At 40.9% G+C, this 104,967-nt stretch overlaps 3 protein-coding genes across 6 annotated transcripts; all 3 read left to right on the top strand.

The window, feature by feature from the left end:
- The first annotated feature begins 18,835 nt into the window (after positions 1 to 18,835).
- LOC121636468 (nuclear factor 7, brain-like) lies at positions 18,836 to 54,949 on the top strand. Its single transcript, XM_041979998.1, has 3 exons — positions 18,836 to 18,967; positions 19,070 to 20,442; positions 54,646 to 54,949. Exons 2-3 carry the CDS (start codon positions 19,087 to 19,089, stop codon positions 54,670 to 54,672), a joined length of 1,383 nt encoding a protein of 460 aa, XP_041835932.1. The 5' UTR covers positions 18,836 to 18,967; positions 19,070 to 19,086; the 3' UTR covers positions 54,673 to 54,949.
- Positions 52,251 to 64,765, top strand: LOC121636458 (nuclear factor 7, brain-like). Of its 4 annotated transcripts, none has more exons than XM_041979982.1 (6): positions 52,251 to 52,423; positions 52,526 to 53,680; positions 57,078 to 57,354; positions 58,594 to 58,796; positions 62,835 to 62,920; positions 63,082 to 64,765. In XM_041979982.1, exons 2-4 carry the CDS (start codon positions 52,543 to 52,545, stop codon positions 58,712 to 58,714), a joined length of 1,536 nt encoding a protein of 511 aa, XP_041835916.1. In that variant the 5' UTR covers positions 52,251 to 52,423; positions 52,526 to 52,542; the 3' UTR covers positions 58,715 to 58,796; positions 62,835 to 62,920; positions 63,082 to 64,765. The 4 variants fall into 4 exon arrangements, with proteins under 4 accessions (XP_041835916.1, XP_041835915.1, XP_041835918.1 ...); XM_041979981.1 differs by having other exon boundaries at positions 63,073 to 64,764; XM_041979984.1 differs by lacking the exon at positions 57,078 to 57,354 and having other exon boundaries at positions 63,073 to 64,763.
- A 19,267-nt stretch (positions 64,766 to 84,032) lies between these two features.
- LOC121636473 (nuclear factor 7, ovary-like) lies at positions 84,033 to 85,946 on the top strand. Its single transcript, XM_041980002.1, has 2 exons — positions 84,033 to 84,170; positions 84,273 to 85,946. The coding sequence occupies exon 2, from the start codon at positions 84,290 to 84,292 to the stop codon at positions 85,667 to 85,669; it is 1,380 nt and encodes a 459-aa protein (XP_041835936.1). The 5' UTR covers positions 84,033 to 84,170; positions 84,273 to 84,289; the 3' UTR covers positions 85,670 to 85,946.
- Positions 85,947 to 104,967: the final 19,021 nt, after the last annotated feature.

Genomic DNA, 104,967 nt, shown 5'->3' with positions numbered 1-104,967 from the left:
TATCAAGCAAAGTCCACTGTTTCACTGGAGGATTCCCTGTCCCTTCCGCCTGGCCCCGCAACCAGCATCTTACTTTGATTCCATAATGTTTTCTGGTAAATGTACTCATGCTCATCCCGGGCCGACACGGAGTTCCTGTGGCCCTGGTTTGAGGAGCTGAATCCACAGATCCCGGATCGGATGATTGGCTTCGGATTTGTGATTCACCCTCCACTCTCCTAATTTTCTAAATCTTGTCAGAAAAGCTCACACCTGTCTCTAATTGGGCTGATTTACTAAAGGTTTGTTTAAGATCTAATAAAACCACTACATAGCACTCATTAAACCCAATGTTTAAAAGATAACATTGTGTGGATACATGCAGTTCAAATCCTTCCATGTGCACGGAGGAAATCAAAATGAATTCACTGAGGTGTTTAGGCAATTCAGTTTGGATGCCTCCTGGTTCCCTCTCTTGGGAGGTTTTTTTCAGTAGAGGGAGATCTGGGAATGGGACGGGACATGCTGATGGGCTTAAACAGACGTGGACAAAATTGTTGGTACCCTTCGGTTAATGAAAGAAAAACTCACAATGGTCACAGAAATAACTTGAATCTGACAAAAGTAACAATAAATAAAAATTCTATGAAATTTAACCAGTAAAAGTCAGACATTGCTTTTCAACCATGCTTCAACAGAATTATTTAAAAAGATAAACTCATGAAACAGACCTGGACAAAAATGATGGTATCCCTAGAAAAGAAAAATAATGTGACCAAAGGGACGTGTTAACCCAAGGTCTGTCCACTAATTAGCACCACAGGTGTCTACAATGTTGTAATCAGTCAGTGGGTCTATGTTTAGGGCTACAGGTAGTCACTGTTTTGTTTTTCTTCCATTAACCGAAGGATACCAACAATTTTGTCCACGTCTGTATATCACTTCTGGTCTGGGAATCACTCAGGATCCTTCAGGGGGAGCTAGAGAGTGTCCCTGGGGAGAGCAATGTCTGGCATTCCCTCCCTCTGATCTTGAAAAAAGGAAAAATATGGACGGAATCATTGTTTATCTAAATTGGCACAAACATTATTCTATAGGAGTCTAGAATCACTTTCTGTAAGTCTTGTTCCTTTCCATGGAAAAACCTAGAAACTGCAGCTGACGCCAGGAAAATATAATGACAACAAAACAACCACCAAGCTTTTCACAGCAGGGACACAAAACATCCTGAAACTTCCAGCAAAATAACTCCAACAAATAGATAACCCCAAAAATACAAAGACATGCAGAATTAATTTAGTTTAGTTTAGTTTAGTTTAGTTTAGTTTAGTTTAATTTAGTTTAGTTTAGTTATTCATAATTCATTAAAACAGATAAAAGATAATTAAAAACCAAGAATAAAAAGGAGCAGAAAGAAGAAAAATCTACATGAACATTTATTCTAAATATATAAAAACACACACATAGACACAACAATCAGAAACACAATGAGCATAAATAATAATGAAACAGACAGAACATCGACGAGTCTGAGCCTCAGACTTCTGCTGAGTTGACCTTAAACTGAATGACTTTTCTAATCAAATCTGTCTGGACGGATACGAGCAGAAGAAGAAAATCTGCTTCATGATCGGCCATCTTGAGCACAACCCCCATCCTCCCCTCCACCTCCCCCTATCACTTCCTGAATATCGATCACACAGGACAGAGACGTGGCCCATCTCTGAGCTACTGATAAGGGTTTGAGGAGGGAAGGCAGCTCTGCAGGGATCCAAACTTCAGCGTCCAATCAGATTAGATGCTGCCAATTAGCGTTCCCAGGAGGATGGATGAGATTCCAGCAGTCATCTTAGGACGGAAACAGGCTGACGGAGCGTCTCAGCATTGGAACGTTCATCTGCTCCTTCAAGTACAGAAAAAGTTTGTCTTGGAACTAAATCTATTGGTAGAGCTGCAGATTTCCTCAGGAGTTAGTCTGATAATGACTCCAGATGTTTCCTACCTGCAGTTTTTCATTTTCTCTCCACACTGGAGGTTTATGTTCCTTCGTTTTCAGCTCAGGACTGTTTCTCATCTAAATCTTATTCTAAACAGAGTCACCATCAAAGTTTTTTGTTTTTTTTTTAACTTCACCTGCCATCGTCTGAGGATCTGCTGCTATGAACAGACAATAATCCTGTGACCTTCAAACATCGCTAACAGGACCACCAAATGTTTACATCACAGGTGTCAAACTTATTTTAGTTTAGGGGCCAAATTCAGCCTAAGCTCAAGTGAGCCGGGTCAGTAAAATAATAACATAACTTATAAAATTGTTAAGAAATATATATACATGCCAAGATGTTTAATTAGCTGTTCTTTAAGAAAACATACTATTTAGAAAGTTAATGCAATTTCAACAATATTTTGCCTGATTTTATCATTTAATTCATCATTTTATGTTCATTACAAAAAAGATCACAAAACAAAACATTTAATAACGGCTATCAGGAATGGGAAAAATTTGATATTAGGATGAGCGTAATCATTTTAAATGTCTCATGTCATCATACAAACTTAAATGAGATCTAGGAAAGATATCAGGTTTAACAAGTCATCCCCCTGCCTTGTGATGTTTTGAATAATAACAGAAGAGAATGCAACCTCTAGTGGAAAAAAATGTAATTGCAGTTATTTTAATCAAAATAATTTGCAGGTCTTTTATCTGATTTTCATGTTTGTTAAATTCATCCAGACTGGAATCTCTAGCGGGACGGTTTTGGCCCCTGGGCCGCGCGTTTGATACTCCTGGATCACAGGTTTTATTTGAAGCATTTAATTTTTAGTTTTATTAAGTCAAACTAAGAGAAATTAATTTTTTTCACTATCTAGAACATAAATCTATCATTTTGTTCAAACCAACTTTAAAGCTGTCAATTACATTAAAATTTCTCTCTGAGATTAATATTTTTTTCACTTCATTTCTCTAGAAAAAAAAGTTATTATTTATTGGAAGAAATTTAGATGTGATTTATGAGCAAAGTTTTCAGTTAAAGATTTTTAGATTAATAAAAGAGTAGTTTGTAGTGATGACTTTTACACTTCAACATCTGGATCAGCAATTGAAAAAATAAGATGTAATTTTAAAAAAAAAAAAATATATATATATATAATTCTTTTTCTTCTTCTTCTTCTTTTTGTATTTACATGTGTTTTATTATTCGGAAATAGACACAGCTTCACTAATCAATAATTAGCATGTGGGATTACTTTGGGCTTGTATTGAAATAGAAAATGTCAAACACTTACTAGCTTGCAACATTCTTCAGCTAACTTATAACAACATTAAATAACATTTTTATGTGTTTATAGTTTTTTATCAATTATTTGAAGGGGAACACTTAGAAAACACATCATACAATACTAAAGTAAGGAAAGATTTATTGAATCGCACATCGACAGCTCAATGATGAACGCATGCCAGGTCATTCTGTCATCGATGCAGCTTCAGCAGAGGACCCTGCATTCAGTGCAACCACGTTCAAAACGTTATAAAGCACCACAACAGGCCATCTTCTAGTTACAGCTCGAGATGAAAACCACCTCGGCATCTTGTCAAGCATGTCTGCTGCTAACTTGGTCCTACTGTAAGAGGAGCTGATCATTCCTCCTTCATCTGAATCTCCTCGTTCATTGTTGGAGCAAAGCCAAAGATCATCCTGCATTCATTCTTCTGCTTCTGTTAATTTTTTTATTATGTTTTGTCTGCCTGTTAGCAACATAGCACAAATCATTGTGGACATATTCTAAACAAATTGGCAGGAAATGTGAGAAATGAATTAAAGGAACAAGTGATGAGAATTTTGGGGGTGACCCGGATCACCATCTGGATCCAGGAATTTGTTTTAACGACTCTACTATTGGAATATAGGGAGGATTTTGCCATTATAGTTAACTCATCAGATAATGGCCAGAATCACTGGCCAAAGGGAAAAAAAGAGAAAACCTTACAGGATGATGTTGATATTCTGGAGCTGGTGATCTAGAAGGTTGAAAATAGGGGGTCCTCTGCTGTTGGGCCTTTTGGGGTTTTTCTCAGGTGGGGTTTTCCTATAGCTTGGAAGAGGTCTGTGTTCATACACGTGCTTCTAGTTGTTGTTGTTTTCTAGCTTTTGTATCTCACACTCCTTTTCTGTTCACTCAGTCTTTTATGTGTTCCTGCTGTCAGGCCCAGTATTAATATGTAATCAATCAATAAACAAATAAAAATAAAGAAAGATATATATGTATAATGAGAAGCCTGATATCCACAAAGCCTCACTTCCTTTATATCCATAAGGTTAATTTGCTCGAGACAACATGGCAACAGACCACCATTCTGCTGTCATGATGCAGGACAGAACAAGCTTCAAAATTAAAGGAAAAACAAGCCTGGGTTTCATTTTTCCTTTATTTTTTGCTCTTTCTTTCTTAGCAGCCTCTTCACTGATTATCTTCATTTTCTGACAGGAAAAACCTCTGAATGAAGACAAATATTTCAGTATTTGAGAATCTAACCTGAGATAAGCTCAACCTCGTGGTGAGTCAATTAAAAAGCATGAATGGGGCCGAGTGATTTATCGTTGCAGCATCAGCTGCAGTGGAGAAGTGACAGCCTGAAAGGCGACATCATCAGCAGCGGAGGAACAAAACGCTCCACAACATCGGGGTCTTCACGCATGATGAGGTCCTCGCTGCTATCTGCACAGACAGCAGGTGTCAATGGAAACCAATTTAAGGAAAGAAAGTTATTAACCCCCCTGACAAAAGACTGCGTGCACCCCTCCTGCGTTTTATTTTCGAGGAGAAAGAAAACGAGTGAGAAAGAGAAATTTGTCTTTCACCTTTTAAATGAAAGAAGAGGATGGAGAAGCTCAGTCGTCCTTCATAAAGCATCAGAACATCCTCTGATTGACTTAAAGGAGCCCTGACTCCGCTAAACTCACACGTCCAACTTCCTGTTTACATCCACTGATACAAAAAGAAGATGAATGAAGGCGGCGAATCTTATTTTATTGTTTTATAATAAAGAAATCAGATCCAGATTAAAAAACTGTTTTACATTGAATAAAATGCTGTAATTTCTATTTCATAATAAAGGACAGTGGGAAAAATTTTAAACTGTCCACACATATAAAACTGAGTTTAACTGTTGCAGCTCAGATTCAGGAGGAACGACATGGTTTTTATCCCGGATGCAGAACAGTGGACCAGATCTTTACCTTTATAGAGGTACTGAAGGAGTTTCCAGTCTACATGTGTTCAGTGGATCTGGAGAAAGTTTATGACCTTTAAGTTTATGAGGGAGTGCTGTAAGAGTACGCAGCAATAAAGCTCCTGTTGAGGGGTAGTGTGTTTCTGTATGACCAAAGTTTTAGATGTCTGCATCCTTGGTTAAACTTCAGGCAGACCTTGGTTGGAACCAGTGGTTATTGGACTTCCTGTTGACTTTCTATCATCTCCAACCAGTCTACCCATTTTCCTCCGACCTCTGACATCAACAAGAGAACTGCTGCTCACTGGATATTTTCTCTTCTTCAGACCATTCTCTGTAAACCCTAGAGATGGTTGTGTGTGAAAATCCCAGTAAATACTCAGACCAACAGCCATGCCACGTTCAAAGTCACATCCCTGAAATCCCATTCTTCCTTATTCTGATGCTCAGTTTGAACTTCAGCAAGTCGTCTTAACCCATAAGAACCTGAGGTGACATATTTCTCATATACAGTTTCTGAGACATTTTGTTTCAATTTATGGTATAAACTTTGCTCAAAATTCTGTTGAACACAATCTGATACTTGTCTTCTGTCCCCTAATAGATACCCAGAAGCAGAAAACCATATTATAATATTTTTAATATATCACATGGTAAAATATGGTAGATACACCCTCCCCCATACCATTTTTTAATGGGTCGGGCCTTAACGGGTCAATCATGTCTACATGACTAAATGCACTGAATTGCTTTCATGTGATTGGCTGATTGGATAGTTGTCTTGACAATTGTAAACAATCGTTGAACAGGTGGAGCTGATAAAGTGGACTGTGGGTGAATAAAGTATAAATATTCAAATTTGCAGCTTTACAGTAAAGTACAATCTAAGTAAGTCTGTTTCTAAATAAATTTTTAAAACATTTTTTTCTATATTGGAATGTTCTTTGTTCTTTTAGCCTTCTCTATATAATATCATGAATGCCAAGTAAAATTTCACATTACAGGTTTTTCTCTGGCCAAGTCAAATCACCAAATTCCCACCGAGGTTCCCACTGACGGGTTCGAGGCGGGTCAGGATGCATGTTTTTGCATTTCCACATGCGACAACTGGGAAGGGTACCCTAATATCTGACTTTTGAGCCCTTCCATTGGGGTACCAATCTAACCGATCCGACACAAAAGGGTGGAGTTTAACACTGCAATCCTTTGATTGGCTGAAAAAATGTCACTTCCCGTGAGACCTGCTCCGTTTTTAGAGCAACATATTTTCTTTTTGTCGATTAAATCCCTGTTTAAATGGCGTCATGCTATTATGTAGCTGAGGCCTCTATAGGTATCCAGATGATACTCCGCCTCTAAGGTTTCGGTTGGGTGTTGGGACGCAGCGAGATTACAGTTTATAAACCATTTCCACACCGTAACCGTCCTGTCCCAACCCGCACCCGTTGGTGGAAACGAGGCTTTATTTCCTTACATCAGTCTGAACAGCTCCAGTAGCAGTCCGTTTCCTCACACTTAATTTCTCCAGGTAAAAAAAAAAAACACCTTCAAGACAGAAAACAGGATCTGCATCACATTAAAGCTCCTGATGACCGAATTTCATTCTCCACGCTGCCCTCTGTTAGCAGTATTAATGTCGGCACATTCTCACACTGTGCAAAATCAACCGCTCCTGTTCCCTGAAAACCTTTAAATCTTCCAACAAAACCACAGCATCAGCCAACCCTTCCTCAGCACCAACACTCCATTTTTTTCTTGTTATTAACATGAATATCGACGGATTCTCCCAGTGAGGTGCATCCAGCTCGCAGCCGGCCCCGAACTCCTCATCCATTCTGCTATCCTCCTGCTGCACACATCATCTGTTCCGAGCTCCTGGGCGATACATCAATGTGGCGGGGCAGAGAAAAGCTCTTTAAGTTGCATAAACACAATGTCGCCCGGGCACCCACTGGCTGCCGTTGATGGATGGGGGCCGCACACAGAACAGAGAATGGGATTCTTCCAGGAGCTGGTGACTGAGCAGCATCGACCCACCGTCATCATTTCTAACCAGAGAGGCAGCTTTGGTCATCACAGCACGATGCTGCCATGAGGAGCTCAGAGATGGACCCGATGAGGCCTGGATCCAACACTTAGTCCAGGCCTAAACTTCTGATCCTGGTTGAGGCTTGGAGGACAGATTCCTCCAGACCTGCAGTGATTCCACTTTTCTTTTTAGCAAAATAAACTCACAAACAAGTAAACATAAAATGTTTGTTTTTTTTTACTTATTGTTTACAGTAAGAAAAAGTAAATCTTAGTTTTTGTCCAAAAAGAAAATTTGAAAAAAAAGAATTTAATTTTTAAGTAAACTCACTGAACAGTCTTTAATCAGTTAAAACAGACAGATCATGTTTCTTCTTATGGACTTTACTGCTGTTCATTCACACAACAAATAAATGGACCATGAAAACAAACCAAATGCACAAATATACAAACAAACAAACAAATCCCATATACCAAACAAATCAAACAAGACAACAAAAAACAACCAAACCAAAGAAATGAACAAGTAACAAACACACATGACAAACAGACATGGCACGCAAATCCAACAATCAAAACATATAAATAAACAAGCTCAACCCACAAACAAACAAAACAAACAAATAAACAAATGCGACCCACATACAAAAATAACAATAAACAAACCAAACACAACAACCAACCAAAAACAGACAAGCAAACACAACAAAAAGGAAATCGAAACAAGCCCCCTAATCTGTTTTCCAGCCATGGAGAAAACATCACCAGCTGCTGGTATTAGAGGATGAGAATATTTGTTGTTTTTTTTCTGGTATAAACACAAATAAATGGTTATTAAGAGTTTAAATCATCCACCACATTTCCTTTTGTTTTTTTCGAGATGTGTCTGCAAACACATTCTAAGTTTCCTGAGCCTGGAATCTTTTTAATGAAATGATTTAAACTGCATTGTGATTTTATGTTTAACAAATAAAGTTTAATAGAATTGAAGCTGTTCAACACAAAGATCATGTCTGAGCTGTTTCCACTGAGGCGAAGGACTTCAGATTACAGTGAAAAATGAGCCTACAGTCAGTGATAATAAGAAAGGAGGAAAAAACCTGATTGGGGTTCAGACGACAAACCTGCAAGTTTTTCACTTTGTACTTATTTCTTCTCTAAACCTGCTCCTGCTTTACTTTGAGGCTGCAGAAAAAACTTTACCACTTCAAAAACATCAAACTTCTTCACTCCATTTTCTGCCGACCTCAGCTCTGATATTTACAGCTGATAGGAGAAAATGGTGGAAACCTGGACGTTATTTCAAAGGAAAAGTTTAAGGAAAGGTGTTTCAGTGATTCTGAACATTTTTACTCTGACTTGAAAAGGGCAGTTTCTGCTTTCCCAGCAAGTCACTGCAGAGTGAGTCACAGACAGATTTCCATACATCAGAGAGAAAAACCACAGGTTTTCATCCAGGACCAAGTCACAGAGAGGCCACATTAACACCAACACAAGTCAGTGCTCAGTCCTGAAAAACAACAAGTAATAATAAATACATATTCACCCACACAAAGGATTTAATTTAAATGTTTCTTCAGCAGAATGCTGAGGGTTGTTGTCCTGCTGGAAGTTAGACCTCCTTCCCAGTCTCAAATCTCTGGAAGACTCTTACAGGTTTTTCTGTAAGCTCCATTCATCATTCCCTCTGCTCTGATCAGTTTTCCCAGTTCCACGCATGATACTGCCGCTACCATGCTTCACTGTAGAGATACTGTAGGGTTTGTTCCAGACATGGAGTTTTCTGGATGATGTTATCAGTCTCCCTCATGGCTGTAGAGGATTTTTAGTCCACTCTTCCTTCCAATGTTGCTTCATTTCAGTTTGATTTACAGCATTTGTTTCTGCACAGCTCTCTGAAGGTTCATCCAGCCATCTCTCCATCCATCATTAATCCTTCCTTCCATCCATCTATCCATCTATCCATCTGCTGTCTTCATCTGCAGTTGATTATTTTCTGGAAAAGTGTTTTGTGGATTCAGCAGTGACAGAACGGTCTCAGAATAACTGAATTCAGATTTCCCTCCTTCCTCTAACAGAAGAGCAGAGCTGGAGAGATGATTGAGATTGTTCTGTGCAGCAGGAAAGTTTGATGATAACACGTATTTCCAGCTTTGTAGTTGTCAGGATTTTATTCTGCTGCTTTAAAAGGAGAATTTACAGAAGAGGAAGATCGCAAAGCTGAATCTGCTTTTAAGTGTCAACTTCTTCAAATAGAATAAAAAAAAACAGCTAAATGTTTATAGGAGCTTCGTTGTTCTAATGAACCCTGGAAGATCTCAATTGACTGAGTAAACATTCAGCTTAATTCAGCTTTATCCATCCATCCATCCATCCATCCATCCATCCATCCATCCATCCATCCATCTATCCATCTATCCATCCATCCATCCATCCATCTATCCATCTATCCATTTTCTTCTGCCTATTCGGGGTCGGGTTGTGGGGGCAGCTGCCTAGGCAGGGAAGCCCAGACTTCCGTCTACCTGGCCACATTCACCAGCTCGTCTGGGCGAATCTAGAGGCGTTTCCAGGCCAGTCAAGAGATGTAGTCTCTCCAGCGTGTCCTGGGTCTTCCCCGCAGTATTGCTGGTGGGACATGTCTGGAACACCTCATCAAGCAGGTGTCCAGGAGGCATCCCATGCCTAAGCCATGCCAACTGGCTCCCCTTGATGAAGAGGAGCAGCGACTCTACTCTGAGCCCCTCCCGGATCACGAGGTTCTTACCCTATCTCTAAGGGAGAGAGAAAAACCCATTTCGGTCACTACCCACCGGTCATGACCATAGGTGAGGGTAGGAATGCCGCTCAACCAGTAAATTGAGTGCTTTGCATTTTGGCTCAGCTCCTTCTTTGCCATGTCAGACCGATGCAGAGTCCTCATCTCTACAGACACCACACCGATCCACCTGTCGTCTCCCTCTCCATCCTTGAACTCATCCACTTGGGGCAGGACCTCATTCCCAGCCCGGAGAAAACACCCTGATTTGATTGAAGCAATGCAGACTTAGCTCTGGCACCGGTTATACAGGGACTGCACAGGTCGTACAAGGGGGTTCGGTATTCCATGATCTCAGAGCACCCCCACTGGAGTCTACAGCCTCTCCTGCAGGTGATGAGCCCAGAAGGGGGGGCCCATGCCACCTGTTCGAGTAGAGCCCGACAGGGATCCATGGGCAAAAGCCTGGCCACCCAGCCCGGCTCCAGAGGGGGCCCTGGTGACCCACATACGGGCAAGGGAAACCTGGGTCCATTGTTTCTATTTATCATGGGGTCTGTTGAGCCATGCTTTGTCTGGTCCCTCTCTTAGAGACCTGTTTGCCATGGGTGATCCTACCAGGGGCATAAAGCCCACGACAACAAGCTCCTAGGATCTTCAGGACATGCAAACTCCTCCACCGCGGTAAGGTGGCGGCTCAGGGAGGAAAGCTTTATCTATACAGCACCAATCCACAACAGACCTCAAAACCTCAGCATCACAGCGCACAGTGTAAGCACCAGGACAGAGAAACAGGTCAGGCAAGTGATCACTGTGGACGGGTCCATTTATCAAGTGAACTTTGAATTTATAAGAGGACAAATTCCAGTTTAATAATTCAATATCTAAAGTATTTTCTTCTGCTACTGAAAGAAAAAAAAACTTTTGCCGACGCTTGAAATCAGATCCAGCATTAAAGATTACACAGAAAATAGAACATTTTATTTGTTGCTGGAAATATGAAATTCATGGCAAATCTTCCAACAAGTTGTGCATAAGTTTTTGTATGGCTTTTCTACAAACAGGTAATGAGAATAATTTGTGCTGATGGATCTGTACAAAGAATGCAAACATATTTTTACAAAAAAACTGCCACCATTAACAGATCCAGAGCGGTGGTCTGGCAGAAAAATGCCGACAGAACATATGCATTACTCATGTAAGTTCTCGTGGTCAAAATGCAAAAAGAAAAGATTGTTTATGTAAAACATTTCATATACACTAGCGTTCAAAAGTTTTGGGTCACTTTGCCATGGGATTTAATAGGGAAGTGACCCCAAACTTTTGAACGGTGGTGTATATGAAATGTTTTACATAAATAATCTTTTCTTTTTGCATTTTACTGATTAATAAACTTTAAAAGTGACTGACTACATCATAACTAATATACATTTGACTTAATTAGTTCTACTAGGTTAGGTGTAAGTAATTTTTTTTTTAATATTATTACTTGGGGTGGGACTTTAACTCGTTAATTATGATCAATTAATTACAAAAAAATGAACATGTTAAAAACATTAGTGCATTGTATCGCAGTTTGAAATCTGCACATTGCACAACAATTTTTAATTGTTGCACGTTGTGCAAAATTTTCAATTTTGCTGTTAATTAAAATCCTTAAAATGGAACTTTAACTTTAGGTCTGTTCATTTTTGGCCGGGGATATTTTCTATTTCTTTTTCTACTGTTTGGAAGTGAAATGTAACTAAATGCTTTTTACCAGACATTTCTGGAGCTTGACTTTACAATATTAATGTCTGTGTCTATTATTTGATTCAGTCATCCATAGAAATCCATTTAAATAAAAAAAAATGCTTTATGATGCAAATAATGTTATGTGATTTAAAATTAGATCAAGATCAAATCATTAATCAAGATTAATTACAAAGCTTCTAATTTTTTATTGAGTCCCATCCCTTACATGACATAAGCAGTGTGAGTTTTTTTCTGGTGGAACGAGTCTTTGGCAGTCCTGTTTCGATGGAAATCCTTTGAGATGAGACGTCAATAAGCTGAACAGTTAGCGTGGTACAGAGCAAACTTGTCCAACGCCACTAGTTACCATGGTAACTCAGATTGAACTTAAGCCACGTTGATGGAAAGGAACTCCCACTTTGATGAACCAGACTTATCGAGAAAAGCTAGACTTTCCTTTAATCCTGCTTTGTGGAAAACCACAAATTCAGAAACTTCTTCTTTTGTCCTTATTTAACTCCATGTTCTCAGTTTACTACCTGAACCGGCATCCTGCTGTGCTGCTCTTTGTCCTCCTCTGTTTCAGCCTCTAACCAAGGTGCTGCTTCACTGCAACACTGCCTACTGCTGGACAACAGCAGCTACTCCATGTTGGGAAAGAACCTCTTATCTGGAGGTCAGCTAGAGTTTGTTATAGTACAGAGATTTTTTATTTGGACAGAAACATTTACCTGCTGCTACACCTGGAACAGGTCATGTTTCACCACAGCTCTCATCCACATCTGCTGTGTATTCATACACACTTCCTCTCAATCGCCACACCAACATTTTTCTGCTTTCCTGCTCTGTTCGTGCTGCAGCTCATGAGGAAACAACTTTTACGGCTCAACCAGATGCCAGACTGCATTGTTGTGTTGGCGGCAGCAGCTGATGCGTTCTGATCCAGACTTTGATCTCCTGCGTCCACATGTTCTGACTATAAAACAGGAAGACCTCATAACACCACCTGGACACTCTGAAGCACAGAGAAACACAAAACAAGAAGTCAAAGATGAACATTTCATTTTCAATTTACAAAGACCAAAATTTTATAACAATTAAACTTCATTTACATGAAACCTTACATCAATATATAAACAGAATGAAGCATTATGATTCATTAATAAAATCAGAAATGTCAAGTAACTGTCTGCTAACAGTGACTAAAACTAAGTTTCGTTTGTACAGCATCAACACAGTCAGAAATGCTTTATATGAAGAGGCAAAGCCAACAGGATCAGCTGGATGTTCACTACAACAACCCACTGAAAAAATGTGAACCAACAAGAAGTAAAAGAAAAAAAAACATGAAAGCTGCTTCCCTGAGCTGCCTGGTGTAGCTCCTTTAACTTCTGTTTTCTTAATCTGTATTTTCTAGGCATCCTGCGATTGACAAAAGCCGAGGCCAAGAGTGTTATAGACTGCTTAGAATAATGCTGCTTGGAATAAAGAAAAAAAAATGATTTGTCAAATTATTACAATCTGCGACAAAAGAGATGGGCAACTGGAGAACGCTGTGCGATGTGGTTTATGAATACGTCGTAAAAACTTCATGGAAGAAAAAGCCAATCATATCTGCATTTGTAGTGACCACTTAGCTTAACATTTGGTAAGGTACCACTGGTTATGGCTGGTGCCAAGCTCATTAAGCGGGCAGTCGGCTAATTTAGACTCAGCCGTAATGAGACAAACAGGCTTCTTTATAACAGGGTGGTTTAATAAATGGTATAAATGGTTTGGTATCAGGCTTAGTTTAGGAGCAAAAGGTGCCCTCAAACTAGTTCAGCGTTACCTGAGTAGTGGCAGGTGGAGCGGTGGGAGGTAACTTCGTGGACGGTCCAGCTGCTGCAATGCACATGCTTACAATGTGCCTCATTGGTACCCACTTTGCATGATCACTTTGCCAAAGAAACGACGCGTGTGTGCACGTGTGTGTAAGGGGTGTGTGATCACGTCAACAAAGTGGGCCACATACAGTATATAAAAAAATAATTCTGATAAAAAGGGCACTTTTTCAGCCCTGACAACAAGGGCAAGTATTTCAGCACCACCAGGGCTCTATCTGTGCACGCCAGTGTGCAGGGAAGCTACTGGTGGGAAAACTGTTTATGTTACTTATTACAAGTTCACATTTTTGTTGCTAAAACTGTTGTTGAACTATATATAAGCTAGGTTTGCTGTTTTTGTCGACTAGCTTACAGGTGCAGCAGCATGTGAAAGGTTATGCAAGCTTGTATCAGCAATATTGCTTCTCACTTTTGTTTAAAGGTATTTCTGTATTTTATGTGTATAAATAATTGAAGATAACTGAAAGCAGTTTTTGTGTCTTTGTGTCTTTTCCTTTGCATTGTAATGATTTTACCTGACTTTCCACATATCTGCCTGACTTTCTGAAAACTGAATGGAAGGAATGGATTTGATGAAGTAAACAGAGGAAAAGAAAAATGAAGAAAGTTGTTCTCTGAGTTGGTCCATCCTAACCTGCAGTTGGTCAAGACCTTTTTCAAGTTGGGGCAGACTTTTAAGTAAAATCTCTGGATAACTTGACACCCACCATCCACAGTGCATGATATCATCTAATGATTCAGAGAATCAGGAGGAATCTCTGTGTGCGTGGAACAAGATTAAGGGCTAAACTGGATGCTGGGGATCTTGGGGCTCTCAGACAGTACTGCATTACAAACAGACACAATCACTGCATGGACTCAGGATGACTTCCAGAAATCACTGTCTGTGAACACAGGTCACCCTCACATCCACAAATGCAGGTTAAAGCACATGCAAAGGAAAAGCCACATGTGAACAGGATCCAGAAACGCTACTGTCTTCTCTGGATCAAAGCTTGTTAAAATGGTCTGAGACAAAGTGGGAAACTGTTCTTTGGTTAGATGGATCAAAATTCTTTCTGGAAAGCATGAACACTGTGTCCTGCAGGAGAGGAAGCATCCAGCTTATCAGTGGACAGTTCAAAAGCCTGCGTCTCTGATGGTATGGGGTTGCATTAGTGCCTAAAGTGTGGCCAGCTTCCACATCTGTGAAGCTCCATCATTACTGCAAAGTACATGGAGGTTTTAGAGCAGTGGTTCTCAAACTGGGGGATGGGCCCCCCTGTGGGGTGTGGCAACATGATAATGGGGGGCATATGGACCAGAAAATGTAACAGACAAACTAATGTTTTGACAGCTTGGCTCTTGGAAACATTCTGGTCCACACTCCAGACCACTTGGTAGCAGTAATGCACCAATTCGTTTTTGGCAATCCCCAAAAATATAAAGAAGGAGAAGGAGAAATGCAGACCAGAGAGCAGGATTTACTGATCAATGGGAGAAAAGAAAGAGAGAGATACAGAGAAAGAGATAACTGGGATGAAAGTAGACAGATATCTTGCTCTTGGTTTACAGTAAATGTGTTTCTTATAACGTCATCCTCATATCTGTGATGTCATGAGTATATTAAGTTTCATAGCTGTCATGTAGTTAAAGTTTTATATATATATATATATATATATATATATATATATATATATATATATGTGTGTGTATGTATGTATATAGGCAAGGCAAGGCAAGGCAGTTTATTTGTATAGCACATTTGATGTACAGGACAATTCAAAGGTCTTTACATAAAACAAAGACATTACAGATATTTAGAAATAGTAAAAGGCATCAACACATAATCACAATAAAATAATAAATTACATTAAAATGATTAAAAGCAAGGTAAGTTAAAAAGTTTCCGTGCAGATTTCAGATTTCATGTATAGGTGCATTAGAAAAGAAATATTTTTAACCTGGATTTAAAAATGTCTACATTTGGTGAAAGTTTAATCTCCACTGGCAGTTTGTTCCACTTGTTTGCAGCATAACATTTAAATGCTGCTTCTCCATGTTTAGTCTGGACTCTGGTCTGGACTAGTTGACCAGAGTCTTTGGATCTAAGAGCTCTGCTAGGTTTATATTCTCTGAACATATCACAGATGTATTCTGGGCCTAAACCATTCTGGGATTTGTAAACAAGCAGAAGGGTTTTAAAATCTATTCAGTGACTGACTGGAAGCCAGTGTAAAGATTTTAAAACTGGTGTGATGTGTTCAGATCTCTTAGTCCTGGTTAAAACTCTAGCAGCAGCGTTTTGGATGAGCTGCAGATGTTTAATGCTCTTTTTAGGAAGTCCTGTTAAAAGACTATTACAGTAATCCAGCCTACTGGAGATGAATGCATGGATGAGTTTCTCTTGGTCTTTCTGGGAAACTAAACTTTTAATTCTGTTGATGTTTCTGAGCTGGTAAAAAGCTTCTTAGTGACAGCTTTGATGTGGCTGCTGAAAGTCAGGTCTGAGTCTATCAACACTCCAAGGTTACGAACTTGGTCGGTGATTTTAAGAGCCCGAGTCTCCAGGTGTTTGCCAATGCTGACCCTCTTCTCTTTGCTACCAAACAGAATAATCTCAGTTTTGTCTTCATTTAATTGTAGGAAATTCTCCCTCATCCCTCATATATATATATATATATATATTGGGGGGGCTGGGGATGTTTATTCCTCCAAAGGTGGCTTGGTAGAAAAAGGTTTGAGAACCACTGTTTTAGAGCAACATCTGTTCCAGCCAGAAGTTTTTTTCTGGGAAGACCTTGCAGATTCCAGCAGGACAATGCTGAACCATATACTGCATCCATCACAACAGCATGGCTTCAGAAAAACTAAGACATCCATCAAAATATTGCGAAATAATACAAACAGAAATAAAACTAAAATGATTTAATCTCAGTATTCATAAGTAATTTCCTGTTAACCGTGCTATACCAACTTAATTCTGTTAATTACAGTTTGTTCATTACGATTTTACATCCACATAAAATAAAAAGGCTCCTTGTGCTGATTGATTAACTCAGCTTTGTTTCCCTGAGAAACAATTTCATGGACTGTCACATCTTTAATTTCTGCTGCTGCTGTTGCCTGCAGAGTCTGAGACTCTGCAGAATAACAGGTTGAGGCTCATTAAAGACCCAAGAAGATGCCACAGCTAACAAAATAAACTAAAACAATAAAGATGGAAAAATATCAAACAGTTTCTCACCTGAAGCTTTGATGAAAGATCAGTTATGGGGAGTTTGTTCCAGAGTGACTGATGCTCCACAGTAACTGGGCTGTTATTCTGTTAAGAGCAGGTTTGATGAAGTCACATGAGTATAAGACAAAAAGAGTTGTCAGGATCCTCCAATAACACCTACCATCCACTTTATCAGCTCCACCCATTTAAATATCTAATCAGCCAATCACATGGTAGCAACTCAATGCATTTAGTCATGTACACATGGTGAAGATGATTTGCTGAAGTTCAAACTGAGCATCAGAATGAGGAGGAAAGGGGATTTCAGTGACTTTTAATGTGGCATGGTTGATGGTTTGAGTCTTGCAGAAACTGCTGACCTACTGGGATTTTCACACACAACCATCTCTAGGTTTTACAGAGAAGAAGAAAAAAGTCTGAAAGGGCCCATGTCTGAATAAGAAACAATATCCAGTGAGTCAAGGCAAGTTTATTAGTGAAGCTCATTTTATGTACAAGAAAATTCAAAGTTCTTTTAGTGCAGCAGTTGTCTGGGCCAGAATGTTCTGTTGATGTCACAGGTGAGAAAAGAATGGCCAGACTAGTTGATGTTGATCTCGACCAAAACACGTCTGTACAGGAGGTCTAGACTGGCTCTCCATCTCTCAGACCCTTATGGTATTAACCACAGTAGCTAAGGTAGGTGAGGTACTAGTCTGCCTCTAACAATATCAAAATTAAAGAAAAAATGCGGGGCTGACCCCAGCAACTGACCTCAGCAAGCGACCTCTGGTCAGGATTGACCGCTGGTCATGTCAGGTAAATAGTGGCTACCCTCTTGCACATGGTATTGGCCAGGGAGAGAATTTGTTAAAGTTCTGATAGAAATCTGATCAACCCAAGACCTCCAGGATCTGATGCAGCTTCATATTTAACTTTTATAGAAACCAAAGTCATCTGGAAATGACCAATAGATGAACCAGTTTTCATTTTTGGTGTGTGTCTCGTCTTCTCCTTCAGTAAGTCTTGGTGCAGCACCACCTCTGGTAAAGAGGGGAACACGTTATTTAAGCAGTCCGATTCAATTGAGAAGTAGTGAATATGAAAATGCAACTGGACCACCACAAAGATCAGAGGCAGACCAGGGGTCCCCAGACCAGCCCAACCACAGAGCACTTATTCCAGCCAGCGTGCCACAGGGGCGACCATGTATCCAGCCAGAAGGTGGCAGAAGTCCAATCCAGAGTGCCCTGCGGCCATGAAGCACCAGGCCCAGGAGGTCACAGACAGCAGCCGCCAACCCCACTAGGTCCTGGCCTCCCAGAGGCAGACAGAGTGCAGAGCCCAGGGTCCCAAGAGCAACCCACTTCCCCCTACCTCTCTACCAGGGTCTGAGTGCACCGTTTTAACCCACAAAAAGAACAACAACGACAGACCTCCGTGTCATGTTTGCGCTGCTACATCTTTTTAATTTATTTGGGCTGTTGAAGCAAAACCGGTTTCTAGTAGATTATTTATGGCGTCAGTGAAAACACACAGGTTACATGTGCCAGAAAGCTGGCAGTTGACATGCAACACTTCTATTGTTGTTTTGTCTTTTGAGGTCTTGTGGGTGATGTGTGTCATTGCAAAGTTTCACTGCCCACTAGAGGCCTGGCATGCTCACTACATCATTTCTGACAGTTTTCATTCCCCTGTTGCGTTTTGCGTGGGAACAGTGTCATGTAAACAGGGACTTTCAGAAGCGTGTTTGAAAAAGCTCTGAAGCTTTTTCTAACTAAATGTGATCTAATATGTAACAAACCTTTAAATGTAACTTGGATCAGAACTCTGCTCACAGCCTGTGAAGTACAAAACAAAGGTCTAATTAGTTGAACAACACAAATTTTACAACTTTTCAGCTGACCTTTAATCATTGGCATTAAGGAATGAAACACACCTTAGTCACAGGTATGAGGACTGGTGTAACAGGTGAAAGCTCCACCCCTCACCTGCCTCACCTGAGACGAAGCAGGAAACAGTCAGTGATTCTTGGTCTCTTCAGAGAGACACACAGACGATCAGATTCACCTTCAGCTTCCTCTGAGTGAGTCCAGCTGCAGGAAAGAAAAGTGGGAAACTTCAAGCTGCTCCCAGTCCACACACTGAAGGTGAGTCTGACCAAAAACACCACTCACAGTCAGTTTGATGGAGTTAGCAGAGGAGGGAGGGCAGCCATGACTGACTGGACTTTCTGTCTGCTGTGTTTTCAGCTTCACTCTCAGACCACATGGCTTCCAGATCAGAGGAGGATCTCTGCTGTCCGGTCTGTCAGGACGTCTTCAGAGATCCTGTTGTTCTGTCATGTAGCCACAGCTTCTGTAGAGACTGTCTGAAGAGCTGGTGGACACAGAAACCAACACACCAGTGTCCCGTTTGTAAGAGAAGATCTTCAAGAGATGATCCGCCTTTAAATCTGGTGTTGAGGAATCTGTGTGAGTCCTTCTTACAGGAGAGAGATCAGAAAGCTTCAGAAGGTCTCTGCCATCTGCACTCTGAGAAACTCAAACTCTTCTGTCTGGACCATCAGCAGCCAGTGTGTCTCATCTGCAGAGATTCAGAAAAACACACCAACCACAGAATCAGACCCGTCGATGAAGCTGCACAACAGCACAGGAAGGAACTTCAGGAAACTCTGGAACCATTAAAGAAGAAACTGGAGCTCCAGAAGGACATTCAGAAGAAGTTTGATCAAACAGCAGAACACATTAAGGTCCAGGCCCGACACACAGAGAGGCAGATTAAGGAGCAGTTTAAGAAGCTTCATCAGTTTCTAGCAGAGGAAGAGGAGGCCAGGCTGGCTGCTCTGAGGGAGGAAGAGGAGCAGAAGAGTGGGGTGATGAAAGAGAAGATGGAGGCTCTGAGCAGAGAGATAGCAGCTCTTTCAGACACAGTCAGAACCACAGAGGAGGAGCTGAGAGCTGCAGACGTCTCATTCCTGAACAACTACAAGGCTGCAGTGGAAAGAGTCCAGCGCTGCCCCCTGCTGGATGATCCACAGCTGCACTCAGGAGCTCTGATAGACCAGGCCAAACACCTGGGCAACCTGACCTTCAACATCTGGAACAACATGAAGGACCTGGTCTGCTATACTCCTCTCATTCTGGACCCAAACACTGCTAGTCCATTACTCTATCTGTCTGAAGATCTGACCAGTGTGAGACGAGGAGAGAAACAGAAATTTATGGATAATCCAGAGAGGATTGATCGTTATAGTTGGGTTTTGAGTTCTGAGGGTTTTAACTCAGGAACTCACAGCTGGGATGTCAACGTTGGAGACAATAAAGTCTGGTTAGTGGGTGTGTTAGCAGAGTCTGTAAACAGAAAGGGAAAGATACGGTCTGGATTATGGAGAATATGGTTCTATAAAGGTAAATACTCAGCAGGGTCTCCAGATTCTAAAATTAATCTTCCAGTTCAGAAGAAGCTGCAGAGGATCAGAGTGAATCTGTGCTGGAAAAGAGGAAAACTGTCTTTCTCTGATCTTGATACTAACACACACATACACACCTTCACACACACTTTCACTGACAGGATGTTTCCATCCTTTGGTACTTCTGCTGAATTGAAGATTTTACCTGTGAAGGTCTCAGTGAATCAGATCTGTTAAAAAAAAGTTAACATTTTAATATTATGTGTGTATCCTGTGGGTTTACATTTACATTTAGTTTTACAACCAAACCGATTTGATTAATAATCATTGATCAGTTTGTCTAAATTTCATTATTTAAAATTGATAAATGTTCAATTCTGTACAATGTTTTCTCTTTAATGAGCTATTCTATTCTATTCTATTCTATTCTATTCTATTCTATTCTATGGTTATTTGGCAGAGGCTTTTCTCCAAAGTGATTTAAAACAGTAAAAACAACACAAGCAGGAATTCAAACATGACGTCATAATTAAGTGGTAGTCAGACTGCTGTGAGTCCAGTTGGACACAGGTGCTGTCATGTAGGGCTAGAGGTTGTGTTTTGTTTTGTTTTTTCTTTTTCTATAATAGCCTTTTGTTTAATTACGAGATCATGATTTCAACCCACAGTATCATCATTCAGACTGTAAACTTTACTGAGCAGAGAAGCAGTCTGATGTTCATTTCCACAAAAATTTCCACAAAAACCTTATTTTTTGACTTCTAAACAATGTACGAACATAAAATACATTTTTATTAGAATTTATTCACATTGAGATCATTTTCACCAGGATTTTTTTAAAAAGATACCGTAAGAACAATAAAGAGAGTCTCACCAGTACACTCTGTCTACAGCTGCACACATTGAGTTGTAGTGTATTCCTGACTAGAGCCCCGTTTCCACTGAGCAGTTCGGGCCGGTGCAGTCCAGTACGCTGTTTTGTGTGTTTCCATTATAAAAGGGGCCCATACAAGCAAACCATACCGCACCATTTATGGACCCTGTTCAGTTGTAGGTCCATAGGAACATGCTACGGGCAGAGCTACTGGTTTCTAATGATAAAATCCATTGATTGGCGGACAGAAAAATGTCTCTGTGTACGACAAAAGAAAGCACGAAACAAACACAACATTCAGTTCATGGTTCAGCTGGACGTTGGAAAGATAATAGGAAAACAATGCCAGCAGGTCTGGTCATACAAGGCAGCATGTATCATTCTAACAAAGAACCAAAAGACAAGCAGAACAAAAACGAGCTGCTGGTCTCCTTTATATATATATATATATATATATATATATATTCATATTTCATATTTTGTAGTTTGTAGTCTACTAAATAAATATTCATATTTATACAACTAGTTGTCTGTGATTTTCCTTGTGTGATGATTAAAATAAATTTAAGTAAGAATTAGCATCTTGAGACTGATTTACTTATTAGGTTAAGATTTCAACAGTTTGTCTTTCTTCCATATCAAAATACAAGTTGGTGATTTGAAGGCTTTTTAATTTTATTACTATTGATGTTATTTATTAACATTAATAAAAATATTCATCTGTGCTGATACTAAATACTACAGAGTTCAAATAAAGATATTAAAATATGCAACAGAGAAGTGATTCAGACTGTTAGAGTGAGATGTCTGTGACTAATAGAGGATCTTTGTACGCACATGCATGGTCCTGTTTTTTGTGAATGTTCCCGGGCTGTTAAAATAAAAGAAGATGGCGGCTCCTCTTCTCTGCAGCAGGCGAGTAAATGCAACGCACTGAGGTGTGAGCAACATGTCTCCTGCGTGTGTTCTTTGTGCAATTGCGTATGAACTCTATATGTGTGAGGGACGTCTACATTGGCTGAGAAATCAGGAGGGCGGTCCTGAACTGTGCTAGAGAGCCAACACAGAAAAAAACTTGTGTGATACAACTTTAGTTTAATTTAACACAAAACTTTTACTTCACATATGGTTTCACTCAGTTTCCTTCTGTTTAAACATCTCAGCTATGATGGAAGCAGGGATGATTAAAGCTTAGCATTTAAACACCCATTTAACCAGAAAACAGAGTTGATTTTCAATTCAATATTTTCTAAATGTATCATTTTAAGCAGAAATCAACTTTGGATTAACATCTTCTGCTATCTAGGTTAGAAAAACTGTGTCTCTGCTGTAACACATCCAGGTCCATCCTGGTGTTGGAAACTACAGACCTTTAGCTCCTCCTCACGGGTGCAGCATCAACAAAAGCTGTTTAAAATGATAATAAGGCAGCAAACAGACTGAATGGCAGCATCTAAGAGTCGCTCAGCTGTGAAATTGTCTGCAGCTGCTCTGTTAGCCGGGGAACATTTTCAACAAATCTGAAATAATTTGGATGAGAAGTAGCTGCTGTGAGCAGAGTTTTACCAGTGTCAGTTGGAACGCTGCCTGGTTGGAGCTGAATATGACTTTATGATCTGAAAAACATCTGGCAGAGACGACGGTCCTCCAGCCACAGCTGGTTCTGATGGCTGAAAACTTCTCTGTCCAGCTTAAAACTCCAGAGGTGAGACCGATGTCGCTCTAAAGCTCTGCTCCAAAATATCAATAAACTCCATTTCTTAACCATAAAATAAGGAAAACCAGGCTTCTTGAAAGATTTTCCAAAGTTCTTCTTTGGATGTTTCTGCCTTTTGTTCCGTTATCTGTTCAAATGATCCCACACTGCTTCAGTAATGTTAAGGTCCAGGCTCTGGTGAGGATTCATCCTCCATCAGATGTGATGCCACAGATTATCAGTCCAGTTCTTGTGTCATGTGACATATCTCAGACTTTTCTCCCTGTTTCCCTTCCTTATCAATGGCTTTATCACAGCCACGTTTCCATGGAGACCATTTCTGATGAGATCAAACTTTGTCAGACTTTGTCAGTGAACCTCATAACAACATGCTAATTTATCTTCATCCTGTCTCTTCTCTGAGCTCTCTGCAGCCAGTGAAAGTCAGTCTGATGTTAACCCTCATCTGTCTACAATGTCTTCTTGATGTTTATTGATGAATTAGCCACGGTGCTCATTCAAAATGGCCAATGTGTTGATATCCAGTTGCTGGCTTGTGATGTGGTACATAAAGCAAAACCCAGCTGTAAAGCAATGAAGAAAAAGTTGTAAATTGCAGTTTCTCAGCCTTGGGACACTGCAGGGCAACATCAGGTCCATAAATGTACATAATGAATGTCACTCTGCCATCAAAACGAGTCAGAAACAAAGAGTTTTAAGGTTGGAAAGTTGCATAGAGCATTTTGCGCTGACCTGCTGGTTGTCGGAAGCTCAGAGTGGAACTACCGTTGTTTGCCCGCTCCTGGAGCGCTCTGCCCCGACAGACGTCTTTAGTGCAAAAGTAGCAGCCAGCAAAACAGCTGCTTTATCAGAGAGCATGTGAGAGGCTCGCATTTCATCAAACTGAGCGGAACCAGGTACCCACAAACAAGCACTGAGGAGGCAGCCGGTAAGACAAATTACTTTTAGTGGAGAGTTGTTAAGTTAAGCTGATATGAAGCTTGCACGTGGGATGATTTGGCGTGTCCTGAAACGCTGCTCATGCCTGTTTAATGTGCTTGTACTCTCAAATGTTTGGATGAATGGACGGACGGACGGACGGACGGACGGACGGATGGATGGATTATTTTCAGTTTATTGTTCCCTTAAGTAAATCTCCTCTTGACAAAGCAAGCTTGTTCAGCTCAACACAGCAGCCAGACCATCATTCTTGCTGTCCCATGCTTAAACGGACCTGTAAGTCTGTTTAAGTGAAATGAAAGAATGGATACAGGACCAGAACCCACAGATCCAGTTTTTCTCTCAGACATCTTAACTTACCGATTAAAACCAGCCACAATGTGTCCGCCCATGATGTAAAAATTCTTGGGGCGGCAGTGGCACAGGCGGTAGAGCAGGTCGTCCAATGATCGGAAGGTCGGCGGTTCGATTCCCGCTCCCGCAGTCATCTGTCGTTGTGTCCTTGGGCAAGACACTTAACCCTCCTTGCCTCCAGTGTTGGCATCGCTGGTGTATGAATGTGTGGATGAATGTTCGGTGATGGTCGGAGAGGCCGTAGGCGCAGACTGGCAGCCACGTTTCCGTCAGCCTGCCCCAGGGCAGCTGTGGCTACACACGTAGCTTACCATCACCAGGTATGAGTGAGGAGTGGATGAATAATGGATTCACACAATGTAAAGCGCTTTGGGTGCCTTGAAAAGCGCTATATAAATCTAATCCATTATTATTATTATTATTTGTTTGCTTTATTCATGCTGAATCTCTGTAAGTTGACATCTGCAGCTGTTGTCTCTTAGTCTGTCTCGTACAGGACAACAAGCTGTCCTGCTGTCTTTGACCTTTTCTCACTTTTGTCAAACACCATCAGTCAGCAGCTGATTTGACAAAAGACCGAACGGAGTGTTGACTCAGACCAGCTGCTGCAGGGAACCCACAAGGGTCACTTCAGGTCTTCATGCTTCACCCAGAGGAGCCAGACATCCATCTTAATCATCCTCAACCTCCACCAGCTCACAGGGAGAGTTCACTCAGGACAACACAGAGAGGAAGACAAGTGATGAGGAGAAGATGAGGAAAACTAAATGACGATGAGATGAGATTCAGGTTAGTATCATTTTTTCTCTGGAAAACAAAGTCCTTCATCTACAATGTATACTATAAACTACTATAATACCCACACACACACACCTATCTATCTATCTATCTATCTATCTATCTATCTATCTATCTATCTGAATAGAATAAATATTCTTACTATAAAATAAACTTATTGTCATTACACAATGATGTGCAACAAAATAAAAGGGCTCAGCCACTACACTGCACAAGAGACAGAAACAGACATATAGAACAGAATACCATGCACATTTTTCATACAATTCTGTTTGAACCTTTAAAAATATTTATCTAAATAGTGTAAAGATCATTAATCTACATATGTGTGGATTAATGATCTTTACACTAACTGGAGATTTATATGTACAGTCTTAAGAAAAATTCTGATGTGTGTTAAAAAAACATCAAACTACGAATAAGTTGCTGAACACAAGCCTTGACAGTGTAAAGTACCTCAACAATATGCTGCTTTATACAGTAGTCTATATTTGTGCTGGTAGGATGCCGACAGTATAAATGACTCCATCAAAGTACGATACCAGTTCATGCAGGTAGGGTGATTCCACCGTGTATATGAATGACTGTGTCTGTTCACATCTTAGATAAAAATGACACGTTCAAAATAGTTTAAAGAATTTATAATATACAGTTTTTATGAACATGTATATAAAAGTTATTAATGAAGCTTATTTTACAACATGAAAGTCTCACAACACGGAGGTACAAACACCAAAACTTAACATTTTGTTTGATATCATTTTAACAGGTTGTTCCTCTTATTGGACATAAATGTACGTTTCTAAGTTTGGAGAAAAAGAAAGATTAAACCTTTAAATCTCTCCCTAAACCTCTTCAAACTGATGAACAGGGTTGGACTTCAGAACTGCTGAGTAAGGAGGAAAACCAAAGAAATAAAGACAAACAGGTAGAACTACACTACAGGCTGAATCCTGGTGGCTGATGTGGATTAATAATTTATTTATGTGTTCTTTGGAGAAAGTTTTGTTCCTAAACTCTGATTTTGAACCTGTTGTTTAGTTTCTGAGATCCTGATGAAATAAACTGAAATAAGTTGACACAGCTGAACTGAAATGAACACATGAAACCACGAACCAGAGACTCGGGTGAAAATGGATTTCAGTGTTTACCTGAGCTCTGCTGAGAGAAAACTGAAATATCTGCTAAATGTGTCGGAGCTTTTCTCCAGTAAATGAAGGCGACACCACTTACGTAGAGTCAACGCCAATATTTACTGTGCAGACTGATGAAAGGAGGTAATGGGAAAATCTCAGGTGTGTTTATAACTCAGAGCATCCTCATCATAGTTTGCTTCATCATTTGCTAACTTCCTTCAGGAAGCAGCAGTAAACACAAACTGACGCTCGTACTCTGCTGCAGACTTTATCTTTCATTTTATCCTGCAGGGATCAAATCACAGTTAAAGTTCAAGCTTAGAACATTTATTTTCTAAAGATAACAAACCTGGAGCAATACACAAAAAAACGAAGAAATCCTCCTTTAATGTCCCTGAAAAACTCAGACCACCTTTAGATAAACAGAATTTAACTGAAGACATTTGAAATATGGTTCACATTGACTATAAAGATAGATGATTTAATCAATCCGATTCATTTTAACCCAATAAAATCCAATCCATTATATGAACTACATTTTTCCAGTTTATGATACCTTTGTTTATGCAAACCAGTTAATAGAAATAATTACCTAGCTATGAAACCAGTGGATTGCCTCAAATCTTCACAATGATTCAACTCTCCATCATCAGCTGCATGAGTAGATGGAGAAAAAAAACTTTCCTGGGCCCTGGAGCAAATTTACATTTCATTACATTTGTTTTTAATCTCATTCTCGACTTATACAACATATTTATTTAGGCCATTTCTTTTTGGCCTTTTAATAAGAGGAAAAAAACACACATGGACTATTCACAAACACTCCTTTTCTCAGGTCCTTTTACTAACAGTTTTCTGTCTGTAATTTTATCATTTTTTATAAAACACTTATAAAACGTACATACGCTGAATATCTCCTCTCTACCTGTTGTCTCGCTTCCTTCCATGTTTGCTGTTTACTAACTGCAGCTGTGCCACTGGGATCTCATATGTTCTAATAACAAAACACCAAAACATGGTGATGACTCGTGGCTTCTCTTTACCTTATCAGCAGGATTATTTATACCTATCTAACTATGTTTGTGTGTGTGTGTGTATGTGTGTGTGACCTACATTAATTCTGCACTGTTAAATTTCAACAGAAGAAATCTTAGCAGTCGAAAGCGAACCTGCAGCAGGTGAAAATAAAGTACAAGAACATATCTCAGAGTGGTCGGTAGCCTTTGAAGAAATATGTTTGTTCAAAACGTGTTGAGCTGTAAATTTGTTGCACTGTAGCTACCAAGAAAAAGACAGAGGACACTGCTACTGGTGGGTGTCCTCCCACTGAAAACCAGTGGCGCTGGAGGCCTGAATGTGCTTTGAATTAAACGTGCGCCCTCTGCAACAGGGTCATCAATAAAAGACCAAGCTATGGTAACCAAAAGAGAACTCTATCTATCTATATCTTTCTCCGTCTATTTCTTTAGATCAGCTTTTTCTTGCTCTATCTCGCTTTACAGAAAAAATTTACATTTTGATCCATCTGACCGGAGAAAAGTTTTCCACTTTGCCTCAGACCATTTTAAATGAGCTTTGGTCCAGAGAAGACGCCGGTGTTTCAGGATCCTGTTCACATGTGGCTTCATCTTTGCATGACAAAGCTTTAACCTGCATTTGTGGATTTCAGGGCGAACTGTGTTCACAGACAGTGATTTCTGGAAGTCTTCTTGAGCCCATGCAATGATTTCCAATAGAGAATAATGTCTGTTTTAATGCAGTAACACCTGAAGACATGAAGATCATGAGAATTCAGCAAGTTTTAATCTTTGTGCGTTGTCCCATGCTCACAAAGATTCCTTCTGATGCTCTGAATTTTCTGATTCTTCAGATATATTAGGATCTATTAGGATATATTAGTAGGATCTATACTATATATACTATATGTATAGTCTCTCTCTCTCTCTCTCTCTCACTCTCTCTCTCTCTCTCTATATATATATATATATATATATATATATATATATATTGTACTGTACTAATGAAAAAGGAAAATTGGGTTCTACATTTCACCTCTCTCTTCTGTACTTGTTATTAGGACTCTTGTTACAGACATAAACAAGAGGGACACTTAAAATGTTGTTAAAGAGAAATTGCTAAATTATTCAAAACTTAGTTTAAAAACATTTTTAAAAGTGTGATTTCATCCCATTTTCAAGGGAGATTCAAGATACTGTGAGAAGCTGGAAAAAAACTAGCATTCCAGCACTGACATTTTAAAAATCAAAACTAGATCATTTTTGGCTGCATTTACACTTGAAGGTTTAGTTTTATTTAAACTAAACTCTGGTGCAGTAACTCAGTACAGATCATTTATATAGAAGTGAACAATGTCTGAACCTTTGTGCACCCCAGCAAGTGGATTAAGACACATTCTGTGGTTCTTAAAGAAGTTTGTTTTACTTATTTGCTGTTTGAAAAAATTAATAACACACAACTGACTAATCCATCATGGATTTATCCAGATATAAACATTACTGTTTAATTTTGAAGGTTAAGTCAGTAAAAAAGAATGAAATCTGGTTTGGTCTACAGAGCAGGGGCTTGTATAATCATCTCATCCCTGTTAGTAATTGCTGTTGTTGTCAACCAGCTAGGGTTGGGACAGAAGTCATTTTAACACTAAATTTAAATTTATCGTTGATGGATGGATGAATGATTTCTTTTCATGAAAATCTGGAAAGGCTGTTTATACCAAAGGTGGAAAAAAACACTGATTTGTTTCAACACTTTAAGAAGGTTTGCTGCCAAATGGGAGAAATGCTGCTCTAAATTAAATGTAAAAGACAGCAGCAGCTCACAAACCCCTCCTAAGAGACAACAAAAATCAGGGGGTGATTTTACAGTGTAAACTATTTGATGAGAAAGGGGCCCGGTGTAAAGAGATCAAGGATGCAGTCTCAATGTATACAGCAAAAGAGACAACACCCATTTATATGGTGGAAAGGCTCAACTTCAGTCCTGCTGTTCACAAGTTTTTTTTTTAAAACAAGAAGAGCATTAACATACAGAAACATTAAGTATAATGCAACCCCGTTCATTCTCTTCTAGGACCAAGCCATTTCATGAGACTGTGGAAACAGACACACCCTGGAAATTAGCATCAGCGCTAGCATTAGCCTTTAGTTAAACTGTCTATTGCTGAACCTCTAAATACAAGACAACCTCTGTATTCCCATGACAACAGCAATTATCTCATGACCTTATTGTTCGCAAGGTAACAGCCTTCATCTCGTGACTACAATGTTCCCATGGCAACAGAGTGCATCTTGTTTCATCACCGTGTGACATGTATGACTGTGGCATGTTTTTTTCTACCTTATTGTCCCCATGGCAACAGCGGACGTTAAGTCTTCTCACCATTCCCACGGCAGGGTGCGGCGTGGCTCAGTGGGTAGAGTGGTCGTCTTGTTGCCTGAGGGTTTGACCCTCTGCCTGTCAAGCTCATGTTGAGGTGTCTCTGAGCAAGACACCGAACCCCAGATTACTCCTGATGAGTCGTGGTTAGCGCCTTGCATGGCAGCTTCCACCATCAGTGTGTGAATGTGTGTGTAAACAAGTGAATGTGATGTATAATGTAAAGCCCTTTGGGTATCATTCCAGGTACATTAAAGCGCTACATAAATACTTTTACCATGGCAACTGACAACCATTTTGTCACCTTATTGTGGTTATGGCGATTGGCAAACGTTCACCCTCGAGAATGAACATCTAGTTTTTAGTTTCTGTCATTTTTCTGTGGTGCCCAATAATTAATGTTTTTCCATTAGTAGTTTTATTAAATATTAAATGTCCTTTTTAAAAGTCCTTGGACATTAAAAGTAACTAAATTAGAATTTAACACTCCCTAACATATTCAACAATATTTTCATTATGTCATATTTATCGTGTCGATGAAGAAAAGAAGCTAAACCTGATAAAAGTCTGTGGTTTCCTTAGAAAACTACAGGGACCAAAATGTAAAATAAGGACATTTATGTCATTAATTGCCATGATACTGTTTTTCATGAAGAAGTCCAAATAATATATTTTAAAATACAAAATTATATAGAGAAACAATAAAACATAATACATTTTTAGATTATTTTTTCTTTAGATTTTATTGATTTTTTTGTTTTTGTTTTGTTTTTGTTTTTGTTTTTTTTCTCCACTTGGAGAAAATTAAATTAAATAAAAAAATATAAACTAAAACTAATGAATAAAATGTATTAAATATAAAAAATAAAAAACTAATAAGTAAAATAATGTATAAAATTCATTAAATAAAAAGGATAAAACTAATAACTGAAACTAATGAATAAAATACATTGAATAAACTAATAACGATTAATTAAAAATAAAATGTGAATTTTCTCTGGAATCCTCTGCTGAAACAGAAGATAACTTCACTCCAGATTAATTTTTTTTCTTTAGGTTTTTGTGTTGGCGTTGATGTGCCGGAGTGATCTGGTTTTTACCGCGCCTCCATACTGGCAGGGTCTCTGGTCTGGTCTCCTCTGGTCCTGAGATTCTTCTTGGTGTGGAAGACTCTCCTGAGACCAGTGTTGAAGGACGTTTATCAGTTTTATTGAACTGGTTTTGGCCTTTGTATTGGTGGAGATGTTCTGGTGTTTCTGATTTAAGACATCTCCACCGAGAAGAGGATTTTGGCCTTCTGAAGTGCACATCTGATGTTGAGTCCTCCTCTGGTCTAGAGACCTCCTGTGGCTGGAAGTTCACTCCTGTTCCTGAGACCTGAGATGATGACTGACCTTGTTGATTCGACCTGGATTCTGGGTCTGGCTGTGGTGCAGGCTGTGAGACTTCCTGTAACAGGAGGTCCACTTGTTCAGAAACCGCCTGTGGTTTTGAGACTACTTGTGGTTCTTGGACTTGAGATTCCACAGATGGTTCTGCGAGCAGTTCTGATTTGAACTCTGCTTCCACTGAGGGACAGCCTGGTTCAGATACCTGATCAGGGATCTGAGGGTCGTTGATGCCAGATGTCATCCTGAACTGGACATTAAATTCTGCCACCTTCCACTCCAGATTTTGTATCGTCTCCTCCTGAGACTTCAATTTGGATTTCAGGTCTTGGTTGGCTCGGATCTCTTTTTCCAACTGTGTCTTTAAATTTTCCAGTTCGTCAGGGTTCCCCATCTTGGCTTCTACCTGTATGAGATCACTCTGAGCTTCTGGGTTTGCTGCCTCAGGTGATTGACCCAGTTCCTCATTGTTCTTGTATTTTTTCAGCTCCTGTTCGTAAAGCTTTCTGAGATGGCATTCTTTCTTCCGTTCCCGGTCTTCATCTACAAACCTTTTCCAGGTACTTTCAGATTCTTTTTCAGCTTTAATTCTCTTCTCTTTCTCCAAAGAGAGAAGCTGATTCTTCTTCTGCAGTCTGATTCTCAGATCCTCAACCTCATTATTCAGGTAGTTAAGTTGGTTTCGGCTGGACTGAGATTCGTGTTCTGCTTTCATCCTTTTGTCTTTTTCCAAAGTAAGAAACTGATTCTTTTTCTGGAGCCTAGCTCTGAGATCCTCTACTTGATTTCTCAGATAGTCCAGTTGTGTTTGGTATTGTGATGGTGATCTCTGACCATTATTTGCAGGATTTGGGAAGCTGCGTTCTCTCTGTGGGATGTTGGCTGCACAGTCAGCAGATGTCTGGGATCGTGTCCCGTTATTTCTGATGTCTTGTGAATAAATATGCGCAGAGTTACCAGGAGTCTGTTGATAAGACTGCTCCTGGACATAGCCAGATCTCTGAGCTGCTTTCTGAGCAGGGCCCTGGAAACGTGAAAACTCTTGTGTTTCTTCATGTCGACCGGAAGTCGAAGGTGCCTGGGAGCGATTACAACCCTGAACGCTCTGTGATTTCTGAGTTGTCGACTCCTGTTTACCAACCTGCACGTCCTTTGAAGAAGTGGATGGAGTAGTCCAGGTTTCGTAGCACTCCTTATTAAGGGCGACATGTTCAGTGTCGTGATCTGGAGTCTTTCGTTGGATTATGGGCTCCATTTTAGTTTCTTCACTATTGTTGCCAAAGGTGAAGATAAAAGACGCTGGATCTACGTCTTCAGGCAAACCCAATTCCTCGTCAATAATATCACTCCAGAGTTTTCCTGTCAGGGCCTTGTTTTCCTCCATTTGTGTTTTCTTGGAGTCAAACTACTTGATGTTTCCAAAAGAAATGTCCAAAGTCCTTGGAAAAGTTGAGAAATTTAATATTTCCCAACTCAGTGTCCAAAGATCCTTTGATGTCCTTTGATAAGTTGAGAAATTTGATATTTCTCAACACAGTGTCCAAAGATCCTTTGATGTCCTTTGATAAGTTGAAAAATTCTATATTTCTCAACACGTTGATGAAGAAAGATCCGTCAAACTCTTTGGAAAAGTTGAGAAATTTGATATTTCCCAACACAATGTCCAATGATCCGTTGAAATCTTTACTTAAACTTGAGAAATACAATCTTTCTCAAAACGATATTCAATGTTAGAACGTTCTACAAGTTGCTGTCGTGTACCAAACAATCTTGAAAAGATTTGAAAATCAATTCAGATGCTTCGAACAACTTTACTCCACGCACGATAATCCCACAAAGAGGTGAGTTTGAAATCTCTCCTTTATATAGGGTGGAGTTACATCACGTTGTCATGACAATTTCTATGATCCAACACAAATAAGGAATGGTCAGCAATTCTCCTTGTTGCTAGGCAACATGAGGCAGGTAAGGAGGTTTTCAGAATTCAGAATTTAAATTTAACAGATAAGATTAACCTCTGATAACAACGACCAGCTGATCCCAGATCATCATGTGTTTTAAAGCTTCTTTTAGTTTGAGCTGGTTTCATTTCTTTGATGGAACTTTTTTTTGTTTATTTTTTTTTTAAATAAATGGAACTTTTTTCAATCATAAAATGTTTTTTTCTAACTCTTGGAAAATTAAAAAAAAATAATTCTTTATTTTATTATGTACTTATTAATTATTTTATTTATTGTTTTTCTTTAATTTAATTTTATTTTATCTTTATTTCAGTAGGCAAGGACATCCACCATGATGAGTAGTAAAGCTGTTGTTTCCTGACTGCAGAATCAGGGCCCTCTTTAATCATTATAATGAAATAATTATTTATAAATTTATTTGTTTCACTGAGTACTACTGAAGCATATTTCCTTACTCAGAAAAGAACGGATGGGACACGTCCTAAGAACTTTGATTTCTAATGTTTGATTGACATATTCTCAGATGGATTTCTTTAAGTTGGGAACACACTACAGGATAATTGGGCCAATTTTTTTCCCGATCTCTCCTCTTACTCTCAGTTCTGTATTGGAGGTTAAATGAGTAAGTGGATAATGCAGCGCCTGCTTTGCAACTTCTTGAAGACCATTCTGAAGATCTCCATCCTGAACTACTGCTTTCACCCAACCTACCTGTAGAACACTTACCTGGAGAATTTTTACCTTTGGAAGCTGGTGGACCTGTGGTGGAAGAAGAGAGAGAATGCTTACCTGTGGAAGGCTTGCAGTAACCTGTGGAAAGAGAAACGGAGAACAAACCATTACCTGATACATCCATAGATGAAGGACAGCCCGAACAGAGTCGTACAGCCAGTCCTACAGCTGACTTACCTGACTCTGACCAGTCCCACAGTGGTGATTAAACTGATCGCCCTGTAAAGGCCCATTTATGCTCCCTTGCATATATAAAAAGCAACGTCCATTTCAAATGTTGTCATTCGTCGTCTTCCTCATACTTCAATGTGTGTTTTGCTTTGCCATTGTTGTTAAGTCAGTTCCCTTTATTTATTTATTTTATTTTATTTTATTTTATTTAACTTGTCCTGTCCTGCATTGTAGTGAAGAGAATGATGGTCTGGCTGCTGTGACAAGTGCTACATAAGTGAGAGCTGATCAAAGTCAGCAAAGGCCTGATTGTCAGATGTTTGCAAACAACATTGTCTGATTTTCCTGTGGTGTGGGGGGTGTTAAGAGTGATTTTGTCTGGTCAGATCTGCGGGGATGGCCACAGAAAAGAGAGATTGTGTTTAATTTTTGCAGCTAGAAATCCTGTAGTGTGTGGAGTGTGTGTGGGATCTCTGATCTCACTTGTTTGTTTTGCTGGTTGCATGTCGGCTATTCTGCTCAGCACTGCCCCCACGATTTCCATTGGTGTTACTCCGTCTTCTGCCTCAAGCAGTGAATAGCTTAGCTCCCAGAAAACGGAACAAATTATGCGTGTAACTGACACAGAAGACGGACGAAACTGATACGTTTCTATCTTCTCCATCAAACATAAATGGGCCTTTACTTGGTTCAGCTTGGGCCTCTTCTTTCACTGGAACTTTTGCCACTAGGAACTATTTTACAGAAACATGGGATTTGATTACTGTCAAATCTACTTCCCCTCAAGCAGTCTCATGGTCACTCTATTCAACCCCTTCTTAACTGTTTTAGTGATATTAAATCATGGATCAATCTTAACTTTTTGAATTTTAATTAACGTAAAACTTTTTATTGGTTTTATGTGGGTACTCATGGCTCTTTTCAGGATTAGCCAGGTCCCGAAATGCAAGTAGTTTCTTTTATCCCAGTTTTAATAGGCAGCAATAAAAAACTGATAAATGTTCATGGGCCTCATTTATAAAGCTGGCGTAGGTACAAAAACCAGCGTACGCCAATTATAGTCCACTTTTGGGATTTATAAAAACCAAAGTTGGTGAGAGAATTTTCCTACCTCCATGACAAAAATCTGGAAAAACGGGAAATTGCAGCACCAACAGTACAGAATACAATCAAGGAAATGATGTGAAATGTCAGACATTTGTGTACAATCCACTATTCCCTTTCACATCACATGTTAGATATTAAAGCTATTTACAAAAATTTATAAAGAGCCACATTTGATATTAATAATCCTAAGAGCACATGCTCATTACAAAAAAAAATTAAATCAGGATTTACAAGTGAAAGGGAAATGTTAATAATAAGGACATCAACCTCTAAAACATGTTCTGTCATTGTGAAACAAAACTTACGTTATATAACAGTCACGCTAAATAAGGTGGACACTGAAGGTGAAAACGGTTTGAGTTGTACAGGTCATTTTTATTTGTTTACTTTCCTTCACACTGTGGGGGGTATATATCGTTAAATGCCTTCTGTGTCGCCCTGGGTAACCAGTTTATGGGAGCTTATGGTGTAGTTGGTGATCTGTGTAAAAACTTTCACTTGACAAACTATTACTGTATAGATTTTATTTTGGCATAAACATGACCATTACAAACCAGGTGCAAACTGAAGAGGGGAGGAGAATGGGGATGGTCATCACAGGGGAGAGTGAGAGAAATATCTAAGAGATATGTTTACACTGAACTCCTTTAAATTAAAGGGGAGGGGAAGGACATGCTTTAATCATATTTTACACCAGCCTCACTTATCTTCCTCTGCTGTTGTTTAAGGCCTGTCACTGCAGATACGTCAACCTCAAACACATGAACACATACAGTGAACACATCATGTTAAAACAACATAAGACAGAAACAGTGGACATGACAACCATAGCTGGAACAATGTTTTCATATTTTCTGTGGAAAGGTCGAGCTGGCATGTTTGTCTGACGGCAGAGAAAACCACCGCTGTGTTGGACTTCAGCTGATTTAAACACCTGAAAGCAAATGCGGACAGATAATAAAATCCTCTGCATGTCCACAGAGTGGAGAGCAGAATCTGTGTTCATGAACTAAAAGATTAGTCCCAGACTTGACCTCCTCTCCACAGTCGGAGGTGAAGAGCAGCAGCTTTCAATCTGTGTTTCATCGGGTGGTCATCACCTTCACAGGTAAACTTGTTCATAATGTCCTCCTCCTCACAGGTGAAGCTGTGATGAACATTATTATTAGCTGGCAACAACTTTCCATGTCTGCACAAAAAGACATTAAATCTGTATTAAACTGTTAAACATATTAATCTCTGACTGAGAGCAGAAAACCACCTTCAGACAAACTGTGATTTCAAATGGAAACTCCATAAAAGTAAGCTGAAAAAATGAAGTTACACTGACGTAACAAAGTCTTTTACATTTTGGATTACATATATATATATATATATATATATATACATATATATACATTCATATATATATATACATTCATATATATATATACAGTATATATGAGTATATAGATACTTGTCAAGACCTGTTTGTTTCTGTTTCTGTTTATGTATCTTGCCACTGACACTTTGCTCCTGCTCTTCTTGTGTACTGCTGCTATTACTGTTTTTAAACTGCTCCCCGGGGACAGATAAAGTTTTCTGAATTTGAATTGAATTGAGTCATTTCTAAATCATTGCTGCTGTGCAGATGGTGGAGACACAAGTCTGACCATTTAGGGACCATGAATGTGATGAGAGAAATTATGAACAGCTTCTGAGATACAAATCAGACGCTTCTCTAACACAGTAGCAGACAGCTGGTAGAAAGGATTCATGCTTCAACTATGCAGAGGCGGGTCTAGAAAAGTTTTGATGGGGGGGCCAGGCAGGGGCAGACATGAGAGCTTTTATTTTTTAAGGTCTAGATTTTATATAATATTGAACTGAGTATTACAACTAAAGTGATCATCTAAAGACGTGAAGAAAAACCCAAATGAGTAAAATAATAATAATAACATAAAATCAGCAGATCAGTCATCAGTAGAATCCGAAGAGTCCTAAGAGATAAAATCAGGATCAGATCTCTGGTCTGAAACTGAGTCTCTGGAAAGTACTCTGATAGGGCTTTCAGACAGACCCCCTTCTGGTTCTGGATCGGTTCTGAAGTCTCAGAACCTCTGTGCTTTCTGGTGAACAGGACTTTACTACACAGAAGTAAACATCAACATTTTGGAGATTTGGTCCTAAAAGTAGATGGTAAAGTCGTCAGGCTCCTTTATAACCTACGCTTTCCCAAAATGAACGATAAGTTCAGATGACTGAATCTATTTCTTCAGGTGTTGGGACGTCAACACGAGTCTTCTGATAAATCACCTACTGAAATTTCAATCAGTTGCCAGGCAACATAACAAGGAAGTTTGGGTTTTACTCTGAATGAATGATTCCAGCGTTCGATCGACCTCAGTAGCCGATGTGAACTTTATTTTCAACAGGTGGTCTGTAGTCACGCTACCACACTGGGCCATTACCCGGTCAGTGTGAAAGGGCTATAAGAAGACCTCAGGCTTCGTACAGGCTTGTATGGTTCTGAAAGGTTCTAAAAGGTTCTGGAAGTTTCTAAAAGGTTAGATAATTAAGAAGTGATGGGATTTAATGTTCAAACATTCTATATTTAGCTTTTAAATCAGTTCTGAGAACCAAAGAGGCTGAAACAGGAGGAATGTTGTCTCTGTTCTGGGTTCTAGTAAACGTTCAGATAAAAGGTCTCTTTCAATACAAAGATCCCTCTAGCAGGTCCTGGGTCTCTGGAGTCTCTGCCCAGCTTGTTCTGCTAAAAACAAAACCTGCAAATGGAGGTGAAGAGTAAACATCATCAGATGTCTGAACCACCTCGGCTGACTCATTTCCATGTGGAGGAGCAGCAGCTCCACCTGGATGTGGAGCTCCTCTCCGGATCCCTCAGGCTGAAGGAAACAAATTTCAGCTGTTTGTCTCCACGATCTCGTCTCCATAGTTCAGTGCTGGCCCAGAGAACTGACTCCCTCATTAAGTTGATGAAGCCCCATCAGTCCATCCCACCATCGCTCATGAAAAAGATCCTGAGATACTTCAACTCCTCCACTGGAAGCAGGGACTCATCTCTGACCATGTGAAGGATTTCCATCAGGTCTGTTTTCCACCTGCAGAGTCAGATCATCTTTACTGTGTATCTTCAAACGTCTTCATCTGACACTATGTTTGATTTTTTCTCAGTGAATAACAGAATCAGTAAGTACTCTGAAAACACCAGCTGGGATTAATTTTCCTCAGACCTGCAGGCAGCTTCTGCACCTCTGAGCACTCAAAGATAATTTCAAACGTGTTTCTTTTTTCTCTCGTTTATTTTTCTGACAGGTACATCAAACTTCCCTGTATTACCGCCGCTGAGACGTATTAATCTCAGGGAACAATGAGTGTTTCATTTGAAATGTATGGATTTCTGTGGCGTGTCTGTGCTGTAGCTGTTCAGAAAGTGGTGAGGGGAAGATTAGTGGGCAGCTGGGATCAAGGTGGCAATCATTTATTTCCTGACATCCTTTTTTCCGCCAGTTTCTCCTCCAGCGAAGGTGAAGTTGTTGTGACAAATGGCTTGTACTGCTGTTAGTAGCAACAAAGGAAATCCAGCTGACCCGCCTGTTCTATAAGTCACGGAGACAAGATGGCGGGCGGCTCGAGTGCAGCACAGTGATGGACGGCCAACACGCTGAAGCTCATGGAGGATGATTTCTAGAGGAAAGCTGTGGATGGAGAGCAACCCACTGATCTGAGGAGGATCTAGCCTGTTAAAAAGCTGATGAAGCACAGACGAGACGGAAAACTGCTGGTAGGACGACAAATCCAGCTCAGTCCAAATCATTGTAGTCCAATTATAAACCGTTTAAATAAAATTCATTATATGATTAGTCCAATAATGACTGTTTATACATTGTTAATTAAAATAAAGGGAAAATTAAAGCACACACCTTCTTGATGAAGATTACTTTTATTCAGATTAATAGTACAGATATTATTTTGATATGAAAATGTTAATATCTTTCATTGAATTTAGTTAATGAACGGATGTTCATTTAGTTCAGTGGTTACAAGGTGAGTGGGGTTCACTCAAACCTAACTCAGTAGAACTAACTAAAATGTATTGTAGTTATTATGTGGTCAGACTATTTATATTAATATAGTCACATGGTCACTTTTAAAGTTTATTCATCAGTAAAACTGAAAGACAAGATAAGACTTTTTATGTTAAACATTTAATATATAATTTAAAGAACTTCAGAGGATCACACGATAATAATTAATGCCGTCATCATTCTTAATTGAGATTATTAATCGTCAGCCAGCAGGCTTGAAGCTGGGTCTACCAGCCCAAAGGCAGCTCTATAAGCACTGCTCTAACACTTCCACGGGAATATCAAAAGCGGAACAGATTTGACCATGGAAACTTTCATCACTGAGACATTTAGTCTGTCGGCATTTTTCTGCCAAACCAGCGCTCTGGTTCTGTTAATGGCAGCATTTTTACTGTTTCTGGTAAAAAATGTTTGCATTCTTCGTAAATATCCATCAGCTCTGATTTTGCCTTTTCGTCTCACTCGTTTCATCCACTTTTCCTTCGTCCACTTATCTGAGCTTGTTAGACCTTCCGGGTGCTGCACGACGTCAGACTCTGCAGGTCTGTCTGGAATCAGTCTGGATTAAATAAGACTGAGCTGTGTTCGTGGAACGACTTGAGACTTAATTAAATACGATGCTAGTTTGACTGAATTTTTCTGGCAAGTCTCCCTTTGTTGAGCAGCTTTAATGGAAAACCCCCCTGCTGTCATTTCACACCATTAATGTCCCAAAATGGTCATTTCTATAATACATACCTTACCATACATATTCTTTTGTCTGTTCTGATCATGTTCAGCACATCGGGTTGTGTTATGAATGAAATGTGCTGTGTAAATAGATTTGCCTTCTACAGCATCATCAGAGAACCTCCTGACTTTGGGAGTTGAAAGGATGAAATGACCTGCTGTGAGTCCAGACATCATCCCAACTGAAGACTTGTGGGATCAGCTTGGTCGTGCTGTTTGTTCCAGTTACCAACACAACCAGGATGGCCGACCTTCCCAACTCCTGGTTGAGGAATGGGATGCCATCCCACAGCTAAATGTGACCAGACTGGTGATCAGCATGAGGAAGAGGTACCAAAGTATAAAACTGGTCAATATGTGGTTTTTCCTTTAAAAATCCAAGGGGCGCTACCCACATGTTCACCTGTGTTGCTCATTTCACAAAAGCACCATCTTTGCTAGTTATACCGCGTTGTAAACAAGGACAGAGTGGGACTAAAAAGCAGCCCTAGATTTTGGCTCAGCCCAGCCCACAACAATCAGCGCACAGAAACTCAACAACAACGCCTGGCATGGGTGTCACAATACTTGTATCAGACAGTCTATATCAGATTTAGATGCCCTCAAAAATTACACCTCAGTGCAACCTCTGTGTATGTAGCCTCTTTCATGTTCCTCAACTCTTGACTGACATGGTTCCAGTGCTGCATTTCACTTCCAGGATTTCCTACAGTCAGTTTAGCAAATGCTAAATGTGGTGCACAAAACAGTGTACGGTTCTCTTTACAGTACGTGAGCCATTTTCTGTCTGCGCCATCTTCGTGTTAAAGCACTATTTCTGCTGTTGGGTATATTGTCTTCTGGGGATAAAAAAAAAAACTCTAGGCTGTGACTGTCTGACTTGGGGTGTGTTAAGTAATTTAAGGTTAAGGTGAAGTTGGTGTGATCCTCAGGCTTTTTGACATATCACAGCTACCGTTGTTATAATTCATGTTTTAGAAAGTGAGATGCTAGAAAGCATATACGTTAGACTGTGATAGATTCCAACGTAAGATGGAAGTCTTATACAATGTCCTTTTAATAATCTTAATCAATACATGCAGTCAGCTAATTAATCTTACTGCACATGTAATAAAGCCACATTTTAATAAAAACACACCATTACAAATGTAACTTATGTATTCAGTCTTAAACATTAGTATTAACTGTAATGTAAACAAAACTTTAAAAAGTAAAAGTACAACAGTTCCTGTCAGTTTACTGCTTCATGTTACATTTTACAGCTAAAATGTTCAAAGTTTAGCTGTTTTAACTACTGTAATCATTATTTCATTTCACTTTTTGCATTGTACTGAGCAGCACAAACTGGTAAAGAAAAAAAAAATGGAGTAACCTGAATAACATTTGCTAACATCAGCCCAAGCAACTCTTTCATCCTTTCTCATGTTCCATACTTAGGCTACTTGCCCAGTATCCAGCAGCTCATCTCTCTGTCCCTCATCATCACATGTGGCCCCACTCACTTCTTGGATGCTGCTAACATTGACATTAACTTGTGCTGCAGTGGTGCTGCTGCTGAACATTTCACTAAGTTTGTGGCATTTAGCAGCTTCACCCACAAAACGTCGCATTTTTTTCCTCCTCACCAACTCAGCCCCTCCTTTTTATTTATGTTTAACAATATATGTCATATAATAGCTTTACTATCTTCTTCTTCTTCTTCTTCTGCTCCTTAATTGGCAGATAGCATCTATGCTACCGTTGCATTGTTGCCACCTACAGGACTATGTTGTAAAACCGTAGATTTAGTGGGGAAAACAGGTGATGACTGTGTGGCTCCAAGTACTGCAGCTGTTATATCCTCATGTTTGTGGTCGGCCGCCGGCCGTCCTGGAGTACCGACCGTTCTGTGATTCTCCAGAACACACACATGGCCAGTCCGACCCTGGTGGTAAAGGTGACTAATCAGTCTTTCCAACCAGCTATAATACAACACCAACTGGGATTAAAAAAGGAGAGATTTTATTTATTTTATGTCTTTCTGTGCTAGTTTTATTTCTGTATGTTTGTCAAGATGGAATCAATATAAAGTCCAAAAAGCATCAGCTAATTTATTTCTGTGCCTCAACATGGTGGTGAGGAGGATCAGAGCATCATCAAGCTGAATCAGACTCTTCAGAAGAGGCAGCAGAGGATGACGACTGACACACGTCGTCTTCATCAACATCTCCACGAGGGTTAAACTGTCCATCACATGAATACAAACAGCCTCGTCGTCTCTGCTGTATCTAAAGCCTCCACCGAGGCTGCTGGGTAAATGTGGGTCAGCTCAGATGTTTGTTGTGTTGTTTATTATCCGAGTCCACCTCCTTCCTCACTGCATCATCATCATCATCCACGTCTTTGTTCTGCTCTACAGTCACGACAAAGTGGGCAATCAACGTTTCCTTCGATCTTTCCAGGATCAGACCTCCATGTGGGTCATGTGGACGTAACTTTGGAGGAATTGACTTCATGGAGCCTAAAGAGGCTGAAACAGGTTCAGGATGCCAGAGATAACACCCTGCAGATGGAGAGAGAGGACTCTGATACGAGCTGATCAGAGATTATTGTAGAGATACGACATGTCTCCTCATCAGGTCCCAGTGAAAACATCGCTCTTCATCACGTGTTGATTCAGCTGAAGGATTCAGACGTGAGATCAGAAAAAAACCTACAAACGTGATCAGACTGAACGTCCAGGTCGTCACGTGTTTCCTCCACCGACCTGATGATGTATAGATTTCATTCTCATACAGTTTTCACTCTTCATTTCCATCATTTCTGCATCATCCAGTCATTCTATTTTCCTTGTCCTGATCTTTTACACCATTTTAAACTTTTTCTGCTCTTTTCTCATTAAAAGGATTTTGTTATTTAGCTAGGCCAGGTAGGCAAGTTCAGTCCTCGAGACCTGCAGTCCTGCAGGTTTTACATGTTCCAGCTCTAAGACTCCTGATTTAATTTAAATAGATCCAACATCTTATCAAGTTCTGCTCCATGACTTATTTATTTGAAACAAGGAAACATCTAAAACTTGCAGGACTGCGGCTCTCAAGGCCTGAACTTGCCTACCTCTAAGCGAGGTTTTATCTTTTATTAAATGGTTTATATGAACGTGGCTATCATAAACTGGACCACAATAAATTGGATTGAACTGGTTTGGGGAAGAACATAGAAAACCAATAATAATCCAGATTATCTGCTGCAGAAAAAAGATGAAAAAAATAACATCAGATTATTGCGAACCAGCAGAATAATAATAATGACACACACACACACACACATATATATATATATATAGGAATTATATGAGTTGGTTGAGTCATTTTTGATAGAACATAATAATAATAATAATCCTCTTTGAAACTGAATTCAGAGGTTGTTTGTAAAGATAAAAAATGAGCAGGACAGAAACAAGATGCTCATCATTTAGAGGAGGAAACTTTAAAAAGTGTTAAAAAATCTGGTGGCAAACAATCTAAACATAAGTTGTAGTTACTATTAACATTAGATTTTTGTCCCAGTTTATTGTTTGTTTTGAGTTTTACTTTCTTTTTCATTTAAAAATACACTCCAGTATAAAGCAACCCATCACAGGTTACACTGGGAGCAGTGGGAGCAGTGGGCTGCCGTTCTCTGGCTCGCGGGAAGCAGATCTCACTTAGAAACTTACAAACTCAGAAACATCAACAGAATGAAAAGTTTGGTCCCCAGAAAGACCTGGAGAAACTCATCCATGTGTTCATCTCCAGGAGACTGGATTACCGTCTTTTAACACAAATGAGAACATGGCTCCGGCATACGGTGCCCGTCTGGTGACAGTAAAGAAAAAAACCTTGTAGCCACGCCCTCCTAATGCCTGGCTGCAAGATGTTATCCCGCGGCCACACATTAAGCCGTGGCCACGTATTAATAACCTGATGAATCGAGATTAATCAGACGTGGTCACACAACATCAACAATTTGCCTAATGTCCACAAACTGTGCAGCTTCAGCAGCCAAATCAAGTAAGTGTTTCTTACCCAGGGTGTCCTGTTGTCATAAATCACAACAGTTTGCAGGATGTCATTACAACGGAGCATCTCGGTATGTAATGTTTTGGGTTTCTGAGTAGGACATACTGTATGTCCCCTCCAGTTTGTTGTTTTGTAGTTAAACTATGCGGTGAGACGAATTCGTCCCAACATTAAAAAAGAATGAAAATAAATAATGCAGGGCCACAAGTTGATGATCCCGTTCTCTCTCGTTGCCCCGCCCTGGATGACATCCTGTAGCCATTCATTACGAACGTGTGGCCACAAGTTTTTTTGTTTGTTTGTTTTTTCTGTGGGTGTCACCAGACGGGGTCTGTGTGATCCATTTTCCCTGCTGTTGTTCAGACGGAGCAGCTTCCCGATCGCCGGCGGCGACCATCAGAGGAGCAGCATGTCTCTGACAGATGGAGCCTGCAGATCACCACAGCCTGAAAAACAACTTGTTGCTTTTACGTCCTTGAATTTTATCAGATCATCACCTTGTCTCCTCTGAGTCAGCCTTCCTCCTCTTCCTCCTCTTCTTATTTCGGCCTCCACCTCCCTCTCCGTCCAGTAGTGCATGGGAGGATCTATGAGGATCGATGATGATGGGGTGGAGTCTGAATCTGAACATCAGGCCAAGGAGGACGTCCAGAAGATAAACAGGAGACAGCATCAAGGAGGAGGAGGAGGAGGAGGAGGAAGGTGAAGGAAAGGACAGAGAAGTCTGTTCATGAAGATTTGTAATAATTGTGTTTGTTAAAACTTTCTTTTTTACAGTCCAACCTGCATCGTTTTCATGTCAACCAGGTCGTGTTGCTTCATGACGACGCTGATGTACGAGGCATAAAGACATTTCCCATCATCCCGAGTGTTTTCCACACTGGCTTCTCTTTTCTCCTCCCTCCGACTCATCAGTCCACTCCAGAATATCTCCAACTCCAAAAAACATAGAGTTCTCAGAAAATAGTGAGAATTCTGACTTTAATCTCAGAACTTTTTTCTTCAGTGGTCCTAATACTCTTCCATAGACCTGAAATGTTTCATAGACATGTTTCGTTTCAGTGGAAACTTTAGATTCACTCATCATGAAAGATATTTCCAAACCCTGAAGGAGCAGAATGAGCTGAAGAGTGTTAATAAGTTATCACAAGACCATGAAAATACCAGAAGAGCATGTTGAGTTTTCCTCCTCTTCTCGTCCTCCCTTTTTCTTTTTAGGTGGTGAATAGAGAAACTCTGATTTCATTAAGAGGAACATTAGAGGAATGAACAGAAAGTTAGGAAGAGGAGTGCATAGAGGGTGGAGAGGAGGAGGAGGAGGAGGGATGAAGGCTTACAATCCTGAGTCAGGCTGAGGCCAAATCACCTTCATGTTCAAGGATGGACGTTTTGGTCGATGGGGTCCGAGGAGCCTCACAGCGGTTCCTGAACAAGAATCCTCCTTAATAGACACCTGAGGGAGCAGCAGCCAAAACACACACATAATAACACACACACACACACACACGCTCAGGTCGGCTGCAATCACACAGCTCCTAGAGACGGATGGTTATCAGGACCTCCCATATCGATTTCTCTCACAGAGGTATTTACGGGGAGAAAAGAAATCCAGTTATTGTCCTCGGGGCAGCGGGTCTATTTATCTCCTTTAACTGGCCCGAGGTTCTTTTTAACTGGTTCACAACCAGATGTCAGAGAGGGAGAGAGATGATGATCCATCTGCTGGGGGTGGGCACCACCATCAGACCGGTCAGAGAGACTTCAGGGCTCTGATTCAGATTCCAGATCAGGATCTGTGAGGACAGACAGCTATGAAATGATACATTCTCGAGGTAACTGATCCAGATCTCTTACTGTGATACCAGAACCATCCAGAACCATATATCAGACCTCCACCACTACCTTTGAACATTTGTGTGAATCAAACTGGACTTTCAGTCTGAACCTGGACAAGTTTCCTCCAAACAAACACCCTGCAGCAGAGACTGAGTTCACCATCAGAACTTTTCCAGTCGGACTCATCAGAACATTCGGACAAACTCACAGACCTGAACTTCAGGCCCAGAATTCCCCCGTCAGAACTTTCCTGAATAATCTGTTTTCTGCTGCTGAGCTGATGTTGGATCAAACCTGAGGGCAGAGCTCAGAGCTGGGTTTAAAGCAGAGGTCCCAACCCTGGTCCTCAAGGCCCAATGTCCTGCTGGTCTTAGATGTCTCCCTGCTGCAACACACCTGAGTTAAATTAAACGACTCTCTGAGAAGCTGCACAAGTCTGCTAATGACCATTAATTTGAATCAGGTGTGTTACAGCAGGGAGACATCTAAGACCTGCAAGATAATGGGCCTTGAGGACCAGGGTTGGAGACCTCTGCTTTGAAGTGTTACCGCAGCACCACCCTGTGGTCACTCCCTGAACTACACCTTCTCCTCCTGTTTCTGTCTTCATCTTCATTTAATTCTTCATCTTCTTTCTTTTTAATTTCTTCTTCTGTTAATCTCGTCATCACCATCTTTCTTGTTTTGGTTTTCTTTATATTTTAATTGTTTTGGTCTCATCTTCTAAATTTTTATCTGGTCTTCTGCTCTTATGTTGATACATTTACATCTTTATCTTTCACTTTATTTCCATGACTACGTTTTCATCTTCATCATGGTTTTTATATTCATCTTCATCATATGAGTATTTTATTTTCATGTCCTTACCTCCAGTTTTTATCATCCTCTTTCTGGTCGTCTTAATTTCTCTTTCTTATTTTTGTTTTTCTTCATCATCTTTGTCTTCTTCACTGTCTTTTGTATTTTTTTTTTGACTGCTGAGATTTTGTCGTTGGATTCTTCTCTGATGATGAAACTCAGATAAAAGTCGTCAGAAGTCTCATGTATGTTGTTCATGTTCTGTGATGAAGAAACCATCACAGCAGCTCACAGTTTATTATTTAAAAGCAGATGTAGATTAAACGTGGAGGAAACCTCTCAGAGATTACAAAGTGTGTGTATTAAAGTATAAAATATTTAACGGGGTAAAATATACCTGGTTAGATTAGGAACTGAGCAGATGTTTGCAGCAGAGACAGAGATGAGCTGTGACATCACAGCTCTCCTACCTGCCTCACACAGGTGTGTCCAACATGATGAACCAGTCACTTTAAATATGACCAAAAACAGCATCTTGTAGCTGGTTTTATTCCTAGCTTCCCCAGTTATTAGTTATTAATCAACTTTAGCACATCCGATCACATGTCGTCCTCATGACTGATCAGTTTAAAAGCAACAAATCATTTCTGCTGCTGTAGAGAGAAAAAAAATACATCATATAAATAAAAGAAGATGGACAATTATTTTAATTAAATTACATTTTATATTAGAATAAATTACATGAATAAAAACATGTTCGAACCAGAGGGAAATATCATGGAAAATAAATTCAGGAATAAAATAAATCAGTTTTAAGTGACAGATGATTAAAGTCAAAGTCGGCTTTATTGTCAGTTCTGCAGCATGTACGGGACGAGAATTTAAGTTGTGCTTCTCTCAAACGATGTGATGAAATACAAGAATGTCAATAAATTAAATTGAACATTTTCAAAACAAAGTAAACAAACACTTAATTTTAATTTTATTTGCTAAAACATTTGTTTAGAAAAGTCCTAAAAAAACAAAGTTCATCATCATCATCAATAATGGTCATCATAATAATAGATCTTTCCTGTGGTTCTGAAGAACTTTTGTTTTGCTCAACTCAGAAATGTCTTTAACGTGAACAAAAGAAACTGTAAGAAATATAAAACTCAACAATTCAAAAAACTCCTTTCCATCCAGACTCCATTGAGTTTCATCATCAGATACACCAGCTCATTTTCAGCTGGATCAGACAGAACAGGAACATGATCTGTTATGGTTCTGTATCAGAGGCAGAACCATAAATCACAGTCAGAAGAAGAATAAAAATGAAGTGGAATGTAATTAATCCCCTGAGGGAAAATAATAATCCTGTAATAGTTTTCTGGCCGCTGGCAGGAAAGATCCTGTATCTTTCTGCCTTGCAGCTACTTGAAGAAGCCTCTGACTGAACACCCTTTCCTCACTGTGTTGAGAGGATGTGAAGAATTGTCCATCATGCTCTGCAGCTTGTGCGGCATTCCTCTCAGGACAATCAGCTACAGGAGATCCAGATCAGTCCCCAGAACAGAACTAGAACTTTTGCGTCTTGATTCTTAAAAGATAACATGGATGTTCCTGCAGCCACGTCTCAGTGCAACACATAATACTGTTTTTTCTCTCTTCTTTCTGTGTCCCTGCTAGTGCTTTAAGCTCATCCATTTTGTTACCGATCTCACATTCCCCATTCGAGTGGTTGAAAGAAATAGTTTGAATTTCCTCCTCTTTTCTCTCCGCCTTGCTCGTTACCTCCATCCTCTTTGTCTCTTTTTCAGCTCCTGTAGGATTTGGTGTTATTTCACTCATTATTTGGTTTTGGAGAGTTTAATCAGTGACGTTATTTCCATGACCATCGGAATCTGATATCTTGGAGTATTCAGGTAATGGCAGTGAATCGGATCTCATGCATCTATATGCACTTTTAAAATAAGATATTCAAAAATTCCTGGTCCACATTTTCCATAGTCTACATGTGAATGTTTTACTTTGTTTATACTCTGACTTCCAGCTGCTGCAACCCATCATGTTTGATTTAAGTGTCTGGCTCATGTTGTGACTGCTTAACACAAGACATTACATCAGCACCAGTTTTTTCTACTTTCCATTTGTACGAGAACAAAATAAATCAGATATACAGGTGTACACGAAAACATCAGAGTATAGTGGAAAAATAAAAGAGTTTATTTGATTTCTCATCAGATAACTGTCTTTATCTGATAAAATATAATCAGAAACTATCAACTACATATATATATATATACTGTATACATAATGATCACTTGAATAATCTGACCCCAGAAAATAGTAAACCGTTGCCGTGGATACCTGTCAAACCCTATCTTAAAGATCACTGAGGAGAAACACTGAGTAGAAACCACCCAAGAGCCTGTACGGGGGCCTCGGTCTCCTGGTGACATTGTAATATATATCTGTGTGTCATCTGCATAGCTATGGTAACTTATTTTGTTTTTCTTTATGACCTGTGCCAGCGGGAGCATGTAAATGTTAAACAGAAGAGGTCCCAGGATGGAACCTTGAGGAACTCCACATGTAATTCTTGTCTGCTCAGATGTAAAGTTACCTATTAACATAAAGCACTTTCTGTTCTCTAAATACATTTTAGACCAGTGTAGTGCAGTGCCAGAGAGGCCCACCCAGTTCTCCAGTTGTTTGAGTAATATTTTGTGGTCGACTGTATCAAATGCAGCACTAAGGTCCAGTAAGAGTTAAGGCCCATTTATGCAGACATACTGTCTGTGCGGTCACAAAGGGAAAGATCTCAGACTTCCTCATTTGAGCACACATTTGCTAAAAAGTGGAGCAAGTGAGAGAGGTGACAGAATTTTTGGGACTCATACACAGGCTCTGAGGACACATATGATTGTTAGAAAACCTTTAGAAAGTGATTTTTGCATAATATGGGACCTTTAAGTGAGGTGGCCATACCTAAGCTCCATGCAGAGGTGAAACATGACGTTGCTACTTCACTGAAGTTAGCAACAGGAGTTGCACCTAATCTATGATAGCTGGACATAAAGAACCACTAATACATATCTGACAATAACTTGTCACTATACAGATGAGGAGCAGCTACTATTGTCTCATGTTTAACAAACCAGGCAAATTCAAACTAGTCACATGGCAATAAATCTGGCAGACATACTGTCTGATGCTTTATAGGAGTGGGAACTAACAAAGACCCGTCACCCTGACAGACAACAGCACTAATACATACCGAGCTGTGGAGATAATGTCTCTGTAGCACGTCGGGTGTTTTGCACACTCGCTAAACTTGGCTTTACAAGCAGCTTTCAAGATTTTAAATGTTGCATGTCTGCTTGGGAGAGTGAGACACACTTTTTCATTCTTTCATCGTATTGCTATGGCCAGCCTCAACTAAAAGAACAGCAAACAAAGCTGAATCTGCCTGGTACTGAGCCCTAGTAGTTGTTAGTGTTTTATTATGCATGTTTAAACTCTAGTAGTGTTTATATGTCAGTAGCTTGACAGTAAAGGGGGTCAGAGAAGAAGGAGAATGATGGACAGCAAAGGCTGCAGGCCGGGACTCAAGCCTGGACCGTCTGCACAGAGGAGCTGTAGCCTCTGTACATGTTGTTACCAGTTGTTAGTAGGTTTGTTTGTTTGTTTGTTTGTTTGTTTGTTTTCTTTTGCAAAAGCACCTGAAACTTATTTAAATTATCAATTAAAATTAAAATTCTGACATTTTCTGAAATAATTGGACAACACAAAGGCTGTAGAGAGAAAAACTAAAAGACTGTACGATGTAACTCTAAAGGGTGGAAATATAAAATTTATATTAAATATAGTTTAATACATTAATATTTATGTACTCAGTTACACCTCATGTTCTCATTACAGTTTGTAGTTAATAGTGGAGTAAAGCTTTACGTTACATGGAGGTGAGTTGATGACACGCTGCACTAATTCAGCAATACCAACCAGCATCCAGCAGAGGACGTCAGAAGACTTCTTCTCTCACAAGAGCCACTGAGGCCTTTTTCAGAGTCCAGAACACAAAGTTTATGAACCCTCTACGTATGCCCCAGCAGGTTGAAGAGAAATGCTGAGTCAGTATAAACCACGCTGTAGGCAGCGTTGTGTATAACGTGTTAAAAAGTAACGCGTTACACACGACACTGGCTGAAGGTAATAAATCTGAAGTCCAGCCAATTAGAGAACATGTTTGTTTGTTGTCCTGGTAACTGGGGATGAGCTTTAACCTGGTTTAATGGGGGGGCTCTCAAACTTTTCCCATCATCTACCATCTCAGAATATATCAGGCTCTCCAAGAACCACCTTAATGACTAAAATTAAAACAGAGTAGAATATAACAACACTTTTCCATCAGACTTCAGACAGATGCAGGTTAGTTCCAGGAAGCATCATGTCTCTGTCCTCTCATGCCTGAACAGTATAAGTGAGAACATTATATATAGAAACTAATTTATTTAAAAAATATCTGGTTTCTTAAAAATTGAAAGTGGAGAAACTATAACCAATGATCCTGAAGAGATCCTACTTCTCTGAACACAGTCCTGGATCAATAAATATTAGCTCCAGTCTCAGATTTAATCTTTATCCATCCTTCTGTTTTTCATCTTTATGACAAGTAAAGAGAAATCTTTCTAGCAGAGATACGCTGTTGCAAACAGAAGAAAATATCATTTCTTCAGCGTAACACTAGAGGGAGCAGGAGTACCAGCAGTGGTACATGTGCCACAGTTTGAGAACTACAGCTTTGAAGGAAGTAAGGAAGCATCGTTTGTGGTGTTTTTCACGTGTGTTTTATGTCTGAGTTCATTAGTGGAGGAGTTTTTATTGTGTGTGTACGTTTTTAACAACAGGATGCTGGACTGTCTGTTTTTGTGCCTGACTGAATTTATATGACTCAGACTGGAAAATAAATTCTGCTGCTTCAACTTTGATTCATCTCTAGCAGCTTTTTGACTTGAAAGACTCTTGGACAAGTTTTTTCTTGACAGACTTTGTTTAAAAATGTTGGGCAACCAGTCTGATAAATTTTATTTCTGGATGCAGAGGAGTTTAGACACGACATATTCCAACATTATTTCATGAAATAATCACACTGAGACAGTTTTTAATCAAAAATAAAAAACTATTCAGGTTCTTTGATCTGCAACAGATGTGGACGTTAACTTGAGGTGGAAAATCTTGTGTATGAAAGTGGAGTTTTCCTCCATGTAGAACTCGTATTGTTGGTGGTGGTTTTAGTCTTTTTATAGTCCCGTCTTTTTCATGGTCTAGCATTGGAATGTCAAACTCTGGTCCTTGTGGCCACTTTCCTGCAGATTTTGGATATTTCCCTGCTTCGACACACCTTATTCAAATTAATGTAATTTGCAAGACTTCATAACAACCTGTTGGATCTATTTTATTTAGATTAGGTGTTGGAGAAGGAAAATATTCTAAAACCTGCAGGACGGTGGTCCTCAAGGACCAGAGTTTTACCTCCCTGGTCGAGTCTTTGTCATAGTAAATATTTATATCAATACTAAAACAGAATATTGGATCAGCTGGAGGCTTTAAGAACCTTTTGGGGATCAGAATCCAGAGTCTTCTATGAAGGAAACTGAAGGGCAGACAAGAGGTGGAGGAAGAAGAGAAGAATTTTTCAGTTCCTGTTTACCAGAACAGAGCGACACGTACCAATAAACACAGTGTGGGGGTGTGAATACTCTAGTCTACATTCAGCTTAATGATTTAAATCTGCAGGTAAAAATGAATGAGTTTCTTTTTAGGTAAATACTCAGCAGGGTCTCCAGGTTCTGACATTAATGACCCAGCTGGAGAGGATCAGAGTGAATCTGGACTGGAACAAAGAAAACTGTCATTCTCTGACCTAAGAATGAAACACACCTTAGTCACAGGTAAGAGAACTGGTGTAACAGGTTTAAGCTCCACCCCTCACCTGCCTCACCTGAGACGAAGCAGGAAACAGTCGGTGATTCTTGGTCTCTACAGAGAGACACACAGACGATCAGATTCACCTTCAGCTTCCTCTGAGTGAGTCCAGCTGCAGGAAAGAAAAGTGGGAAACTTCAAGCTGCTCCCAGTCCACACACTGAAGGTGAGTCTGACCAAAAACACCACTCACAGTCAGTTTGATGGAATTAGCAGAGGAGGGAGGGCAGCCATGACTGACTGGACTTTCTGTCTGCTGTGTTTTCAGCTTCATTCTCAGACCACATGGCTTCCAGATCAGAGGAGGATCTCTGCTGTCCGGTCTGTAAGGACGTCTTCAGAGATCCTGTTCTTCTGTCATGTAGCCACAGCTTCTGTAGAGACTGTCTGAAGAGCTGGTGGACACAGAATCCAACACACCAGTGTCCCGTTTGTAAGAGAAGATCTTCAAGAGATGAACCACCTTTAAATCTGGTGTTGAGGAATCTGTGTGAGTCCTTCTTACAGGAGAGAGATCAGAAAGCTTCAGAAGGTCTCTGCCATCTGCACTCTGAGAAACTCAAACTCTTCTGTCTGGACCATCAGCAGCCAGTGTGTCTCATCTGCAGAGATTCAGAAAAACACACCAACCACAGATTCAAACCCGTCAATGAAGCTGCACGACAGCACAGGAAGGAACTTCAAGAAACTCTGGAACCATTAAAGAAGAAACTGGAGCTCCAGAAGGACGTTCAGAAGACGTTTGATGAAACAGCAGAACACATTAAGGTCCAGGCCCGACACACAGAGAGGCAGATTAAGGAGCAGTTTAAGAAGCTTCATCAGTTTCTAGCAGAGGAAGAGGAGGCCAGGCTGGCTGCTCTGAGGGAGGAAGAGGAGCAGAAGAGTGGGATGATGAAGGAGAAGATGGAGGCTCTGAGCAGAGAGATAGCAGCTCTTTCAGACACAGTCAGAACCACAGAGGAGGAGCTGAGAGCTGCAGACGTCTCATTCCTGAACAACTACAAGGCTGCAGTGGAAAGAGTCCAGCGCTGCCCCCTGCTGGATGATCCACAGCTGCATTCAGGAGCTCTGATAGACCAGGCCAAACACCTGGGCAACCTGGTCTTCAACATCTGGAACAACATGAAGGACCTGGTCTGCTATACTCCTCTCATTCTGGACCCAAACACTGCTGGTCCAGGACTCTTCCTGTCTGAAGATCTGACCAGTGTGAGACGAGGAGAGAAACAGAAGCTTCCTGATAATCCAGAGAGGATTGGTGGTTATTTTGTTCTTAGTTCTGAGGGTTTTAACTCAGGAACTCACAGCTGGGATGTCGATGTTGGAGACGGTCAAGACTGGGAACTAGGTGTGTTTGCAGAGTCTGTAAACAGGAAAGGAAACACATGGTCTGGATTATGGGGAATATTGTTCGATGAAGGTAATTACTTTATACAGTCTCCAGGTTGTTACACTTGTTTTCCAGTTCAGAAGAAGCTGCAGAGGATCAGAGTGAATCTGGACTGGAACAGAGGAAAACTGTCTTTCTCTGATCTTGACACTAACACACACATACACACCTACACACACACTTTCACTGACAGGATGTTTCCTTACATATATACTGATGAGAGTGAAGTGAAGATTTTACCTGTGAAGTAGTGATGCGCGGGCCGCCCCCTAACCCGCAGGTCGGGCAAAGAATTTTCGCTTCACTGCGGGGCGGGTTGGTGTGGTTTAATATTCTGAAATATCTAGTTCTATCTATTAATTTTATTTTTTGTCAAACTGAAAATAAAGACCTTAATCAGTGTCTACATTTTGTTACTATAATATGTAAGACAAAATTTTTAGCAGTTATTTAAACACAGGTCACGTTTTATAACGTAATGTCCACGTAGGCGCGTAATAGGCTACGCAGACTACGTGCAGAAAGCGCCAAGCAGACAAGCAACAAAACATGGAAGAAGTGTTGAATAATCTTCGTTCGGGAGTTTACGTCCTTAAAAAGAAGGAGGGTCAAATGGCTAAATCACAGGTTTGGGACAGGCTCAACGAGGTAATCAGTGCAGACAACAACAGCAGCATTGGCCATGTGCTTTATAACACTTAAACGCTTAAAACACTTTATTAATTTGCCTATTTATGTTTATAGGCTTAACGTTCAAATGAAAATACATTTTGTGGTGCCAGTTTCCAGTGCCAATTTAGGAGACCATATGCACCTTTCTCAGACTAAATAAAAGCATTCGTCAATGTCGTAAGATGTGTTTTAATGGGGCGGGGCGGGTCGGGTTAAAAAAATAGAAGCGGAGGTGCAGGGAGGGTTGGTGCGGTCCAATTTTTTTAAAAGAGCGGGACCCGCGGGTCGGAAAAAACCCCGACCCGCGCATCACTACTGTGAAGGTCTCAGTGATGAAACAGCAGCTCTGATGTGTTCAGTATGAAGAACACAGAGTTCACATTAAACCTTATTGATCTGCTTGATATTCACTGATTTCAGGGTCAAACAGGAAGTTTGAAGCTGGAATCAGAACAGGAGGAAATCACTGATCTCAAAGGTTGAAAGAAGATCAGCATATATGGAACGGACCTGTTTGATTAAAAGAAATACTTTAACTCTAAATTATCTGAATTGAATGTTTTTCTGGAACAGCCTGAAATGTAAATATGGAAAAATATTAAACTAAATGAAGCTGATGAAACAAAACATGACATTTTTAGGTAATTCTGTCTGTAGAGAAATAAGAATCGGAGTAAAGGAGTGGGTGTGATAGTTACCCCAAAGACCACCGACAGAGACTTCCTGCTAAAATATTCCAAGAATGGGGCAGGCCCAGAATGAGTGAAGCAGTGTGGCTTCATCGCTGCCACATTTGTCACACTGAGGGTTCACGTCTGCATAAATATGAGAGCAGGACCTTAGACATGTGGCCCTATAGACCAGCTTGAACTGCTACAGGGAGTGATGAGAGCAGAATGATGCAGAATTAACAAGCCCCACATTTTAATCAGACAGATGCTGCTTCACCTGCGATGGACTGGTGACCTGTCCAGGGTCTACCCTGCCTCTCACCTGCTAAAGGTCAGGCTCCAGCTCCCCACGACCCTTAAGTGGTATAGAGGATGGATGGATGGATGGATGGATGGATGGATGGATGGATGGATGGACGGATGGATGGATGGATGGATGGATGGAGGCGTGGTTTAAAACTCAGCTTATTGTAGATTTTTTTAGATCAGGCCTCTAAAAAAGGCTGCAGGCTAAAAATGTATTTATTCTATTTTACATTTTTATGTGGTTCAAAGTTTTCTGATTTTATTTTTTTAGATGGACAGAAGGGACAGTTGGTGTTTATTAACATTGATGAAGTCATTTTCTTACCTTGGGGCCAAACGTTTCCAGTACAAAGTGGTCCAGGGTTCATTCACATATTAACACTGTACTGGTTTAATTCATCTCATTCTTGGTTTAGTTTGTTTCAATCAATAATCAAAACCAAATCCACTTCACAGCTAAAACTGTGTCATCATAATATGACATCACCACAAAGACATTTATTTATCTTGTGTAAGTGAACCTGCACATACGAGATGACCAACAGGAAAATAATTCATGGAATAAAATCGGTTTGCTACAAGAACACGTTTAAAATCTCAAGTCAGGCTTATTAACACTAAAACTACTAATTGTTAAATTCTACTACAGCAAAAAAAAAGTAGGGACCTAAGAAAATAGATGCAAAGAAATAGAAATTTCGAACGCTCTGTCCCCCTCCAAAATAATATTAATAAATTATATGGATCATTCTATTAAAAACGCCATTTTTATTCTGTTTGATGAGATTAAAAATCCATAAAAATGTGTCCAATTGTTTTTCGAAAGTTTTAAGATGTTAATATATTTATTTTTACTCACATAAGACAATCCTATTTTAAACGAAAATCTATCATTTTTCATCATTTCTAATTAGCACATGACCATTTTTGCCATGTCCACAATGACTAACATGGAATTTGCATTTAACATAACAAATATTTTTTTCTTATAAAACTTTTATTGTTTTCAGGATCAAATGGATATCCTTGATACTGAACTATATGTAGTGAAAGTAAAATAAATAAATAATATTTTTAGGAAAAAAACAACAAAAAAAAAAGAATACAATTTGAGTGTGTCCCTCAATTCAGCTTACCACCCTGTCACACATTTTGTGACGTTTTTTTGTCTATAAAAATATACTTTCATTTTTCATGGCATCACAAACAGGAAATGACATCATTTGAGTCTCTGTAGGAGCCAAGTTTAAAAGCAGGCAAGTTCCCACACTATTTTACATTGTTTATTTGATGTTTTTATAGCTTGGATGGGGTCCGTCAAGCTTAATGTAACCACACTGTAGTGCAAAATATATCAAGAAAAAAACTTAATGGAAAGAAAATGATATTTCAGATTGAAATCAAGTATGCTGAGTCAGCTACCTTACCATGCAGCGAACTGGCAGCCATTTTAGGTTGAAATTTACCACCCGGTCAAATTTTTATTGTGACGGGCTGGTTCTGCTCCCCATTTGTGTTTGAAAATTGTTTAATTGGAGCCTGAATTACAAGGTAAAATATCCGTTTTGTGTATGAAAAGGCAAAGGCACGTGTTTTTGATGAAGAATGATTACTTCATTTTCTCTTAACCTTGTTTCTGTTACTCCATCACTCAATATCTTACTCTCATTTTTACTCATTCTACCATTATGTCCTCCACTCACTAACCCCTTAAAAAGGAAACTTGCATTGCATAATATTTGCAAATATTTCCATCATGGCTCTATTATGTGCTGCAGAAAGACAACGGCGATGTCGTGCACGGCGGGATGCTGATCCTGAGAGGAGGCAAAAATACTTGGAGAGTGAGCGTCAGAGATGGAAACCAGATGTAGAGCTAGGGAAAAAGAAGATGATCAATGATCTAAATGAGCGAGGCAAACGTCAGCTACGTAAAAAGAGGAGGAAGCAGAACAGAAAGAGAAAAAAGAAGAATGCCAGGATGCAGATTCCTGACACCCCTCCTGAGAGTCCAGATTATGTCCAACAGCCAGTGGAGCAGGCTGGATCTTCAAGGTCAGAGTAATCTGCAGTTAGCTTTGAAAATACACAAGTAGAGAAGAAAAAGAATAAGCAGGCTTATCATTAATATTCAGTTCTTTTACATGTTATACATGGTGACTGACCCACTAAATTATAAAATCATTTCTGCTGTATTTTAGGCAACGTGAAGCAGGAAAGCGAATATCTAGTAAGAACAGAGAGAAACTACAAAAAGGAGTTGAGAAGCTAAATAAGAGTTAAATATAATGAACCAAACACAACAACGAGGTGCAGCGGCACAGGTGCGGCCTGGGGGCGGAGCAAGGAAAGAAGAGAGTGAGGCCGATCGTAGGCTGGTCTTTTATACGCACCGCCGAATACCCCAGCTGCACCTGCACACAAACATAATTAACAAAACACAGCCACAAAGCAGAAGGGGTCGTAACAAATACCATTATATGTTGCTTTGCTGGAAAATTTCAATAAAAAAATTTGGAGAGAAAAAATTAACCATCCTCACTTTGTGTTTTACACCAAACTCACTATGTAACAAGCACAAGTGTGTGTGTTGTGGAAGAAATTTTACTTATTATGCCTTATTGTTTCATATATTCATTCATTAAGGGTTGATTTATCCCATTATTTCCTTCATTATACATTTATTCATTGATTGTTACTATATTACACTTTCATTACACTTCTTACATTGTACATTTTTACTCATCGTGCCTTAATTCACTTTTAAGGTTTATTCTCTTCATATACATCAGGGATCTCCAACTCTGGTCCTCGTGAGCTAACGTCCTGCAGGTTTTGGATTCTACTCTGACGCAACACACCTGACTCAAATCACTGGGTCATTAACAGGCTTGTGCAGAGGTGTGTTGTAGTAGGAGACATCTAAAACCTGCAGGACAGTAGCTCACGAGAACTGGAGTTGGAGACCCCTGGTATACATGCTCTGTTAAAAGTTCACTACGAGGGTAAGATGACCTTTATCTGGTCCTTCCTCAGACTCTTAGACTGGTTCTGGTGGAGACACAATTATGTGAGGTTACTTTGACGGCAGTCCCAAGAGTTGTGTGTCCACCCAAGGTCTTCAGGGAGGAGGATTCTTTCTACAGAAATGTATAACTATTGTTTTTCCTTTTGCCTCCCCAGAGTCTCTTCCGACTTCATGCGAGTCGGAATAACCTCTCTCATTACTTGCAAGTAATTTGATTGTGTTCATTTTCCCTTTAATAAATTTTGTTTTACTTTTACTCATTCCAGACTCTTGGTCATTTTACTACAAGTCTGGCGTTGCCGGCAGCATTTCGTGAGTGGTAAACAGAGAAATCTAACGACAGGATGCCTGATGAGCCTGAAAATCCAGCTTCAGCCTCCAGTTTGAACAGGAGGACCCCTCGTTTTGGTTCTCTGGAAGTCACTTCCGAAATCAACAAACTCAAAATATAGTCAGAAGAACAAGTCTGGTGAGTTGAAGTGCTTTCTTTAACAAGGTCTTGGTTTAAAATCAGTAAACAGGAGAGGAGGAGAGGATTGTGGGCTTGGAAGTCGAACCGTGTGGGCAAACACGGAGCCTGCTGTAGGCCAGGCTTACTTTTCCTTCCAAGTTCAAGTTCAAGTTCAAGTTCAAGTTTATTTATATAGCACATTTTCTGCAACAGCAGTTGCCCAAAGTGCTGAACAACAGAACAGAAACACTCCACAGTTAAAATAAACACTTCACAATAAAACAATAAAAACCAATAAAAATAAAAACAGAAATAAAAATTGATAAAAGATAAAATCTATAAAATAATAAAAACAACAAAACTAGAATTAAAAACTAGAATAAAATTAAATAATAAAACACGCGAATGTCAAGCTCAGTTTTGTTCAAATGCCAGTGCAAAGAAGTAGGTTTTGAGTAAAGACTTAAAACCAGCGACAGACTGAGCAGCTCTAATGTGAAGGGGAAGTCTGTTCCACAGCTTAGGAGCAGCAACAGAGAAGGCTCTGTCGCCCCTGGATTTAAGTCTGGCATTTGGGACCTTCAGTAGGAGCTGTGAGGAGGACCTCAACGTACTTGCTGGAGCATGCTGGTGTAGCAACTCTGACAAGTACGAGGGAGCCAAACCATTTAAATCTTTAAAAACAATTAATAAAATCTTATACTGGGTCCTAAACATAACAGGAAGCCAATGCAAAGAGGCGAGCACAGGGGTGATGTGATCACGTCGTCTTGTCCCTGTAAGCAACCGAGCAGCAGCATTTTGGGCAAGCTGCAGTCGATGTAGAGATGTGTGGTCAATGCCGTAATATAGGGAGTTGTAGTAATCAATACGGGACATAATGAGCAAGTGAATAACTTTTTCTAAGTCATACTTGGGCAGGTAGGGCTTTAACTTGCTGAGCAGCCTCAGATGGAAAAACACACTTTTGACTACAGAGTTAACCTGCCGGTGGAAGTTGAAGGAGTTGTCAATAATAACACCCAGATTTTTGGCATGGGTTCGACAAAATGAAGTAAGCGGACCGAGAGCACTAACTGCACCATTTAGAAGTTCTGAATTTCCAAAAACAACAATATCAGTTTTGTCCTTATTTAAGTGGAGGAAATTTAAATCCATCCAGGCTTTTAGCTCATACAAGCAGCTGAGAAGGTTGGTCAGAGAATCCCCCTGTGGTTTTAAGGGGATGTAGATCTGAACATCATCAGCAAAGCAATGGTAGGCAATATTGTGCTTCTGAAAAATAGACCCCAAGGGCAGCATATACAGGGAAAAAAGCAGTGGACCCAAAATGGACCCCTGTGGGACCCCATAACTGAGAGGGGCAGCAGCTGAGGCAAACTCCTCAAGCTGAATACAAAACGACCGGTCCGACAAGTAAGACTGGAACCAGCGCAGGACAGTTCCTCTAATACCGACACACTGCTCTAAGCGGGTCAGGAGGATTTGGTGGTCCACTGTGTCAAAGGCTGCAGTCAGGTCTAAGAGAATCAAAAGCACAGGACTTCCAGAGTCAGTAACTAAAAACAGGTCATTAAAAACTCTTAAAAGTGCAGTTTCAGTACTGTGGAGAGACTTAAAACCAGACTGAAATTTTTCTAAAACTTTACTAAAATCTAAGTGAGCCTGTAATTGACTGCACACTATTTTTTCTAAAACTTTTGATAAAAAGGGTAATTTAGAAATCGGCCTGTAGTTAGTCAGAACTGAGGGATCTAAGTTAGGTTTCTTTAAAAGAGGCTGCACAAGAGCATGCTTAAAAGTAGCAGGAACACAGCCTGAAAACAGACTGGAATTAATTAAGGACAAAATAACAGGGCCGATGGAGCTAAAAGTACTTTTAATTAGTGCAGGGTGACAGCTATCGAGGGGGCAAAAAGAAGATTTCAAGTGAAAGACCACATCCGAGAGTTCAGAGAGTGACACCTGCTCAAACTGCTCAAAAACAGATGAGCACTCTGACAGGACAGCAGGATCTAACCCAGAGGGAGGGGATAAGGACCTGATAGCAGCAATCTTGCCTGTAAAAAAACTTAGAAATTTGTCGCACAATGAACGTGAAGGTGCTACACAAGAGGACTTAGAAGGATTGATGAGACGATTTAGAGTGCTAAAAAGAACCTGGGAATTGTGGCTGTTGCTCGCCACCAGGTTAGAAATGTAGCACGTTTTAGCAGATTTTACAGCAGACTGATAATTGGAGAGACAATCCTTCAATAAACCCAAAGAGACCTGGAGTCTATCCCTTTTCCAACGTCTCTCTGCACGCCTGCACAAACGCCTGAGAGCGCGGATGGAATCAGCTAACCACGGTTCTGGCGCAGGTTTAGAGCGCCTAGTCACAAATGGCGCAATAGCGTCCAATATACCCGTGCATGTGCAGTTGAATAAATCAGCAAAATCATCGGCATTAATAGTACAGCAATTAATCAGACTAGGGAGGACAGAATCATGTACAGCAGCAGAAAAGCGCGACTCAGTCAGAGAATTTAACAGCCGCCGGCGTCGCACTGGGGCGCGCGGTTTAAATGGAGAAGGCGGCAGCGATATGGAGAATAACACAGGCAGATGATCAGAGATACGTGTATCGCATATTTCTGTGATATTAACATTTAAGTCATGAGAGAGCACAAGATCTAACGTATGTCCCTTCTCGTGAGTAGGGCCAGACACATGTTGTATGAGATTAAAAGAGTCAATAGCTTGTAGGAAGTCTCTAACCAAAGGTTTAGGTTCACAGCAAACATGGATATTAAAATCCCCGATAATTAAGAAGCGCTCAAAATTTAGAGCAATTCCAGCCACAAAGTCAGAGAAGTCTTTGATAAAATCCTTATTAATTTTTGGCGGACGGTAGATCAAAGCACATAAAACAGGAGTTCTGAGCTCGATTACAAGAAGCTGTAGTTCGAAACTAGAGTAGGGGCTTGATGAGGGTCTCCGACAGCAGAAGGAGGACCTCCACACAGAAGCCAGCCCGCCACCTTTACCAGTCAACCGGGGAGAGCTGGAAAAACAGCAGTCGGGTGGAAGAAGTTCAGAAAAGGCAACGGACTCACCATCATGAAGCCAAGTCTCTGTTATGAACATAAAATCCAATTTCTGGGATTCAAAGAAGTCTTTGAGCAGGAAAGTTTTGTTTGTCAGCGATCTGGCATTGACAAGTGCCAGATGCAGAACAAGGTCCTGCTTTACCCGTAATTCCACATAATCCAGAGGACGAAGGTTGGAGAAGTCCACTCCACGCTTGCAAACTTTGTGGCGGCGAGGAAGAGGCGCCGCCATAGGAAAGGGCCGGCAGCAAGCAGGTAGTGGATCCGGAGCAACAGGCCAGATCCACCGTAAGCCAAACTCAGCTGTTCGACCTGAGGGGCAGGATCCAGAGAAAAGATCCATGAAACCACCACCGGTGGAGCACAAGCGGGCCCTAAGTCTTACTACAACACCTCCCCGTTTTCCCCGTTTCCTGAAGCGCTTCCTGCGGGGAATGACGCAGGGAGCACGGCACAGGTAAGCTGGAACTGCAGACAGGCGAGGAGGAGGAGGAGGAGGAGTACCAGCTGAAGGAATCTCCAACCTGAACTGTAGAAGCCGTTCACAAGCCACTCGGATGTTAAGAAGTGACTGGCGATCATAAACAAAACGAGCAGGAGCAGTATAAAAGCAATCACTAACTGAATATACCAAAAATAAAACCAGAAGGCCGAGAAAACCTGACAGACGGCAGGCCGTGCACACTGCTGGCGCCATCTTGTCAAAAAAAAGCACTCCAGCAGGTTCTTGTCCAGGATGCTGCTCTGCTTCCACACAGGGATGGTTGCTGTGTTTCATAATGCTGCTAACTCTGATGCATTAACCAGAAACAACATTATTTTCCTGATAAGCAGGTCTGGTGACATGGATCTGTCTGCAGGAGTAGACATCAATACTTACATTTATTTCCAAGATATGTGAATGTGCATTTTGACTTGAAACATGATATTGACACTTATGACATTCTGGTATAAACTTTTACAGGTGGAGGATATTATGACCGTGGACACGGGTGGATGTGCTGTTTAATTCATCTTATCACACAGCTGATGGTGGCTGCTTTCACAGAGGTAATACCAGAACAGTCGACTTCAGGATTCAGTCGTACAATTTGGTTATTTTATAATACCCTGTCTTTCTAGATTACAGGAACAAGCAGATGTTGTAATTATAAATATTTGATATGTTTCTGTTGTGAAACCTTTTCCTTGTGCTTTCTGAGACTTTACAGATGGTGACAGCAGCTCTCCCAAAACCAGCTGAGGACGGGTTTCACACACACTGATGCAGGATTACTGGATCATAGGTGAAGACCTTAGTAGGGGGCATTGGACAGCTCAGAGGTTTACGGGTCCATACCAGGTGCTCCTGCTGGGAGGTCTTCCTGGCCAGTCACTGCAACCGTGTCCCAGCACCAGCAGGAGATCTTCAATCTTCACCGCCCCCTCCATCTCCATCTCTGGGGGAGATCTCGACTCATCTGATCCATCGGGATGAATCACCGTGGGTTATCCTGTCCCCTTTTCCCTGAGTGGTGACTAATAACAACCATAGCCTTCAGATGACTACGGGAGCTTGAATGCAGATGTTGTGGAGCGATACTCATCTGCTTCATTCTTTTCTTGTCCACATGGAGGCTGACAGCCACAGGAGCGGGTGAAACGTCACCTGATTGATCATCATGATGAGCAAAACTTCAGTCTGGTATCAGCTGGCTGAGCAAACCGCTCTGAAATTCACAAATTCCAGCTGTTATGTCTGTTTCCTGATCCCATTTGCCACACCTGAGTCCCCCCTGCTGCAACCTCGGCCAGCAGATGCTGTGCTGAGCGTCCTTTCTGTGTTCACTGTTGTCGCTCACAACAGTACACACTTCCTGGATCTGAGCGTTATAAGGAGACATTTTCCAACACTCCTGGATCTCTCATTCACTCCAACTCGTGTTCCTTCCAACTTCTCTGCTCACACCAACAAGACTGTTTCTGATGCGATAATAACTGCTCTGTACTCAGTTCACACTCCACAGGCTGCAGTATGTTTCCACCTTCTGGGTGGAGCGCCGACATTTCATCCTGGGACTGCCTCACACTGTAATATTTCCTGCATCTTGGTTTTATTGTGAAAACAGATTTTCATGTAACATGTGTTCGTAGTCCTGCTGCTATGCTTGTATGATGTGCATTTTACGTCTTTGGGCCTTCATGGTATGAATATACTGTTTCACACACACCTTCTCGGGGTTCTGGCTGTCCTGCAGGTGTGGTGTAGGTTTGTGGTCACCATTCTTACATATCTCTTCCTTTCAGGTAACTGTTTTGGTATTTGCTACTTAGCCTTCCTTATTCCTTATGCACGTGTGGCCTCTAATTTAACTATTGCTCTATTCCTGCAGGCGTCACTCTGGCCTCCATAAGAGGGAGAGGTCGGCTCCATGGTCTAAGTTTCTAGGTGGTATAATCACTCTTATGGTACTGGACGTAATGCTTTTCACATAGATCAGTTGGCTATTGAACTTGAGAATCTAACTGCATCAGTTTCATCTGGTTTTGAGTCCCTGACCCCTGAGCTTAAGGCTCTATGTGTCATGTACCTGGAGGATGGGATGGCTCTGGATTCCTCCTGGCTGACCTGGGCGGAGCCTGTCAGGTAATAGGTGCTGAGTGTTGTACTTGAATTCCTGATGCTTCTAACTACATTTCAGCTGTTTTACATTATTTAAGTGTTGTGATATACCTCGATATTAATGTAAAATCTTGATGTTAGAAATTAATATTAAATTTATAAAACTTCATCAACTTAATTTGCTTTGATTGGGGCACCACTCTTCTGTATATTTATGACTAATTAATTCACAGCCCAGAAGACAAAAATGTGAGTGGGTATTTTATTAAAGAAAATATTGATTTTAATTTACTCTATGCCTCATAATGCAATCAATTTATTAACCACCAATAATCAATTAACAGCAAACAGTAGGAAATAGCAGAAAATATAAAATTATCAGTATCGCTTTAGAGACTCTGTCGGCCTTTAGATTATGCTGAGAGGGTGAATCTTAAAAGAAAGCAGAAATGAAGCAGAATAATGGAAAATAAAGTCAGAAAAATAATGAGATTAAACCAAAATAAAGATTATAAGAGAGGTAATATCTGTGAACTTTATGAGGTTTGGAGTACGGGAAAGTTAACTAAACTAATGAGCAGAATTTATTTAATCTCTGTCAGAACTAACGGGATGAGAAAAGAGGATTTGTTAAGACACTTGAAAGTGACCAACTAAAACAAAAGAAGTTAAACTGGATGGAACTTTGGAATAAAAGGGGGTTTAATTTAGCTTTTCAGGGAGACGCAGCTAAAACCCAGATGGAGGTTCAGTTCAGTCTTACTTGGAGCAAGGGCAGGGCCAATTAGCGGAGTACAGCACGACTTCAAGGTGGTATCCTTCCCTGAAGTCCGTCTGGATGTCCAGCAGGGGACAGCCCATCCAGAACCGGTCTGGTTAAGCGTCCAAGGCGAACCTCGTGGCCTTCAGATCTCCCCTGGTAGAGAGATTGTAATCGCTGGTGCAGAAACTGATGATTCCTGATCTGATCTGTCTTTGAAAATTACATCATCCGTTTCTTAAGAGTTTATAAAACCCACGCGTTGCTGGTCAGAACGAGTCTGGTGTCTCTGATTTAGTCGAACTGTAGACTGGTTCCCAGAGTTCTTTCCAACAGAAAAGTCATGATTAAAAATTCAGCAAAGTTTGAATCTCTCGCGCTGTATAACAAAAAGTTTATATATGTGTAGTAACGGTTCCGGGTTACTTTGAGCAAAATATAAAAACATAAACGAATAAACAAAGACAAAAGAAAAAAATTAAGTTCAAACGTTCTAATGTTGATCCATAATGCTACAGGCAGCTCGGAGTTTGATAGTTGTCAATCATCCACCCCCACCTTCACAGTTCCCCTCTCAGCTCCACCTCTTTGCCCATTTTTGGATTATCCAGGAATGACGACACGCATGACGCTGCCAAGATGGCGACGGTGGGAACCATCCAATGAGCTTCAATTCAGCTCTTCAGAAACCTACGGGTAGACGCTCTGTCCATCTTTTATATACAGTCTGTGGGTCTGACTCAAAACAGAAACCCAGAGGAGAAATCAGTGTTTTCACTATCTAATCTGCAACATTCGGTCCGTTGTTACATCTTCTCTGTATAATATACAATAGATGATGAAGATTGATTTGGGTCTAGAATAATCAGCCCCTCTGGGATTTTTTTCTGGTTGTTTCATTTTCCTTATTTTACAGATTTGTAAAATGTTCTGACAGAGCTTCTAGTAATAGAGAGGAGACAGAGCTTTTGCAGTGCCAGCTCCTCGGTTATGAAACTCGCTGCTACTGTATGTTATGGGTTCGACACACGGTACGCGACCAATGACAGCGACGGCAGCAGTGTCTCTCCGATCGCTTTTCTCCAAGAAATGTGATTGGTTATGATATTGGAGGGAATTTTGACCTTTCAAAGCAGTCTGTCACATAGAAGGCATTAAGGATGAAGAGACGGAGGATTTTGCTAAAATTGACGAAAATTTTGCTGTTGACTCTGCTGAACAAAAGAAAAAGACAAACCTGGGTTCATCCGATTTTGCAAACGAGGAAACAGCATGGTGAATATCATCATTTGATGGCCAACCTCAAAGCTGACTCAGATAAATTCAGGGCCTACTTTCGCCTGTGTAGCAGATTCCAGCGTCTTCAAAATAAAGATTGGAACTTTTGTTTAATCGTGACTGAATTAAACATCTTTTGAGGATTTTCTCTCCTTACAGACTAACGGTCTCACTCCCAAAGTGGGGGTCTGACTCAAATTTATGACTTGGGTTCCAGCTCCACAGGTCAACAAAGGTCAACTCTCCCCAACATGGACTGGAAAGGACTTCATTAGGTTATTTACGAGACCTGGGAAATTTCTGAACTTTAATCCTCTGCAACATAAATTTGCTCTTTATGTAACGGTTCAGCAAGCTGGACCACAAAAAGATCAGGACAGAGGGTTGGGTAAGAAAACAGGTTTATTACTGAATACTGCTCAGGAAATCCGGGTCTGGAGACGTCACCCACTGGCCTGTGAGAATAGGAGATCCAGGTGAGCAAAAGCGTGGCAAAAATGGGGATGTAAGAATAATGACGTCTTACGTACCGGCCAAGGAGAGGAAGGACGCAGGGGGAATCGCTGTACCGGGAGGGCGGTGAGAGATCCACTGGAGCTGTGGTGATGTGAAGAGTGAGACTAGGCTGGTGGCAAAAACTGAAGGGGAAAAACAGTTAGTTTGGCCTAAGAGCCCTGAGGTCCACTGAATCCTCTGGGGAGGAGATAGAGGACAGGTAATGTTAGGGGGAATCTCCAAGATCACATCCACATCCAGATCCAAGTCCGAAGTCCTGTATCCAGTATCCAAACAAATAATCCAGTTATCCAAATCCAATAATCAAATCCAAAGACAGTCCAAGGGTCAATGCACAGGCAGGATCCAAACAATAGACAGCAGCGTTACCAGACAGGGGGCAGGCAGAATCAGGTTAACCAGGTCCAAAAACGGGTCGAAGATCAGAAAACAGGTTAGCAAACAGGAACTCAGGGCTGGAAGCGTGCAGGGTTAAACCGAGACGATCTGGCAAAGGAGTGGTGTGTGCACTGGTATATAAAGCAAGCAGCGCAGGTGGAGCGCATCAGCAATCAGGAGCGCACCGGAGGAAAGATGCCTTCAGGGACAGCTGGGAGACTCTAACCACAGGCAACCTCCGTGACACTTTAGTTAACAACCAAAGGATCCCAGATGCAACTCTTCATCCCAATGTCCACTTTGAAACTGTTTCTTACTAAATTTGTGTGTTGCTTCAACTGATAAGCAGAAACCCCCTTTTTCAGGCAGTCTTAACTGGAAACAGAACACCTGGACACACCAAGAAACGTTTATCTTAACATTCCAGAGGGTAATAAAGTGATTTAATGTTTCTCTATGTCCCAGCAAGAGGAGACAAAGACTTTGCATGAAGAGTAAAGATTATATTTTACTAGTCTAAAATGTTCACTTAAATAGATACATATATATATATATATGTGTGTTTTATCTTGATACCATGAGCATGCATATAATCATTATCATTGTGTACAAGGTTTAATCAACAAGCTTGATTAATTGGTGACCTGAAACTTTATTACTGTGTTTGTGTGAGATATAACCTTTTTACTATTTTCTTGTCTTTTCGATGATTCACTGATGGATTTTAATGATGTCTCATTTAAGGCTTTAATAACTTGGATATATAGATATATTCACAAAATGTTTAATTTGATAAGTCTTTACAACATGATCAGACCAGCCCCTCTGTATCTGCTATCTGACCCAAAACCAGCCCACAAGACTGTTATTGGTCAAGATAATGGTCACACATCCCTCCACGGGGTGGGTCTTCAAAACTAACACTTTTAAACTCAGAACAAAGAGTTTAGTTGGTTCTGTTCGTCCTCCTTCGCTCTCTTCCTTAAGTGGACTTCCAGTTCCCTTCAACCCATCCTCTCCAGACATGGCTTTCTTCCAGAGTTAGGACACTTGGTCTGAACGCCAGAGAGAAAGAGAGAGATGCTGCCAGAGAATTAAGTTTGCAGTGATGTGAAGAACATCACTACCAATACTAAAGTTTGTGCCTGCATACAAGATGCATGATTGACAATTTTTGGCTCTTTTTGGACTCCGTAGTTCATTCCCTTTTTCCAGCTAATACTTCGCTTTTCTTGAGTTATGTTTTTATCTTTTGGACTTTTAATATAGATCCTAAATAGATCCCACAGAGTTTCTTCTTTTTTGGACTGACCTAAAGCTGGACCTTTTCAGCTTTGCCATATCACAGCAAGTCATTCACTGTCCATCATCGATACCACCAGCCGAGCCGCGGGAGAGTCCGCATCCGCAGAGCTGCCTGATCCAAACCTTCGGACCACCACGTGACGCATCTTCTGGCCTTCTGGAAGTCGCTCGGGATCCAAACCACCTGAGCCAACTTCCTCACTTGCCATCAGAGTCACCACAACGGTCGTAAGTCGGCTCGATCCAAACAGAACCGGACGAGTCCTGCTCGGATCAATTCTCTGCTTATCTGCTCAAGAATGGTTGGTTGTCTAACAGTGACCTTAGTAGTTCTACATCTTAGTTAAACCTCCAGTTTAGACAGATGAGATTCAGTTTTCCCTCTTTTCTTTTAGGATTTAGAGATCTTTTTCAGTCCTGAACCTTAGTTTAATTAACACCGCAGGTTAATTAACTTTTGTTCATTTCTTGCATACATTTCATTCATTCTGACACATTGAAATAAGATTCTGGTTTGAACTCCATATTCTGCATTTACCAATGTTTGATTCATTTTCCATGCGAAGTCCTTTGTACATATTTCCTTTTCATTTATGCATGATTAGTTTAGTAATAAATATTCCATATTTATCCTAAACTGGTCTGGTTATTGTGAACTTCTCCTTTGAACCATGTTATGGGTCCCTTCGACGTAAGAATTCACGTTATTAACGTCCCAAGACTGATTGATTGATAACTGATTGATTTCTAGCTTGAATTAATTAATTTATTAAATTAATTAATTTAGTTCTCTAATGGTGTCCACATAGCCATTAGATTAGGATAAAGCTATCTGTGTGGTGGTGCCCCACGGGGAAATTCATAACAATTTCAAGAAATTATTAAAATGAATAATTTTATTAAACATCTTTAATGTTTAATGACGCTTAACGCTACACCTGAGCCCTGAACTTTTTTCCCAACTACTCACTATGGTAACCCCCAAAATAGAAAAGATTCACACAAACATGAGGGAACCCATCAGTCCTGAAGAAAGGCTTGCAATCTGTCTGAGGTAAGTAACTTAAACAGTTCATTATTATTATCATAGAGCACTAGCATTTATATTTTAGCTCTGGCACAGCAAAACATAACTGTTTTGTGAATAATGAACAACACATATGACAAATGTAATTGTTTTATTGAACTTTACATATTGCACTTGAACCAAGGAGGCACCATTTAAAAAATGTAAACAAATAAACAATGCAGAATGTATGTTTTTTTTTTGGCAAAAATAAATTTATAAAATAAACTTTCCTTTTTCTGCACTAGAAAACAATTACAGGGTGTAAACTTAATGTGTAATATTACTGCACAATATTTAGATGAACTTTGAAAATAACAATTAACAATGGATCACTATCATCAAGATAATCAATATTCTCCAAACTCCAATTTATGGAGCACTCTCATTATTTCCATCTTGGCCTCAGATTTTCGGGCTCCCACATGTCGTCTGAGAATGGGCAAAAAGCTTTGTAAGAAGAGCTCATCTTCATCCTCAGCAGTATGTTGGATTTGGGCTCGAATATCATCCACCCTGCTGAGGATGGACTCCTCCAAGGTCTGGTCGGGCCTTCTCCGTTTCCCCGGGTTTGTCTTCTGAGTAGATCTTTGTGGCATTTGCTGAGTTGACAGGTCAAGGCTGCTGGAATCACTAGTGGTATCACTGGTTGTAGTGTGCAGTAGATCAGCAGCCCCACCATCTTCATCCTCTGTCACAGGCACCAGGGTCAATGCTACCTCCTCCTCCTCCTGTGGGTCTTCTGCAGTCAAGTTGCCACTGGTATCACGCTCCTTTATATGAGGTTCTAGGAAGGACATGACATGGAAGCATTTCCATATCCTCTGATCACCAGCCGCCGAGCCACTTTTCTTATTTTTGAGTGCTTTGCGGGTCCTCATGAAAGTATCTCTGAGGTTTATCCAGCGCTTTTTCACCTCTTCACCTGTGAAAACAAAGTCTAAATAAGTCAATACCATACTTGTATAAAAATAGTTTAACATTATAAAAATAACATTTAGATTAAACTCAGTACAATACATTTGTTACTATGTTACTGCTGTTCACTGTACCATAATTTTATATTTTTTTATACATTTCTTTCAGATTCCTTGCAACAGGAGATTCCTTTGCCACTATTGGGTTCAACTACCGTGTGGGAAGCTCAACAACTGGAAAGATTGTGGAACAAGTGTCACAGGCCATTTTAGATGTGCTGCAACCAGAGTACATGCCAGAGCCAACAACGGATGACTGGAAAGCCATTGCAGAGGGTTTTAAAACAAGATGGAATTTCCCAAACTGCATTGGTGCACTAGATGGGAAACATGTTGTGCTGCAAGCTCCTCCGTCCTCAGGCTCCAAGTATTTTAACTACGAAGGCTCCCATTCCATTGTCCTTTTAGCTGTAGTTGATGCTCACTACATGTTTAGGGTCATTGATGTGGGAGGATATGGGAGAAACAGTGATGGGGGCATTCTGTCAGAGTCTCCCTTAGGGAAACGGTTGAGGGCAGGCACACTGGGCATACCTGAAGATGCCCCACTACAAGGTGCAGAGGACCTGGGGCCAATGCCACATGTACTTGTGGCAGATGAAGCTTTTCCCCTCCAACGACACATCATGAGGCCATATCCAGGGAGACAGCTACAAACAAAAGAGAGGTGCTACAACTACCGCTTGTCTCGCACCAGGAGAATAGTTGAAAATGCTTTTGGCATTCTTTCTACCCAGTGGCGAATGTATCGCCGTGTTCTGAGTATCTGCCCAAAAAAAGCCGATTCTGTCGTGAAGGCAACATGTGTCCTTCAGAATTACATGCAGCAAAATGGAGAAGTAGAGAGGGGGATTCCACAGTCACCACCCACTGGTTTGGAGCCCATCACCCAGACCGGTTCAAACCACTCAAGCAGAGAGGCGGCTTCAATCAGAAAAAAATACTGTGATTACTTCAACTCACCAGCTGGTGATGTGCCATGGCAACATCATATAGTACAGATGGGCAGACACTTTTTTTTTTTTTTTCCTCTGGTATGGAAAATATCTTGAGGACTTTTAATTGTGACGCCACATTATCAGTTCAAAGAGTCTTTATTATATGTTCACATAAGTTTAATAAGTCTCATAAGATATTATTGTATAATGTACCTAAACAATGGAATACCTTTACATGGTTTATTTTATGTTTACCCTTTACGTAATATTAATTAAATAAACACATTTGTACGTTATACTTGTATACATGTTATTTTACTGAATATTTATCACATTTATCATAAAAGTTCATATTGAGTAAGGTAAGGTAAGGTATGCATACACTAAACAAAATTTGCAATGCTAATATAAATTAGCTTACAAAAACGCAAGATAAGAAACTTACCGGACAAGTGTACCCTGGTGCCAACAAGTTCCCATGCGGCTGCCTTTTTATTCACATCTCTGTAGTTATTAAGTGAAGTATCATAAAGTAAGTAAGTAAGGGCAGATAAAACAGATAAAGCCGTTCATTACAATACCGTCCAAATTGACGCCCTGAAAAAATCTCTGGATTTCTGCCATCAAGAAGTAGCTGACATAAAAAACAAAACGTAGCTCTTACTAAGGCATGCGAATTGCTGCAGGAGAAAGTCAGAGAGATGGAGCAGAAGGTGAATGAAACAGATCGTTACAGCCGCAGACAAAACCTCCGTCTGCACGGTGTTCCTGAAAAAGGTGATGGTAACATCAGATCTCAAGTCAAGGATATCTGTCATGCTGTGCTTCCAGTCGAGGAGGTCGAGTCAGTTGTTGCAGCGATGGATGTTGTTCACAGAATCGGAAGGCCCAAGGATGGAGGACAAAATCAACCCCCACGTCCAGTGATCATCAGATTCGTTTCCAGAAAGGCAAGAGATATACTATGGAAAGAGTCCAAGGCGAACAAGTACCTGAAGAACAACCGTCTCCAATTTAAAGAGGATCTAACTGCAGCCGACCGTGCCACTCGAATTCGTCTTTGGCCAGTGGTGGAAGCAGCCAGGAAAAAGGGAGACAAGCTTTCTTTGTGGGAGATAGGGCCTTTGTGAACGGTCAAGAAGTAAAATAATATGATAGGTGAAGTATAATGTGAAATGATGGTGTACTGGTATACCTAGGACTTTTATGTTCCAATTGCAGCTTACAGATTTATAGTACACAATATTTTGATATGGCAACATACTAGTACAGTGTTTTCTGCAATTTCAGGTGAAACGTGAGTACAGAGGCTTAAGTTGCTCTAAGATAATATTTTCTGATTATTTGTGTTCCCAATGTCAATTTCCATTCTTACTGTTAATGCCAGGGGTGTCAAAAACTTGTTGAAGAGGAAGTGTCTATTTTTGTATTGTCAAAACAAAAGTGCTGATTTTTACTTTATACAGGAGACTCATGCTACAAAAGAAGATGTTTCATTCTGGAAAACTCAGTGGGGGAAGAATATCTGGTTCTCATTTGGTAGTAACAGATCGGCAGGGGTAGCTATATTACAAGGGAAATTTAAAGGTAATATAATTAAGCATCTATCAGACAAAAATGGTAGATGGCCTAATTGATATCTGGAGACAAAGAAACCCAAATCAAAACTCATATACCTGGTCAAACAAGGACAGATCTCAGCAATCGCGGATAAACTTCTGGCTGATCTCTTCAGACATTGAGCATAATGTGAAATCGGTTCTAATAGAGCCTGCTGTTTTTACTGACCACAAAGCAGTTTTTATCGAGGTCAATATGACTCCATTTAAATATAACTCCAGTAGAGATTATTGGAAGTTAAATAAATCACTGTTACAAAATAAACAATTTAAGAAAGAAATACAGGTTATTATTGAAAGATATTGGCATCAAGCTAAAACAATAAACAACTATGGAAAATGCTGGGAATTAATGAAATTTGAGGTTAGAAACTTAGCTATATGTTTTGGAAAGAGAATTGCTAAAAATAAAAGAGAAAAGGAAACCCAAATAATTACCAAAATAATGGGATTGTATAAAATTGTTAATCTTTCTGAAGAGGAATCTGAAGAACTGGCAACATTGCAACTCGAATTAGACCAAATATATGAAGGAAAAGCCAGAGGAGCTTTTATCAGATCTAGAAGGAAATGGTTAGAACAAGGGGAAAAGTGTACCAAATATTTTTTTAATTTGGAAAAAAGGAATTATGAATTATCTTCCCTCTCTAAACTCAAAATTGATGACTAAATATGTGAAGATCCAAGACTTCTATCTCAGCATGTTACAGATTTTTATAAAAACTTATATGCTACTAATTCTGAAAGTGACAAAGGCATCGAAGCATTTATTAAAAGTACCGAAAAATACATTAGAGGTATTGATGAAGGATTCAAATTAACTTGTGACCAGAAGATCAGTTTAGCAGAGGTTCAAAGGTGTGTTGGCTCTCTTAAGGACAACAAGTCTCCCGGTTCTGATGGTCTCATTAATGAATTTTATAAGACATTTGGAAAGTATTTAGCTCCGTTTCTAGTGGAGGTTTTTGAAGAAGCCATAGATAAAGGAGAATTACCTCCCACCCTTTCCCAAGGTCTTATTAAATTGATCCCCAAACCAAACAAAGATAAATTAAGTATAGAGAATTGGAGACCAATTAGCTTATTAAATAACGATGCAAAGTTATTTGCCATGGTCTTCGCCAAAAGACTAAAATTAGGATTAGACAATATTATTAATGAGGAACAATCAGGTTTCATGCCTGGCAGAAATATATGCAACAACATCTGTTTGGTTTTGGACATGATTGACTATAATGATTATATTTTAGATGATAGTTTTATCCTATTTGTGGATTTTTACAAAGCATTTGACACAGTAAGTCATAATTTTATGCTCAAAGCTATACGTAGCTTTGGTTTTGGAGACAGGTTTTTGAGAGCAGTTAATACACTTTATACAAACTGTAATAGCTCTATTGGACTGAGCCACGGCACGACTCCTAGATTTAACATCCACCGAGGTACAAGACAAGGTTGTCCTTTAAGTCCTTTTTTATTTCTTCTTGTCACAGAAATTTTGGCCGTACACATAAAAAATAGCTCATTTAATGGCATCATGGCAGGAGACAGAGAATTTAAACTATCACAAAACAATCTTCTTAGCTAATAAAAATGAGGTTCCCAAAGTGATCCAATGTATAGAGATGTTTTCTAGAGTATCAGGACTTAAAATGAACTTGTGCAAATCGGTGCTTTTGCCACTAAAAGAATGTGATATATTGGAGATAAATGGTATTCCTGTAAAGAATAGCTTCACATATTTGGGTGTTGTCATTAACAAAAATGAAAAAGACCGTAACAACTCAAATTTTGATCCTATAGTTGAACAAATAACAAAAAAATGTAATATGTGGTTAATGAGGGATCTCTCCTTAAATGGCAGAGTCTTACTGTCCAAGGCTGAAGGGATATCCCGAGCTGTTTATGTGTCCTTGGTTCTGGGAATGCCTACTACAACATATAAAAAACTGGATAAAATTCTGTTCAACTTCATTTGGAGAAATAAATGTCATTATTTAAAAAAAGAGATATTATGTAACACAAGACAAAATGGAGGTCTGGAAGTCTTAAGTTTTGAAACCCTAAACAATACTTTTAAAGTTAAATGGCTGACTAAATTGATTCAAGAAGAAGATAGCATGTGGAATACTTTTCCTAAATTAATTTTCATTCAATTGGAAGACTCAATTTCTTGTTAAAATGTGACTATAATCCTGATAAGTTACCTATAAAACTAGCGAATTTTCACAAGCAAGCTCTGCTAGCATGGAGATTACTGTACAAACATCATTTTTCACCTACAAACTATTACATTTGGAATAACAGGTGCATACTTAATAAAAATAGATCTTTATATAACAAAAACTGGGTTAACAATGGCATTGTATTAGTCTCACAGCTTATGAAAACTGACGGTAAACTGCTGCTTTATGAAGAATTTATATCTAAATTCAATATAGCAGTTACACCGAAGGAATATGATGTTGTTTTTACTGCCATCCCAAAAAACGTTTTACAGCTGCTCATAGGATCTACAACTGAACTTCATGTGGCAGATCTTGCTTACAGAATTTTTCTTGGGGATGTAGATATTACCAAGGACAAATGTAGTAATAGATACATTAGAAACCTTTTTATAAATATAATGGTTCCTTCTGCCAAAATCTTTTGGTCAGCTCTCTTTAATGATATTGATTGGAAAAAGATGTGGTTGATGAGTGATAAATTTTTTCTTAATAATAAAATTAAAGAAGTTTCTTACAAAATTATACACAAAATTTATCCAGCAAAAAATACTTTAAAAAGATTCCACATTGATATTGAATACTCTTGTACCTTTTGTGGCTTGGATGAAGAAACTATTGAGCATCTGTTTTACCATTGTATGTTTACTAAATTGTTCTGGATCAATGTAGAGAATTTTATTGAAAGAAAGACAGATCATTCCATACATCTGCAAGAAAAGGACATTTTTCTTTATTTTGAAGATAAAAGAATGGAAAAGGACTCAACTTTTTTTGTACAACTTATTATTCTTTTTGGGAAATTTCACATCCACAAAAGGAAATGGGCTGAAGGCAAACCGAACTTTACAATGTTTATACAGGATCTTTTACAGTACAGCTCCACCCTCAACGGTCTTGAGAACTCGAAAGCCCAGAAAACTGAATGTATTTTGGAAAGATTCCTGTTTCGCTGAGATGTCGCTTTCCTAATTGGTTCTTTGATATTTAAGTGTGTATGCTGATGCACACCTGAACTTGTATCTCCTGGACTTAATTTACTCATTGGATTTAGTTGTGTTGCTTATTCTTGTCCCCCTGGCTGTACAGTTTATGTTCTTTATGTTGTGTTGTTCATTTATTAAAAAACAAAAGTATCATAAAGTATGGGAAAATCAGACACAGCTAATATGATCTGTTCCTCCATGTTGCAACAGGTTGCAGATGGCACTGTCTAGCCTGCTCTCATTGGTCAGTCAATGAAAACCTCTCTGGTTGGCTGTAGTACCAGGCGACAGCGACAAAAATGGAACATTTTCCTATTTTCTTGTGTCGCGTCGCAAGCCTCGTGTGCACATGTACATGAACGAGCGCAACATTTCACATGCACGAATGTCGCCTGTCGCTTGGCTGGAGGAGGGCAGCGATTTTCGCCTCAATACGCAGGTTCCATAGGAAATGAATGGAGAAGGTGCGACGTCGCCTCCCGTGTGTCGAGCCCATTAGACAGGCCTCTTCACTCTTCATTTTTATTTATCTACTTAAAAACACATTTCTTCTTTCTTTTTTTATTCTTTTTTTTTTAACTTGTGTTGTCCAGCATTGTAGCAAACAGAATGATGGTCTGGCTGCTGTGTTGTGCTGAACAAATTTGCTTTGCCAAGGGGAGCTTTATGGGTATAAGGCTCCTCTTGATAAACTCATTTTTATTTCTTTATTTATTTAAATACATTGTTTTATCTTATTTATTTTGTATTGTGGAATTTATATAATCTTGCTGGACCTGACTGGAGGAGGCATAAAAAAGGAGAGTAATGAAGACAAGTTAAAAGAAAAGTAGAAAAAAGGAAGAAGAGACAAAGATACAGTAGATAGAGGCAACAACCTTCATTCCAACCTAATACCAGACAACCAACTGCTACACCTGTACAGAAACACAACAGAGAATTCTTACAGCTTTTACAGGTAAACTATGCTGACAGTTTATAAAAATAACCAAGACAGCAACAACATGTATCACAACAACAACCAAAGTACCAAAGACACACACATAATAAATTTAAAAAAAAAAAACCTAAACAAAAGTAGCTCTTAGTGTATAAACACACTGGACAACAGTGATTGTCAGCATGCAGAGTGTGAGGAATGAGGAGTGATCAGTGATAAGGAGTGATGAGTGTAATCATGCAAATGTGACCATGTCTCTACAGAGGCTAGAGGCAGCCTAGGGCGGCCCAGAGACCCAGGCCAACAGCAGCAATCGTGGAGCAAGAACCCAAGCCACACCATCACGAAGACCACCTCGTACCCACCCCGAGGGCGGCAGAGGAGAGCCCCAGCAAGAGCCCCCTGCAGTTACAGCATCGATAAAAATGCCATATTAACTTACTGGAGCCACGCTACGTGCTGCTGGCACGCAAACATTTGAGGGTCCCATGTTATACATTTTCTCAACAATTTCATATGGGTTTCAGAGGTCCACAAACATTCTTTTCAAAGTGTATTACCCCAAATTCAGCCTTGGTCTTTAATTTAAGTCATTCACAAAGTGGCTCTAATGAGTTCTACTGAGAACGGGCTGTTTCTGTGTCTGAACCTTTAAATGTTCATGAGTAGTTCCTGTTCACGCCCCTCTCTGGGAGAGGATCTGAATTTCGCTGGTGCCCACTCTTTGATTTTAGAGGGCAGGCTCAGCTAGCCAAGGGGACGGGTCAATGACAGTATCCATTACCCTGGGAAGTGGTTTTTTTCCCTTTGTGAAGTCACAAAGGGAAAGATCTCAGACTCATTCATTTGAGCACACATTTGCTAAAAAGTAGAGCAAGTGAAAAGGAGACAGAATTTTCTCATTTTTGGGCCTCGCTAAACTTGGCTTTACAAGCAGCTCTCAAGATCCCAAATGTTGCATGTCTGCTTGGGAGAGTGAGACACACTTTTTCATTCTTTCATCGTATTGCTATGGCCAGCCTCAACTAAAAGAACAGCAAACAAAGCTGAATCTGCCTGGTACTGAGCCCTAGTAGTTGTTAGTGTTTTATTATGCATGTTTAAACTCTAGTAGTGTTTATATGTCAGTAGCTTGACAGTAAAGGGGGTCAGAGAAGAAGGAGAATGATGCACAGTGTTACAGTCTGTCCTGCCACTCCTCCAGCACTCCCCTGATTCTCCAGCACTCCCCTGATTCTCCACACCTGTCCCTGATCCCAGCTCTCTAATCCACCCAACCTGACCTTGACCACGTACCCTGGACTCACTCACCTGCTAGATTCCTCACCTCTGCATTGGTAACTGTATGTTTGTCATCAGTATATCTGTTCCAGAATAAACCTGTTAAAACTTCCTTTGTGTTCCTGGAGTCCATACGTAACAGAAGGTCCGACCCATACCGACGAAATGTGCTGGAGGAAAAGCATTCAGGAGAAATTACTGCCAGACCTGGAGGTTTACCTTTCCCCGAAGGACTTCAGTGCGGTCCACACCGCATGGGACACCTATGTGGACGCACTGGCTGAGTTACCCGGACCCCTGATGAGGCTCCACTCAGCGATGGACCTGGTCACCCAATTGGAAGCCAGACCAACCCTCCTCCTCGTGTTTCCGGATCTGGCTGAACTGGTAAAGGAGGCTTGGGAAGTTTTTACTGGGGCTCAATTGGTGAATGTGGGGTTGAGAGCGCCACCAGCGTCTCCCCCGGTTTCCACGCCAGTGTCTGCAGCGTCTCCCCCGGCTTCCATGCCAGTGTTTCCCTCGTCTTCTCCAGCTCCCAGGCTCACGTCCCCAGTGTCGCCTCCAGCTCCCAGGCTCACGTCCCCTGAGCTGATGTCTGCTCTGGCTTTACAGCGTCCGACGCCCCAGCAACAGTCTACTCCTGCTCAACAGCGCCCAACGCCACAGCCACGGTCAGCACCTGTCCTGCAGCCTCCTGTGCCTGTTCCCCGGTCCTGTCTGGCTCCACAGCGTCCGACGCCCCAGCAACGGTCTACTCCAGCTCCACAGCGTCCGACGCCACAGCCACGGTCAGCACCCATCTTGCGGCCTCCTATGCCTGCTCCCCGGTCCTGTACGGCTCTACAGCGTCCTACACCACAGCAACGGTCAGTCCCGGCTCTACAGCGTCCAACGCCACAGCCACGATCAGCCCCGGTCTTGCAGCCTCCCATGTCTGCTTCCCAGTCCTGTTCTGCTCCGCAGCCTCAGACGCCTGATCCCCGGTCAGCCCCGGATCTACCGCATCAGGCGCCACAGCCACGGTCAGCACCAGTCCTGCAGCCTTCCACACCTGCTTTCCCGTCCTGCCCGGCTCTACAGTGTCCGACGCCACAGCAACGGTCAGTCCCGGCTCTTCAGCGTCCGACTCGACAGCCCCGGTCCGCTCCTGTCCTGCAGCCTCCCGTGCCTGCTCCCCGGTCTTCACCGGCTCTCCCACGTCCGACACCAATGCCACGGACTGCTCCTGCTCTGTCTCCAACGTCTGCTCCACGGGCTGCTCCATTATTACCTCCGACACCAGCTCAACGGTCCTGCCCGGCGCTCACCAGTCCAAGGTCAGCTCAAGTCTCCGAGGAGGTCGACGGTTTCGACGCTTCTCTCCCGCCAGGGGGTCCAGTCTCCGAGGGGGTCTCAGAGCAAGACGCTCCTCTCCAGCCCCTGGTTCTGTCCAGTCTGTTTGTCCCTGTCTTCGAGGAGGTAGATGGTTTCGATGCTTCTCTCCCGCCAGTGGGTCCAGTCTCCAAGGGGGTCTCCAAGCGGGACGCTCCTCTCCAACCTCTGGGTCCTTCCTTTTTCCAGCTCCTGTCTGTGCGACCTCCCGGTCGCCCCCCAGAATTATTATTGACATGTATCTGTCTTCCTGAGCTCCTGTCTGCTTCCCTCTCTGAGCTCCAGCTTCAGTCAGTGTGCCTCCCTGCGTTCCAGCCTCAGTCGGCACACCTCTCAGAGCTCCTGTCTGCGTGCCTGCCAGACATCCAGCTCCAGTCAGCGCGCCTGCCAGACATCCAGCTCCAGTCAGCGCACCCGCCAGACATCCAGCTCCAGCCCGTGCTCCAGCTCCAGCCCGTGCATCCCTCAGGCCGTCCGCCTGTGCTCCAGCTCCAGCCCGTGCATCCCTCAGGCCGTCCGCCTGTGCTCCAGCCCGAGCATCCCTCCGGCCGTCCGCCTGAGCTCCAGCCAGAGCATCCCTCTGGCCGTCCACCTGAGGTCCAGCCTGCTCAGCCGCTGGAGATCCAGTCTGCCCGTCCTCCGGGTCGCCCTCCAGAGATCCACTCCAGGTCTGCCCGTCCTCCGGGGCGCCCTCCAGAGATCCGCTCCAGGTCTGCCCGTCCTCCGGGTCGTCCTCCAGAGATCCGCTCCAGGTCTGCCCGTCCTCTGGGTCGTCCTCCAGAGATCCGCTCCAGGTCTGCCCGTCCTCCGGGTCCTCCTTCCGTGACCCGGCCCATGTCTGCCCGTCCTCCGGGTCTCCCTTCCTTGACCCGGCCCAAGCCTACTCGTCCTCCTGGTCGCCCTCCAGCTGTCAGGTCTCGGCCTGCTCGTCTTCCCACGGTCCGGTTCCAGTCAATCCGGCCTTCCAAGTCGCGGCCCTGGTCTGCTCGTCCTCCGGGCCGTCCTCCAGAGGTCCGGTCCCAGTTAGTCCGGCCTTCCAAGTCCCGGCCCTGGACTGCTCGCCCTCCTGGCTGTCCTCTGGAGCACCGGTCCAGGTTTTCCTGTCCTCCTGGAAGCCCACCGATGTTTTGGGTGTTTTTGTCTCCCCCTTGTGGTCGTCCGCCAGGACTCCAGCTCCTGTCATCACAGCCCTCCTGTCGTCCTCCCAGGCCGTCTGGAATACGGCCTTCTGGAGGGGGGGGGGGTACTGTTACAGTCTGTCCTGCCACTCCTTCAGCACTCCCCTGATTCTCCAGCACTCCCCTGAGTCTCCACACCTGTCCCTGATCCCAGCTCTCCAATCCACCCAACCTGTCACACCTGTTCCTCATTGTCTCACTAGTCCTTATATACTCCAGCACCACAGTCACTCCCTGTCGGACCTTGACCACGTACCCTGGACTCACTCCCCTGCTAGATTCCTCACCTCTGCATTGGTAACTGTATGTTTGTCATCAGTATATCTGTTCCAGAATAAACCTGTTAAAACTTCCTTTGTGCTCCTGGAGTCCATACGTGACACACAGCAAAGGGCTGCAGGCCGGGATTCAAGCCTGGACCGGCTGCACAGAGGAGCTGTAGCCTCTGTACATGTTGTTACCAGTTGTTAGTAGGTTTGTTTGTTTGTTTTGCAAAAGAACCTGAAACTTATTTAAATTATCAATTAAAATTCTGACATTTTCTGAAATAATTGGACAACACAAAGGCTGTAGAGAGGAAAACTAAAACACTGTACGATGTAACTCTAAAGGGTGGAAATATAAAATTTATATTAAATATAGTTTAATACATAAATATTTATGTACTCAGTTACACCTCATGTTGTCATTACAGTTTGTAGTTAATAGTGGAGTAAAGCTTTACGTTACATGGAGGTGAGTTGATGACACGCTGCACTAATTCAGCAATACCAACCAGCATCCAGCAGAGGACGTCAGAAGACTTCTTCTCTCACAAGAGCCACTGAGGCCTTTTTCAGAGTCCAGAACACAAAGTTTATGAACCCTCTACGTATGCCCCAGCAGTTAGAAGAGAAACGCAGAGTCAGTATAAACCACGCTGTAGGCAGCGTTGTGTATAACGTGTTAAAAAGTAACACGTTACACACGACACTGGCTGAAGGTAATAAATCTGAAGTCCAGCCAATTAGAGAACATGTTTGTTTGTTGCCCTGGTAACTGGGGATGGGCTTTAACCTGGTTTAAAGGGGGGGTTCTTAAAGGGACCACCTTAATGACTAAAATTAAAACACAGTAAAATATAACAACACTTTTCCATCAGACTTCAGACAGATGCAGGTCAGTTCCAGGAAGCATCATGTCTCTGTCCTCTCATGCCTGAACAGTATAAGTGAGAACATTATATATAGAAACTAATTTATTTAAAAATATCTGGTTTCTTAAAAATTGAAAGTGGAGAAACTATAACCAATGATCCTGAAGAGATCCTACTTCTCTGAACACAGTCCTGGATCAATAAATATTAGCTCCAGTCTCAGATTTAATCTTTATCCATCCTTCTGTTTTTCATTTTTATGACAAGTAAAGAGAAATCTTTCTAGCAGAGATACGCTGTTGCAAACAGAAGAAAATATCATTTCTTCAGCGTAACACTAGAGGGAGCAGGAGTACCAGCAGTGGTACATGTGCCACAGTTTGAGAACTACAGCTTTGAAGGAAGTAAGGATGCATCGTTTGTGGTGTTTTCACGTGTGTTTTATGTCTGAGTTCATTAGTGGAGGAGTTTTTATTGTGTGTGTACGTTTTTAACAACAGGATGCTGGACTGTCTGTTTTTGTGCCTGACTAAATTTATATGACTCAGACTGGAAAATAAATTCTGCTGCTTCAACTTTGATTCATCTCTAGCAACTTTTTGACTTGAAAGACTCTTGGACAAGTTTTTACTTGACAGACTTTGCTTAAAAATGTTGGGCAACCAGTCTGATGAATTTTATTTCTGGATGCTGAGGAGTTTAGACACGACATATTCCAACATTATTTCATGAAATAATCACACTGAGACAGTTTTTCATCAAAAATAAACAACTATTCAGGTTCTTTGATCTGCAACAGATGTGGACGTTAACTTGAGGTGAAAAATCTTGTGCATGAAAGTGGAGTTTTCCTCCATGTAGAACTCGTATTGTTGGTGGTGGTTTTAGTCTTTTTATAGTCCAGTCTTTTTCATGGTCTAGCATTGGAATGTCAAACTCTGGTCCTTGTGGCCACTTTCCTGCAGATTTTGGATATTTCCCTGCTTCGACACACCTGATTCAAATTAATTTAATTTGCAAGACTTCATAACAACCTGTTGGATCTATTTTATTTAGATTAGGTGTTGGAGAAGGAAAATATTCTAAAACCTGCAGGACGGTGGTCCTCAAGGACCAGAGTTTTACCTCCCTGGTCGAGTCTTTGTCATAGTAAATATTTATATCAATACTAAAAACAGACTATTGGATCAGCTGGAGGCTTTAAGAACCTTTTGGGGATCAGAATCCAGAGTCTTCTATGAAGGAAACTGAAGGGCAGACAAGAGGTGGAGGAAGAAGAGAAGAATTTTTCAGTTCCTGTTTACCAGAACAGAGCGACACGTACCAATAAACACAGTGTGGGGGTGTGAATACTCTAGTCTACATTCAGCTTAATGATTTAAATCTGCAGGTAAAAATGAATGAGTTTCTTTTTAGGTAAATACTCAGCAGGGTCTCCAGGTTCTGACATTAATCTCCCAGCTGGAGAGGATCAGAGTGAATCTGGACTGGAACAAAGAAAACTGTCATTCTCTGACCTAAGAATGAAACACACCTTGGTCACAGGTATGAGGACTGGTGTAACAGGTTTAAGCTCCACCCCTCACCTGACTCACCTGAGACGAAGCAGGAAACAGTCGGTGATTCTTGGTCTCTACGGAGAGACACACAGACGATCAGATTCACCTTCAGCTTCCTCTGAGTGAGTCCAGCTGCAGGAAAGAAAAGTGGGAAACTTCAAGCTGCTCCCAGTCCACACACTGAAGGTGAGTCTGACCAAAAACACCACTCACAGTCAGTTTGATGGAGTTAGCAGAGGAGGGAGGGCAGCCATGACTGACTGGACTTTCTGTCTGCTGTGTTTTCAGCTTCACTCTCAGACCACATGGCTTCCAGATCAGAGGAGGATCTCTGCTGTCCGGTCTGTCAGGACGTCTTCAGAGATCCTGTTGTTCTGTCATGTAGCCACAGCTTCTGTAGAGACTGTCTGAAGAGCTGGTGGACACAGAAACCAACACACCAGTGTCCCGTTTGTAAGAGAAGATCTTCAAAGGATGAACCACCTTTAAATCTGGTGTTGAAGAATCTGTGTGAGTCCTTCTTACAGGAGAGAGATCAGAAAGCTTCAGAAGGTCTCTGCCATCTGCACTCTGAGAAACTCAAACTCTTCTGTCTGGACCATCAGCAGCCAGTGTGTATCATCTGCAGAGATTCAGAAAAACACACCAACCACAGAATCAGACCCGTCGATGAAGCTGCACGACAGCACAGGAAGGAACTTCAGGAAACTCTGGAACCATTAAAGAAGAAACTGGAGCTCCAGAAGAAAGTTCAGAAGAAGTTTGATCAAACAGCAGAACACATTAAGGTCCAGGCCCGACACACAGAGAGGCAGATTAAGGAGCAGTTTAAGAAGCTTCATCAGTTTCTAGCAGAGGAAGAGGAGGCCAGGCTGGCTGCTCTGAGGGAGGAAGAGGAGCAGAAGAGTGGGATGATGAAGGAGAAGATGGAGGCTCTGAGCAGAGAGATAGCAGCTCTTTCAGACACAGTCAGAACCACAGAGGAGGAGCTGAGAGCTGCAGACGTCTCATTCCTGAACAACTACAAGGCTGCAGTGGAAAGAGTCCAGCGCTGCCCCCTGCTGGATGATCCACAGCTGCACTCAGGAGCTCTGATAGACCAGGCCAAACACCTGGGCAACCTGGCCTTCAACATCTGGAACAACATGAAGGACCTGGTCTGCTACACTCCTCTCATTCTGGACCCAAACACTGCTGGTCCAGGACTCTTCCTGTCTGAAGATCTGACCAGTGTGAGACGAGGAGAGAAACAGAAGCTTCCAGATAATCCAGAGAGGATTGGTGGTTATTATGTTCTTAGTTCTGAGGGTTTTAACTCAGGAACTCACAGCTGGGATGTCGATGTTGGAGACGGTGAATTCTGGGGACTGGGTGTGTTACCAGAGTCTGTAAACAGGAAAGGAGACATACGGTCTGGATTATGGGGAATATGGTTCTATGGAGGTAAATACACAGCAGAGTCTCCAGGTTCTACCATTTTTCTTCCAGTTCAGAAGAAGCTGCAGAGGATCAGAGTGACTCTGGACTGGAACAGAGGAAAACTGTCTTTCTCTGATCTTGATACTAACACACACATACACACCTTCACACACACTTTCACTGACAGGATGTTTCCAGTTATTACTACTGCTGAAGAAGTGAAGATTTTACCTGTGAAGGTCTCAGTGATGAAACAGCAGCTCTGATGTGTTCAGTATGAAGAACACAGAGTTCACATTAAACCTTATTGATCTGCTTGAAATTCACTGATTTCAGGGTCAAACAGGAAGTTTGAAGCTGGAATCAGAACAGGAGGAAATCACTGATCTCAAAGGTTGAAAGAAGATCAGCATATATGGAACGGACCTGTTTGATTAAAAGAAATACTTTAACTCTAAATTATCTGAATTGAATGTTTTTCTGGAACAGCCTGAAATGTAAATATGGAAAAATATTAAACTAAATGAAGCTGATGAAACAAAACATGACATTTTTAGGTAATTCTGTCTGTAGAGAAATAAGAATCGGAGTAAAGGAGTGGGTGTGATAGTTACCCCAAAGACCACCGACAGAGACCTCCTGCTAAAATATTCCAAGACTGGGGCAGGCCCAGAATGAGTGAAGCAGTGTGGCTTCATCGCTGCCACATTTGTCACACTGAGGGTTCACGTCTGCATAAATATGAGAGCAGGACCTTAGACATGTGGCCCTATAGACCAGCTTGAACTGCTACAGGGAGTGATGAGAGCAGAATGATGCAGAATTAACAAGCCCCACATTTTAATCAGACAGATGCTGCTTCACCTGCGATGGACTGGTGACCTGTCCAGGGTCTACCCTGCCTCTCACCTGCTAAAGGTCAGGCTCCAGCTCCCCACGACCCTTAAGTGGTATAGATGATGGATGGATGGATGGATGGATGGATGGATGGATGGATGGATGGATGGATGGATGGAGGTGTGGTTTAAAACTGTCAGCTTATTGTAGATTTTTTTAGATCAGGCCTCTTAAAAAGGCTTCAGGCTAAAAATGTATTTATTCTATTTTACATTTTTATGTGGTTCAAAGTTTTCTGATTTTATTTTTTAGATGGACAGAAGGGACAGTTGGTGTTTATTAACATTGATGAATTCATTTTCTTACCTTGGGGCCAAACGTTTCCAGTACAAAGTGGTCCAGGGTTCATTCACATATTAACACTGTACTGGTTTAATTCATCTCATTCTTGGTTTAGTTTGTTTCAATCAATAATCAAAACCAAATCCACTTCACAGCTAAAACTGTGTCATCATAATATGACATCACCACAAAGACATTTATTTATCTTGTGTAAGTGAACCTGCACATACGAGATGACCAACAGGAAAATAATTCATGGAATAAAATCGATTTGCTACAAGAACACGTTTAAAATCTCAAGTCAGGCTTATTAACACTAAAACTACTAATTGTTAAATTCTACTACAGCAAAAAAAAGTAGGGACCTAAGAAAATAGATGCAAAGAAATAGAAATTTCGAACGCTCTGGCCCCCTCCAAAATAATATTAATAAATTATATGGATCATTCTATTAAAAACGGCGCCATTTTTATTCTGTTTGATGAGATTAAAAATAAATAAAAATGTGTCCAATTGTTTTTCCAAAGTTTCAAGCTGTTAATATATTTATTTTTACTCACATAAGACAATCCTATTTTAAAAGAAAATCTATCATTTTTCATTATTTCTAATTAGCACATGGCCATTTTTACCATGTCCACAATGACTAACATGGAATTTGCATTTAACATAACAAATATTTTTTTTCTTATAAAACTTTTATTGTTTTCAGGATCAAATGGATATCCTTGATACTGAACTATATTTAGTGAAAGTAAAATAAATAAATATTATTTTTAGTAAAAAAAACAAACAACAAAAGAAATAATACAATTTGAGTGTGTCCCTCAATTCAGCTTACCACCCTGTCACACATTTTGTGACATTTTTTTTGTCTATAAAAAATATACTTTCATTTTTCATGGCATCACAAACAGGAAATGACATCATTTGAGTCTCTGTAGGAGCCAAGTTTAAAAGCAGGTAAGTTCCCACACTATTTTACATTGTTTATTTGATGTTTTTATAGCTTGGATGGGGTCCGTCAAGCTTAATGTAACCACACTGTAGTGCAAAATATATCAAGAAAAAACTTAATGGAAAGAAAATGATATTTCAGATTGAAATCAAGTATGCTGAGTCAGCTACCTTACCATGCAGCGAACTGGCAGCCATTTTAGGTTGAAATTTACCACCCGGTCAAATTTTTATTGTGACGGGCTGGTTCTGCTCCCCATTTGTGTTTGAAAATTGTTTAATTGGAGCCTGAATTACAAGGTAAAATATCAGTTTTGTGTATGAAGGCACATGTTTTTGATGAAGAATGATTACTTCATTTTCTGTTAACCTTGTTTCTGTTACTCCATCACTCAATATCTTACTCTCATTTTTACTCATTCTACCATTATGTCCTCCACTCACTAACCCCTTAAAAAGGAAACTTGCATTGCATAATATTTGCAGATATTTCCATCATGGCTCTATTATGTGCTGCAGAAAGACAACGGCGATGTCGTGCACGGCGGGATGCTGATCCTGAGAGGAGGCAAAAATACTTGGAGAGTGAGCGTCAGAGATGGAAACCAGATGTAGAGCTAGGGAAAAAGAAGATGATCAATGATCTAAATGAGCGAGGCAAACGTCAGCTACGTAAAAAGAGGAGGAAGCAGAACAGAAAGAGAAAAAAGAAGAATGCCAGGATGCAGATTCCTGACACCCCTCCTGAGAGTCCAGATTATGTCCAACAGCCAGTGGAGCAGGCTGGATCTTCAAGGTCAGAGTAATCTGCAGTTAGCTTTGAAAATACACAAGTAGAGAAGAAAAAGAATAAGCAGGCTTATCATTAATATTCAGTTCTTTTACATGTTATACATGGTGACTGACCCACTAAATTATAAAATCATTTCTGCTGTATTTTAGGCAACGTGAAGCAGGAAAGCGAATATCTAGTAAGAACAGAGAGAAACTACAAAAAGGAGTTGAGAAGCTAAATAAGAGTTAGAGAAGGAGAGAAAACATGCTGACAAACACCAGAAAACATGCAAGCGCTCAAACAAGAAGGATTGTCCTCATTTAAAAGTAAATCAGTTAACTAAGACAGGAAGACTAAACTTAGCCATAAGAAAAAACTCCTCTACCATGAAGCCCTAGTTGAGGAAATAAAGAATAAGTATAGTAAAGCAAGAAAAGAAAAAGAAAAACTTTGATTCTGAAGGTCACAGTGAGGAAGATTTTAAAGAAATCTTCAAAGGCTTCAAAGGTTTCCTGACAATGCTCTCGGATTCTCAAAGACGTGTCGTGGTGTACAGAGTGAACATCTCTGCACCACCAACAGAAAACCCACAAACAGATTTCCTCCTGTGTTGAAGTCTGACGTACAATCCTTCTTCACCCGAGATGATGTCAGCCGAAATACGACGGGGCGAAAACAAACCGTCACCAGGAACAAGGTGAAGAAGCAGAAGAGATTTCAGGTTGACACGAAAAATCTTCATAGAAAATTTATTTCTAAAAAAACCTGTAACATGCTTTTTCTGCAAGATTCGTCCATTTTGGGTTGTAAACCTCACGCTTCCTGACCGCAACATCTGTTTTTCAAACCTGTTTTTAGTTATACACCGTTTTGTGATCACCTCCATTGAGACATTTGTGTGAACAGGAATCGTACTCTCAAAGAAAACACAGTAATGATCAGACAAGCCCACATCACACACAGTAACCTTGGAAAAGTCCAAACCCTTCCAGTAAATCTAGAGTGTGTCTTTTTATATATGTGGGATCTGTTATATGCTGAGTCATCCCAAAGTTGTCCAGACTGTTACTCTGGGTCTTTATAATAATAATAATAATAATAATAATAATAATAATAATAATAATAATAATAATAATAATAATAGATTAGATTTATATAGCACTTTTCGAGGCACCCAAACCGCTTTACATTGTAACCATTATTCATTCACTCCTCATTCATACTTGGTGATGATAAACTACATGTGTAGCCACAGCTGCTTTGGGATAGACTGAATCAAGGACGTGTAGAAGGAAGCAGGAACGTTTTTTTAATATAAAAGCATTGAAAGAAATTAATAGATTAAGACAACCTACAATAAAACAATGAGAAGGATAAAATATACTTAAAGTAATTAAAAGACTAAAAGAAACAGAAAAAACAGAACATAAACTTAGTTTTAAGAATGAAGGGAACTCTTGTTGTTAGAACACAAAAACCTGAACCTAACAGACAGATGAAAAACACTTTCCTATTTATTTATATTTTTAAACTCTTTTTCTTTTTCTCTTTCTCTGTTTTTGCATGTTTGCTCCAGTCTAGTCCTAACCTGACCTGGGTGGGTTTATGGGTGAGTGGGTTGTGGTCCTGCATTCAGGGGATTCTTTGACATCCTGTTGTACATGTTTTATTTTCATGCCATTTGATTTTAATACCATTATATGTTGCTTTGCTGGAAAATTTCAATAAAAAAATGTGGAGAGAAAAAATTAACCGTCCTCACTTTGTGTTTTACACCAAACTCACTATGTAACAAGCACAAGTGTGTGTGTTGTGGAAGAAATTTTACTTATTTTGCCTTATTGTTTCATATATTCACTTCATTAAGGGTTCATTTATCCCATTATTTCTTTCATTATACATTTATTTATTGATTGTTACTATATTACACTTTCATTACACTTCTTACATTGTACATTTTTACTCATCGTGCCTTAATTCACTTTTAAGGTTTATTCTCTTCATATACATCAGGGATCTCCAACTCTGGTCCTCGTGAGCTGCTGTCCTGCAGGTTTTGGATTCTACCCTGACGCAACACACCTGACTCAGATCACTGGGTCATTAACAGGCTTGTGCAGAGGTGTGTTGTAGTAGGAGACATCTAAAACCTGCAGGACAGTAGCTCACGAGAACTGGAGTTGGAGACCCCTGGTATACATGCTCTGTTAAAAGTTCACTACGAGGGTAAGATGACCTTTATCTGGTCCTTCCTCAGACTCTTAGTCAGACTGGTTCTGGTGGAGACACAATTATGTGAGGTTACTTTGACGGCAGTCCCGAGAGTTCTGTGTCCACCCAAGGTCTTCAGGAAGGAGGATTCTTTCAACAGAAATGTATAACTATTGTTTTTCCTTTTGCCTCCCCAGAGTCTCTTCCGACTTCATGTGAGTCGGAATGACCACCTTAATCAGTTGTAAGTAATTTGTTTGTGTTCATTTTCCCTTTAATAAATTTGTCTTACTTTTACTCATTCCAGACTCTTGGTCATTTTACTACAAGTCTGGCGTTGCCGGCAGCATTTCGTGAGTGGTAAACAGAGAAATCTAACGACAGGATGCCTGATGAGCCTGAAAATCCAGCTTCAGCCTCCAGTTTGAAAAGGAGGACCCCTCGTTTTGGTTCTCTGGAAGTCACTTCCGAAATCAACAAACTCAAAATATAGTCAGAAGAACAAGTCTGGTGAGTTGAAGTGCTTTCTTTAACAAGGTCTTGGCTTAAAATCAGTAAACAGGAGAGGAGGAGAGGATTGTGGGCTTTTAAGTCAAACCGTGTGGGCAAACACGGAGCCTGCTGTAGGCCAGGCTTACCTTTCCTTCCAGCAGGTTCTTGTCCAGGACGCTGCTCTGCTTCCACACAGGGATGGTTGCTGTGTTTCATAATGCTGCTAACTCTGATGCCATTAACCAGAAACAACATTATTTTCCTGATAAGCAGGTCTGATGACATGGATCTGTCTGCAGGAGTAGACATCAATACTTACATTTTTTTTCCAAGATATGTGAATGTGCATTTTGACTTCAAACATGATATTGACACTTATGACATTCTGGTATAAACTTTTACAGGTGGAGGATATTATGACCGTGGACACGGGTGTATGTGCTGTTTAATTCATCTTATCACACAGCTGATGGTGGCTGCTTTCACAGAGGTAATACCAGAACAGTCGACTTCAGGATTCAGTCGTACAATTTGGTTATTTTATAATACCCTGTCTTTCTAGATTACAGGAACAAGCAGATGTTGTAATTATAAATATTTGATATGTTTCTGTTGTGAAACCTTTTCCTTGTGCTTTCTGAGACTTTACAGATGGTGACAGCAGCTCTCCCAAAACCAGCTGAGGACGGGTTTCACACACACTGATGCAGGATTACTGGATTGTAGGTGAAGACCTTAGTAGGGGGCATTGGACAGCTCAGAGGTTTACGGGTCCATACCAGGTGCTCCTGCTGGGAGGTCTTCCTGGCCAGCCACTGCAACTGTGTCCCAGCACCAGCAGGAGATCTTCAATCTTCACCACCCCCTCCATCTCCATCTCTGGGGGAGATCTCGACTCATCTGATCCATCGGGATGAATCACCGTGGGTTATCCTGTCCCCTTTTCCCTGAGTGGTGACTAATAACAACCATGGCCTTCAGATGACTACGGGAGCTTGAATGCAGATGTTGTGGAGCGATACTCATCTGCTTCATTCTTTTCTTGTCCACATGGAGGCTGACAGCCACAGGAGCGGGTGAAACGTCACCTGATTGATCATCATGATGAGCAAAACACACGTGTGGTATCAGCTGGCTGAGCAAACCGCTCTGAAATTCACAAATTCCAGCTGTTATGTCTGTTTCCTGATCCCATTTGCCACACCTGAGTCCCCCCTGCTGCAACCTCGGCCAGCAGATGTTGTGCTGAGCGTCCTTTCTGTGTTCACTGTTGTCGCTCACAACAGTACACACTTCCTGGATCTGAGCGTTATAAGGAGACATTTTCCAACACTCCTGGATCTTTCATTCACTCCAACTCGTGTTCCTTCCAACTTCTCTGCTCACACCAACAAGACTGTTTCTGATGCGATAATAACTGCTCTGTACTCAGTTCACACTCCACAGGCTCCAGTATGTTTCCACCTTCTGGGTGGAGCATCCTCGTTTTATCCTGGGACTGCCTCACGCTGTAATATTATTTCCTGCATCTTGGTTTTATTGTGAAAACAGATTTTCATGTAACATGTGTTCGTAGTCCTGCTGCTATGCTTGTATGATGTGCATTTTACGTCTTTGGGCCTTCATGGTATGAATATACTGTTTCACACACACCTTCTCGGGGTTCTGGCTGTCCTGCAGGTGTGGTGTAGGTTTGTGGTCACCATTCTTACATATCTCTTCCTTTCAGGTAACTGTTTTGGTATTTGCTACTTAGCCTGCCTTATTTCTTATGCACTTGTGGCCTCTAATTTAACTATTGCTCTATTCCTGCAGGCATCACTCTGGCCTCCATAAGAGGGAGAGGTCGGCTCCATGGTCTAAGTTTCTAGGTGGTATAATCACTCTTATGGTACTGGACGTAATGCTTTTCACATAAATCAGTTGGCTATTGAACTTGAGAATCTAACTGCATCAGTTTCATCTGGTTTTGAGTCCCTGACCCCTGAGCTTAAGGCTCTATGTGTCATGTACCTGGAGGATGGGATGGCTCTGGATTCCTCCTGGCTGACCTGGGCGGAGCCTGTCAGGTAATAGGTGCTGAGTGTTGTACTTGGATTCCTGATGCTTCTAACTACATTTCAGCTGTTTTACATTATTTAAGTATTGTGATATACCTCGATATTAATGTGAAATATTGATGTTAGAAATTAATATTAAATTTATAAAACTTCATCCACTTAACCCTTTGAATCCTGAGCCTATTTTAGCCATTTTTTAATACTTTTGATTTTGTCTCTATATACCACATAAAAAACCTACTACAACCTACTTCATCAAAAAATACACAAAAATCATCAAATTCAAATTGAAAAAAACTGGTATTTATTACAATAAAAACCACAAACTTGCTCACTCAACTGTTTTGGAACTTGGAAAAACTAAATATAGTTTTCTAATATGAATATCTTAATGTAAAATTGAAATAAAGTAATACTATATACAAATATTTCCAAGAAAAACATGTATATTCATAGGCGTTTTTAGCTGAAACTCTTCAAAACACACAAACTTCAGCTGCAATTCTTCAAAAAACAAACAAATTGTAAAATAATAGTGCATTCAGCTCTAAAGTAATAGTGCAAATGTAAAACTGAGAGACAACTGAGATGTAATTAAACTATATACAAATATTTTACACTATTTACAATGGGCTGTAGTTTTTTTATTTATTTATTTATTTACACATGCCACTCTGCAAAGCAATTTCTATCCACAATAACACAGAGAGCCACATCACATTTAGCAATCAATCTAAATATCATTTCAGCCCTGATCTTCTATATATATAAACCTACGTAAATATATAATGTAACATGCATATAAAGTATAATATATAATGTGAAAATACGGGAATAAACTAAAGAAAAGCTGTAAATATTCATCTTTAGTTTGACTTACCTCTCATCAATGGCGACATCACTCACAAATGACGGGTCTGTAACCTCATCATCTTCGTCGCTCTCCTCCTCCTCCTCGGACGATGAAGATGAAATAACGTCTTCATCTTCCTCTCCATAAAATAGCTCCAGGGCCTGTTGTACATTCAAAGTTCTCCTCATTATCTCCACAAACACTCAGTCTTCCAATAGTTTTTACTTTCGATCTCTCTGTCCAATGCTCTCCGTCTACGCGCTGCTAACTCCCGCCTCTCACTCCCGCCTCTAACTCCTGCCTTTTACTCCCACGACTGGCTCTCGACACCGCGATTTGAGCGGCACCCTCTGATGTTGTCATGATGCTGAGGTGACGTTATCACGTAGAGTATCAGCTGATTCGACCACTTCTCCCTGTGTGTAAAGTGGCGAATATATGGACAGAAATGCAACGCCCGCCGTTCCATTACACGACTGCAAGTGCGCATTTAAGCACGCATAAACATATTTTTTTACTATCAAATGAAAACAAACATTTCTCCGGTTTTCCGGAGTCTATTGGTGCCAAATAAGAAGTGGGAGAGAGTTTCAAGTCCTCTCTGTCGAGCAAAGTTGACGGCAGAGCTCAACATGACGTTGTCATGGGGCTTTAAACACGTCACATGTTCTGATCACGCCAGCGTGATCTTCGTCCTCAGGGGGTTAATTTGCTTTGATTGGGGCACCACTCTTCTGTAGATTTATGACTAATTAATTCACAGCCCAGAAGAGAAAAACGTGAGTGGGTGTTTTAATAAAGAAAATATTGATTTTGATTTAATCTATGCCTCATATCTAAAGTCGTAAATTCTACATCTGAAGGGATCATGACTCAATCCACAAAAACCACAGAAGCAATGCTGAATTATAATAATGCAATTAATTTATTAACCACCAATAATCAATTAACAGCAAACAGTAGGAAATAGCAGAAAATATAAAATTATCAGTATCGCTTTAGAGACTCTGTCGGCCTTTAGGTTATGCCAAGAGTGTGAATCAGCTTAAAAGAAAGCAGAAAAAAAGCAGAATAATGGAAAATAAAGTCAGAAGAATAATGAGATTAAACCAAAATAAAGATTATAAGAGAGGTAATATCTGTGAACTTTATGAGGTTTGGAGTACGGGAAAATTAACTAAACTAATGAGCAGAATTTATTTAATCTCTGTCAGAACTAACGGGATGAGAAAAGAGGATTTGTTAAGGCACTTGAAAGTGACCAACTAAAACAAAAGAAGTTAAACTGGATGGAACTTTGGAATAAAAGGGGGTTTAATTTAGCTTTTCAGGGAGACGCCAGCTAAAACCCAGATGGAGGTTCGGTTCAGTCTTACTTGGCGCAGGGGCAGGGCCTATTAGCGGAGTACGGCAGGACTTCAAGGTGGTATCCTTCCCTGAAGTCCGTCTGGATGTCCAGCAGGGGACAGCCCATCCAGAACCGGTCTGGTTAAGCGTCCAAGGCGAACCTCGTGGCCTTCAGATCTCCCGTGGTAGAGAGATTGTAATCGCTGGTGCAGAAACTGATGATTCCTGATGTCTTTGAAAATTACAGCATCCGTTTCTTAAGAGTTTATAAAACCCACGCGTTGCTGGTCAGAACGCGTCTGGTGTCTCTGATTTAGTCGAACTGTAGACTGGTTCCCAGAGTTCTTTCCAACAGAAAAGTTATGACTAAAAATTCAGCAAAGTTTGAATCTCTCGCGCTGTATAACAAAAAGTTTATATATGTGTAGTAACGGTTCCGGGTTACTTTGAGCAAAATATAAAAACATAAACGAATAAACAAAGACAAAAGAAAAAAATTAAGTTCAAACGTTCTAATGTTGATCCATAATGCTACAGGCAGCTCGGAGTTTGATAGTTGTCAATCATCCACCCCCACCTTCACAGTTCCCCTCTCAGCTCCACCTCTTTGCCCATTTTTGGATTATCCAGGAATGACGACACGCATGACGCTGCCAAGATGGCGGCGGTGGGAACCGTCCAATGAGCTTCAATTCAGCTCTTCAGAAACCTACGGGTAGACGCTCTGTCCATCTTTTATATACAGTCTGTGGGTCTGACTCAAAACAGAAACCCAGAGGAGAAATCAGTGTTTTCACTATCTAATCTGCAACATTCGGTCCGTTGTTACATCTTCTCTGTATAATATACAATAGATGATGAAGATTGATTTGGGTCTAGAATAATCAGCCCCTCTGGGATTGTTTTCTGGTTGTTTCATTTTCCTTATTTTACAGATTTGTAAAATGTTCTGACAGAGCTTCTAGTAATAGAGAGGAGACAGAGCTTTTGCAGTGCCAGCTCCTCGGTTATGAAACTCGCTGCTACTGTATGTTATGGGTTCGACACACGGTACGCGACCAACGACAGCGACGGCAGCAGTGTCTCTCCGATCGCTTTTCTCCAAGAAATGTGATTGGTTATGATATTGGAGGGAATTTTGACCTTTCAAAGCAGTCTGTCACATAGAAGGCATGAAGGATGAAGAGTCGGAGGATTTTGCTAAAATTGACGGAAATCTTGCTGTTGACTCTGCTGAACAAAAGAAAAAGACAAACCTGGGTTCATCCGATTGTGCAAACGAGGAAACAGCATGATGAATATCATCATTTGATGGCCAACCTCAAAGCTGACCCAGATAAATTCAGGGCCTACTTTCGCCTGAGCCCTGAACTTTTTTCCCAACTACTCACTATGGTAACCCCCAAAATAGAAAAGATTCACACAAACATGAGGGAACCCATCAGTCCTGAAGAAAGGCTTGCAATCTGTCTGAGGTAAGTAACTTAAACAGTTCATTATTATTATCATAGAGCACTAGCATTTATATTTTAGCTCTGGCACAGCAAAACATAACTGTTTTTTGAATAATGAACAACACATACGACAAATGTAATTGTGTTATTGAACTTTACATATTGCACTTGAACCAAGGAGGCACCATTTAAAAAATGTAAACAAATAAACAATGCAGAATGTATGTTTTTTTTTTTTGCCAAAAATAAATTTATAAAATAAACTTTCCTTTTTCTGCACTAGAAAACAATTACAGGGTGTAAACTTAATGTGCAATATTACTGCACAATATTTAGATGAACTTTGAAAATAACAATTAACAATGGATCACTATCATCAAGATAATCAATATTCTCCAAACTCCAATTTATGGAGCACTCTCATTATTTCCATCTTGGCCTCAGATTTTCGGGCTCCCATATGTCGTCTGAGAATGGGCAAAAAGCTTTGTAAGAAGAGCTCATCTTCATCCTCAGCAGTATGTTGGATTTGGGCTCGAATATCATCCACCCTGCTGAGGATGGACTCCTCCAAGGTCTGGTCGGGTCTTCTCCGTTTCCCCGGGTTTGTCTTCTGAGTAGATCTTTGTGGCATTTGCTGAGTTGACAGGTCAAGGCTGCTGGAATCACTAGTGGTAACACTGGTTGTAGTGTGCAGTAGATCAGCAGCCCCGCCATCTTCATCCTCTGTCACAGGCACCAGGGTCAATGCTACCTCCTCCTCCTCCTGTGGGTCTTCTGCAGTCAAGTTTCCACTGGTATCACGCTCCTTTATATGAGGTTCTAGGAAGGACATGACATGGAAGTATTTCCATATCCTCTGATCACCAGCCGCCGAGCCACTTTTCTTATTTTTGAGTGCTTTGCGGGTCCTCATGAAAATATCTCTGAGGTTTATCCAGCGCTTTTTCACCTCTTCACCTGTGAAAACAAAGTCTAAATAAGTCAATACCATACTTGTATAAAAATAGTTGAACATTATAAAAATAACATTTAGATTAAACTCAGTACAATACATTTGTTACTATGTTACTGCTGTTCACTGTACCATAATTTTATATTTTTTTATACATTTCTTTCAGATTCCTTGCAACAGAAGATTCCTTTGCCACTATTGGGTTCAACTACCGTGTGGGAAGCTCAACAACTGGAAAGATTGTGGAACAAGTGTCACAGGCCATTTTATTTATTTATTTATTTATTTTTTTTTTACTTGTCCTGTCCAGCATCATAGCAAGCAAAATGATAATCTGTTTGCTGTATCGTGCTGAACAAATTTGCTCTGCCAAGGGGAGGCCTATGGGTAAGGCTCCTCTTTATAATGTGATTAATTTATTTATTTATTTATTTTGAAACACGGAATCTATGTAATCTTGCTGGACCTGACCGGAGGGGACAGAAAAAGATGGAAAATAGCAAAGAGAGCAAAAGGGAAAGAAGAAAGGAGACAAAAAGATCACAGACAGAAGGAAACGACCCTTCAATCCACACCATCACCAGACAACAAACTGTTACACCTGTACATGAACACACCAGAAAATTTCCTACAACTTTTACAAAAGCAGAAACACACACACAGAAGAAAAAAAAAACAGGGCTGCCAGTCATTAAGAGTTTTTAAATAATAACCAAATCGAAAAGACATAACAGCGACCAGATACTAACTCACAGGAAAAATACAAAAAAAAAATTTAATAATTATCGCTTAGTATTAAAAACCCACTGGACAACTCAGTGACTGTGTCAGCATGCAGAGCATGAGAAACAAGGAGTGATCAGTGATGAAGAGTGGTGAGTGAGATCATGCAAATGCGACCTCGCCTCCACGGAGGCCAGAGGCAGACCAGGGCCTGGGCCGGGCCCTCAACAGCAGACCCGGAGCACCAACCCAAGCCACCCCACCACAAAGATGACTCCAGCCCCAACCGAAGGGCGGCAGAGGAGAGCCCCAGCAAGAGCCCCCCACGGTCCGGGGGCACAGGCCCCAGTGGGCCAAGGTCAGCAGCCGCCGGCCCCGCCAGGGACCGGCCACCCAGGGCAGCCCAAGCGAAGGGCCCAGGGCCCCAGGAGCCCAGAGGCGGACTCCCCACCCCCCAAAGGCAGAGGGCCCGCAACATGCCTAGGAGGACCAGGCCCCCCCAGACAGCCACCCGGCGTAGGCCAGCACACACCCCGATGTTCCAGCCGCACACCCCGGGAACCAGGGTGCTATCAGCCCCCTCCCCCCACTCCCCATCTACTTCAACCTGCACCCCATATAACCCCACACTCACACCCTCCCCCGTACCGCACCCACAATCACTCACCACCACACAGTCACGCCACACACAACCCACCCACCATGCCCCGTGGGGGACACCCCAGGCGGACCAACCCCCACAGAGCCAGCAGCCCACCAGCGCAGCCACCCCGGGACCCGGCCCCACCCAAAAAATATAAACACTCGCACAGCATCCAACCCTCCCACTCTCACTCTCCAGACACACCCCCACTCATCCTAACACATGCATACGCACGCACACAAACATACCCCCCCATTCACACAAACATTCAGAGTATAGACACACACACACAACATACAAGCATCCCTGTCTCACACCCCAGCACCTCCCCCTATAATCCCCCGAATCCCACTCAGCCCTCTTTCAAACCCCTACACCCCCCCCTGCCCCCGGGCCATACCCTGGGTCCCAGGGTGTCAATCCAGACACCAGGGCATGCACCAACCCACACCACGGCAGTACATCCGGGCAGGCCCAGACCCCAGGCACATAAGGAGCCCACCACCCCGGAGGGAGGAGGACCACCCCCGGGCACCAGAGCCCAGAACCCCCGCCCAGCCCGCCCCAGAATAGCCCGACCACCTGGCCCAGGACCGACGCCCACCAACCCAGGCACCACCAGTTGCCTCACCCCCCACCACGAGGCAACTCCAACCGCTGGCCCCCACAGCCTCCGACGGGGCCAGACCCAGAGCCACCCCCACCGCAGAGCAGCCCGGTCCCGCACCACGGGCAACCACAAAGAACCCACAACCACCAGTCACTCCCGGCCATTTCCCAAACCCCATAGCAACGAGGTCACAGTCCTCCACCTACACTAAGTAATAGAACTAAGCACAGGGGACCAGAGGGAATGAGGTTCAGCTAAATAGTTCTTTGAGGAGGCAGACTTTGTCTCACTACTGATGTGGTCAACTAAGAGATTCCTAAACTGCTGAATACACAGATTATTTTTGTTTTTCCAGTTCACAAGGATAGCTTTCTTTGCGATGCATAATGCTGTGCGTATCATGTGTGCAGAGTTAATTGCCATATTGATGTCACCCAAGTCACCTAGTAAACATAGTGTGGGGATTGTAGGAATATTACATTTAAACCATGTTGACATGTCCACACATACCTGAAGCCAGAACCTGCGGACAGGTGTGCAGGACCACAAGGCATGGAGGTAGTTGTCTGGTGTGTTTTCATTGCAGTGTGTGCAGATGTTTGATTGTGACAGACCCATCCTGAACATCCTTTGTCCTGTATAATGAGTTCTATGCAGAATTTTGAATTGTATTAGTTGCATATTTGAATTTTTAGTCATTTTAAAGGTGTTTAAACATATTTGTGACCATTTATCTTTATTAAAGTTACTGGATAAGTCACCCTCCCATTTTGAAGTTGGAAGACAGATTGAGTCTTCTAGTTTAGATAATAGTCTATATGTTTTTGATAATAGCTTTGGGGCATTGAGATTCATGAATTCTGCCACCCTAATAGGTAGCTGTAAGTTTAATTGATTAATGGTATATTTTTTACATATAATAGATTTAAGCTGGTGATATTCTAAAAATGTTTTGCTACTGATTCCATATTGTGAAGTGAGAATATTAAATGATAAGAAGTTTCCATTTTCTATTATATGTTCTAACTGTTTTATTCCTTTATTTTTCCATTGAGTAAAATTGATAAGCTTTTTGTTTTGCAGGATGTCAGGGTTGTTCCAGAGGGGTATAAACTTACATGGAAAAAGTGAGGATTTGGTTATTTTTAGAAAATCCCACCAAGCCACTAAGGAGGAACTGATATTGATGCTTTTAAAACACTTATGTGTTTTGATGGTTGAGCTGATGAGGGGCAGGTCAGAGATAAACACATCCTCACACAATGCTTGCTCTACATCTAACCATGTTTCATCCAGACTGCTAGGTTTAAGCCATTTGGAGATATACTGCAGCTTGTTAGCTAAGAAACATGATTAAAGTTGGGTAGCTCCAATCCGCCTCTATCTTTAGTCTGTTGTAAAGTTTTTAGACTGATACGTGATGGCTTATTTTTCCATAAAAATTTAGATATATGTGAGTCCAGTGACTTAAACCAACTGGAGGATGGTTTAGTGGGTATCATTGAAAACAGGTAGTTTACTTTAGATAGAACCATCATTTTAACTGTGGCAACCCTCCCCATGAGTGATATGGGTAAGCGCCTCCACCGTGAGAGATCATCCTCTATTGCTTTAAGTAGCTGGACATAATTTAGTTTTGTTAGTTCTGATAACCTGGGGGAAATGTTTATGCCTAGATATCTAATGTTTCCAGACTGTATTGTAGTATTGGGTATGTTTTGTAGGTCACAGTTGATGGGCATAATAATAGTCTTAGACCAGTTAATAGAGTAGTCAGATATTGATGAGAATGTGTTAATAAGTGTGATTGTCTGGGGGAGAGACATCGGTGAGTTCTGGAGAAAAAGTAATACGTCATCAGCATAAAGACTTATCTTGTGTTCTATATTTTTGCCATGGATTCCTTTAATCTCTTTATTTTGTCTTATGGCAGCAGCTAGGGGTTCAACAAAGCAAGCAAAGAGTGATGGAGAAAGTGGGCAGCCCTGTCTGGTTCCTCTCTGCAAACAGAAGCTTGGAGAAGTTTGATCATTGGTCTTCGCACATGCATTTGGGTTGTTATATAATATTTTTATCCAATCTATGAAAGATGACCCAAACCCAAATTTGTTTAACGTTGCAAATAAAAATTTACAGTTTACTCGGTCAAACGCTTTTTCTGCGTCTAAAGAAATTACTGTGGATTCCAGATTATGTAGAGTAGAATAATCTATGAAGTTAATTAATCTACGCATGTTAGTAGAGGAATGTCTACCTTTAATAAAGCCTGTTTGGTCAGGATGTATTATTAGAGGGGTTATTTTTTCTATCCTTCTGGCCAAAGCTTTGCTAATTATTTTGAGATCTACATTTATTAATGAAATTGGACGGTAACTGGATGGAAGTGTTGGGTCTTTACCTGGTTTTAATAGTAGAATAATATTGGCTAGGTTCATATTTGAAGGTATTTTTTGTTTTTCCTTTATTTCTAATATCATATTGTAGAAAGTGGGTGCCAGCATTGTCCAGAATTCTTTGTAGAATTCTGCTGGGTAACCATCTGGACCTGGAGCTTTATTGTAGGGCATATGCTGGAGAGCTTCTTGGAGTTCGCCGACTGAAAGGGGGGAATCCAAGACCATTTTATCTTCATGTTTTAATTGTGGAAGATTGATGTTACCAAGAAATTTATCAATATTGTCATCTGTTGTAGTTAGTTGTGATGTATATAATGTTTTATAGAATTCTTTGAAAGTGTTATTTATCCTCTCAGGGTCGTGGCTGATGTTTCCTTCTGGATCTCTGACAGAGGAGATGGTTGTTTTCTCCTTATTTGTTTTTAACTGATTAGCCAGGAACCTTCCAGATTTGTTGCCATGCTCAAAATTCTCCAAGTGAAGTCTTTGCACCAAGAACTGCGTCTTTTTATCTATTATTTCATTAAAATCAAGTTTAGCTTTCCTTATAGCATTTAGTGTGTGTTCTTCTGGGGAGACATGATAAGCGTCCTCTAAGGATTTAATTCTGAGTTCTAACTCTGAAATTCTCAAAGTTTCCTTCTTTTTCTTATGAGAAGAAAAGGAAATTATTTTCCCTCTCATTACTGCTTTTCCTGCTTCCCAAAGAACACTTGCTGAAGTTTCTGGCAAGTCGTTATTTTCTAGATATGAGGACCATTCTCTTTTAAAGTAGCTGATAAACTTAGCTACTTTACAGGCCATTTTAGATGTGTTGCAACCAGAGTACATGCCAGAGCCAACAACGGATGACTGGAAAGCCATTGCAGAGGGTTTTAAAACAAGATGGAATTTCCCAAACTGCATTGGTGCACTAGATGGGAAACATGTTGTGCTGCAAGCTCGTCCGTCCTCAGGCTCCCAGTATTTTAACTACAAAGGCTCCCATTCCATTGTCCTTTTAGCTGTAGTTGATGCTCACTACATGTTTAGGGTCATTGATGTGGGAGGATATGGGAGAAACAGTGATGGGGGCATTCTGTCAGAGTCTCCCTTAGGGAAACGGTTGAGGGCAGGCACACTGGGCATACCTGAAGACGCCCCACTACAAGGTGCAGAGGACCTGGGGCCAATGCCACATGTACTTGTGGCAGATGAAGCTTTTCCCCTCCAACGACACATCATGAGGCCATATCCAGGGAGACAGCTACAAACAAAAGAGAGGTGCTACAACTACCACTTGTCTCACGCCAGGAGAATAGTTGAAAATGCTTTTGGCATTCTTTCTACCTAGTGGCGAATGTGTCATGGTTGCTGCTCTGCTGGGCCTCCAGCTCCTCATGACGCTCATCTGCTCCATCTGTGGCAGTCCTGATTACTCACTCTTTTCACCTGCTCCCCTCCCTACTTAAGCTCATTCCAGTCCTTGCTTCCCTGCCAGATGGTCAGCATTGTTTTCCCTTGTTGATGTCCAGCGTTTACTCTTGTTTTCTGATTCCTATGTTTGACCCAGTTACGGCCCTTGGACTTTTCTTGCCTCATCCCCTGTCGGACTGCTCCTGCCTTGTGCTCTCCTGGATTTTGACCTGTTTTGGAAAGACCACGGATATTCGCCTGCCCCTGCTAAGTAGTCTGCCTCCTACCCCTGTTTATGACTCTTGGCTTCTTAAATCTCTGCTCGTTTGGATTGTGGGTCATCCTGACTGTTTCTGGAGTCCTTTCAGGATATTATCCCCTGCTTTACCTGAGGAAGGCGCCACCGCTTCCTACTGGACCAAACCCTGCTCATCTCCTCCATTACCCGGACTGAATAAATTACTTTCTTGGAATCTATCACTGTGTGTGTGGCTGAATTTCCGGGTCCTCAGGGAGACACCATTACAGAATGTATTGCCGTGTTCTGAGTATCTGCCCAAAAAAAGCCGATTCTGTCGTGAAGGCAACATGTGTCCTTCAGAATTACATGGGGCAAAATGGAGAAGTAGAGAGGGGGATTCCTCAGTCACCACCCACTGGTTTGGAGCCCATCACCCAGACCGGTTCAAACCACTCAAGCAGAGAGGCGGCTTCAATCAGAAAAAATACTGTGATTACTTCAACTCACCAGCTGGTGATGTGCCATGGCTACATCATATAGTACAGATGGGCAGACACTTTTTTTTGTTTTTTTTGTCGCTTTTTTTTTCCTCTGGTATGGAAAATATCTTGAGGACTTTTAATTGTGACGCCACATTATCAGTTCAAAGAGTCTTTATTATATGTTCACATAAGTTTAATAAGTCTCATAAGATATTATTGTATAATGTACCTAAACAATGGAATACCTTTACATGGTTTATTTTATGTTTACCCTTTACGTAATATTAATTAAATAAACACATTTGTACGTTATACTTGTATACATGTTATTTTACTAAATATTTATCACATTTATCATAAAAGTTCATATTGAGTAAGGTAAGGTAAGGTATGCATACACTAAACAAAATTTGAAATACTAATATAAATTAGCTTACAAAAACGCAAGATAAGAAACTTACCGGACAAGTGTACCCTGGTGCCAACAAGTTCCCATGCGGCTGCCTTTTTATTCACATCTCTGTAGTTATTAAGTGAAGTATCATAAAGTAAGTAAGTAAGTAAGGGCAGATAAAACAGATAAAGCCGTTCATTACAATACCGTCCAAATTGACGCCCTGAAAAAATCTCTGGATTTCTGCCATCAAGAAGTAGCTGACATAAAAAAACAAAACGTAGCTCTTACTAAGGCATGCGAATTGCTGCAGGAGAAAGTCAGAGAGATGGAGCAGAAGGTGAATGAAACAGATCGTTACAGCCGCAGACAAAACCTCCGTCTGCACGGTGTTCCT

Source organism: Melanotaenia boesemani, chromosome 3 (genome assembly GCF_017639745.1).
Source record: "Melanotaenia boesemani isolate fMelBoe1 chromosome 3, fMelBoe1.pri, whole genome shotgun sequence".
Taxonomy (NCBI): Eukaryota; Metazoa; Chordata; class Actinopteri; order Atheriniformes; family Melanotaeniidae; genus Melanotaenia; species Melanotaenia boesemani.
This window is presented reverse-complemented; position numbering and strand designations above follow the sequence as displayed.

Excerpts from the sequence above, each read along its gene's own strand:
- LOC121636468 (XM_041979998.1), top strand. The coding sequence starts at position 19,087 with ATGGCTTCCAGATCAGAGGAGGATCTCTGCTGTCCGGTCTGTCAGGAC. Across the intron at positions 20,443-54,645 it reads TGAAGATTTTACCTGTGAAG|GTCTCAGTGATGAAACAGCA; the intron begins GTCTCAGTGAAT and ends ACTACTGTGAAG.
- LOC121636458 (XM_041979982.1), top strand. The coding sequence starts at position 52,543 with ATGGCTTCCAGATCAGAGGAGGATCTCTGCTGTCCGGTCTGTAAGGAC. Across the intron at positions 53,681-57,077 it reads GGGAATATTGTTCGATGAAG|AAAGACAACGGCGATGTCGT; the intron begins GTAATTACTTTA and ends TATGTGCTGCAG. Across the intron at positions 57,355-58,593 it reads GAGCAGGCTGGATCTTCAAG|ACTCTTGGTCATTTTACTAC; the intron begins GTCAGAGTAATC and ends TACTCATTCCAG.
- LOC121636473 (XM_041980002.1), top strand. The coding sequence starts at position 84,290 with ATGGCTTCCAGATCAGAGGAGGATCTCTGCTGTCCGGTCTGTCAGGAC.